The 144179-nt window shown below is 42.4% G+C and overlaps 1 protein-coding gene across 2 annotated transcripts; it reads left to right on the top strand.

Moving 5' to 3' along the window:
• The first annotated feature begins 27884 nt into the window (after nt 1-27884).
• LOC116938332 (aryl hydrocarbon receptor-like) lies at nt 27885-135042 on the top strand. Of its 2 annotated transcripts, none has more exons than XM_032945452.2 (12): nt 27885-28657; nt 31459-31646; nt 91402-91487; nt 116848-116937; nt 117137-117260; nt 118997-119124; nt 121518-121720; nt 122517-122626; nt 123861-124002; nt 124188-124593; nt 125000-126208; nt 126806-135042. In XM_032945452.2, the coding sequence occupies exons 1-12, from the start codon at nt 28617-28619 to the stop codon at nt 126959-126961; spliced, it is 2883 nt and encodes a 960-aa protein (XP_032801343.1). In that variant the 5' UTR covers nt 27885-28616; the 3' UTR covers nt 126962-135042. The 2 variants fall into 2 exon arrangements, with proteins under 2 accessions (XP_032801343.1, XP_032801336.1); XM_032945445.2 differs by having other exon boundaries at nt 118994-119124.
• Nucleotides 135043-144179: the final 9137 nt, after the last annotated feature.

Genomic DNA, 144179 nt, shown 5'->3' with positions numbered 1-144179 from the left:
ACCTTGAGGTAAAGCAAGTAAATAAACCACAACAGTTTCCCAGACAACACGTCGGCTTTCGCGGCCAATTAATATGATTGGTAACCAATTTTTCGGGTCAGATCGCGGAGGTAAAATGCGTGTCGTAAGCCATCCCACCACCTGACACAGCCAAACAAACACGCCGATGTGTTGAACAAACGGGCCAATGTATTCCCGCTGTAGCACACCGGGGCGCTGCAGGGCCACTTCACTGCCTGACGTTGCTGGTTGTAACTCTCAGCGAAACGTCGGACCCATTTGTTACATTCCCCCCGCCCCTTCCCTGATATCGCTCTCCAACGATTGTTGGCATGTAATCTTTCCCCCCGCGCCTCCGGTGAGCACGGGTGGCTACGTACGGTGCGAAAGAAGTTCAACATACATACCTACAATCTGACCCAGACATAAATCATGCATTGCTTCCCATTTTATAAATTTGTTAATTCTCGTGCCCCGCCCCCTCCTTCCCCATGAGAAATGTAATAAGTGAGCAACAGTGTTGTATCTTCGCTGAGTATTTGAACATTTTTTTTTCAAATCGTATTATTCTGATGAAATAGTTTTTATTACAAAATGCACTGTATTTACTTTATTATGTATCATGTGATAACGGAACGTTATAATCATGTAAATGTGAAAGTTTACAATACTATTTTAATGTAATTATACAACTGGCTGATTGTAGCCAAGTTACTGAATAATCTCGAAGACTAAGCAGTGTGAAAGGGTTTGATCATTTGAATGATACTGGTAGGAACCTCCTGGTTACACCACCAGCCCACAGGGGATTATTGTGTCCGTCCGTCCGTCGTGCATCCAAAAATGGGAGGGGTGGGGCTGGGTGGAGAGGGGAGGGTGGGGAGGGGCTGGGTGGGGAGGGAGGGGCTGGGTGGGGAGGGACGGGCTGGGTGGGGAGGGTGGTGCTGGGTGGGGAGGGGAGGGTGGGGAGGGGCTGGGTGGGGAGGGTGGGGAGGGGCTGGGTGGGGAAGGGTGGGGTGGGGCTGGGTGGGAGGGGCTGGTCACCCCGTGGTGCCCTTATAAAACTCAACGTTTAACCTACTCACACCGGCTTGTGCCCGCCCTCACAGTCGGGCATATTTGCGGAATACACCAGACCGCCGTTGACCCTGGTCATTGACCGAGCAACCCAACGTTCCTACCAGCTCCCTCCGCAGGAATGTGTTTAAATCCGACTGCAGGCAGTAATAACTACGAGGCATTAAAATGAGCCATCTGTTATAAAGTGGATGTCAATATCCTGTGATTTAATTGCGTATTTGTGTTATAGTGATAAGATATATATACAAATATCATCTACAACATTGATATTAATTCTACTCGGCCCAATGACTGTTGTGGAAATGACGTGGATCATTTCAAACCCAGATGGGTTTCCTGTCAAGGCAAGCTTCATGTAAAGGGGATAATGTAAATATAACTATTTTCAAAAAGGATTTAAGGTGTATCACATTCAAAGTTAAACTAATGGCATTTGGGGCAGTCAAAGGCAGAGACAAAGAGCAAGATTCAAAGGCAGCGACTACCTGTCAATAAACTGGACCGCTGGTCTTCAACAAACATTGACAACACGTGTGTGGACCACCCAGCCCGCAAGGTTCTGTTTATACAGAGGTGAGGTTTACATTGCGGCCTTGCACTTATCGTATATTATTCAGTCTCTTTTTGGCACAGACAATGACTCGTTTTCTAGAAGAAAACAAATGCATTGCTTTTTTAGTTCTACCACGTTTCATGTTACGTCAATATACAGTATGCACAATGTCGTATTTCCAACCATCACATATCTCTTTGATCATTGCAGTGGCTTCCGATCTTGAAACGAGTAGAGTTTAAGAGCCCTCTTACTGGGTTTTTAAAGCCTTGCATGTGCCAGCACCACCATGTTATACTCACGAGCTAATCCATCCGTACACTCCCTCAAAGTCGCTAAGACCAGCAGACTCTGCCCTTCTGTGCGTCCCTCGATCCCGGCTGCGTTCCTGGGATGAGTGGCCACTTGGTGTGACTGTGCTACCGGTCGTGGAATTCCACAGCGTTTGAAATTCGTTTAACCGATAATGTGGATTACTTTAAAGTCTCGTCTTAACACACACTTTTTCTTAATCTTGATTTGAAGCTTTCGGGACTGCAGGAATCCATGCTCTGATGAAGATTGCTTGTGTTGCAATCGAAACGTCGTGATTTGTTTTTATTTTATTTCTAGCTACGTGACTTTACCGAAAGAACCAAAGAGTACATTTTCTTAAGTCAGGGCATTCGATTTACGTTTTATTTCTCCCTTGCCATTTCCTTCTCCTTACTCTTACAAGGTGCCTTGAGACACATTAGTGGAAGGCGCTTAACATTATTTATGCATGGTGGAAGCAATCGTTGTTTTCATCAATGTTCACTTGCTTAAACCTTTCAGATACAGTGATGTATTCTCAACAATGTGCTTCTAAAGTGCAGTCAATAATTTCCCATGTGTACAAGCAGTTTGCACGGCGGTGGCTAGATGTTAACTACCTCGCCTGGTATACAGGAGGTCATAGGTTCGATCCCAAGCCTGACGCCTGCTGCTGCTGCTGCTGTATATTTGTAGTCTGCATGTTCTCCTTCCCCGTGGTCGCACGGAGTTTTGTCCAGGTCCTCCGGTTTTCCCTCGATATTTATAAACATGCGTTTAGAGTAGTTGGCTGCTATAAACGTCCACACGTTAAGCCACGACCTTGATCTATCAGATGTGGCCAGCTCGCTTCTGAAAGAGAGCTATATAGCTCAGTGGGCATTACCTGGTAAAATACAAAAAATGTTTGGTTTTACTGTAGTTTAATTTGTTCAGTCACCTATACGTGCATGTTGCAAGTGCCATTTTCTAAAGCTGTTCACTCATACAACCTCTTCACATATCTGCCTATACATCAGTCCTCAGTGGGTTGGTGATGCGACGTTCTGTACAAGACACGTTTCTGCATATACAGTATAGTTTTGAAAATATTCTATGCAAAACTTAATGTAAAATTTCTGACCAAAAATATTTGGATGTCTCCATTGCTAACAGCGAGGAAGCTGGCAAGGGATGTTTGTCTGCCATTTAGCCAAGTTTATAGTATGGTCCTTGTAGTGTCTTTGAGTCTTTGCTTTATTTACAATTAAGTTATTTTTATAATCATGATGGCGATGATAACACACAGCGTTTGCCGAGAGGTTCTAAACATACTTTACAGTGGCATCTGCATTGTGCTTAGTTTGTGCGTAGCGTAGTGTAAATTATAATTAATCTACATATTAATGGTGCACGTTCGGTTTATATTGGCTGATCAGACCAATTGTGCATGGATCAAAATTTTACCCAATAACGATTGGACCGTGTCCTGACCATCTACGGATCCGTGAGAACTGTGCATTCGCCCCACCAGTCAGCATTGCTCTTGTTTAGAGGCCTACACACACGTCTTCCCGTTGCAATACAATTATCTGGCTTTAATTCCGAAGTGGGGTTTGTTTTAAATTGTACATGTTTTGACAGTATTAAAACTTGCATATTTTAAATGAAAAAGTTTTTGCTAATTCACTGTATTGGGTCGGGGTGGGTGTACGACAAATGTTTGCGATCTAGCCCAAAATACGTTTATTATAAATATTGATCTCATATATTAATATACGTATACAATGTAATAAATGAAATTGTTATTGTTCAAGAATATGAATCAACAAACATACTTCAACTGGGTATCCAATCGGGCACTTTGCACCTCAATAGGAGGTGGCTAACCCACTGATGCTATTGGGGTGCTGGCTCAACATGACCAGGATCAGATATTTTACTTGAGCGGCTGATCAGATCCGACAACGCTTTACCAAAAAAAACGAAAAATCAAACACATTCGTGAATAACGACTACCTTACAAGGAGAAGTATATAACGCATGACATTTTGGGTGCACAAACTCCTTCATTCGCCCGAGTATGCTGTCCTTTTAAAGACCGTGCAAATTGACGAACGTGTTCGAGTTTTTGTTTGTTTGTCGTCGTTAGTGCTTGTGGACCACTGCCAACGCAGCAAAATAATTTGTTTAATTTTTACAACGCTTAGGCATCGGCTCGTATCAACTCGGAATCCGATTTAGGTGACGATGAGAGCCCCACATGCTCAGGTCCCATCAGCCCAGAACTGGGCACACGGAGTAATGCTATCTCACCTCTCGGTACACCTGGCTTCGGAATTACGGACAGTGCTGGACTTTACAGACACTGCTGAGAAGGTGATTGCCTGCAATCTACCAACCCTCGAGGACCTGCACACCTCGAGGACCATGAGGCGAGCGAGGAAGATTGTGGAAGATTCCTTCCACCCTGGACACTCTCTGTTCCAGCTACTCCAAAACCTCACGCCACAAAAAGTTTCTTCCCATCCACTGCTGGCCTCTTCAACAAGGCCAAGGGCTTACACTGATTTTAACATTTTATCTACAAAATGACACCTTGCCATATTTACACTATGTTACCCTATTTGTATTTTTTGTATTTTTAGATTGTATCTTATAGCTACTTTATATTCAATATTTATTCAAAATTGTACATACTTTAGCTCCTTAGTGTTAGTTAGACTTTGTACCTTTCGTATAGTTAGACTTGTATACCACTTATTTCAGATTTAAGATTCCTATATGTTGAATGTATGCACCTTCCTGCCAAAGTAAATTCCTTGTCTGTGCGAACTTTCATGGCGAATAAAACACTTTCTGAACACAATTCGTTGCTGGGGCCTGTTCGTAAGTCGAACGGTTCGTAAGTTGGAACACAGAAATGGACTGTATTTTTAAATGCCCATACACACACACTCACTGCCAGCACGAGGCCGACTCGTTTACATCTCGCGGAGGATCGCTCAGCTGAATAAAATAGTGCCTTGGTTCAATTTGCAAGCGGGATTTCGCGTTTTAAGTCAACGTACAAAAAAGGCATTTCATGGAATCCGATTTGGAAGCACGTGTGTTCGTAAGTCGAGGACTGTATATAACGTTTCATTTATTAGGTATAGCCCTGTGAGCCATGTGGCTCTTGAGTCGGGTGGAACCGCAACAAACAAAATATGAACAGAGAACATCTTAAAGTGACGACTCACAACAGAAACATCCTGGATAAACCAGCAAATCTTCCAGACAAAAAACACCGTATTACAACGCGGTGTGCAAAATATACACCAATGGACATTAGAACATGACTGACATAAGGGTTACATTAAAAAAAATAACTTTTTCGATCAAAAATGTACGGGGGCTGTTTTTGTTGTCTAAGTTGGTGGAAATGGGAAACTGGCATTGATTGTTTATATTTTTTTTCTCCGAGGAAAAAAATAAGGGTTTGCAGCAGTGTCAAACTTTGTTTCCTGTGCTGGCCCACTGCTCCTTAATGCACGGCCAAGCGTGCGGGAGAGCCATTAAGTCGAAATGCTGGACATATCTGATCTGGCAGTCTTGCGTCAACATAGCGCCGAATATAGCGTCTCCTGAAAACAAAGCGTGGAAATGACTGGCAATGTTGTGAATAATGTGACAAAAGGTATGGAATCATGCAGAAAATGCAGCACAAGATACGTTTGGACGCAATTACCAAGATAAGCAAAAGCCGAAACGATGTTTAAGAAAAAAAGAATGTGACAAGACGCGGGGAGAATATGAAACATTTGGTTCATGTTTCAAGGTCCAGCAAAACCACATCTGACTACATGCGACTTGTCGATTGAATACAAAAAGGTTGATCATTAAAATGTGTCTTTAATTGCAAATTTGATTGCTGATAATTGCTCTGTTAACGCGAATTTCTCGTTTGACACTGTTAACATGTAACGGTGAGTTTTAGATTTTTATCGTGCGAATTTCTAACGCCATTTCGCAACGCGCCAAATGTTCATTTTTTGGTTTGCTTGTTTAGCTAAATGCCCTACATTGTATTTTACAAGGGAGCCAATGTTACGTAAAAAATTCCGTATATATATTTTTTTATTATTTTTGACCTTACTTGCGTGACTGTAACAAATTAAATTGTAATTTTCAAGGGAAATGTATTTTCCCCGTCCAAATAATTATTTCCCATTCCATTACAGACTTGGCTTGATAACTCGTTCTTTGAGCTCCCATTCAGTTCGTCTTGGCATTAATATACTTTGGCGAGAACAGAATGGAGTAATGATTCTGAAAAAATAACTACATTACATTTACAACCATGTGCACTATTGCACACATTTAAAAATCGTTGCTTAATTTACAGTCACCAGCAGCAATGTTCAATGCTTAATCCTTAATACCGTAACCTGAATGTTGAAATGAGGTCGCATTACTGTTTTTTTCTCTTTTCACGTGGCAGTTCATTTTTGTGTGATATCGCAAATAAAAACATAAATTGCCTACCTTAACTATGGACTGTGCTATGACGCAGTGTTGAGTAGACCTTGCCATTTAATTTACCTCACTCGTTCTATTTTATCATTCACCACCCGCCCGCCTTCTCAATCCATCGCTGACAAAGGCTATTCATTTGCCGATGACACTGCCGAGAGTAATGCGCCGCTTCCATTCATTTGACTCCTCCTCCTCCGCGTGCTGTGACTTGAGGCGACACTCGCTCTCTCTGTTGTCGCCCTTTGTTCACGTTGCCCTGCGCTGCCAGCGCTGCCTTCCTCCGCTGCAGGGCCATGGACCGTGCGCACGGTGGGGTAGTTATCGGGTGTGCAGGCGGTGCAACTGCACCGGGGCCCAGGTCCTGGGTGTCCAAAGAGGGCGTGGTGTTGGACAGGGAAGTGCGTTTGCATTCCTTCCACCCAGGGCCCATGCCAACCATTCTACGCCCCATCCGACATGTGCCTGTCGGATGGGGCTCACGATGGTCTTTGAGCGTCAAATCATAATGACCAGCATGGGGATGTCCAAAAGCCAAGCCACCACGCAACTGAGTGCTCCCTGGAAAGTTGTAAGTTACACAATTACATAGTATGTGCATAACACAGTGCCAGGTTCGAAGTGACGCATGCCACGGTGTTAAGGCTTGGCAGCAAAAGGTCACTTTTTAAAGGTCAGGAGCTTGAAATGTTGGTTCAGAAGAACGTTGGATTGGGTCTTAGGTCACTTTTGTAGCTCAAGACAAAATGTTGATGGTTAATGCCGTCGTGAGGAAATGTATGTAGGATGCAATTGCACGCATTATAATTTAAATCCAGTGGAAAAAGAGATGTCTGCTGTATGATGTGGATAATGTAGCCTCACAAGACTTAAAAAATATACTCAAATCAAATCGCTTTAATTTGTTCAAAAGGGAAACCATACAGGTGAACATTTTTTTGCGATAAAGCCAGTGTCTACAAACACAACACATTTAAAATGGACACTTCAAATGCTATGCATTTTCTACAGCTCGCTGCTTACTGCTATCCACAAATACGTGACAATAAAACACAAAAAAACACGAAATTCCTTGAGTGATTGGCTGTGATTGGCTGATTGGCTGTTTTCTTACAAGTCTCTTCACGTGCCCAGTCTGTGGGTTTGACGCCTTGTCTCCAGAGAGTAACCTTCAAGCAATGTGTAGCATGCAACCTTACAGTATAGCTTTGTGTTCTAATTTCACATACATGTTTCAGCTGGCTGGGTGTGTTTGAGCCCAAGAGATCCTGTAGAAGCCTATTACAGTCTGTGCTCGTATAACGCACCGTTTCCGCAATCCTGAATTGCATATAACGCGACGAGTGCATTTGGGAACACATTTTTTTGTATAACTTGGATGCGAATTGGATACAACGCGATTGAGTCGAACGTAACTACGTCGCACGAGAAGGAATAAGCGGGATGCTGCTGGATGCTTCAAGATGCTACCCCACGCGTCTCAGTCTTTGTTCAGCCTGGGTACACATGTCACGTGATATTTCAGACTGTGCTTTGCCCTGTATTATGTATTATTTATTATAACGCGGTTTCTCCAGAACGCGGTTTTCTTCGGGAACGCAACTACTGCGTTATAGGAGAACAGAGTGCATTGTGGGTTTAAACATGGGGCATTGAACGTCCCTTCTTACATTATCGGTACAATGTAAGCTATATCGTCTTGTGTCTTACTGTGCACCGTTAACAAGCAAAGCGTACGTGTGGCTGTGCCTCTGGCCATACTTCGGTCATTGTGGATGAGGGTGAAATGCAATTGGACTTGCTTTCGAGAGTTTTACATTTTGCTCTCGTAAATGCCACGTAATTGCACCAATTCCGGGGAAGTGTTTATACAGAATTAAAATGTTTAATGTGCTTTCCTGTAATTTTGTCCACTTAATGTAGTTGTCCAACTTTAACCGATGAATAATACGCACATTATATTATTACAATTTTGGAATCGCAATGCATGATTGAATGAATAGAGATTTTTTTTTACACATTGTTCACACATCGAATATGGTAATCACACCATAAACATTTCAACTATACACATTACTTTATAACCATTTTCAGCGATGACCAATCCACTGCTGGATGAAGGCCTTGCCAAGCGCGCCACCCTCTCTCTCATGCGATGTAATAATCCACCTTGCGAGTGCCTGCACACAAGCTGATTCCATTGCTACATCTCCAGGACGGAGTCCTCTTGGACGCGTTAAAGTCCTTGGCTGCCACTCCGTGAAACATTACCTCGTATAAAATTCTAATGTAAATATGTACTTTATAAAAAGGTCTAAACACTGCAAAACATAGTAAATATGTAATTTTAAAAAGTCTTATATAAGACCTTTCAATCCTAAAACAATCACGATTGCCAAAAACCATAGCTGTATTGCATGTGCATCATTACACTGCTTGCAATTGTTAACCTCGGCACACACGCTTAATAAATCTCACGTCTCCACGTTCTTCACCAGTTCCCTGACGGTATTGCCAGATGTTTATTTTTCAACATAGCTCTCAGAATGATCTCATTGGTCCCTAGTGATTTGTCATTTTATTATTATTATTATGAAGTATTAGACACACCAATAGTAGGATTAAATACATCCACAGTTTTTGTTGTTGTTAAACTGTGTCTCTTTCAAGGCAAACATTTCAGTAATATACAGAAGTAACAACGCGAGAGGCAGCTTCGCGCAAAACTCCATCCACATAAATAGCTCTGAAAGAGATATTTACGTGATCGCACCCCAAAAAAAACCTCTTTTATTGATAATATTGGTCGCGAAAGCCCACGTGTTAAACAGATCTGAAGTAGATCAAGATCTTTTCAAGATCTGAAGTACTCAACGAACTCAGCACATCAACTTTACCACGTCAAACACAAGCCACGACTGATAGGTGTCCTACACGATGATATTGACATATATATAAAAGGCAAAGTTGTGATTATGTGTGTCTGTTCAAAATGTTTCACGTACTTCCCGACATGCAACAAACTTGAAATGTGCCATGTGGGTACTTTCTAGACTGTACACCATGCAAACATATAAAAATACACATTTTTTTGGGAGGGGGGGGGGCGAGCTCAATAATTCGTATATTTTAGCACGGCAAGTGAGCTGTGACGTCAAATCTGTCATGTGACCCGCGCATGTGGAAGCGTAACGCATTGTAGTGTAGTGGTTAGCGCGCTGCGCTACGAACCCGGCGACCCGAGTTCGATTCCCGCTCACGGCCTGGGCCTCCCCTAGGTCGACTCAGCCTCAAACGAGTAACTGGTGTGGTGTGTGAACATCGCCACTGGGGAGACAAAGGCGGCCGGGCGTGGTGAATCCAAGTCCCGGGCGAAGCCGGGTAGTAAAGCTAGTTATTTATAAAACACATACATGGAGAAGGGCAGTAGGGTAGCGCGAGGCTGAGACTTGAACTTCACAGCCAGAAGGTCTCGGTTCAACTCCCTACTCGGGTGCCTTTCTCTGTGGAGTTTGAATACAGTGGTCGCCTTCTGTTCTGCATGCCTATATTCCGGGTTCTCTGGTTTTGTCTCATAGCTAAAAAAATATATACAAAATACTGCGTGTGGCATGATTTAAGCATCCAGTAATGTTACATGTTTAGTAATCTTGGAAATTATAAATCTAATCGTGTCGAGTTTGATCACACCTGAATAATAGATATTGATGACCATATTCAACCAATGTTTTTAGAAATGATTACTTCCCTATATCCTATACTGTATACATTTTACAGATTGTCTGATACTGAGTACGATAGTATACTTATATATAGCACGAGGCAATGCAGCACTTTCAGAATTAGCATCCCAAAGGGTTACATAGTTGGCAATGAACGTATATATGTTTACGTCACAATTCATCAACATAGGCTATCTGCCTGGATGTGTACCATTTGGTGTGTTGACATAAGACTGCTGAACAGGCAAAACACATTGCATATAAAAATAATGTATTTCGCTGGGGTTTTTTTTACAGCACGCAGGCATAACTTCCTTGCCGTGTCTGATAAAAATCAATTATCGTCGTGTAAATTGGCCTTTTCCTGGGCAGACCTCCGTACACACAGAGACTGCTGCTAGCTACACTGTTTATTTGTAATACAGCAGCTGGCGGACCCAACAGGATGCATTTTGCGGTATTGTTTTCAAAGGCAAAACCCACACTTACGTATCTCTTGAGATTAATATGGGAGGCAGCATGGCGCAGTGATAACACTTGCGCCTTGCAGCCAGAAGCGTCTGGGTTTGATTCCCAACTTGGGCTGCTTTTCGTTGTGCAGTTTACATGTTCTGGCTCTGTACTGCATGAGTTCCCTCTGGGTTCTCCGGTTTCCTCCCATAGCCAAAAAAATAAACCACTGTATCTGGAATTGGCCCAAAAATAAAACCTATGTTGAAAAATTCCATGCGCATTACACAATTATGATAGCACTTAGCAACATCGCCTCCCCCCCACCCACTGCGAAAACGTGACAGCACCCTCCTGAAAAAGAGTCGAGTCTCAGTGAGCCTTTCTCGGGTAAACACGCATAAGTAATATAATATAAATTGTAATGATACACGGCTTAATTTGGCACCCGGGCAAGCCACATCCAACGTACCTCTTCACTGTGGCTGTGGCTACTCGTCGAACGCCTCACTGCCATCTTATAGCCACCTAGAAGATATTCAGTGAGATTCTAAGCCCTGGAGTATAGTTTTTGTACGCTTACTTTACCGAGGAAAGCCTCACTGAGTCTGTTGACTTTTTTCAGGAGAGTCCTGTCAAGCGTGTTTTTTTTGCATTTAAGGGGCAGTGGCGATTGCTGTGTAGATCCAATGGGGTAATTTGCGGGCAAATTTTCAAAATTTGGCAAGATTTGACCATTGCGCTGGCATGCAATGACAGCCTCTTTTTAATGACGTCAAAGAGTCTCTTACATCCACTGTGAAGCAGACGAATAATTTTTATGGTTAATACATTCACAGTATTTCCAGTATTTCGTCAGCTTAGAAGCAGACAGGTCAATTAACGTGAAAATTTGCATTGCCATGACAAAAGCAGAAATAAATTTCCGCAAGGACCAGTTTAAAATAATGCTCATAATTTCACCTCAATGTATTTGTTTTACACACATTGCTTAATATCGCTAAAAGCATACGGAGATAATGAGATACGATCGGCTAAATAACGATTCTGCTATTAGCTTTCCATTAGGCACAGAGAAGTATAGACTAAGGCAAGATTTCATTTCGAGTTTCTGTTTTGACCTTACGTCACCAAATATGGGAAATCCTAACCCAACGTGAACAGCGGGCCTGTTTCGTGTATCAGCACTTGTAACTGATGCCGGGTCACCCCCTGGTGATGTGACAACACAGCAGAGGCTGCTGACCCAATTTAGTAAGCGGGGAGGAAGTGGTGGGAGGGGAAATGCGAGCGCATCAGTGCGGTTACATAAAAGTAAACATATCATGGTGTGCAACAGCTGTCCTGCGTTTTGCGACTAAGTGCATTGTGGAGACCTTTGTGCACGCAATCCGTTTTGTGTGCACTGACTCTGCCACCAGTGGTGATGTCGCTTCCCCTAAGTTGCAGGGGGGAAATATGATGAGACACGATGATTGCCGGAAGGAGGATTACCGCTTTCAATATTTGCATGATTGTCAGCCAATGTTTAAAAGGTCGGGTCTGAACACTCCATTGCATACACAAGGGGGAAAAAAAAACCTAGCTTTCCAGAAAGGAAGCATTGCGCAATGTAAACCTGGATTCCTGATAAAACTGTAATCATCCCCAGTGACATATGCAGTAGACTTTGCTTTTGCTTTCATCTGTGGAATCTTAGCATGGCCAGATAGCATGGTGGCACAGGACTGACAACTGCCAGACTACCACATGAATAGAAATAACAATGTCAATAATAACTGTGCATTTAATACAAATGTACACTTTAATTAAAATCTGGTTTCGGTATGTGTGGGATGAGCAGAAGGCTCAAGCATAGCTGCTTTACCCTCCAGCAGTCGGGAGAGAGTTTGCACATTTAAGGCCCCTTCTGTCGAAGCCAATTAAGAGCAAAATAAACGTTGTGTTACACCAATGTTAACAATGAAAAACACTTTTATGTCAGCTGCTAAAATAGTCGTTAGAATATTCCTGTTCTCTCATACCAGTGTGTGTATAAATATAAATGTATTCCGTGGGGCTTATTGTAAGATGCGTCGATGTTAAGCTGTGCAGTAAAATATTTCATTCCCAATATAAGATATTGTATATACGATTACAGTGCATACATGATTGTGTTTTCAATTACAGTAATATATTTTTTCATTGACTATTCAAAAGTGTAAATATCAATCGCAATTGGCAGCTCTATTTGTGCAGGCTTTTCAAGAGAGGCTCATGACTAATTTGCATATCACTCATCAATGATGTTACTATTACATTTATCTTCAGTTTACCAGGTAAGGCCCACTGACTTATATAGCTGTTTATCAGAAGCGACCTGGTCACATATAATAGCCCAATGAAGTGGCTTATCACGTGGAAATTTAGAGCAGCCAAATTCTCTAAACACATTTATAAATGTGGAGGCAAAAACCGGAGGACCCGGAGAAAAATACTCACAACCACGGGGATCGAACCCACAACCTCCTGTATACCGGGTGAGGTAGTTGACATCTCTGCAGTGGCATATTAGCCATGGCTGCGAATCAAACTCAGGATACTGGGTTCATAGCATAGCGCATTAACAACTGTACCACTGCTCCCACGTTGATATATATAAATTGGCAATAAAAAAGTGTAGCTCAGTTAAAGTATTCAGTCATTATTTTGGCCAAAGAGGGAAAAAATATAATTTCAGCAGCATGGCAATAATTATAATAAAATACTTTTTTTTATAAGCTGTAACTCAAGACAAAAATTACCACTGGGGAATTCAACTTTAAGAGCTTTTGATTGCCAGGTTCCTTCGTGCTTTTCTCAGAGTAAATTTCTTGCATTATCAACATTTCAGCGTGTTTTCATATCATATTACGTGTGCTGAATGTTCGCCGGCGTTATTAATGCTTGTGAACAAAACACATTAAAGCTGATACATGACTATAAAAGGATATTTGGGAACCATAAGCACGGACACATTTTTTTTTCTTACACATGCAGCCTTGAGTCCCTGAGAATGGTCCTTGACCTCCAGGGAGGGTCCAGGATATTCCTCCGCTCCTGTCCTTGACCTTGGCCTCGTGGTTGTGGCCTCGGGCCGAGGACTTGGCTTCGTGGCGACACCCTTGACACCGAACTCGACATAGATGAATCCGGCCTCGACTGGGCTTGACACAGGCCTCAACCAGGATATTTCTCAGCTCTTGTCCTTGACCTTGGCCTCGTGGTTGTGGCCTCGGGCCGAGGACTTGGCTTCATGGCAACAGACTTGACACCGAACTCGAACATAGAGGAATCCGACCTCAACTGAGCTTGACACAGGCCTCAACTGGGACCTAAAAGGTTTACGGCCTTGACCTCGGCATTTGACGCGTGGGTTCTGGCCTTGAATCCAAGACTGTCAATCTGACACAATATTATACACGTCCTGGGAGGGATACTTGTACTGAAGCATATAATACATACATTTTTGCTGAATATATTTAAGCAATTAACCCATATATATATTTGCCAAAATGCGCAAGTAAACATTCTTTGTAATGATTCCGTCTAATGCGCTTATAACACCGGAGAGGAATACAGCATGTACTATCTACAGCCTTGTGTTATGCATGACATAATAACAAAGAGCAGCACTTTACCCACAAACCACATGAATGAGCCCTCCACCACAGCTGTCACCCAATGGCTCCTTGAGTTGCTATGAAGCTATTTAAACATATGGTGAATGCGTTGCAGATACATCCACATTTCCGAATAACAAATTAGTGGGATGAAACATCTGTCTTGGTTCCTGTTTGCTCTTGACAGTTAATCTGGGTGATTTATTTCAGGTTCTCTGGAAATTCACATTCTTTTAAACCATACTATTCACAGCCTCTAATCATGAAACCTCCCCATGAGATTCCCTTGTTAACCAATCAAGAGATGAGTAAAATTGTAAAACATTAATAACTAGAAAATAATGCTTGACACTCGACAAAGCCCATCATCCCTCCTAAGGTCATAAAAAGTGTGACCAACGTTGTTGCAAATCAACTTTGGTCGTCATATGAAGCTATTGGCCTTTGTCATGATGAAAATTTTGAATTTCCAACACTGAGTTAGAGATTTCAGTGGATATGCACACCACCCCAATGCACACATGGTTATTCAAAAACAAATGCCCCATTCCTACTGATTCAGTATGCATGCATCATCGTGTATGTGTATGCATGTTGAACTTCTTTCGCACCGTACGTAGCCAACCGTGTCTCCCACGCAGTACATCTGCAGTGTGCTGGCCTAGCTATATGGGGGAAACACCACCAGTCTAGAACCATGAGGACGTAGCACATTTGTTGATGGAAATAATTTTCACTGCCGTCATTTTAACGACATATCAGTGCGCTAAGTGAAAGGGGGTTTAACGCTGTGTAATTCTGCCATTTGAAAATGTCCTGTGCGTCTCTTTATATTTTAATAATGTAATATATCATCATCTACGCATATTTACTGAAGCGGAATGTTAGACATGTTTCTTCTCAACATGTGTGCATTTGTTGCCAGCCCATATTATGCCTTAATTAAGGTCAGAAGAAGATAGTTAGATTGATATTGTATTTTTCTTCAGTCCAATGAGAATTCTTCACATTTTATGTTTATTTTGAGGCTTTTGAGAGGATTAGCGAGGAATTTAGAGTGAGAATTAAAGGAAACTGAACAGATGTCTTTTGGCCTGAACGTTGAAAGCACATGTGCATGCTTTTAGTGCCATTACGTTTTCTCCCATTGAGTCTTCTAGCATGAGCTAGTTCATATACTAATCACTGCAAATCTTAGAGCAGATTATTTATGGTTTGGGAATAATTGGCCAGTGTTTATTTATAATTATTATCGAACACGACAATCATTGGAAACGCTATATCGTTTGCTTAGAGGTGGGCATGCTTCAAGACCACCCACAATGTGATTATTACAAATCATATTACTTTACAGCACTCATGTTGAGCCCTTGTCAAGTTAAACATATCAACATTTCACAGTTGCCCTACGAATATTTTCGCGTGAAAATGTGAAAATTGGAATTCATATCGTTGGAAAAATATCCACGTCTAACCGCATTGCCACACTGAATTTAAATGCAAGGCATTTACAAAAAAACATATATACAAATCTACATTTTCACATTCTTAATTGTAATGTAGTGTTTCAGTTTAAAGCAATCATAATTGTCGTCATCAGCCATTTTCCATCCACTGTCGCCATCCACCACAGTTCTGCCATGCCAAACACCATCCTGTACTTGAATGGCTTTCATCACTCCATCTCCAACAGTGGTTGTTGTCCTATTGGGTACACATGGAGTTAAGTATAATTGTGTTAAATATAAAAAAACAATTAGTTCTTTCGAGGAATTAAAAAAAGAACCAATACTTTTTGATTTAAAGCTTCCGTGACTGCAGGGATTCATATTATTGCTTGTGTTGCAGTCGAAACGTCGTGATAATTTTATTGTTTTATATTTTTATTATTTATTGTTTCCCTTCTACGTTACTTTACCGAAAGAACCAATAATAAGAACCAATACTGTTAAAGTTGTTGATCCCGTAGCCTTTATTGCTGGGACAACCTGAACCATGCACTGCTATTGTTCTCATGGCAGACACTTTCCATGTACAGCAGTACTTCCTGGGACTGCGACGCTATTCCTTGTTTCCCCTCTTATCCACTTCCATCCACTCGTGTCAAGGAAACGCAACTTCCTCCCTGCTGCGTCTTCCTCTCCACATCCAGCCCTGCTGGTGCATGTCAAAAGAATTAGGATAGTGAGGAAGTAACTAAAATATTCACGAGAAAAAAAACGAAGTTTCGTGTGTAGAAAGAAAAATGCATTCACTAATGGATGCCTCTTAAGTTAACTTTGTTTTCGCGTCAAAATATTGGACTCCTGTCACCTTATAATTTAAGGGTACGAGCTGGTAAGAAATTATCGTTGATTTTAAGTGCAGGCACAGAATAATCTCTGTACATCACGTGACTTATTCTTAGTTTTTTCGGTAAAGTCACGTTGAAGAGACACAACAAAATAATAAAATACATATAAAACAATAAAAAATTATCACGGCGTTTCGACCATAACTCAAACGGTCATCTTCAGGTGTCGAAACGTCGTGAGAATTTTTTTATTGTTTTATATATATTTTATTATTTTGTTGTGTCTCTTCAACGTGACTTTACCGAAAAAACTAAGAATATGAATTACTGCAGTCACGAAAGCTTTAAATCAAAATCACGTGACTTCTATACACGTTTGATACAATATGTAAACACGTGATTTCTAAAATATGAAATTGGAGTCTCTGCTAAAAGTGGACCTTTGCCAATGAAGAATGCTTCAGTTTGTGCAACATTTAGCTGGAAGAAATGAGAACAATCCAAGATGAGACTGTGTCAAAACAAGATGCCAGTGGACAGTGAGGATGGGTTTATGGTGTCGATAACAATCTTGAGCCGGGTCTCAGCATAGAAGTGATTGTCGACATTCATACTTGATTAAATGTTCGCCAAGAGGGAGGTGATACATTTAAAAGAGCATGGGACTGATGAGAGGGCCTTTTTGGGACATCATAGCATTGTAGTTCATGAGAGGAAGAGGTCATTGTGTGTAATCGTGAAACGAATGGTTTGAGAGCTGAGACCTGATGCTGGAGAGACGTGTGCCAAATACACACACGTGGTCATGGAGGCGCTCAAGGATGATAGAATGGTCTCTGGTATCCAAATAAGCAGAAGGTCGAGGAGAACTAGGAGTGAGAATGAGTTCTGGTCTGAAGGGAGAATATGGTCAGTTATCACACGTATAAAAACACACGTTAACTCCAAGGTTAAGACGCGCATTTGGTGAGTATGCATGGAGTGGTACAAAGCTCAGTTATCTGCTTTGTTTACGCCTGTGTTGTGTTAGCACAGTAAGACTAATCTAAAAAAAAACTATTGCAGTTACAGCTCTATAATGTTGTTATGTGTTTGTAATATACCACAACTATGCATAACCTTCGAATATACCACCAAAGGACGGCATGAATGGCCTTTTTCATTTCTCATAGTGTGCACAACATTACTCAGCGTATGACTGTGAAAAGAATGAAGCGACCTGTGGGAGTCTATACGATCAAATGAACTATATTTTAAATAATAAAATGCCAAGGGAAGTATGTCACTGGGGTTATCTCTGACAGAAGCGTTTGGTGGAAACGTTTACATTTAGCCTATTCATATTTTTCTTGTGCTCAAGCTAAAGCTTTAATCACTAGAAATACAGTTTAACCTTTGGCTGTTCAGAAATGTAATTCAGGGATGGGATTTCTTTCTGGGTTTAATATACTCTTTGCAGATAATGTGGTCAACGATGTTGCTGAAAATATGAAGTGAGGGTTTCATGGCTGTTCGTCAAATTGCGTTGGCTCACAAAAAAAAAGATGTTGCAGAAAAGTCGCCGTTAGTTTATTTCACAACTGCGTCAACGATGTTTCATTTTTGTACATTGCTGCATTTAGTGCACCCAAAAAAAGGGTATAGTATTTGATCAGAATCAGATTTTTTTTTTTTATTCCGGAGAAATCCGATAAACCGAGAACCTCTGAAGGTCAAGTCCAATGTGCTATTACACGATGGCAACATTCCCATTGATACACAATAAGTATAAATATTGCACTTGTTCCTCGTGGTTGGTGTTTACTTTTCTTGGAAATATTATGCCCCGGCATTGATTGGTTTTGTTTACGGCAGGGGGTTTTGATTGCGATTCCTTCCCCTCCCTGCCCCCATGGCTAAAAGGTAAACACACTTTAACATCTGTCCTCAAAACTGCTTTCCAGCATAAACTGACAAAGCACTCACGATCTCGGTGTCATTTCAACGAGACAATTATGCAGTCGTAGAAACGTCACAAAACCTAAAATAGAACTAATGCTTTTAGTATGTGTCAATGTAACTGATGACCTCTTTGTTTACGTCCACGTCTTACACTCTTGACTTGGAGAGAAAAAAAAACTACAAATATTGAGAAATCATTTAACATATCGCATCACTAAAATATTCACACTCAACTGCAGAAGATCCCTGGGTTTGATCTTCCACGAAGCTCATGGTCCACCCTATATCGCATCCGCTACAAACCATGGCATATGCGGACACCTGATGCACATATGTCGATTAAAAACTCTGTAGTGTGCGACTGTGCTCGTCCAGAACAGACCATACAACATATAACGACGCAATGACCGATCCACAAATACGAAGGAGACATCGCAGCAATGACACCCCGCTCCTCGTGCAGTTGATGCTCTGCATCTACATCAGCCATACGAAAGAAGAAGACTAAGTTACCAGTACACCTACTGTTGTCATAGTACACAAGGGTAACTCGAATCATCATCATCATCAGTCGTGGTCTATCCAATGCTGGATGGAGGCCACTCCAAGCGGCTCCCGCGATCCTGTGATGTAACAATTGACACCAACGCGCTGATTTCGTTGCTCCATCTCCTCGGTGGATGGTTTTTTAGATATGTTCCATTCATCGGCATACACACTCTCTATACATCTAATGAAACTGCACTGAAAAAGTTTACATACAAACGTTTACAACACGCATATTATGTGTTAGTTGTGATGATGGCTGGGTTGGGACAATTATTGTGAATCAGTTTATTCATTTTATAATCAAATGCCCTGGAAACAAAAATCCCATTTGAAGACTTGTTTTAGCACTCTTCGTAGTATTGAGTTAAGTTGATGAAATAAATGTGCCATCAGGGTAAATGAGTTATCTTTTTATACGTACTTCAATTAATATATGGTGGTCATAACTGTATAGACAGTTAACTGTTCACAAGCTACTTTTATAGTTTGTACAGATATTATTGAAGTAACAATTATGATACCTGCAGAAAGAGCAAATGTCAAAATAGCAATGGCACAATGAGTAAAGATGTGCACTTTCAGTATGGACATGACATGTTTTAAAATCGAACAGCTCATAATATATTGAACTGCTGAGTTGGAGTTAAAGTGAAGAAATGCTGGAAGGGATATAAGCACACACATTCAAATAGACTTTGCACATTTGGCAGCAGCTGTGTTTTTCTGAACATGTGTTACATGATTAAGAAGAGGAGAGAGAGAGACACACACAGACAGATGCTACATTATTTAATGTTGTCGTACACTGCGAAAATAGTCACTTTAGCTCCCAAAAAATGTTATGCAAGTGAATTGAGTCAACCTACAAAATTTTTATTTGTTACTATCCCTGCATTCACGGAGAAATTAGTAACTTGGTACCATCATAATCTTTGTTATAGAGCATAGCTTTTGACAGGAATCCGGATCTCGCCTTTTTTTTACATTGCATGACCCGTTTGAGATGTTGATGGCTTGGAGAGGTCTTCCATCCAGCAATAGGTAGATCATGGATGGTGTTGGTTTTTACATGCATTTGTTTTTGACATGGTGGTGCTCTGCTGAAACATGTGTTCAATGTCCAGAGTATCACTGCATGTTGAACAGATGAGGAATGGGTGGTGCCTCTGATTTTGCATCTGCATGGTCTTTTGAGTGTCGCACTGGTGCTGCTGAGGTCTCGTTTGCAATATGGAGTTCTTCTTTGCTTTGCTGCTAGAACTGTCAGTGCAAATCTCGATGGTAGCCGAGGTACATTTGATGACCATGTTAGGCACCGGGAAAATCCTGCCATGATACCTCATTCAGAATATTAAAGCAAAGCACTCTATTGTGATGTGTATAAAAAAATGCTCACTGCAGTGGTTAACAAAGACAAAGATCCCCCGTGTAGCCTAAACAGACTATTGGGGCAAGTGCTGTTAGCGAGCACCATGGAAGGCCAGCTACAGCACACGAGGGGCCTGGTGGCCAACACTGTGCTCGGCCACCTTTGTCTCCCTAGTGGCAATGCTTTTACATCTAGCACTAGGTACTCAATTGAGGCTGAGTCAACCTAGGGGAGGCCCAGGACCGATTCATATAATCGCCACTGGTGTTAGTCGTGAGCGGGAATCGAACTCGGGTCGCCGGGTTCATAGTGCAGCGCGCTAATCACCACACTACCACTCCCCACGCAGTGGCTAAATCACACACACACACACGTACTTTTCAATGTAACTTAACGTGTGTGGAGATACTGTTTCTCTTTTGTAAGGAAGATCTGGGAAAGTTTAGCATTGACAAGGCAAGCTTTTACTTCTGATGAAAAACCCCCAAAAATAATTTTATATATCCTCAAAAAAAACAAGTTTTTATTTTTTCCCTAAACTAAAAGTTTTTATTTGTGTCGTGGCTTTTATGGAGGGGAAAAATAAACATCAAAACAAGGCAAGAACAGAATAACACTACTGCCCTTATCAAGATGATGTCCCGTATACACAGGATGCTTGATAATTGGCAGAGACAAATGTGAATACTTAACAACAGTACATCTTGGCAACAGCACATCATAATTGGTGGCTCTTAGCTAAAATAATTAACATGTGTGCAGTATGTATTGTAAGTCATATTTCGTGTAGACAATTAATTGTACAATAAATATGAGTTCGGTATGGTATGGGATACTGGGACTGTGGAAAAGTTATAAGGATTAAGTTTTAACACGAAAGTGTCTTCTGTAAGCACACTTGAACCATTAATATATTTTTAGGTAATACACTTTTGCAAACTATATGTGCACCCCACGTGTTGGGAAAAAAGTGAATAATTCTGAACTCACTGATTCTGTCAATGTTTTCTCATTCGGTTCCAGTATAGGAATTGAGAAATTGGCTTTTGTGTTTACATTTTTATATATGCTGGGAGATTTCCCAAATGTTATTTTGGCTACTGATCTCCAGTGGTTTTTGTTTTACTCGTGTAGAAAACATAATTATGATTGCTTCACTAGAGAAAAAAACTGCATTATTGCTGCCAAAGTAAACAGATCTGCATGGTCATTTGTATCGCAAAACAGTAATATTCTATAAAAACAAAATACTCGTGAATTCCCTTACAGGCTGTGGTGGAAATATAGTACAACTGTAGCAATCTCTCGATTTAAAGCTTTCGTGACTGCAATGATTCATCTTCTTTGGTTCTTTCGGTAAAGTCACGTAGAATGAGAATAAAATAATAAATTGATAAAATAAAATAACACAATAATATTCTCACGACGTTTCGGCCACAACACAAGCAGCCTTCATCAGAAGGGAGCGAGACTGTCTGGTAGGACAGCGCTGTCCTACCAGACAGTCTCGCTCCCTTCACCTGATGAAGGCCGCTTGTGTTGTGGCCGAAACGTCGTGAGAATATTATTGTGTTATTTTATTTTATCAATTTATTATTTTATTCTCATTCTACGTGACTTTACCGAAAGAACCAAAGAAGATGTAGCAATCTCATTTGATATCCAATTCTTTTTTACATTAACGCTTGTGCCCACAACAATTTATAAAATGCAATTCAGTCAGCAACATTCAAAAGAGTTATAATCATATCACATAATACCTCAGCATACTATGTTAATGTTTGAGTGCAGTTTTACCGATTTTCAACGATATTGGAGAATGAGTACATGGTAAGCAGTGCGGAAGATGCCATGTCAAGTTTGAGGATTTAAAAATAGTCCCACTGAGCTGCCATCATCTGTAAGATAAGAGTCTCCATTCTCTTATGAGACAACAAACTACAACGTATGGCCTTTCAATGACAATTTAAGATGTATTCATTCCAGATCTGAGCTCTTATGATCTCACTGCAACATATTGTGGGACGCGATACAGTAATGCTATAGCGACTATAATATTATGTAGTAGATTGTGTCTGTGTTCAATAAATAAATTCACATGCATCCCAATAATTTGCTGGTCGTGTATGTAATGATATACATAATACAGTTTCAGTTGACGTTTATGTTTCTGATTTAGTGTTTCACAATCAACTCGTTAATGATAAGCAAAGTAAAAAAAAGACTATTTTTTCCCAGCTGGAGGTCAGCTTAATTTTGTTAACCAGATGAGAATTCAAGAAAACCAGGATAGTCCTATTTGCAAGAGGGATCTGGGCCACGTTAAAACAAAAGTACAACAATGAAGCAAGCAAAAATCAGAGCAACTGCAGCCAAAAATAAAAATTGGAGCAAAAAACATCCACGTCATGGAAGAAATAGAAAACAGCGAACAAACATAAATCGAAAGTGAATTATTTTCCTGCAACGAAAGTCGGTTCGGACAAATGTCGAGGGCTTGGTCTCCCCCAGACTGTTTCGTCTCATCCACATTGCGTTCAACCAACCACACCGCAGGTCAAATCACTAATTTCTCCTTCCTTGCCCCGCACTGTTTAACTTTGGAATTTCCTCCCATCGTCTCTTTTTCCAAGCATTTATAACCACCCCCCCCCCCCTCAAATTAACAAACGTGTTAACTCTTAACTTTCACTACTACAACGACACTTTGAGAGTGAGTGATGTTTGTTGCTGACCGCTTGACATTTATTGTGCTCAGAAACGGTTTTAAATAATTAGATAGTATACATTAAATCACGCACATATGTTTGCCATAAGGACTAATTAAAAACCTTGCCACGGAGAAAAGAGAAATATCTGAATCTCGATCGGGTGCTGTTGTAAAAAACAATCCTTGAAACTCGTTAGCTGGTGGCTCATTGGCGACATGGAAAATTACATCAGTTCAGTCACTAGGTAGTGTGGTAAAATTGTGGGGTCACTCTGCATCATACACTAATTAGTTATACCGTGTATGCTATACTGTAGTGTTCTCCGAGATGTGAATATTTACCAAAATCCAACAAACCCTAAATGGTTCAATCAATTTTGATAAGAATGAAAAAAAACTGTTTCCAAATAATTTAATCTTAAAGAATTGACCTCTGTAAAACACACTCTTCGACTGAGGGTTAAATACAGGAACAATATGGCAATGCATTAGAGTAACTAGACCTCTGCGAGGCACCGTTGCTTAGCTGTGGTCTCCTCATCTATATCACTATTGGTGTTCATAGTAGAACGTTTATCAGCGTGACTCTTTAGTGAGCCTTCAAAAAGGTGACGCTTGCCCATGTGTCCACTGTGTCTGAAATGTGTCTCTTGAATGCCCGTTGGCCAGACTTGCAACCTTTTCCACAGAACAAACACGGACAATATGTCTCAGCCTGGATCTATCAAAGCTGTGCAGTGCAGTTTAATCAAGTTCAACACGACACCGGTTCCAGATTTCGGTACACATCAATTCCTGCCGCATGGCACAGATTCCAATTCCTGGACTGTCCTGGTCAAACGCCGACAGGTGGCCCTGCCATTGGATGAAAAATATCGCAGGAATTAACCTTACCAAGTTAGTCCTTCATCATTAGACCTCCTTTGCCAGTACCAAAATGTAATAATAGGGTTTTTCCCCTTTTTTCTGGCAACAAAACTGAAACCTTTTTACAGGGATTCATGTCTGCATTAACCACAATTCCTGCAGTCAAAATGCAAACAAAAAACATACTATGATAATATATGTGGCATTGTCCTTGAAACTGATTGGTCCACACCAAGGGATGGCTTTCTTTTGAGCCTCGACCCAATTGGTGCTCGACCAGATGACGCCAAAAGGCGTACAGCTCAAAGACAATGCACTATCAAAGTAATGAGGGCTCGGGGTGAGCATCTACATCATTAGACCTCCTTTTCCAGTACCAAAATGTAATAATAGAGTTTTTCCCCTAGGGTTTTTCCCCTTTTCATGTGGTCGAGCACCAATTGGGCCGAGGCTCAAAAGAAAGCCGTCCCTTGGTGTGGACCAATCAGTTTCAAGGACAATGCATATATTGTCATAGCATGTTTTTTGTTTGCATTTTGACTGCCGGTATTGTGGTTAATGCAGACATGAATACTGGTAAAAAGGTTTCAGTTTTGTTGCCAGAAAAAAAAGGGGAAAAACCCTATTATTAAGTGAGTCCTTATAAAGAAAATGTGTTGATAAGCTTTTGGAAATCAACATCAGATATGTAGATGATTCAATACCTTTATCTGGGAAAGTTAACATGAGAAGGTCTTAAGGCCAAATCATGCTCAGACGTTGGACTACTTCAACGGTTCCTCTGCCACAATCGCATGTTCAGGCAAGTGGCAACCAATGTTTTGAGAATTAAGACGTTAATAAAATTCAGAACATGGTTGTCGATGGGTAGAGTAGTTACGTGCACAGGTGTTCAGTGGATTATTTACACTTGCAGCATCATGACAGATGGTGACAGCTTGGCGAGCACCTTCATCCAGCAGTGGCTTGACCAAGGCTCATGATAACCATGAAGACAGTGGCTACTTGAGTTTCGTATGACCCCCCCCCCCCACACGAAATATGCCCTAGGGTTACGCCAGCTGATACGAGCGTTGCTCTGTATAGCAGTGCTGGGAGAAGCAGCCGAGGAAGGCAGCAAGAGCACCATGGCCTTGCCATTGGAATTAGAAGCCTGCTGTCGGGCCCATTTTGAGCCGATAGTGACAAGTCTCCTGGGGTTGAACGTTCTATTTCTGGCCAGAATCACGTCAGGCAGGAGAGATTTTGAGCCGAGACTGTTGCCGGTGGCCATGGAGCCATGTTCCGTATTCTACAGGGAACCTTTTTCCATCGTGAGCCTTACCTGAGTTGTTCTTCTTCTGCAGATGTCTCAGACTTTAATTTAAATTTGAAGCATTGACTCAACTTTACTCTAAAATCTCCCTAAAGGTGATACGTGCTGCTGTTACGTTACGTATACAAATCAAAGGGCAGGACCTGTTCAGGTTAATCCAGTGGGATTTTAAGTGGGGTGTTTGGTAAGTGAGAGAAGAGGTGAAAAGCCTGGCGATTATGGAAATGTGGGATTTCATTGCCAGTCCACACAAATGTGTGTATCTGCCATCAGGGAAATAATACCTCATACTTTCCAGAGTTGCTCTGAACATTTTAAAATGCCATGGTTCAAATTGGTTAATTGTAAAGTAAAACAAAGACCACAAACCCATTCATTATATCAAATGTAAGGGGTTGAAAGTGTGGTCCTGTGGCACCACCTAAACCCCCACATTTATCATTTAAACATTAACTGCAAACAAATGTCACACCATCTTGCCTGTTTCCTTGTAACTAGCCACTCAGGTAGCTGATGCTAAAGAAGCATTAGGTATCAGTGGGTTCTCAAGCAAACAATGCACAACAACCTATGTATGGACTATTGTGTGGAAAGACAATTATTTAGAACCCTCAATGTTACTTGAGGGCTTGATGGGGTATGAGGTCCTACGTCAGTCGTGAATTAACTGTGCATTGTGGTATTATGGGAAAACAAGTTAAATTATGGAAAAATAGGTTGAAATATTAGTCACACACTATTACATCACCTTCAGAAATAATGGAAGTGGTGTAATGCAGCTTTTTTGATATATATAATATTTACATCACCATTAATTAAACCATATTACAAATAGACTATTGCATTAATATTCTGAACATTAACTATAAACAAGACTGCTCATAATGTGGCAACGGTTTGATTCTATATGCCACATTCTCGCTGGACAACAGAGTTGTGGCAGCATGTTGACTACGGAAGCAACCAACCTCCTGTACTTGAATTATAAGTATTTAGAAGCTGCTGGGGTTGGATGTGATGTGGTTGGATGCATTGTGATTACAGATACACATTTGTTGTATCAGTGAACATCTGAACAGTGATTTGCCTGTGCCTGCAGACAAATAGATTGCTTGCAGGTGGGGCTGTGGTTATGCCTGCAGTACTAATGGGACGAGACAAGAATTTAAGGAGGTCAGACGAATGAATGGATGCACATTTGTGAAAGGGTTGGGGTTAGTAGTTGGCGTAGGCAGTTACATAATATGAACTAGATCGACAATAGAAACATGTGCTTTATGTTGAAAACCATTTCTCTGTGCCAACAACACAAGCCAACCCTGTCCTAATTAAGGTGTACGTTGCAAAATGTACGGCTGATATTTTCCCAGGGTTTCTTTAGTTACATGTACTTGTAACTCTTGTCATGTGTTGTACATTAGTTTTTGGTAAATAACCAATTATGAAACGAGTAGCCTTCTTTGCATAAATCGGAATGAAATATCGTTTGAACTTCATACCATTTTTTTACAATTATCACCTGTTTAATTTAACATTGCAGTTCAATTTCAATGAGCATTGCAATTCTGTATTGTCCAATGCGGATGCCTAAACTATACGCAAGATGATATTCAAAATTATTTTTTGCATTAATTTTGAGAAAGCAGCTATGTGGCATAAAAACAAATATATATATCGAGGAAGTAGATACAAATTTCACCAAACTGCATTTTTGCCCGGTTTTAAGCACACGAGGCAATTTTGAAGTTACACATTTCATTTTGCACAGTCTCAGGCATGTGAAATGTGATGAAAGCTGGCACCGGAAGGCAGCCTGGCGGGAAGCTATTTTCATGTTAAAATCTTTCTTTTGGATCTATCCATGCAAAGATGCCAGAATATTACAAGCATCTGTGAAGCCTGGCAGATGATGTATTAATAATTTACATATTGTGCACTGCGTTATTATTTACATATTGTGCACTGCGTTCATATATATATCTCAACAGGCATTTCTAGAGAAGTGTTAACAACAAATTCCAGGGGCCTTGGCGGTTCTTTGAAATTCACACCCAAACTTCCAACCATTTACTTGCGCAGCAACCGAACATTGATACATTCATGACGTAACAAGTCAGTTCACACCAGCTTCGCTCGTAAGACAATCAGATGCTTCTTCAAACGGCACTCTCCACTCTTCCTTCCCTCGGCTGACAAACATTTACTGCCCACCCCCCCACTCACCCGCCGGTCACAATCCTATTAGAATAACTGACACTGGCAGCTTCAACTCAATTAAAGCTGCTGTGAAACGTTACGGTCAGCGGTCCTTAATTGCTGGGGCACGCACAGAACGTTAACCGTGCATGATTAATCTCCGAAATGGGTTTGTCCGTGACCGTGGCTGAGAGGGCCTTCGCACGCCTTACGGCGATCGCAGTTACTCGCACGGGGGGGGGGGGGGGGGGTACAGAGAGAGAGAGAGGGGAGATGGCGCTGTACAAGTGGAAGTGAAGTAAGCAACAACAGAAAAATCCCTGCTACCCACCCACGTCTTAACTCGCACAAGCGGAGACCGCCTTCGCCCTTCCCCTTGACCGAGCCTCCCTCTCTCAGCATCCCCCCCACCCCCGCCGTGCTCCCACTGGCACGGCAACCCCACGGCTTTCTCCCGTCACTCGCTCGGGCAGCTCGGGCAGCAAACTCTCGGCGCTGGCTTGCAACAACCACCACCACCACCAACCACCACCACAACCCCTCCCCACTCTGGACTCTTTGCGCTCTCCGTCCCATCGTGGGCCCAGTGGGGGGGGGGGGGGTCTGCTCTTGCCTTGTCCACCACCCGCTCTCCTCGTGTTTGTCTCTCTGTCTCTCCGTGCCAGTGGCCACTTCGGCTGAGCCATCATCGTTCATCCCCGACTCCTGCGCGCGCGACGCCTCCTCCCGCTGCCGCTTGGTTTTAGCAGCGTGCAGGTTTTTTTTTAAACGCAAATACGCGCACGCGCGCGCGTATTAAATTGACTACTAATCGGTAATAATAATAATTATAAAAGAAAATAACAGCTAGTCCGTGTTCGTCGCCTGGCTCGCTGGCTGAGTGGGGGGGTAGGGGGGGTAGGGGGGGGCTTGTTAGTTTTGGATGCAGTAGGAGAAGAGGAGGCTCAAGCGCAGCGCATTTAAAATCCTGACCAGCTCCGCAGCACGCTCGCGCGCGCGTGAGACCTACGCGTTCCTCCGTCCGTTCACTCATCCCTGGGAGCAAGCCGCCGACTCCAGCACACACACAGACACACAGAGAGCCCGGCCTCCTAGCCCCTCCGACCGACCCCTCTTCTCCTTCTCTGCACCCCTTGGCCATTATGTACGCCGGACGTAAGAGGAGAAAGCCTGTCCAGCGAAGGTACGGTGGTGGGTTTGGGTGTCCGCGGTTATCATCACCATCATCGTCATCGTCGTCGTCCCAGTTCACTTTCGAATGCACACTTCGTTATCATCGCGGCGTTTCACGCAATGGAATGCGACGGCACGCGTTGCACACGCGTATACACGCACATGTACACACACGCACATGTACACGCACGCACATGTACACACGCACGGACATGTATACACACGCACATGTACACACGCGCACATGTACACACGCGCGCACTTGACATACGTGGTGATTTAACATGCATGTGATGTGCGGTGCCCGTAATAGATTCAGCTGTGCATGTTTAACATGAGCGGAGCCTCCGCCTCCTCCTCCTGCTGCTGCTGTTGTTGTATACTTTACAGCACGTGTTCTTGTTGTATACTTTAGAGCACTTAGTCTCCGTGTGTTGCGTCGAGACGCAACGTCGCGCACGACAAGGGCGGTGTGCGGAGGCACGTTTCGTTTGCTGCAGTCTCGAGGTGCCATGCGTGGCGCCTCTCGACAGCAACCACGGACGCCGTCGATGGCTGCAGCACCTTCAGCCGACGCGGCGTGGCCGAAAATGGTCAAAAGACGTTTCGTTGACGGTGCCACGTTGAGGTGGCTCGCTCAGCGCCCGCCGGACGGTGCGTTGTTGATATCGCTGCGGTTATAGTGCAATAAGGAGCGTGGTGTGAACACGCCCGTGAGAACGGTGCTCTCGTAGGTATTGGGTTGCAAAAATTACGTTGACCGCTCGCTCCTCGGGCAGGAAAGCTATTTTTGTGCGCCGTTATATTTGTACGCTGCAAATAACTCGAACGTATTGTTTGCTCAAATTGTATTGCACTCTCGTTTTAGGCATAACGTCAAACATTTGAAATGCAGTATGTAAACATACGAAACACCGATTGCACATGTGCATTCGTGTTCATAGAATGCATACATCATTCACTTGTGCAATGCGGTCTATATGCGAATACAATAATTGTTGAAACAGTATGTCACATGTTTGGCGTATTAACAAATGGTGGTTGCATCGTCTAAACGATTATACAACTATATTCTTGGTTCTTTCGGTAAAGTCACGTAGAAGGGAAACAATAAAATAATAATATTTTGTATTATTTTATTGTTTAATAATAATATTTTTATAATAATATTTTTATTTTATTGTTTCCCTTCTACGTGACTTTACCGAAAGAACCAAGAATATGAATCCCTGCAGTCGCGAAAGCTCTAAATCAAGATTATACAGCTATTCACATAATCCACAAATGTGTAGAGTTTACATATACTGCTGGTTAGCAATCACGACTTGGTGAACTGTCGAATGTAGGCCACCTCAGCCCTGAAGGTTGGTTTTCTGCAGGTTGTATCAACAGGTCAGACGTTCCCAATCGCGGTCATGCTCAACCACAGTCAGCACATTTATCCCTAATTATTGACCACGGTTCCAAGTAACACAAACATTGTGATGCTGCATTGGCAGTGGTGTCACAAGCACATTAAAAAAAAAGAGCTCAACATGAGGAAATATAACATAAACGGCAACGTTTTGGGCAATGGCCTGTTATGAACCTTACATATTTTCACCCAATTTGTATTGTGTCTCTTTGAGGAGATATATATGCTTTTTGTACAATGTGGGCCGCCAATGGAAATGTGGAATTTCCAACTCATTGGCTCAGTGCCATCAGTGGCAATGAACACTGCCCCGTTGGTTTCTTAAGTAAGAAGGCATTTTGACTTGACCTTTGGCATGTTATATATGTGAGGAATGGGTTCGTTTTTTGATGGAGACACCTTTGACAACAATCAATAATATGTGAGGGTTTTTTTTAAAATAAGTTTTGCAAAAAAACTTTCTCATGAAGTCATGGCATGGAATATTCAAAGGTTAGCAGCTACGTAGACTATGTTGTACTATCAATAACATTAACCTATTATCGGGACCGGCTTATATGTGAGGAGTGGTAGCTCATTTATAACTTCACAATGACCTCGACATTTCATCCTTGGTCAAATGAAATTTAAAAAAGTTAAGTATATTTATTGAAACTCGGTGTTAGAATGGACTTACTTTGGTTATTTAACTAAAATCGTATTGAGTGTGTGGGGGATTTAATCAGCATGCCCAGAAAAATTAAAACAATCCATACAGATAGGTCGAAAGTCTACTTTGTGTGCCCTTCAATAGGCCACATCAAATGTCCACTGGCCACAGTGAACATAGTTAATTACTTATATATGTAGAGATATCAACACAACGAAGTGTAGAGATATGCTTGCGAGCAATTACACTGGGAGACGGACAAATGGAAACATGCTTTAGAGAAACAAACACAGGTTCATCATCTTGACAGATAAGAAAAGTGAATAAGCTTGGGCAGAACACACCACGTGATGGGATAATGGCCGATGTACGAGCCAAAGGATAAAACGTGCCCAAGAGGAAGACCGCTGGGGAGATGGAGCTATGAGATCGGTGAATATGCAAGAAGATGGATGGTAACAGAATTAGATCGTGAGCGTTGGCTACAGCGTCGCGAGGCCCTTCATCGGGCCAGTGGATAGACAGTGGCCGATGATAATGACGATAACCACACATACTCCAACTTGAACGCCACAGTCCTGAAGGGTGGGTGTCACTCACGTCGCTGCTTATTCCGCCAAACCTCCTGCTCCTCCAAAGTTGGCGGATTTCACAGGGCATGTGCCACTGTGCCTCAGCATTGCCTCTGCGTCACACGCCCATCGTCCTGAGCCAGCGACGCTCCTTTGCCGGGTTCGTGTGCCTGCAGCACCAAGCTGGTGCCGGTGGAAGGAGCCAAGTCTAACCCATCCAAGCGGCATCGCGAGCGCCTGAATGCAGAGCTGGAACGGCTGGCTGGGTTGCTGCCCTTCCAACAGGACGTCATCTCCCGGCTGGACAAGCTGTCCATCCTCCGCCTCAGCGTCAGCTTCCTTCGTGCCAAGGGCTTCTTCCACGGTGATAACTTTTACACGCGCGCGCGCACACACATATATCGTTTTTTTGGGTGGTAAAGCGTGCTCACGTGCGCAGACACAGGCATTCCAGGATGAAGACACGCACTCGCACATCGTTTCTTCAGGGTAAAGCCCGCGCACACGCAAGGATCTTCTTGGGGCGAAACGTATACACACATAACGCACGCACACGCGTGGATGTCCACGCACGCATGTAAAGTCTTCCAGGTTAAATCCTGGACACTTGTAGAACGTCTTCCAGGTTTAAGACATGAAAGCATGGTTTCACCCATACACACTGTGTCCATTCATCCACCCAACCTGATGAGCAACACCCGCAAACAAGAAAACAATGAACTCAAAAACGAATATATCAGTTTCTGTCATAATGTAACTAAAACCTTTAACATCGTAACGTATTTCACTGACTAAAGCCCACTTTAATTGACACATTACTACAGTATTTGTGTCACATCATACGCTAGTGGTGTGAAATGTAGAGTTTTTAGAGATACAAAGCAACGCCATTCCTTGACAATGTACACATTGTAATTTTACTCGATGTTGCACTGAAAAAAATAAGGAAAACAACTGTAGGTTTACAAAATGTTTTCTAAATGAACATTTTCGAATCAAGCACTACAATCACAAACTGCTTTTGCACATTGGCATTTTAAAACATGTCCTCTCTGGTAAGGATTTTATTTTCCATCTGATGTTAATGATGAGTATCATTTAAATAACATTAAAATCAAGATATTTTTGTCCCTTAGAAATTAATGTAATTTATTCATAATAAAGGTTTTTGGGTTAGATCGCGTTATTTTTAAATATGTCGTAACCCTCCACCACCCGACACGGCCAATCAGCAAAAAAGTGTCACGTTGACAAAAGACAAATAGTTCACTACTTTAGCCCACCAGTGTGTTGAAGAGTGAATCCACAACATTTACAGTTTGAGTACGACGTTTCGCTGGTAATTACATCCAGCATCATCGGGCAATTCGCCAGAATGGTAAAGCCCTCACTTGCTCCCGGTCATAAATAGAGCAGCAGGGTGATGTCATTTAACTTATCAGCAGGGTGACGTCGTCATTTAACTTATGACGTCACCCTGCTGCTCTATTTAAGACTGGGAGCAAGTGAGGGCTTTACCATTCTGGCGAATTGCCCGATGGTGCTGGATGTAATTACCAGCGAAACGTCGTACTCAAACTGTAAATGTTGTGGATTCACTCTTCAACACACCGGTGGGCTAAAGTAGTGAACTATTTGTTGTTTGTCAACGTGACACTTCCTGCTGATTGGCCGTGATGGGTGGTGGAGGGTTACGACACATTTATAAATAACGCGATCTAACCCAAAAACCTTTATTATGAATAATATTTGTCGCGAAAGCCTACGTGTTAAACTAATGTAATTTATCCAGTATAAACATTTTCTTTATTCATGATGCAACACTGACATCTTTGTATGTGTAATATTACTTTCAATGGCCAGTTGAACAAACTTAAAATATTTCCTTTGGCAGAATTTCAATTCAACAAAAAAAACACATTAAGCAGGAGAATACGGTATGTCAGTGTTTGTAGGTCAACAGAGGCCTTGCTTTCGTGGGATATTAATCTGTGGCCTATATTTAAATGACAGTTAAAACCACATTCTAAATTTTTTTTAAGGCCGAAATGGCCACACAATAACAAAACGTTAACCAAGTGCCTTAGATGTTGATTCAAAGTGCGCATGAACTGAGTGGAAATATTGTGTGACCTCTGTGCTATAACGTGTCTAAGCTAAAGCACCCACGCTTTCCTGGATAGTGCCTCTGCCTGTCAACCCAGCGTGTGAGAGATGCCAGAGGGATATGTACAGTCTAATGCTGTATTGCACTTTATAAATCAGACGTATTTGACCTCTTTTTACATAAGGCCGTGCAATGTAGCATCACTTTGCATAATGGTGTTTATCTCAAAATTTGTGTTGTTATTTTAGGGCCATATCATATCAGGTACACGTCTGCTCATGAATTAATGCAATACACATCTGGAACAGTTTGAATCAACACTTTGTTTTGTGGCATTTGTGCCTTTATTTGGGGCGGAGGGGGGGGGGAATAATCATCAGTGATTAAGGAATGTTATATGTGTCGTATGTATAGTCATGTATAATAGGTGCTACGGGTGCGATGGTTGGCAGAGTGGGTTGGCAACCCCAGGGGTCGCCGGTTCGAATTCGATCTCCTAGCGCCGCGTTTGAAACAATCAAGTTATTTTTGTTTGTATCTCCTTGCCTCTGTCCACCCAGCAGTATAAATGGGTAACAACATCACAGTGTCCCAGACAGTATGAGAATAATTGATAATATTTTAAGGTTATATTTTTCTTATATTTTCTTAATTGTGTTTGTTATTTCGTTTTATTTGTTTTAACGTGCGCTCTTAAATATTTGTAGTTTATGCTATAGCGATAAGACATGGAATATCGATAGTCTCTACTCTTCAGTTTCCTTGGTGAAATGGACCTACGGCCTTGCTCAACCCAGACCAGCTCGCTCAAGAAGCTCAATAAAGAGTTTATTGATGGGCTTAGTTCTAAGACATTTGGCCGGTGTGAAAAGTAGGTCGAGTACCCACTTGACACTTGTAGAGGTCCTTTTGCCAGCAGTGGCATGTGCAAGACATTGCAGGGCTGAACCTATACTTTTTCTAAATATATGACTTGAATCCAAGCATGTCTTCTTTGAAAGTAGCCCAAGGTTATAATGCCAGAAAGAGCTTATGTGAACTACTTATTGGACATAGCTTATCTCACAACCATGCATATCAGCTATTAAAAGCTTTGCATTTATTGCAGCCTAACGTGAAAACACTATGCAATTAATTAGGTTAAGAGTGCAATAATTACTTATTGATGTTACGGCATACCGAATTATTATCAGCACTGCGGAATCTGCCACACTTGATATGTGTGCATGTGTTTTTTTTTTAAATATCAAGTCTTTTTACAAACTACAGTACTCTATATGATACACTGCCGCTCAGATGACATGTCACAGTGCTATAACCATTATTTTAGTCTCCATTAATGTAATAATCCTTGCAATTACCACCAACATAATAACCTCTCTCTTTAGCCGTAAGTCTCATTATCACGTAAACACATAATCCACAACATTTTATAAAAGCTACAAAAACATTGTACAGAAGATTAATATCGACGGGACACATTCTTATACTCCAATACTTTAGTTGAACTTTACCATCTTGTGACGTTTACATCTGTCACTATACATTATTTACATTTGTGTACAATGCGCACTTCAATAATAGCTATTACATGATACATGTTCAGGTCTCTGTCCTATCACAGTACAGTATTATACATTTTCACGCGAGCAATTTGACTAGGGCTGAGAAGAAATGTGTTTTACACATTTGCCAATCTCAATTCAACACTGTAGGACACCACGTGCATCATCACAGTGCTGCATGCAATGTTACGGTGCGATACTCAACAAATGTATTTCCAGATGTTCACTATAATATATACAATGCATTTGTGTATGTTTATGCACCCGTGTAGATTGCGTGTTTTCCTGTGTGCTTTGTGAGTAGGTGGGAGTAAACTTAAATTGTGTTAAGAGGCAGTTTATTTAAAAGTCCAACAATTTTATAGCAAAAAAGTTTAACACGAAATAATAATCAGCGTGATTGTGGAAGTTATACAAAACAAATCCAAAAAAGCAGACAATACACAACTTCTTCCCATATATGTCCCCCTAAATAATAACACAACTCTCTTCTACACATTCCATCAGCCACACAGCATTTTGGGAGTTATTTTTCGTCAGCAGGATTGGTTTAATACAAGCATACTTAGGACCGGTTTCCACATTCACTGTCTGGTCAACACAATCACAGCTTGCTTAAACAAATGCTGGTGAACTGCCAGACGATTTCTTCTCTATCTTAGATATGTCCTAAGTCTCTGCAAAACTACTGTGTATGTATAATGCATAACACTAAATCATAACTTGCGTCATTGTGAAGAATATATCAGTAACAAAATAAGCAGATAACATTTCCTCTGTCACATGCCTGTCCATCCAATAAAAACAAGTTCAAATGTGTTTTACATATCCCTTCAGCCATGTGGCCTTCTGGGTAGGAGTGATTGTGCAAAAAGGATGGGATGTTTAAAAAATATATACTTTACGTCTAATTTGTATGTGCAGGGATAAAATCTGGACAGGAGGTTAGTATCATTTGCTATTTAAAACAAGCATGATCTTTTTCCACGACGTTAATGAAATGAAGATTTGCTTTCAAATGCGGACTTTATTTCGCAATGTTTTCATCGACAACATCTGCGCTGCGTTAAAATAAGATTAACTTTTGCCGTTAAAATCTCGGCAGCGAAACCACCCCCCCCAAAAAAAAATATCCAAAGATGCATTGTGGCGTTGCGTCTCCCGGAATAAGTTTTGCACGATCGCACCGCTGCAACGCAGCACGCCAGGGTAGAGTAAAAATGGTCAAGAACAATATAGGGGGCAGAGTGGGGGGGGGGTGCTGCAAATCGCTTAACTGCAATATTTATTTGGGAGGAACGGCCGGTAGCGTTTGTCTTCGCGAAAAAAGGTGGGTCGACGAACCGCGTCCAAAGCACTTTGCTCCGAGACGCTTAATGCGAGACGCGTGATTCCAAATAGACCATCACATTACACTCTACTGTATAAGCTATCCTTAGCCTTAGTAATTATTGGTGCACGTGCGCACTGTAATGAGGTCATTGTGCTCTGTTGCTTTTTGCAAATACAGTACAGATGGGTGGCAGGAAAACTACACTGTGAGTGTGCATGGTTTATTTAAACAAAAGCAAAACAGAGTTCGGTGAATAACTTTTAGGATCATCAATGTTGTGTGATATTTACTCAACAATTCGTCATCCCCAAGCGGAACTCGATTAAATAATTACACATTTCGCAGCGGTTGTAATCAAATCAGAAACAATTGCATGCATCCTGTATGCCAGGAACGTGTGCTGTAGAAGCGGTGGGTGTAAACTATGCCAGGAGTCTCGCTATAACCAGGCTGGCAGAGACAAATATAAAAAATAATAGTTACATAGTTTCCCCGCCTGTCCACGTAAATGTGTGTTCAGATGCTTCTGAGTTCGGGTAATTCTTTGATAAAGGTCGCAGCTTAAATGTTTACAAAAAAATCAGTGGAGAGTGGCGGTCCAATTGAAAGCATTATGGTTTGCAATGTCACACGGGAGGGGGCTGGGGAGCTGGGTGATGGGGGGTGGGGAAGTGTGGGTGACAGCGGGGTAGAGAGAGCCAGAGCACGGCGTGTGTGCACTAGCAGCGCTGTGGGAAAATGAATTTTTAATTCCTTTTGGAATGAAATGCCTTCTGACAGCTGTCACTAAATAATGCAGCGAGTCTGACTTGTCCGCGGAGAGCGGGGCACTTTGTGTGCAACGCGGGGCCCATGTCTGCGTGCGTCGGCCCGGCGCTAGAAATGTCCTCATTAATACAAGAGATCTCTACAAGCTGGGCCCCATTGTGTGCTGCTTTGTTTTCTCAATAATTAGTGGGGTGTGGTTGGGAATTAGCTTGGCTCCACGGTTGGAGATTTTTTTTTCCTTTCTGGCGCGCAGTCGTTTTTTTCTTTCTCCGTGCTTGTAAATGCCAAAACGTGAAGGCCGCGCGCATTGGCGAAGTCCATTCATGGAAATGTCTACAGCATTCATAATAAAATAAGCACAAGTGTTTTTTTTTTTTACACATTGCTTTGGTGAGTGGGTCCTTTAAGACCACTATATTTTTTTCTCGCACATGGAGAAGTCCTTGTGAATTGACTAAATCCCCAAAATGTTGAATTCCTTGGTGTGAACAAAGGGTTAATGTTTACATAGGTTGAATGAAATAGCTGGACAAGCCACTGTATAAAACTCTCAAGTTGCAGAGGCTGTGTAATTAAGCCATTAATGGCACTGGAGTGCTTGACTAAACCTCCACAGAGTGATGGGGCACAGGTCAAGGGCTCCAGCACCAACATTCCCTCTGGGGTTCCCTGATAATAACATTCCTGATGGGGCATTCCCTTGAGAAGAATATCCGAGTGGTTAACTTACAAGGCTCAACCTTTTGAGGATCCCCTGAAACGAAGGGCTGAGGGCAAGTGTTTTCCTTGTCTGCGACTTAATAGATGACTAAATCATGTCACTGATGCAGTTCTAAATACTCTTTAAGTCTGGGGTTCTTCTTAACCTGGGGTGCACGCACCCTCTGGGGATGCGAGATGCCCATTCTGGGGGGTGCGAGACATGGCCAGATTTTTTTAGAAAGTAAATAATCGAAACAAATTAAACACGGGCACGTAAGTACAACTTACTTTGTTTAATCAAATCTGTGTGTTTAGTAACATACATGTGTTTTTTTTTACGATTGAGAACCAAGGCTGCAGCAAATGTTAAGAAACAATGCTCTAAGTTTTGATTTAATGCTCCAAGTTTTGATTTAAAGCTTTCGTGACTGCAGTGATTCATATTCTTGGTTCTTTCGGTAAAGTCACCACGTAGAAGGGAAACAATAAAATAAAAAAAAAAATCTAATTTATTATTTTATTGTTTCCCTTCAACGTGACTTTACCGAAAGAACCAAGAACGTGTCAACCGGTCTAAACAGCAAAAAAATCATCAACAATTTGCACTTTTCATAGCCCAGATGGAATTATAAAAAAACATCGAAGTATGAAAAACGTGGATCTGTTGTTTATTAATCTTATAAGCTTGGCATTTAACATATATAACAGAACATGAAATACTACACAGCATGGTAATTGTCTTAATGAGATACATTGTCATTGTAGGGCTTTTCCACCAATTTGACAGAGGATTTTACAATGTTTTATACTTGCAGAGGTGTATGCTCATTACGTATGTGCTTTGTAAGAGCACTTTATTTTAATGATTCAAATCGTCTCCTACAGTTACCATTGTCTGTTAACACATGGATGAATTGTTTACCCTGGCACATGTTGCATGCTTCATCTGGGTTACTCAAAAGGATAATGCCACCCAAGCCAAGGTCAAGAACGCATTTTTATAAATGATAAACTGTATAGACAGAGGCAAGTGTTTGTATGCAAGAGAGCCAGATAACAAGGGCTGGGCAAATACGCCACGTGAAGTGTGGATGCAATGGGTGAGCCCCTCTACAGAGTTGAATTTCCAAGTTTGTAGTGGCTCTAAAAGCTCCAAATGCTACCTTAAAGGAATCTTAACGATTGAACAAAAGCCTAGAAATCTGAGGCGTGGCCCGTGCATTGACACTTTCCTTTACTTTAAAGTGCTTTAGTTTGTTCCTGAGCTGGATGGATTTCCACCAAATCTGAAAAAATTCTAGGAATGTGTTACCACTGCCTGCTTTGTATAACGCAACTGTCTAAAGACATGGTAATGGCGAATGGTGCCTCCTAAGAAAATGGTTATTTAGTGGAAGTACATTCAACCTTAAGGTGCAGCATCAACAATTGCTAACAAAGCATACAAAATAACAATCCGCAGCTTACAAAAGGCAACGTAAGCAACGTATTTCTTGCAAATTGAATGATCCAAATTAATGGGCCTCCAGTTCACATGGCTTAACATGCTTCTCAAAAAATACGTCAAATACAATCTCTACTTGCATTACCCAGTACTGTAACAATTGAGAAATAATATAAATTATTAATACAATTTCAAATTAATAATTTCGACAGGTCAACAACCTTTACCTGTCTGCTTTCTATTCACTGTATGTTCAGAAATGTTAACAATGTTTTCTGGATGTTTTCCAGAAAAATATACTCCATGCCAAATATGGAATGCCTGTTCTAAAGCAGTAGTCAACTGCCAAACTCACGTCTCTGGTGACTTTAAATATTGAGGTCAAGGACGTTTTCTGGGACTATTAAAGACATCACAAAATTGCAGTGGTTGAGAGTAAATTTTATTCATGCTGTCACTTGGCCGGTCCTCACAAATAAATATTTCAGTCAAGCGATTTGCAGCATCCCCCATGCCCCCTTTTATTGTTCTTGACCCTTTTTACTGCACCGTAGCGTGCACGCAGCGGTGCGATCGTGCAAAACTTATTCCGGGAGACGCAACGCCACAATGTATCTTAGCAGAATTTATTGGGTTTTTCTGTTCTTAAACGCTGCCGAGATTTTAACACGCAAAAGTTTATCTTATTTTAACGCAGCGCGGATTTTGTCGATGAAAACATGTGCAAATAGTATTGAGGATTGTGGGCATTAGTTAGAGCTTGGCAGAGAGGAAAAAAACAAACTAGTTGTGGTAATTTCACCTGCAGTGCCATAAACAATGGGGAATGTAAGCTTTATATAAAGTTGGATTTGTGTGGCAGGGATTTTAGATTTGCGCTCATTATGAAGGCCATGGATTACTCCAAAGTCAAGGGCAGCTCAGCTGAAATGATTGGCAGGGACTCACATGACCATCGTACCATAGAAAATATGCCACACGCTGTGGAAAAGCCATCTCACCGTGTTTAGTTAAATGCATTTGTTGTGATTCACACTCTATAAATGTAACTTGCCATCATCATCGCCGGCCATGATCAATTCACTTCTGGATGAAGGCCTCTCCAAATCATCGCCATCTCTCATGTTTTTAGATGTAGCTGCCATTATAGAAACGGAAAATGTATTATTTATTTGCATATATTTCCATGCTGTAGTTAATGTGCAAATATGGTCAAATGAAAATAAGTACGTCATCTAAACAAATGTAAATTAACTATTTTAATACATTCTATATATTTAGTTTTTAAATAATCTTGGTTCTACAAAGCTTAAATTAACATAAGTCAATTTTGTTTAGACATTTTAAAGAGTATACTTGTGAGTAATTTTGGGCTGTAGAATTGGTGCTGTCGATACTTGAACTTTTTAAGTTTTAATGTTCATGACAAATCTACCTTAAAATCATGCACTTAATTGTTGATGCAATTGTCTTCGTAAAATGTTTATACACATTTATATTCGCGAAGATTGTCTCGTTTAAGACACGAGCAGTGTTACACTACTGCAGTTCAGTGAGATGAGTTTGCGCTAAAAGTAAAACAACTGATGTGATGTGGTCTTCCTTTGTGGTGTCACGATTTGTAACAATTACCGCTCCTTTAAGATAGCACCTGTGAATTTTCAGTGCAGGATAGTTTCTTTTTCACAATCAATCTTTATTTAGACTGGAGACATCCGATGAACTATAACGTTTTTTTTTCTTTCACAGATGTCTCGGCAGCATTGTCGTACATTCACTTTTGTTCGTGTCCATGCTAATACACACATAAGGTATACTCTATAAAGTTGATGGCAAAGCTCAATACCCTAAACAAATAAATATAATACTTAATTGTGGCTGGAATGCAATAAAATTAACCTTTTTTATGCTGATGTTAATTGAACTGGGGATTCTAATTTACATAATTACAATAAAGTGTTAACGTAACCTTTGTCAATGGTGTCCGTTTGACATTTTATATAAAACCCAACCCTTGCAGATATTGTCAAGGCTCTGTTAATGCCCCTGTAAAATATTATTCTCAAAATTCATCTGCACGTGCCTCAGAGTGTTTCCTGTGTGCTGTACTCGTAACTAATTGGCATGTTCTGTTTACGTGACAAACCTTACTAATTGGCTGTGTCGGGCGGTAACGAACATTTTATATTTATGCGCTGTAACCCAAAAAACACTGTATTATGAATGAAGATGAACGATGAAATTAATTGCCTTACCGTTAGAGCATTAGTGGTGATATAGCTGGAAGACAGCCACACTTAAAGTAAATGTACCTTTTCCCGTTCTGAGAACGTACACGTACAAACGGAATCGGAAGTAAAAGGGCATGCGGGAGGGCGTATGCCACAGTTTGGCGCCAGCTATCATAGAGTGCGGTCGTGTCGCTACAGTTCTCTGCGGTGAGTACAATGTCTTTAAAAACAGTGGCGCTACGCCTCTCTAAAGAAAATAAACGCTAACCGCTTGCGCGTTCCGAGATTCAGCGGTGAACTGAGCCCACCCTACAAATTGCAGACATCTCGGAACGGGAAAGGGTTAATATATGTTTCAATTGTCAATGGGCTAAAGCTCCCTCTCGTGGAGTCCCTTCTGCCAGCAGGGCTGCACCGTTACCTTTTCTTGTATGAGACAACTGTTAGACTCTCAAATGATTGTATCTAACTGCCAAAAAAGTAACAAAAATTCCGTCAAATTCCGTGATCAACGTCACTGAATACAATTAGCCATGATGATAATAATTCTAATAATGAGACAGCCAAAAACAAAACTAAAAACACATTTTGTCTCGGAGAACGAGAAGCAGTCGCCTCCACACGAGCTGGTAACTGCGTCTGATTAGGCCCAGGAGCGATCTGTGTGGCAGCAACGACAAAAAGTGGACGGCCCAACCAACACTGGCCCGTTCGTTTTTACCCCGAGATAGGGAGGTGACTGGGTAATGAGGCTATTGACCTGTCCCTTTCGATCACTGAGTGAAAAACTACATGAATGAACGAACCCTCACGTGAACACCAGTAATGTAGATAAGTGCACTTTTATAGTGAGTTTCATTTAGACCGGGCCTCATTACAAATGCTCAGGGCATTCTATGAAAGTGCCATGAATGTCTGCGAAGCCAGCATGCCATTAAATGAGAAAACATCTGTCCTCGAGTTACATTTGTGTGGCATTATCTTTGGCACACACACCATTAGATGCAGCTGTGTCTATCTGCAGGTAAGGTCTGGCTTTTTTTTCTTATGTGATTTACTTGACCGGTGGAGGACTTGCCCCTACAAAAACCTCAGCTTTCAACTGCACTTTACATTATACAGTAGTTGTGTTTGGTTTAAACATAAATCTACTGTCCAAGAGTTAATGTTCTGATTTTATTTCATGTAAACTTCTACAGCTTCTTAAATTGTAGACATATAACGACAAATTAATCTGCCACACTAACACGAAAACTTAATTTTATTCACTGTGCATAGAAAAACAAATGTAAGTTGGAAGTGGTACAGCCACTCACGCCCCCATACGTATGTGGAAATGGTGAATTAAAAAAATCCCTGGCCAGATCTCGGAGCTTATCCTCACATTTGACATCTAGTTCCTACTGCTTGCAGTTAATTATGCTGAGCTGTCGCAATGACCGGCTGGCCTGGTGGTGTGAGAGCATGTGTTAAGTGGTGACGGGTGAGGCATCTAGGGATGAGGCTCTTGGAGCTCATTGGGAAAGGCCATTAACTCTAGATGATGAAAGAATATCTTAATCTTCTTTCATGTGGTGGTGCTTTCTGCTCATTTATTATTTACGTCAAGCTTTTGAATGGAAGTCTTTACGAGTGGGTGAAGTCCTCTGACAGTTCCATAGCTGCAGCTCCATAAACACATTTTGTGGTCCCGGGTCACAGAAGCCTTCAAAGAAAACCTAGCTGGAGTTTCAGGTGTATGCACTGTGTGAAAGCAGTGTTGCTATAGCGGCTTTAGCCTAATGTGTTTTAGATATAATTCTTATTTTTTCTTCCCAAGGCCAGATGTGACAAATGTTAATCAAGCATTTGAGCCATCCATTGTTTTTTTGGTCTTTATTCAACCATTCATCCCTTTGCGAGAAACCAATGCTCTAGAATAGGAATGTGGAATATCGGCCCATCATTTCAGGGCTTCAAGCAGGAGATGTGTACTTTCTCTTCCCGCACGTGAGCGATAAACCACTGCCCATGTTTATGCTTGTGTCTTTATAACTATTAGTCATGCTGCGTTGGCCTATAATACCTGCTACAATATACAATAGTTATACTTAGACATGATAAAGTTATTTATATTCATTTAGGTAAATGTTCTTAGCATGCATGTCAAATTCAGCTACATTATGCAGTGAAATATGTTAGATGTGTAAACAAAACCTCATGCCTTCTCTTTTCTTTGGTTATAGCACTGTACTGCAAATATTGTTCATACAATCTATAGATGTTTTAAATTCATAATAAAACCACCAATGATTCTAAATACTGTTGCTGGGCTCATCACTTGAACTTCCAAAGGAAATCATGGGATACAATTTCTCGGTGGATAAAAAAAATACCTCAGTGAAAGCTATAGTATACCGGTTAAACGGTGGATATGTAGGCCATACTGATTTTTATTCAGTTGATTTATTGCAAAAAATGTAGTTACAAAGCAGAATTTTGTGAAGAGCAAATACGATTTATTTTGCGATGAAAACTATGGCACGTAATTTACATTTCACGTAAAAATTCTGCTACGTTGTGATTTTTGGAAAGACTCGCATTTTATCAAAATAACTTACTTCTTGTTTGACTTACAAAAAAAAACTGCTCTTGTCCACATCTGAGGTAAAAATCAAAATATGAAACATGTCATTCCCAGAACCAGCGCAGTGTTTATCGACCACAATGACCAAGCAACCAAGTGTAACAGCAATCTTGCACTTGATGGCAGTGCTATTTTTGCACTTATCTAATTATAGCTTTATTTCCATGCTTGTATGCAACAGCTGAGGGGGGGGGGCGATTAGTGGCTTGTGCAGGAGGATCATGTCTCCCACGATTGCCCCGCAACCAAACAGTGAGAGAAGCCACTGTCGGGGCTTGAATTGCCACGCTAAGTTGTGTAGTTGCTGGCTGTGGCGTCTGCCAAAGTTCACTTGCTCAGCCCAAGTACTTCCCCACTCACCCACCCGCCCCTCCTGATTGATCCTCCCACAAACAGAAGTCTTACTCGGCGGTCACGCTGGTGGACTCTGTTGCGTTTGTTTGTTTGTTTATTGGCCTCGCCTGTTGTGTGATGTGTGTGTGTGTGTTTTATGTTCATAAGCATCCAAAGACATAAAACAAGCTTGGCCTACGTTCACGTAACCATAAATTAATGTTCTCCTTTGAACTCACTACGAGCGTTTATCTGGAATCAATCAAGACCCCTTAAGTTTATTTTTGACTCTATAGGTTTCATGATTATTTCCATGAATTGTTTGTGAAAGTTTTAATTTGAGATAATACAATAGAATATACATTTTGGAATATATGTTCATATATATTTAGTGTGCATATTTTTACACAGGTACACAATGCTACTTGGAAATTGCCTTTTGTTATGTTTTCACTGATTTTCATTGAATACTGTGTTGAAGTTTACATAGGGTCAAGCATAAACACATCAATGGGCTCTAAAAATATAGGAGAGGGTGTGAGAATGTGGGAGGTAGCACTGTGTGTCTAATTTTAGCAAATACAACAAAAATACACCCACTTGAAGTCACTTAAAAGCCATTACTGTTGTATTCATCATCATCACGGTCCACGGGCAGATAGCCCGTAGGTGTCCACTTTATATTTCATTATTTGTTTCCACTTTCCTCTGTCTTGTGCCAATATGCTCTTGTACAGCCACATTTTTCAGGCACCAATCTCTGATCTTGTTGTGAAGCCGTTCTCTGCTAGGTCTTCCTCTGTTTCCGGTTCCCTACCATTTTTCAAAACAACACACTTTTGTTCCTGTATCAGTTCACTTGAGCCATTTTCCAGGTGTGGCGAGGCAGGAAGGCAGGGATGGTAAAATTGTGAAATACGAGAGGTTTGACCTGCTCCACAGGCTTCAGTATGGGAGTCCTCAGCAGTCAGAATCAGAATCTTTATTTAGACTGGAGGAATCCGATTAGCTATGAAGCTCTTTTTCACATATATCCAGTGGGGAGAAAGTCAGAAAGTTACATCAACAAACAATACAAAAAAAAACATATGACCTTAAGATAGAAAAAAATGTAAGCAAGTCGTTATAAATATGAATAGATTTTGATTTAAAGCTTTCGTGACTGCAGGGATTCATATTCTTGGTTCTTTCGGTAAAAACCACAAGAAAATTAAAAAAACTATTATTGTTGTGGTTTTCATACCTGATGATGATTGCTTGTGTTGCAGTCGAAACGTCGTGAGAATTGTATTGTTTTATATTTTTATTATTTTATTGTTTCCCTTCTACGTGACTTCACCGAAAGAACCAAGAATATAATATGAATAGAGTTTGAAAGTACAAATTTGCACAAGTACATACATTTCTGCTGATTCGTCAACACCAATTGATTCGGCCAATATATTCATCTTCACCCAAAGTGATAAAAACATTGATATACATTATAAGCACTATATTTCTGAAGTTATTTACCACAATTCATGCATTTTGTAAGTTTATTTTAATGTTATTTTTTATTCTTTCCCATAATGCAATATTTTATACCAGGGAATTCTTATTTTATAAAGTATATTTTTGACAAAGTGCTCTCACAGAGGCAGGTTGTAAAACAATACGTTATAAATATGTTCTAAATCACAATATCCAGCCATTCTTTCCCCTTTTTTTGTTATTATCGGTCCTGGCCCACGGATTTTGCTTCGGAGCCAGTATTTGTTTCACACACTGCCAAGTATATATAAGTGGTCACTTATTTGCAGTCAAGTGTATTTTTTTAGAAAACCACGTTGAGGACCCAAGAAACCATGATTAGCAAATTGACGAAAAAACCCGTAACACAATTAAATAAAGTACAATAACGAAGCAAATATAAATCGGAGCAAAAAATAATCACTTCACAGGCAAAATAAAAAAATACATATACTGCACGAACGTTCATCAATGTTAAAATCAAACAAACTTTGTTCGGCTCAAGTGCGCTCGGACTAAGCACTATTAAAACCGTTCAACACGAGCAGATTTAGCGCTTCGTGCACTAACGTGTACAAAGGCAGTACAATCGCAAGTTGCTACGTTTTTATTGTTGTTTATCGTACAGAAGCTACAGTTTTAGCATGAAACGGTGACGCTGGTGAGCTGGGAGCTCCTCGTATGACCGACGCGCGGCGATTAGCATGCGAGGAGGAGGTGCCGCAGCTGTGTGATCACGGACATGCCCTGCGGGCCAGCATGAATTCATGTTGTGAGTTGACAAGTCGACAAGGCACCCTAATAGACCACCCACCACTGGCTCATGGCCTTTATAGGCTTAAGCCTGCTGTGAGACACAAGCGGCATGCTGCCACTCTTACGCACAATTCCCCAAATGTAAACAGATGTACACAATGTCTGGCGGTGCAGTCATGTGACATGTAGATTTTGTCCTCTGACCCCGGCGTTGTTTTGAATGGCTAATGCGTCATGCCATTCAAGGTCAATGCTGTGCTAAATAGCCTATGCTGTGCCTTGATCATGACAGCTATTTCAATAATCAGCTGCTTGCAAATAGGTTGAACATGTTTTTTTTATACTACAGACAATTGTTATATGTGATAATACATGTACAGTACCGATACATATTTGTTTAATTGACACATTTTAAAGAAATACCAATTTTATTTTAGTGCAACCATGGACAACTGGTCTAGGAAGGAGACATTTCAATAAATGTATTTTTTATTCAATCAGGGGGAGAAGACGTTTGGATTCGCTAGTTTTGAGGGGGGAAAGGTGAGATTAAGATCGCAGTCGTCATGCCACTGTGATAGGCTGTGAAAATGCACGTGGAAAAAGCCAGTTTGTTGGTTTAAAATGTTCTTCTCTTGGTGTTCCTGAACCAACTGCCCCCGTAAATACAACCAGCAGCAACACTTTGTTTTATAGGGGAATACAAAAATAAATCTAAAATTCCATAAGCAATATTCCTGCATGGGTATATATTGTTTGGCGGTGAGTGATGACGCAGTGGTTAGTTCTCTGCACGATGAACCAAGTCACCTGAGTTCAATTCCCAGCCATGGCTAACATCAGTGGAGTTTGATATTTGGACCAGTCCACCCCCAAACTCCACCAACTTGTCCTGACCAGCGTGGTCAAACAACCCCCGTGAAGAATGTCTTGGCATGGGGATGCCTTCACCCAGTGTATATATCCATCATGCATAGTTTTACTGCCTCTTACGTGCCCACATTATACAGTATTTTCATGGAGATAGCAATTGAAAATGAGAAACAGGCCTCTATTTTACCATCGCTGTGCATGTGCTTGCATTCACTTGCTTGGATTTTTTTTTATCACACAGTCACAATTATATACTGCCACAGCCGGTACCCCACAGCATTGCTTATGCACATGTGCTCTGCATATTTTTAAACAATACCACAACATGGTCGGGCATTTGTGTCAAAAAGTTTTAGCCAAACCAGAAGTGTCTTTGCCAGTTGCAAGTGAAATGTTTATTTTTTGTTATTGTACCTCCTGATCTTCTGCTGCTGCTGCTGTATCACAGAATCCACTTGCTTTCCAGCATGTAACTGCTATAAATTCTCAACTATCCACAAACACTGTGGTCATTGTGGTATATGCAGTTAGGTTAGCTCCTATGACTTTACACTTTCATAAATGGGAGTGTTGTGAGCATTGCGACGATTAAGTAAATTTCTTAACGAATAAAGTGGCATGTGTTCACTTCCACCATTCATCAGACTGTAGCTCTGAAAGAGCCTTAGCGAAGGAACAATCCCAATGTAGGTGGTGGCTGCAGCTGAATTGACAATGCCTTCACTGTGCATCATGATGGTTGGTTGGCCAAGTCCACATGGATTGCCTTAGGCTGGGCTCATTGTGGCTGCCGATAGTGCAATCTTGTGCTCTGTGCCAGTACATGTCTGGATGTGCCTGTCCAGCGGCGCAACGTTTGTGTGGCATTCACCAGAATGCTGGATCGCATACACCAGAATGCTGGATCGCATACACAATAAGGAGACAAATGACATACCGGTGATTATGTTTACAGTGCATACCACGCAACACTCTGGCCTGTACATAATTTCCTTCCCAATACTGTAATAAAGATTGACTTGTGTGTGTCACTCATCATGCTTGCATATTATCGGTGGAGCGTTGGTGCAGTGGTTTGTGCACTGCACTACAAACCCAGCGAACCGAGTTAGATTCCTGGCCGCGGCTAAGATCATTGACGATTATCTGAACCTTTCCTAGGCCTCTCCTAGGTCGACTCAGCTTCAAATGAGAAATTAGAAGTGTGTAAACATCTGAACTGGGGAAACAAAGGCAGCTGGGAGTGATGTTGGTTGTACCCCTTTGTGTGCCGTGCTGACTTTCATAGGTGCTCGCTAACAGCTCATTCCCCGACAGCATGTGAAAAGTCCATGCGGGTGGTATTTGTTTTTGTATGATGACTGAACTCAAAGACACTGCACACTATCCAGCTGCCTGTAACATATTTCTTTCTGAGAACTATAATGACATCTCTATTTCATTTGTTTGTGTACGATTCAAAGTAGGAGATAGAAAATATTAACACGCATAAAATGGATAAAAATGTTATGGCTTTGCATTACTACTTTGGAATTCCTGTTGCTTTTAAGTTTTTGTATAAATAGAGAACATTGTTTTAATGTGGCTTATGTACAGAAGTTAAACATTTTATTCTATACTATTACAGAATGTTTTCAAGTTGATTTCTATTCTTCAAATTATTCATAAAAAAAATATAACTTTTGATTTGTTATACGATACCCTGGGAAAACATTAAAAAGAGTAGAAATATAATTATTATCCATTCGATACGGCTACATTTTATAACGGTGAAGCTGTTGTATAAGCACATGTCACCGTCTCTTATATCAGCGAAAATAAGGATGATTCCCAATAAAAGTGGTATAAAAATTTGTGGAAAGTTTTTTCAGCCACCTTTCCTTGAGTGAAATAGATATGCTGTGGCTAAAAGTGTAAAGGTTTCTGTTGGATTATGTGTGGGGGTTATTCCCTTCTCTTGCATTGCACCGCTGGTACAGTGTGAGTGGATGGATTATTTAATTCACCTTTCCTGTGTCAAATCGGCTGATAGATGCCCTTCACAAGCAAAGGCCCCTTCCACATGCAGTGGGGCAGAGCTGACTTCGACAGTCTTTGTTGAATGGGTGAGCCATTTGTGCACGGCTGGAAAAATTGGCATACGTAAAAAAAAACCCGTATCTTTTGTTTTGCACGTTGGGAAAACATTCTTAAATAAATGTCAACCACATGTTAAAACAGCACTGTATAGCAATTAAATCATATCAAATACAATTGCCGGGCTTTTTATCAATAATGAAACGGCATTTAAATAATTTGAAACTGAAGTAGTCATCCAAGCTCACACAAACGGAGGGAAATAAATATATATTGAGATTACCAACACCATTTACAAGGGTCAACTTATACATTGAGATTGTACAAGGGTGGAGCAGTAAAGTACTAGGCGAAAGAGCAGCCAGCCAAGCGGTGTCCTTGTCACCAATGTTACTTAGAGAAGATCTCTTCTGAAACATTTGATTGGAAAAAAATGAATCCTTAAATATAAATGTGGAAGGTTTTAGCCATTGCAGATCATGATGATGACTGCTGTTGATGATGAGGATAAATAAATACAAATACTTAAAATACATATTTTTTAAGTTGCCATCTCAGTCAAATTTTTTTTCATGACATCAGCATATTCTTTAAACTTACAAACAGTGTAAGATGTAGCTGCATTATGGGTCCACATTTTCCATTAAAACTTATAAGATTGTACTTGGGAAAGGTTGGTCATCATTAATTTACAAATCATTGCCACAAAACAAAACAAATATGTAAAGCATAAACCATAGAAATAATGGGGATTTTAATGCGTATTTTAATCCACCGTTTCCAAACAATTATAAACAAGATTGTGCCAATTCGCACATCGCGTGAACACATTAATGTTGCCAGTATTATCTTTGGAAGTTTGCCTTGCATGGCTGATCTATGCCAAACGGTGCCAGAGATTGATTATTAATTTAAAAAAATGTGACTAAACATCATGTGCATCATAATTTCCGATCTTAGGAAGCCACTGGAGCAATGCACTTTCAAATCTTGAACCGCTTTGTGTTTAGTTTCTCGTCCTCCCCCCCCCGCATCTCCGATGAGCACGGTCGGCTACGTACGCTGTGAAGGAAGTTCAACCATACGCCATACAAGGTATAACTTCTGTACAAGTGGTGTGTCTTTCACCACGGTGCAGGTATTTTTGTTTTTATTCCAGGATGGGGCAGGGTTACAGTGGTCATGGTCATGGCTGGTTGTTGAGCGGAGCGGGGTGGGTTGGATATCATGCAGCCACCAGCAGTGTTGGAGATTAAACAAAGGGCATCATTGTGCATGTACAGTAATGCCGCAGCCTGCACGGCTGGGGGGGGCCTACCCCCACACTGCTGCCATTCATACCCTGGGCACAGTGCCACAGACTTCCGGGAATAAAGAGTCCCCAATTTATAAATAGCCTCCTCCTCCTCCTGAACTTTCAAATGTGTGTTTTTTTCTCTCTCTCTCTCTCCCTCCCTTCATCTATGTCAGTTACTGTTGTTTACTTATGTGATTTATATACATATACAGTGTTCGTATGTTAAGGAATACATGCTGGAAGCTGAAACAAAAAAAGAGGACGTTAAAATTGATCAGGCTCACGTCACCAAAAATGTACACGATTAAATTTAAACAAGTGAATGCATAAAAATATAAATTACACAGAAAAAACATAATAGACTCCAGCAGTAACATGAATACAATTAAAATACTCCTTACCTTTAAAAAATAGATATTAAGTTAAAATAAGTGGATGTAATATTATGGATTATATAAAAAACTGGAATTATGAACGCAGAAATATAAATATATAGCCTTGCAATTGCTTGCTTATGTCACTGCTAGAGGTAGGGTCTCCACTAGAGCGTCTTCCACGCTGGGTAGGGTCTCCACTAGAGCGTCTTCCACACTGGGTAGGGTCTCCACTAGAGCGTCTTCCACGCTAGGTAGGGTCTCCACTAGAGCGTCTTCCACACTGGGTAGGGTCTCCATTAGAGCGTCTTCCTCGCTAGGTAGGGTCTCCACTAGAGCGTCTTCCACGCTGGGTAGGGTCTCCACTAGAGCGTCTTCCACGCTAGGTAGGGTCTCCACTAGAGCGTCTTCCACACTGGGTAGGGTCTCCACTAGAGCGTCTTCCACGCTGGGTAGGGTCTCCACTAGAGCGTCTTCCACACTGGGTAGGGTCTCCACTAGAGCGTCTTCCACGCTAGGTAGGGTCTCCACTAGAGCGACTTCCACGCTAGGTAGGGTCTCCACTAGAGTGTCTTCCACGCTAGGTAGGGTCTCACTAGAGCGTCTTCCACGCTAGGTAGGGTCTCCACTAGAGCGTCTTCCACACTGGGTAGGGTCTCCATTAGAGCGACTTCCACGCTGGGTAGAGTCTCCACTAGAGCGTCTTCCACGCTGGGTAGGGTCTCCATTAGAGCGTCTTCCTCGCTAGGTAGGGTCTCCACTAGAGCGTCTTCCACGCTGGGTAGGGTCTCCACTAGAGCGTCTTCCACACTGGGTAGGGTCTCCACTAGAGCGTCTTCCACGCTAGGTAGGGTCTCCACTAGAGCGTCTTCCACACTGGGTAGGGTCTCCACTAGAGCGTCTTCCACACTGGGTAGGGTCTCCACTGGAGCGTCTTCCACGCTGGGTAGGGTCTCCACTGGAGCGTCTTCCACGCTAGGTAGGGTCTCCACTAGAGCGTCTTCCACGCTGGGTAGGGTCTCCATTAGAGCGTCTTCCTCGCTAGGTAGGGTCTCCACTAGAGCGTCTTCCACACTGGGTAGGGTCTCCACTAGAGCGTCTTCCACGCTAGGTAGGGTCTCCACTAGAGCGTCTTCCACGCTGGCCAGAAGTCTTGGAAGAAGCGGGAGTAGATCGAGACTAAACCCCACCATATGCAATCTGTCCACGGTTTAATTGTGGCCTACCCATTTAAATATACTCCGCACCTCGGATTAGCACGGTTGGCTACGTACGGTGCGAAATAAGTTCAACGTACTGTACACACATAGAGTCGGACAAAATGCAATTCTTCAGTAGACGTTTATGGGTTTTTTTGTGTAATGCACAAAGCCCGAGTGCTTTTTTGTCCACATTTTACATGTTGTTTGAAACTCGTTGCAGCACGGGCAGTATCCCCCCCCCCATCAACAGCAGCAATCGTCGTTTAAACAATAACGCTGCTGTAACTTGACAGGGCCACGTGCCAGCAAAACACATGACTTCACCTGCCCAAGGGGTCCTCGCCATTGTTCCCATCGACAAAGTAGATCCGTCGGGTCTCGATGCGGAGGAAGCGTGACTGGGGAGCCCTTCTTGATTAATGGCAAGTCCCCTGGCTCTGTGAAGGGTGCACCCAGAGGAGCAAGGTCAATGTGGGCGTGATGGGCGGGCGGAGATGCATTTCAAGTGGCGTGGGGCGGGGCACAGAGGGGGCTTGGGAGGTGAGAAGAGGTCCTGATGTAGCCCAGGCGAGCACTTTGGTGACCTTCACACTCAGCTCTAGCCTGTGATGAATGTGATTTGCCACCATCGGGGGAGCTGTCAGGAAGTGCTGCGAGATGACATGAAAACCCTTTTTGTGTACTTTGAAAATCGCCCCAAAAGCAGCGGCAAAGAGAAAGATCAGAGAGGACGCACTGCTGGCAAAATACTCCCTGAATTGTGGCCCTCTTCACCCACCTCTCCAACCAACGCACCATTCAAACTAACGTTCCGTTCGTAGCTATCATCAGCGTTGGCTTACAAAATGTGTCAACGGTTAATGAATGTGGAGTTTATGAAAATGTAAGTGTCAGGTCAAAAAAGTGTTCTTAGGCTGCACTGCTGCATCGCTAAAGATGAGACGTGAAAATCCAATCCAGATGTTTCTCCACTAACTCTGCAGTACCAAAGATCAGCGTCGTTTGTTCTTTCATCGCGGTGGCTGACAGTGTTTTGTCTTTTTTACTTTTTCCACAAAAAATAAGAAAAAAAATTAGAATTCCTTAGCCAAAGATGTTTTTTTTTCTACATATGCTTTAACATTAAAATAGTACAGTGTGAAGCATGTTGTCTTGTAGAATGCAACTCATAAACACACGTTTAATTATTTTACATTCAATCATAACAATAGTTAAATTAAACCTTTTGGAACATATACAGCATTCCCTATCATTTCAAAAGATGGCCTGTTCACCCTTGTAGACGATGCGGGTGCGAGTACTGTTGAGCACAACAATTAGGCACGTACATTTATTCACGCATAAATAAAGTCATACTATGTGTATACCTCTCTAACCTTTTTCATGAATGTAGAAATAAAAACAAATTCATTCTCAGTTTCGTCAATGTGACGGGATCTCATATTTAACATCCTGTTGTAGCACGGTTCACAAAGTTAAACACTCATAGTCATAATCCTGTACGAGGCTTGTGCACATATTCCACATTTTTTATTTATATAAAGGTAGAGCTAATCATTACATTGTGGGAATCGTAATCAATATGATTCATGCACTGGAATTGATTTCTGGGTCAGATTGGGTAAATAAAATGTCTGTGCAAACCCTGGTCCAACCAACACGGCCAATTAATTAAGTTGTCACGTGAACAAGCGTGCCAATTTATAACTGCTTCTGCACACAGGTGTGTTGGAGAGCAATCTCACAATCTTTAAATGGGTACGACATTTCTCTGATTGAGTAATTCCAACTAGCATCAAGCAGTAGCCAGCATTGTGGAAATTGTGGGCCTTACATAGGGGGTGTGACCTCATCAATGTGCGTCCAAAACCACTATATGTTTATAATTTGGAATTCATCTACTTTGTTTCTAAAACATCCCTTTTGAGTGATGCTAGAGCTAAAGCATAGCAATCTTAGCATTTACATACAGAGGAGGCATTGAAAATGGCATTTGCAGTGGTGTTAATTTGTTGACTTTTCTCTCTTACTTTGTGCAAATATACACTGTGAATATAAAGCAATGTAATACTCATTCCAAGCGGCTTTTATTGATTTCATTGAGCCAAGCAATGGAAAGCCCTTTTATCTTCACATGTATAAATGAAAGGAGTCACAGATGTAGCCACAGATGAACATAATGTTACGGTACATTCTGGGCACATTTTAACTTTGACCTTGACACCAAAATCGCTGGATATTGGTATGAAGATGCGTCTGTCTGACACCACGCTTCATACAGTGAGGACCCTAGTGATCCACTCCACATCTGGACACCATATGGGACACCTCTAAGCTTTCCCTTTGGAGCATCAGTGGGCTGAAACACTGCCAACGTGATGATGTCTCACGTTAAATATATCACACTGCACTATCAATACAATATTGTCGTGGTTGGTGCAATATCACCTTCAATGGCACCATCCTGATTTAAATAAATCCACCCCCAGTGACATTGTATTTCCCTAACTGTCATTTATTAAATTATAGAGATTAGAAATGTCCCAATTTATATGTTTGTATTAAAGTTTACAGGAGACAATATAATGCACACACACCACGAATGCATTTCATTGACACATATATACAGTATACAGTACGATATACATGTATACACTACATGGACAGAATTTAATTTTATATCCACAAACACTGATTATAATCTGTGCACCCATATGTGCAAATATCCAAAGATCATATTGCTGCACAGTGGCTTGGGATATGATTGCATTTAAGCACACCTACAGATCCAATAATATTGTAGCGCACACACTCTATATCCTATGGACTTGGAGTGCTTAAAATTAATTGAAGGGACCTTACCGGCAAACTGAAATATTATTGCAACAGGAGTAGATTTCTCTAGAACACTAATTTAGTTGTAAACTCAATAGCGGTAAACCCTTCTGCTATTCCGGATGGCGTTTTAAATGTTAGAAGTGTTTAATTTTGTATTCATGCTGTAAACCTCAATGTTTGCTCTGTGATGTGCAAAAGCTCTACTTCAGATGTGCATTTGTGCGTGAATTTTGTTTGATAATTTACAAAAGCAGAACGTGTACATGGGCCAAATCAGTCATGGCAATGCAAGACTTCATATTGGTGAATTTCCAAGCAGATGTAGGTTTGCGCACTTATACTTTCTCCGTTGCCAAAAATGATTGAAATCTTGGAGATAATTGTGTGCCATCAACATTTTTCATGCCCGGTATGCTATCAGGGCAGTGGTCTAAGGTGGACATTGAAGACAGCGGTCCTTCATATAATGAATAAAGTGTGTGTGGTCTCTAACCTGAGCTGGGTGCCATTCTCTCAATGGGAGCACTTAGACATTATTCCAGGGATCCTAACCACCCAGGACATCACGTGAAAAACAAAACGGACCAATTTTGTTGAAGGGAAATGCTACCCTGATTGGTTTACGAGATCGAGAGACGCTGTTTGGGGAGGGTAATGTCACACGGGTGAGCCGTCCAGGCTTTGAGGTTCCTGCTGTAGACCACTCCAAGCCAAGTCAGCTCTAGCGACCGGCTAAAGCTTGAAGTCATCGATGTGTTGTGGTCATGTTTGTAGATAATTTGAGCACCAGATTCATGTATCAGGATATATTTATTTTTGTTGGCTGAACAAAGATTACGTTGAATTCAGAGAGTCGTTCAACTTATTTAATCCGTAGTGCTCCTTGGATGTCTGATTGTCATGATAGTCTGCAGACGTTAGTCTGTGTCTTGAAAAACGTTCCCAAAACGAATCACAATATTAACACACCTTCAGTATAATAAGCGTAGAGTACAACTCTTAAGCTACAGTTTATTGATAATATGTTACTCAATCATGATTTTCATATTAAGGATAATAGTGAAGGAGTTTATGATAACTGCTACATGTAGTCAATGTGTTCATTATTAGTCAGATGTGGGCAGTTTTGAAATTATGATGGAGACTGCTTGTACTGAACTAGCTTCAGCATCCATATTTTTTTATTTGACTGTTAGAAATGGGCAATTTATTATGATTCCGAGCCTATAATTGCTCAGATTTGCCATTCTGGAAACCGACGATGCTGAAGGCAAAAATAGCCGAAGCTTAGCTCAGTCCCGGATTAAGTTAGTGCGGGGCCTGTAGCATATGTTATGAAGGGGTCCTAATAAAAAAAAAACACGCATAAATATTAAATCACACATTTTTTATTTGCATAGTAAAGTAATTGTATTTTTTCATTTGCTATACAGCCAGATAATACAACAAATCGCTAACCTTAAACACCCAGTTGTTCATGAAAGTTGAAGGCAGTATAGTACTATAGTACTATAGTAATAGAGCAAGTGCAGAATCACTGAACCGGAATTGATAGCTTGAATGCATTTAGCGCGGGGCCCTTGAAAGTGCGAAGCCTGTAGCATATCCTACTTTTGCAACTAGGATAATCCGGCACTGGCTTAGCTATGCTAGATTCAATACAATCCCATGTTCCATACATTCTTCATTACAGAATCCCTGTTTTAATTCGATTCTAATTCATGGGGAGACCTACACAGAGAATCTTCCAGAGAAGAATCGTGAAATTCCTGCAGCAATAATCCAGGGTAGAACTATAATAATCGAATTATTCCTGCAGGTTAAACGCTACTGTTTAGTGCATAAATTTATTTTACATCTGACTGTAAACATGTGACAGTGGTTAATGTAGTAGCACAGTACAATTCTAAAATGTTAATATTGAATAAACTACATGATTAAATATGACATTTTAGGTATTTTCCCCCGTTTGTATAACAAAGACATCGGTGACCTTATCCCCACCATGTTTTTTGTATTAAGAAGATCCGTGGCACTGCTCAGCGAATGGGCCTCGACGTTGCAGGGTCCTTTAAAGGCACTCTCCTTGGCAGCCGGCTCATCATTCTTGTGGTCATGAAGTAGTAAGGGCTCCACGGTAGCCCTTCTTTCTGAACAGAGTTGCCCTTAATTAAACAGCATGTGCTTGCAGCCTGGTTCCAAGTAGTGCTCTGCATCTCACTGCTGTGCCTGCCCTGTGTTGGGTAAAGTGTGGGTTCCCACACCCCTTCCAAAACGTATGACCCACCTAAAATATTAGGCCAAATATATATCAGCCCCAAATACCCTGTGGGTGAAACTCCATCCGTCAGCAGTGGTGTGAGTGAGCAAGCAATTGCAGGGCTTCACCTGTACCTTTTCATCTCTTGTGTTAGAAAAAAATCCCAACTCAAAAGCTGCTGTAACTTTGAGTCAGGGCATTCCTCATTCATTAACATTTAAAATTCCCAGAAAAACACCCCCCGCTGATCGCACGTCTCCTATTTTGACCTATGAGTGTTTCATTCAAGTCCTTGCCAAATCATATTTTCTCACACTGCAAACGGAGCATGGGCATGTTATTGACATGTGGTTTTGCTTTTGTTGTTGAATTTATTTTGAAAAAATGTTCGTCGTATTTGCAATTATATGTTGGTTACTTGAGTGGTTCCGTGGAAATTGCAAAGTTTCCTGGGTCATGGACAAGGGTCAAAGTAATTTCCAGGCTTGCCTGTCTTACTCCAGCCTGGATTTTTCAATGTTAATAGGAGGTGTAACTAATTTAGTCGTCATGTGGCATATGTGAGTGGACCTTGTGTTAATTCAAAATGCCAAATTTGATATTTTGACAAGTCTGGTTCTCACACATGGGCACCATAAAGTGAATGTTAGGTTAAACACTGCTGTGGTTGAAGGTCAAAATCAAATGCAAATGTTGGTTTTAAGAATATTTAGACATTTGGTATAGCCAGGCACATGTATCGCACACAAATGTGCAGGCAATATTGACAATGGAAATTGTTCTCAAAGGTGATGGTTACTTCTAACTCTCGTATGTCATAAATATGTATACTCATTCAATACACTTTCCCTCAAGTGGAAAATGTAATACTTGTATTGTAGAGAATAGCAGAGTCAATGTGAAGGTGTTTTACAAATTCATGTTACGTACGGTTACACACATGTGTTTCTTAAATATAAATATTTCGCTCCGGTGACTCATGGTAGTTCGTTGTCCTTCGCTCGCACCTCCGATTAGCATGGTTGGCTACGTACGGTGCAAAAGAAGTTCAACATACACACACACAGGGGATACTTTTAAACGGTTGTGAATCTTACGTAATAAAATAACATGAATTTGTGAGTGCAAACTATACAATGTAATGCAATGCTTCCTGGTAACACTTATGGTTCTGATGGTAATTTGGTTCGTTGGAAAGGTGCAGGTAATGATTCTAAGAGCATGTGAACTGGAACGTACTGAGTGTGGATGCATTCGGAGTCCCTTGTGAGAGTGTGAGTGTGCATATTTGCGTGTGTGTATGTGTACAGTGGGGATTGGTATAAGTACTGATTACAGCACTCTACTACAAACCCAATATCCTGGTTGTTTATTCTGGCCATGGATAACAGTGTTGGCAAGTGATATGTGAACCTGTCACGGGCCTTCCATATTTCAACTCAGCTGAACATGTATAACTGGTGCCGTTTGTAAACATCGGTGAGGTATGGTCCTGGCCACATTATTCATTAATGCATGCATCATTCTGGTCTTAATTGGTGCACACTAACAGTGTTTTCCTCAAGTCCGTATGGCTATATGGGGATATTATATTGTTATATTTTCATGTGCTGACTCACAAAACTCTATGTTGTATATAGGGTTATATATGGAAGATCGTTGTCTTTGCAAGTACACCTCCGTGCACACGTGGGTTTTTTTCATTCATGCCAACATTACTAAAGCCTGCAACGTTTAACCACATAAGCATCTGTGCTTTAGCGGTCATATATTGTCACGTGAAAGAAGGTCATCTATAACGTCACCAATTCCCAAACGCTGCGAGAAAAACCTTGTAAAGTTCACCGAGCCGTTACTAAAACTCCCTTTACAGTTCACTCGTACCAAAGTTTATGTTTCTGACATCCCTGTCGCTACGACCGGGATGCAATCAATGAAGGGCATCGTTGTGCAATAGATGCACTTTACAGCAGAAGACTCTTAACTCTGTCGGTCAAGTTCATACGGAAAGTATTAAACCGGAATTATCCAATAGGCTTGTAACTCCTATACGGTCAAAGTTTCCCTTTGCTATTGTAACTCTGAAACCTTTTGATGGAAGTAATATCGACTCAGGTGACCACCAAGCTTTGCTAATATCTGCAGTATCAAGAAAGTACTATTTATTTGAATGTTAGATGTTAGCACGATTACAAAACAAAGCCATGGTCCATAATACAGGTTTTTAGTTTATTAGATCACGTCAATATAAATGTGCCGTTAAACCGCCACCACCCGACACAGCTAATTAGTAAGGTTTGTCACGTAAACAGAACATGCCAATTCGTTACTAGTACAGCACACCGGTGTTTTGGAGAGCAAATCCACAACATTTCCAATCTGAGTACGACGTTTCGGCAGTAATTACAACCGGAATTATCTCGTGCAGATATACAGCCTTGGTGGTGTTGACACTTTTTTTTACTCAAAGCATAAGCATTCCACACAGCGTAATGTTTAATAGATAAGTTAATGTATGCACACTGATATTCAAATATTAAAAAGGGAAAAAGTTGGGCTTTTGTAATGGCAAAATAATGTTTTTTTTTTAAACAAATGCCATTAATAGCCACGTTGTCTTGTGAGTGAGTGATATTGTGTATGGTTTGGTGCTTTAGTGTACAAAATAGAATTACTTACTTCAGTATCATTTAGGATTTTATCTTCACAGAATTGTCCATGTATACGGAGTGTCTGGACACAGAGAGACATCTGGGGGGAAAAGATGCAAACACATGCTTGGTTATACATATTAATGCGTACAAACAACACGTGTGCCCAGAGAGTAACTAAACTTTGAAACTGAAGTTACAGCTTCAAAATGTCAGGTTATACTGGCCCAGTGTCTTTGAACATTGGACCGCGTATACGTTTCTATATTTTTTTGCAAAATGGTGCAATAAATAAACATCCTATGAGCACAATCAGACTTACAAACATATGCCGACATGTATTCAAAAGTCTGTCGTCATTTATTTGTGTTTTAAAGCAAATCAATACAGTAGAACATGGAGCAATGCTGTGCTAATTTGACAAAATATCTACCGATTTTTTTTTATAAACGTGCATCAAAAGTTGGTGTGACGTTATATTGGTGAGATAAACATTTTACAAAACCTCATGAATGTTTACTCACTGCGTGCATTGAGGTGGCTGTTGCTAAAATTCCAGGCAATGGACCTTCAAGTTCTATTGGAGTCATACCAATCAGTGACACTGAAGTGCACACAAAGACAAATACAAAGATCCTCCACTAAGCCTTTTAAAACTTTTGGAGCAATTGTTGTTTTTAGTGAACACCTAATAAGGTCAGCACTGCAGATGAGGGTGTGGTGTGGCCAGAACCTTGCTTTACGCCTTTGTTTCCCTAACACTGATATTTACACACACTGCACCAGGTCGTAATGTATGGCTGAGTTAACCTTGGGTTTAGATAATTAGCCACTGATGTTGACTGTGAGTAGGAATATCACAGTGCAGTGACCACTAAGCTACAGCTCCCCCCAAAACACACACAAAGACAAAAGATACGGTGGTCACTGCAAGTGCTTATTTCCCTTTGCTAGTTTCACTTAGTGGTGAAAACAAATCACACGCCATGGGATCACACAATTGGGATATGTTATGGACTGCTTGAGGGCAGTGTCCCCCCCAGTAAGGCAACTTTGACTGACACCTGGGTTGCGTGAGTGGGTCGTGTGAACCCTTGACCATTCCCTTCCCAGTGGGCTGCTTATGAATGCCTTGTGCCGTCTGCTGCCAATGCTTCGCCCCAAGAGACTCCTGCCTTGGATTCTGGGGAGGGCTTGAGAGAGGTTTTGCCTTGGCATATCACTCACCCGCTACCTCCCAAGGCTGTAGTGCTTTACAATCAGTGCGCTTTGATTACATTTAGTTTTTATGACTTTAATTTATGTTTCCTGGGAACTGTTATGACCTGTTGAATCCCCAATGTTAGTGTTGAAATTTTGGTCAGTCTCCAATGTAAATCCAGGATACGTAATATTTTGTAGACTGTTTTTTTGTCTTAAAAGTTCATCCTTTCCAGACATGCTTGGGTTTACCAAGTTAAAGATAACAATGTAGATACACTGCAGGCAATAGTTTGGGTCTTCAATTATTAGTTGAATCCATAAATGTCTCTTGTACAGATATATTTTCAGGGACTAGAGTATCAACGAAAAACATTTGACCTGTGAAATTGCTGACTTCCTGCTGTTGGTTATGAGCCAGACTGGTAATGAAAGTCAAAAATTGGTGGAAACAACCGAGCCTTTGTATCAAGATAAACATGCAGCTTGACCTGAACATATTATTTTGTTACATGATTTCTATACTAAAGTATCCGCCTGCAAGGTAATACTATGTTTTTTATTCTGATTTTCTGGATATAATGAGGTATTAAATAATGAGCGGAGGTGTTATGATAGGAACGTTTTCAATGACGTTTAATACAAATATTTGTATACCATTTTCACAGTATTTATACACGTTTAAATCACACAAATGTTTTAAGAAAGCATTATATGGGTTAGAATGGCCACATCTTTACCACGCTTTAATCTTTTGGACACTACTAGTCGGATTGTCAGTGTGACTATTGCAAGCCCAAAATCTTTTTTTAAATCAAATCATGATTTGCAATGGTGACATCAGATCTTACACATCACCAAAACCTCATTAACCTGTGGATAAGCGATAGTTGGTTATAGTTCGTTGTATTGTTTCTATAGCTAGTCTTACTAGATGCTTATAAATCTTTTAACAACACGTTTTGATTTTTTTTTATATTGGAAATTTTAATTGCCAAGTTTAATGTCTTGATATCGTACATTTTTATAAACAAAAAATCTTGAGTTGTATAAAATTGCTTGAGGCAATGTTCTGATTTTAACACTGATAGATTGTTATATTGGTAAGTACCGTATAATATTCTAATTGTAATGGCATCTTAAGTTCTGGTGGAAACACCTGAGCCATTCACAATCAATAACATCAACAAAGTTAAGGTTAAAGGGAACGTTACAGTGAACCACATGCATTTATTTTCAAATACAATCGACATATTTGTGGTCAGAATGCTTCACCCTAAAGACATCTCACTGCAGGACGAACTCTTCGGCCGTGGCTGACCACTGCTACAACGCTGTGGGCTCTTATGATATTGTTTTCTCCGACACCAAAGTGCTCTGCAAGCCGTCTGGATACCACGAAAGATTTGTCCATGAAGCCATCCAGATATACAAACATAGACACAACTTCAATCGAGATTATGGGTACAATCTGAGCAATCATTGGAAGGACGTTATTAACCAGGTTAAGTCTTAACTGACTGTGATGTTTCCATCCTACCTGCCTATGTCAGCTGTTATTTCATGCTAATCTCTCACATTAACATAGCCACTTCCATGCCCAGTTACATGCTAATTCCTCACAATAACATCATGCTAATATCTCACATTATCATAGCTACTTCCGTGCCCAGTTACATGCTAATTCCTCACATTAACATCATGCCAATCTCTCACATTATCATAGCTACTTCCGTGCTCAGTTACATGCTAATTTCTCAGTTTAACATCACGCCAATCTCTCACATTAACATAGCCACTTCCGTACCCAGTTACATGCTAATTTCTCACATTAGCATCACTAGACCCAGCCACTGCTTTATGACCCTTGGGCTACACCCATTTCAAACATTTTAAAACAGTCTGCATCAGACCATGCTTTCCCACCTGATGATGGATGCTTGTGTTGCACCCGAAACGTCGTGATTTAATTTTAGTTATTATCATTTTTTTATTTTAATTCTTTTTATTTTTCATCTACGTGACTTTACCGAAAGAACCAAAGAGTATACATCTCACTGTCCCTAGGTGATTTACTCGTCAGTTTCGAAGTAGTTTTTTTGTTCACCAAAGTTCGTGTGCCCAATACCATTGCAATCATTGAAGATTTGGTCCAACAAGGATTGAATGCTGATGTACCAGCCCTGATGAGATGCTGCCTCACCAATACATACTTCACCTGGAATGGAACATTATACAAACAATCTGAAGGCACCCAATGGGTTCTCCCTTATCTCCAGTGGTAGCCAATATTTTCATGGAAAAATTTGAGAGGGACGCCATCCAGGCATCCACTCTACACCCGTCGTTGTGGAAGAGGTACGTGGATGACACGTTTGTCATCTGGCCACATGGCTGACCGGCTCTCAACCAATTCCTCAACCACATCAATTCCATACACCCAGCCATCAAATTCACCATGGAGGTAGAAAAGGATGGCATGCTACCTTTCTTGGATGTCCTAATCAAAAAGAGACCAGATGGGTCAATGAGCCATTCTGTCTTCAGGAAAGTAACCCATACTGACGCCTACCTAACACCTGATTCCCACCACCATCCATCCCCAGAAGAATTCCCTCATCAAAACGCTACACCATTGAGCTCAATGTATCTCCGACCATGAACACCTAACCAGTGAACTCAAACACGTACACCAAGCTCTCAAGGCAAATGGATATTCTGACTGCACAATCCGCAAAGCCATCACCCCAAAGGTGAGCAAGGAGCCATCTGAGGATCCAATCAAAACCATCACCCTGCCATACATAGCAGGGGTACATATTCTTTCGGGTTTTCGGTAAAGCCACGTAGATAGAAAAATTATAATAATAAAAAAATATCACGACGTTTTGATCGCAACACAAGCAATTGTCATCAGGTGAAAAAAATATAGTGGGAGAGCTGCTGAGGCAGGAAAACATATAGCGGGAGAGCTGCTGAGGCCGGATGTTTTAAAGGTTTGAGATGGGAGTAGCCCAAGGGTCATAAGCGAAGTGGGCGGGGCTAGAGATGAAATTTGCATGTCAATGTAAGGTCGGAGAGCTGGGCTATCTCCATGACGACGAAGCTGTGAAGGTGGCCATTGTATTGTGAGAGATTAGCATGTCAATGAAAGAAAAACGAACAACAAGAAAAACACCGCCACATCGACGAAAACTTGCAACGGTGACTGTGTTAGTGAGACATTTAGCCTGTTAATGTAAAGACATTTAACCTGGGAATGTAACTCAGAGAGTCGAAAATAACTGCTAACATCGGCAGGTCGGATGGAAATATCAAAGCCAGTTATGATTTAAACTGGTGAATAACGTCCTTCCAATGATTGCTCAGTTTGTACCCATCTTATCGGTTGAAATTGTGTCTGTATTTATATGTCTGAATGGCTTCATGAACGAATTTTTGCTGATAGCCAGTGGGTTTGCAGAATACCTTTGTCTTGGCCATGGCTGATCATTGTTTTAACGCTGTGGGCACACACGAAATGGATTTTTTCCAAGACGAAGGTACTCTGAGCTGAATGAATGGCAAATAGTTTTTTTGACCACTTTAGCTATCAGTGAGTGGACATATTGTGCACGACAGAACATGTCCATTCACTGAACGAGCTTGCTTGCCCTTTCACTGCTTTTGGTGAAGCATGCTGCTAACTAGTCTCTTGTGTTCTCGGTGAGGCTCACTGTCCAGTTCAATCCATTGCACAGCTGAATGGAACCTTTGTTGTGTGAGGCTGTACAATGTCTATCCAGGTGTACTGCCTTACAAAGATAAAACCACTCCAGGCGTTGCCATGCTCAAGTTACTCAACGCATCCTATCCACGGTGATATGGGGAACCAATATCAGGGATCCTATTATCCGTGGAGTTATCGCGATTGTGGTTGTTTTACCCACGGGGTATAAATTTGTGGATAACCCATCGACGGGCATTAAGATTAATTTGCTGTGTGACTGCTCTTATCTGCGGGAAATTCGCGAGTATTAGGAAGCTGCTTCGCCACGCATTATGGAACAATTTGTGGATAACTGTGGATAATAGGAAGAAATGTGGCCATGGGTGAGAAGCGTTGTCCTGCACAGTCTGGAGTAGGTGTGTGACCTAGCAATTGTCAGATTTGTATTAGGTGTCACAAAAATATATGAATTATTTTATCTTCTTCATCATACCCTTCTGTTATGGGGTGTGCACAGTTTTCTCAAAAAAATTGACAAACATAAAAAAATCCAGCGTCAAAAATTAAATATTCAACATCATATTCCATGCTTCAGGTTCAAGAGGTTATGTCTGTGGGTTGATTGTAACTGTGCAAAGCTTTGAGTATTATCCACTTACACATACCAAATATCCCAATGCAAGACCTGCCTGACAAACATTCTAGAGACTCCTAGGTAAATAACTGTCATTACCGATAATCCATAAGTAAATAACATTGATAATTTCCAAACCATTGTCAATCCAATGCTGGATTAAGGGCTCTCCACACTTTGTTGGCTATGGGGGTTGTTTGGCCATGTTTGACCGTACTTCATCATGCTTATCAGTCCGGGTTGGTGAAGAAGGGCAGGACCACTCACTGCTCAGACTAAGAATCAGAATATATATTCATCCTCGAGGAATCCGATGAGCTATGAAGCTCTTTTTTTTTACAAATGACCATAAATGAAACTCAGGCCACTGGGTTCATAGTACAGTATACTGCCTACTGTGCCACCAGATTTTTTTTATTGTTATTAATTAATTCAACAGCACATGCTGCATTATAATTGCACCTCAATTTAAAATAATCATCCTATGTTTAAAGTTGTAGAGATTGAAGATCTCGTGATAGTATTCCCGAGCGCAAGACAATTATTCCAGTTCCATGCTAAATTTGTTTCAACAGCGACCAGATTTGTTCAGTCAATTAAAAAGCCCCCCGGGCCAATAACTTGTCTACGCAACAAATGGGTGTAGAAGTTACCGAATATAAATACCTTAGGTGATGATGAGATGCCAATGCAAGGTACATAGAGTGGACATATTTGTTGGTGCTTTAGAACATGCCCTGTATGTAATTTGCCTTCAAATTAATAGCACGTTTTACACAGTGCAGTAATTTGCATTCATTCCATTTACTTGGCCTTCATGTAAGTGGCTTTTATTTTCTGCAGAGGTGGTTGGCATCATTGAGCGGTTCTCCAGTGTGTTTTCGGGTTTCTTCAGCAACTGAATTCCACTTCTGGACAAGTCCACGACACGTGGAACGAGACGTCAGACGTCGTGCCAAACAACGTGCAGCACAGCCCGAAAACAAATCGCAGAGCGATACAGCACAACCACAACAACCTAAGCAATGGGTGTTATTGAGCAGTGGCGTTGCTAACGTTCATTCAGCTCTCCATCGTAGCCATCCAGATCCTATTAGAGCTGTGGCGGTGGTGGGAAGCCACCCACACAGGCACCCCACTGTGACAATACAATGCTTACAAGTGTTGCACCCCATGATCCCACTGCTCTGCTAATGCATGCACATAATGGAGCTCGAGTTCATTCAGAGATGGGACCCCTTGGCCCACTTTAACCCCTCACTGCCAACAAAACACTCCCCTCGGGATTAATTGTCACTCATGTTGGGACTCAGCTGTGACGACATTCTGAGATAGAGAAAAAGGATATATCTCTGAAAACAATACATAAACTCACAAAATCTTGCCTTTGGTGTAGTATATTATCAGCAGCCATTATCTGTCTACTGCTGGATGAAAGCCTCCCCAAACTGTCATCTCTCATGGTCCTGTGGCACAAACCATCTGGCACCTTTACACGAGCTGATTGATGTAGTACTGAACTGTATACAACCTTTGCTAATTGCTTTGATATATATTTAATGCAACCCTTAACAGCCTCTTAATATTACAATATGTATGAGCCTAAACGTTTCAATACAAGGCAAACTGATACATATAAGTTGTAGGTTTTTATTTCCTAAAACTTCAACAACAAAAAGTTGATTACATTCGAATCATGAGAGACGGTGAACACTTTCAGCAGTGGATTTATAATATCTGATGATGATTACATTCATCTATTACAATACATTTTCTTCTTATAATATAGACTTCCATAGTAATAGGTTTTACCCTTTTAACTGGCACAAAAACTGACACCTTTATTCAAGGCATCATGTTTGCAATAACCACAACACAAACAGTCAAAATGCAAACAAAAGAGACAACTCTGATAATAATATGCACTGTCCTTGAATTTGATTGGTCCACACCCGAGACGGCTTTTCTTAGAGCCTAGTCTCCACTGGTGTTGGACCAGATGACGCCTTTAGGGTAAAACCTATTACCATATCTTGTTACTGGCAAAGGAGGTCTCATAATATAGACTTCCGTTAAGGTCAGGGGGACCTGGTTACTAAGCAGTACATCTTGTAAAGGGTGGCCAAGTATCATAACTCCAGGCAATAGTGGCTGGGTTTATAAATGGCAACAACTACTCCACAGACAGGCATCGGTTGAATCTCAGGAGTCTCCCGGGACCCTCCGGAAGATTGATGATGATGATTGCGCCGAGGATGACAGATAACAGCGGTGAAGATGACAGGCTGGTACAATAAAAATAGGGACTTAGAAATGCTTTTGGAAATTATAACGCGGCGTTGAACGACACGACAGCTGTGGGAATAGTTGCAGATGGGCATGTGGGTAAGGAGCTGCAGATTTCAATGTTGCGCAACAGCTGCAGCCTCTACTGTCAGATGGCACGTGACTGAAAGTGAAGAGACCTTTGCAGAGCTGCCTCTAACCTTGATTTGTTTTATTATAGAAAACTCACTTGGCAACATTTACATGTGTCGTTGTCATCCTCGTAGTAGTAATGATAATAATGAGCCGTGGTCAATCCACCTACTGGATGATAGCCTCCCTGCAAGCTGCCGCTACCTCGTGCAATTGTGCGATGTAATAATCCACCGAGCGCCTGCACATTCATTGATTTCATCACTCCGTCTCCCCCAGGGGAGGTGCGCTGAGAAGATGTAGTGTATCTCTATGTACAGTGGTTATTTGTATGACAAGTAAGAATGGGTTTTTACCCTTTCTGGCAATAAAGCAGGTACTTTTGGTGAACATGCAAACAAACATGCACTGATGATATACGCATTGTCTTTGAAACTGATTGGCCTACACCAGAGACAGCCTTCTTTAGGGCCTAATCTCAAAAGTGTCAGACCAGAGAACGCCGAAAGGCGGACAGTACAAAGGCAATGCACGTGTAGTGATTGTAGCATCACCACTGTGTACACACGGACACGTGTGACGTCACTATGCGGGGGAGCGTCACTACCACGCGGGTCTACACACACACATTACGTCATCCCGGCTGGAGCCGGGAATGACGTCAGGGCCGGTTCTGTTCTCGGGAGGCCACGAGGGTGGTGTGAGGTCGTGGCACTCTCCGTGACCCCGGCTGGACACGTGACTGGCCCCAGTGGGGGCCGGGGGCCTATGGGGCACCTCGGGGGGCACGTGGACAGCAAGGGGGGGGGGGGGCTTCGAGAGGGTTCTCGAAGGGAGGCGTGGCCGGGGCGGGGCCCGGGCACGCCGAGGCCCATATAAGCCGCCTCCTCACGAGGTTCGAGATGCATCGTGAAGACGCCAAGAAGAGTCAAGCCTCCAGTCAGCGGACCTGCCAGTAGCCCACCTGGCAGGGTCACGCTAGAGTATCTGAGAAGTGTGTGTTAGCTAGAGTAAGTCGGTGGTCACCGCCCTGTGCGTAATGTAAGAGTTAACTGTTGTGTTCATTAATAAATAAGTGTTTCCTCCCAAGAAGTTGTGTGTGCACCGAATTCGAATCCACTACACACGTATCAGAGCATTTATAGCTCGGGGAGAGCAGCTGTATCATGGGGCGTATTGGTCACGTGTGATTCATGCAGCCTTGATGCCTTGCAAAAGGTATCTATTTAGTGTTTGAACATCTTAACACCAGGGTAAAATCTATTCTTATTTTTTGTACTTTGATACTGGCAAAAAGGTCCCATTATAGTCTTTATTTTCCTGCACATTTGTATTACAATATTGGTTTCCCAATAATCTCACCACGGGCCCAGGGCTGCTACTAGAACACCAATGCTCATTTAATTTAGAATATATGTTGACTTTGTCTTTCCCATTTTCATTTTGTATAATTACACAGACACTGTATACAAGAAAATTTGAACTTTATTCATCGTCATCCGAGATCAATCCACTGCTGGATAAAGGCCTCCCCAAGCCATCCCCAAATCGCAAGATGCTTCGATGTAATAACCACATATAATTGTAATGTAGTACTTAAAGCATTAACAAAAACGGAAAAATATATCCATCAGTATTGTCAAAAGCATTCCTCACTGTTATCCAAAGCATCTCCCTTACACCTGTAATCCTTACTAATACCCACCGTTCTCCAGCCTTTCTCTCGCTCAACCCTGCCCCTCTCCTGCCTTAAATTCCACTCCTGCCCTGTTTAGCCCATCTCCAAGAACAGTGCATGAGCAGGGGCGGAGCCAGGATTTCATGCCGGGGTGACATTCAACAAATTTTAATTTCAAGAATGATTAGAGAGTCAGGCTGTTGAACTAGACGCCATCGGTTGGCGACACACTCTGACAATGCAGTTGCACGGAGTCCGCCAGACCGAGTGTCGTACACTTATACGCAGAATGTCACCCCTGTCACCCCCCCCTGGCTCCGCCCCTGTGCATGAGTGTCAGCATTGTTGGGCCCCGCAGACTCAACAATATTCATTAATACTGCATAAGCTTTCGCAAAGTCAAATTAATGGAAGAGACGTAACAAACACGCGTGTACACAAACAAGCAGCTATACAAGTTGAATAGGATATATTATGACATCTTGTATGTCCTTTCCTTAAGTAAAATATATCAATCTAGATTTGAGCAATTGTTTATTGCTGTGGTTGTTTCCACCTGATGACGGGCACTTGTGTTGCGCCCGAAACGTCGTGATATAATTTATTTTTGTTTTATACCTACGTGACTTTACCGAAAGAACCAAAGAGTATAAAATATATCACTTGTGTGCAAAATAGACATGCTTTGCAGATACCAATGAACGTAATTACACGCGAAATAAATACGTAAAAGACAATGTGCATGTGCTTCTGGATTTAAAAGGCAGTGTGTACGATGCTTACCCTTGGGGAAAAAAAAAACCCCTGTATCGTAAATGTTCACTGAAAGAAGCTGCAGTGCAATAACAGCAGCAGCAGCAGCAGCACAGTTTGATTAATCCTTCAACAATTTCAATTGTGACGAAGGCGCTATCTCAGAGGGAAGCGTTACGCAGTGTTCGAGGTGGCCGGCACTGAACGTGGATTTGGTGTGCGCTGAAAGGCGTAATGTTATGTAATGGGGCACCCGAACATGCTGACCTTGCTCTGACCTGGGTCGCTGGATGCTGTAGGCTGCATTGGGGCATTGTAATCAAGAATTGCCGGAAAAGACGACGGAACATTACCGAATATGTTTTTTTCTGTTGTGGGAGTGTTGGTATTAACGAACAAAAATGTTCCAATTGTCGTACAGTTTGTCTGCGATAAGATCGGCTAAAGTGTTGAATATCGAATGTTGCTGAAATGGTGACTTTTGCATATGCTCATTGACTTGTTTTTATACATTTGATAATAAATCAATAGTTACACCGAGGCAATATTTCTCAGCACACTGGGCAATGAATGGAGCTCATAAAATATGAAGAACGTATGAGGTGCAATCAGCTCATTTAGAAAATGGGTGCCCAAGTATTTGGGACACTGCTGGTCACTCTTGAAAATTAGATTATAATGGTCTCTTGAGTTTTGTAATAGAGCTTTTTTTGGGTTAGATCGCGTACATATATAAATGTGTCGTTAAAACCTGCCACCACCCGACACAGCCAACTAGTAAGGGTTGTCACGTAAACAGAACGTGCCAATTCGTCACTTGTACAGCACGCCAGTGTGTTGGAGAGCCAAGAGTTCTGGTTAAGCAAAATAAACTTGAATGGATAATCAATAAATATTGGTCACAGAATGTATGCCACGTAGATGGTAAAGACCATACCTCCGTGCCTTCTGTATTGACATGTGGAAAAATGGCTTGTAATTTCATAAATTCAGTACCAGTTTAACACAATATTACAAGTTATCACTTTTTTATGTAAAATGAGTCACAATATACAATCACGAGTCAACCTCAATTATGGTAATACTGTTTTTAACCGTACTTCACCATGTTGTTCAGTGCAGGCTGGTGAAGAGGTGGAAGGCAGGATCAGTTCTGATATAACGTGGCCGGGTATTGAACTCGGGTTGTAGGGCTCATCCACTCCTCCACTAATCCACCTTAGTGTAATCACCATCAACTCGTATAATTTGGCGTAAATTATATTTGACTCGACAGTACAGTAATGTATGGAAATGCAGCGTATGTTTTCGCTGTTTCTGACCGCATCTCTGCGCATTGTAATCACAAACTATGTTCTTTGGAAAGGTCTGGCTATTCCATTGGATGTTATTCATTAAAATAAATCTAACGTAATTCCCCATTGATGGCTGGCAGAGAAACTTTCCCCCATCTGTGCAATGCATGGGGCCACCACATGCACAAGTTCTGGGGGTAAATATGCAATGCCTAGAGATGTTGATGGGAAGTGTTGTGTGTGAAGGAGCCTGGAAGCTGAATTGGATTCATCCAAAATATACCGAATCCTATTATATGCACTGGCTAGTGCTAGGATGGGCGACCACCATGTACAGCAGGTTAGAATGTTTGTTGAACTTTTTCGCACCCTACGTAGCTAACCGTGTTAATAGGAGGTGCGTGGGAAGGACAACAAACTAAACACAAAAATCAGTTCTAAAGAGATCAGTTTTCAATCTTGATTTAGAAGTGCATAGCTCCAGTGACTTCCTGATATCGGAAGGAAGAACGTTTCAGACGGCCGCAGAAGCGCATCTGAAAGTGCGCGATGCAGTGACCATTCTTTGTTCGACGGGCAGCCAAAAGCTGCTGCAAGGATGACCAGAGTTTAAATAAAGGCTCTTGGGCTATGTAGTTGGCATCACGTGGAGATTCAGTAAAAATAAACAAGTATTTCATTCTCTCTGATAGAAATTAAAAGCATAAGATGAACGTAGTTTTTTTTTGTAAATGTCTATTTTACATATTCTTTGGGTCTTTCGGTAAAGTCACGTAGATAGGTTCAAAGAAAATAACAAAAAACTACGACGTTTCGATCACAACACAAGCGGTCGTCATCTTCCTGATGACGAACGTTGGGTCGTCATCTTCCTGATGACGAACGTTGGGTCGTCATCTTCCTGATGACGAACGTTGGGTCGTCATCTTCCTGATGACGAACGCTTGTGTTGCGATCGAAACGTCGCAGTTTTTTGTTTATTTTCTTTGAACCTATCTACGTGACTTTACCCAAAGACCCAAAGAATATGAATTCCTGCAGTCACGAAAGCTTTATGTCTATATTACATTTTACTGCAAAAAAACCCACCGCGTGGTAATGCAATTAAATGACAATCGTGAAGACAAACGTGGAACATGCTAAAAATGTAAGAGGGAAGCTATCCAAGTCCGATGATGTGAGTAAAATGCACAGACAATACATATATGTCCTGTATATTAAAATTCACCAGGTTTGGTCCTGTGTATATGCATTGGTCTTTGATGTTTTCTGCAGTTATTTCAGTTGGACATAAAATGCAAAGGCGTCCATGGAAACCTATACACGTGTTTAATCCACAGATACATCACTTGAATATGCATCTTGGTTTCAGTCATGTACACAACGCGTAGTAGGTGCTGTTTAAAACGCATTTTGGATCTCACTGAGATGTAAATTTTTTGACGAGCAAATTTATTTGGCGAGACAAATATTAGACGATTGAGATTGTGGCATTGCAGGCTCTGAATGCAAGCAGTTGTAAAATATGATTCCTAACGTTTGTAGAATGGCAAAAGCTTTATAAAAGACACAACCTAACATTTATTTTCCATATACACAGCGAATCGAACTGCATGTAATTGCTGCAGGCAGCCAAGTGAAGTTGTCTCTGTAAGCGAATGTTAAAACTGACTGCAAAGGCCAGCAACCCGATAGTATTACAAGCACACCCTGGCTTTTTTTTGTCAAGGACAAGTCGTTTAAATAACACTCATTCTAAATCGCCTAAACTGCATGTTTGTGCAAGAAACGGCCAGCATACCTAAAGTAACATGGTCCTTCCTGACTGGGGAGCTTGAATTGGCTAGGCTTGCCATGATTAAGAATGCCAGAAGTAATTTCCTCAAACTTAGACAATATTGTGCCATGCACAATTCTCGCAGTTTGATCTCATGGGTGCGGTATTAGAATACGCACTGAATCAGTGCCAGACCCAGCTAAACATTTGGGAGGGCACAAATTTCAGAGGGGATAATAATTTTGGGAAACAATATATTTAATGTGAATTACGTTTTCATTCTCTTCTAGTCTCGTGCCATCTTCTTTCCCAAAGGGCAGCTGGTAGTGTGCATCGTATAATCTCTCCGTCTTCCATCAATCCCATTGCGTTGTTGATCTGCATTCCGCATTTTTTTAAAGTAACATAATAATGCATATTTACAATTTCACGTTCGTAACGTAACGGCCATATCAATATTTTTGGGGGCGGTGGGGGACGACTGCCCCTTTTTTCTCCCCGTGGTATATTTTTTAAACAGTTGCTGAGCACAGGCCCACAATTCGAAAAAACGTCCAGTGCTACGGGGGGCGTTGTGTGGGTATGCTATTAAAATTAGATAATATAATTAACGTTTCTCGCAGCACCAAAAAACAGAGGGACGCGGCCTCTGTTCTGGTACACATCCTCTTGCTTCCCATGTGATTATTGTAATTGACAGCCACATGTCAAATCCCCTGTGCTTCTCCCGTACCATCCCACCCGCGCCTACTGTCTCACTCATCGGTTAGACCCAGCTGTGTGTGGGAAGCGTTCCACTCGAGCTGCACGTGAGATGAAGTTTTGCCTGCCGCTGCTGCGACCAGCTGGCTGCATCACGTGGTGTGTTTTGTGCCGACACTTGGAGCGGCAAATAACAGCTGTTTATTTAGTGACATTTTTTTTTCCAATAGGTGCATGCACAAAGTGAAATAGCGTGCTCTGTGTCTCAGGTGTTCATATTAGGTGGCGTGTATTGGCATATTATATGTGTAACTTCACATCGATGGAATGATTATCCTTCCAAAAGGTGTTTCAGTGTTAAGCCTACGTCAGATATAGGTGATAGCAAATGAGTGAGGCGTCTTAATTTGTATGAACAGTATATTTTAGCATCAAGCAGACTGGTCTTTTAAATTGTGTATTTACTGCAACTTTTGGTTGTAGCACATGGAGTTTTTAAATTAGGGTTTACGCATAAATCTGCTGTGGTACGAAGTGGCACCAAAAACAGTCAGGGAATGGATCATGATTAATAACAGGCCCCACGCCTACAGCTTATGTATTCTGTGTTATGAAATGTGCTTAGTGCAAATGGGGGGGGGGTGGTTAGTGCGCGTGTGGGATTCAAGTATCTATAGCCACGGGTTACACGGTGATTCTCCATGAGAATACATATCTTACTGCAGCCTTGGCTCGTTTGGCAATTGGCTAACAATTCCTTTTGTTAACACTATCCCACGGCGAAGTCTTCTCTTAAAAGAATAGAAAACATTCAACACTTTCAAATGTCCTTTAAATGTATTATTTGTCTTATCGAAGCAGTCTCCAACTGTTAGTCACCCAAATGATCTGGCCTCACTTTAGTTGTCAAAGAACGGCCATTGCCCAATACACCACGTATTGCCGTGTCTTTTTCTTTTCGGGCAGTGCCAGTGAAATTTGTGTTGAATTTGTGTTATTTGTGTTGTTAACACAGTATAACACATTTTTTTCTTCTTTAAACATCTATTCAGTGGATGAGCAATGGCTGCAATTTAACTATCAATATTCTTGCATGGGAATTCTCATGAGGGCAATTCAGTCCTTTTGTTGATTTTAAGCAACATTTTGTTTGGTTGCAAACTGTGTTGGTCTTAATATAAATGTTGAGGGGTTTTTTAATTATCAGTAATATTCAGTGAGAGAGAGGCAAAATAATGCATAAATTCCCAAAAATGTATTCATAGAGAGAGATTATAAAGGTACTCAGCGTGAGTGAAAAAGATTCCTCTATTAAAACATGCGTGGAGCGCTGGCTGTCACGAGGTCTGTTATGTAAACTAATATTTTGACGGGAAAGCTGCAATTAAAAGCTACACGTCTGTGGCTCTGGTTTGTCGATCTTAGTGGGAGTGGAGCTTGGAACACAAAGCAGATGAGTTGTGAGTCGTAGGGGTTGGCCCTCGTGATGAACAGGCTTAGCACCGTGACTTCACCAGGCCTCGTGTCACCCCTCTAATCAGCACACCCAGCACAAGAGATACACACATGCCACGCGTCATCCCGACAGGTTAAATATGACAGCACCGCGCAAGAAATCTGAATCAGGTGTTCTCATCGTATTTGGAAGTCCTCGGCCATTCGTGGAATTTCCACACTTCTATGGCGGGAACCAGTCTCTACAAAACAGCCACTGTTAAATGTTCCACAAAGTTGTGCTTGTTATCGCAACCTCTATCACATTATGGGATGCTTTATAGGGTTACAACATCTGAGGTACAAAAAAACCTGAGGCAAATCAAGGGAAAAAGACTATCCCACAGTATTAGAAGAGGGGTGAACTACATGACAATGCATTGTCTTGAGTGGGTTATTATTATTCTTAGCTCTTTCGGTAAAGTCACGTTGAAGGGAAACAATAAAATAATAAAATATATATAAAACAATACAAATTCTCACGACGTTTCGACCATAACACAAACGGGCGTCATCAGGTGTGTCGGTTCGCATTAATGTATTTATTTTTAAACGGTGTATTTATTTATTTATAAAAACGTCATCGCTGCGCGCAGCGATTTGGCAGTTTATTTAGAAGGACGAGTCCATCTATGTTCCAAAAAGAGGAGGGGGGAGACGAAAAATTAATGTATGCTGTCTGAAAGCCACTGTAAGCGTGAACAATCAATTAAGACCTGAAATGGTTTATTAAATCTTTCCAATGATTGCTAAGATAGAATCCATCTTCTCGGTTGAAATTGTCTCTGTGCTTGTATATGTGGATAGCCTCATGAACGAATCTTTCATGGAAGCCAGATGGCTTACAAAGAACCTCTGTCTTGGAAAAGTCAATGGCATGTGAGCCTACTGAATTAGAACAATGATCTGCCACGGCCGAGGTGTTGGTCCTACCGTGTTTAAGGTCTGCTTTGTGTTCACGAATGCGGTCCGAGACATGGCGTTTGGTTTCTCCAATGTAAATTGGGTTATTATTATTATCCAACTGACAAGAACAAGGACTTTTAGTGTCCGGTGAAGACCGACAGATTTCTCCAGGGCAGCTACTACCTCAACATGTGGGCGTCCTGGACGAGCGGCGAGCCTCGTGTTCAGACACAGCACTGCAAGCGTAGGCTACATTTGTCCTATAGTGCGGAAATGATCCCAATAACGCAATATGATTTTATTACAAGTTGTGTATCTATAGGGCTGTCTCAGTGAGGGAAGACAATTCTCCATGGTCGTGGTAATGAGCCAACAGTTTCTTAAATATTAGTGATGACGCACACTTAGCAGTTTGTGTGTGTGTGTGTTTATGTACACTGTAAATAAACATTCTTGTATTTCAAATGGTAGGTGGTTAGGTTTTGAGAATCAGTTATATTTGCTGCTTGTAAAGCCCCATGTGCACTTATTAAACTTCTATGCAAATCAAATACTTTTGTACAATGCGTGTTTTGCTGCCGAGATCATGTGTATGTGTATAAACTTATAAGAGCAAGCTTTTGTGCAATGTAAATTTTCTATTCTCAGAACGTTGTATCTACTGCAAGTGTTTCAACAGAAGAAATATATTTATCATATAATTTCTTTAACATAGCAGAATTTAAATCTGTTGGCCTCTGATGAAAAAGTGGCACCATATTAAATAATGAGTTTTCATATTCATCTTCTTTATAGCAGGCACTTTTGTGCTGTCTTCAGTACATTGGTTAAAAAAAGTCAGCTATCAGAAAATGTGATATCCAGAAGTTTAAATACTGGCCAAGAAGCCAAGTTCTAAGGTTGATCCTCTGTCTTGCTCTGACATTTTTTTTAAATAATGAGATTTCTGGTAAGAGCATTAGAGCTATAATAGAATGTCCTCCAGAAGCCTGGGGAAAGTCAATAGCGGCAGAGAGTAATTAGAGCTGTCTGTGCCTCTAATCCAGAGCTCGGTCGAGGTGCACTGTTCATTATATCCCTCGTTACAAAATTGTCCAACCATTTCTGGGAAATGCCTGTGGAAACCGCCTTTCTGATTGACGCCCAATCTTTGATGAACTCAGCAACAATTTGGCCATGAGCTCTTTTTGAGCGAGCGCGGATGCCAGAAACAAAAAAATCCCAATGTCTGCTAAAAGCGGAAAAGGGACACGTGGTCGTGGGTGAGAACCGAGGGTTAACCCTGTTCTGGGAAAGCAAAAGGAAGGCGAGGACCATCTAAATCCGGAGCGATGTAACTCCCGGGAGAGGCGTGGGACGTTTCCTTTCCCAAAAGAGACGGTGCTGCCATTGCCTCCAGAAAGGCCCGCCGGCTGCCTCCAGCGAGGACGCGGAAGCTCGCTGTTGCTTCATTAGCGGCAGGCTTGTGCTGATGGGAGAAACAACGCTGTCAGCTAGAAGACACAACAGCTGGTGCCCATGTGGATTTATACAAACAGGATTTACAGCGCGGAGGGTCTTTAACGGTAATGACCGTTCACCACAGTGCTGGTGTTAGTTGCAGGCACAAAGGCTGTGGTCAAGACAACAGAAGTTTAGCTTTCTTTCGCTATCTATATATTTCTGATTATTGCAAATGTGATTTAGCCCCTTTATTTTAAGTGTGACTTTTCGTTACGAAACCCAAAACACACCAGATCAATATATGTGGCGAAACAGAGTGAACGTTAACAAATTATGCGTACAAATATTTTGCTATTTTTTTAAGTCAGTTTAACTTTTAAGAAAAAACAATTTTGTGAATACTGAAAAGTTTGTTCTTTTAGTTGTATTCTAAATATATATTTACAGCAAAGCTACACACAACAGTACTTTCCCTCGAGATCAATACAATGTCGAGCTTTGGAAAATAAATAAATCTAATTTTTAATTATTTAAGTACGGTAGGTCAGAATATAAGGCAAATCGTAGTCTTCACCAAAATATTTTCATCAACACAAATGGTCAGAAAATGTATGGCGGACTGGTGACAATGCTTGATTCCAAACCATATTGCCAGGTTTCAATGTGATATTTTTATTTATTTATCTTGACACCTCGAGTCAGTGACGTGTAACATGCATCAGACAACCCAGGGCAGAGCACAATGTATGGCATAAATCAGATGTGTGTAAAAATGACACCGAAGCTTACACATACCTCTTCCAAGCTATCTGTCCAGAGTGTAAGAGGAGGCCAAATACCATCCAGAGGGACTCTCTAGTGCTTCGTCTAGTGGGAATTCTTTCACCATCAGTGATGGTAGTAAGATATCGTTGAGCTGCACCTTTGCCTTCTCCTTCGTCACAAGCCAATGTGTTTTTCTTCCGTTTAGCTACATACATGCTGCAATATTCGATGTACGATGCATTTTCAAAATCGTCCATGCCACATTTCAACCAATGGGCTGCAATGAAGAATGGCAGAGCACCAGTGAATACACATCGACTCTATTGCCATGGGGGCCATGGGAAACCCAGATAATTGTGCTTAACCAACTCGTGGCTTAGATCTTTGCCAGTAATGGGGAGCAAGTGTTTTTTTGCACTCGAGTGATTTAGATTCTGGCATTGCACAATTTTCTCTGACTTTGATATTATGTTTAAAGTCAAGATCTTGAAAAATGAAGAGAAAAAATGCACACAAATGCGAAATGCATATGAGAGGTTGTTAAATATAAAATTTTAAGAGCATTGCAACACTAAGGTTACATCATATATATTTCATTTACTCAATACTCACTTTTTTAAGATATTCAAAACTTGGCAGTAATGCCGAATATTTTTATGTGGACAAAGTGATTTCTGAATATTTGCCTTGGCACACTGGACTGCACATTCGACGTGTATAATTTGGCCTAAAATCTATAGATCTAGGTGCACATATGACACATAATATAACTGTGGAATGGAGACACTGGCTGGAGGGATGGATGAGCAGGGGGGCTCGGCTGGGCAGCCCATGTGGCTTGCATTGCATCCTCATCGCAGCGATTAAAACAAATCCAGATCAGCTGTGGCCACTACACTGACCTTCCGTTTCAACCAATCGGAGTTAGATGCACAGCTGACTGGCAGGGAGGGCTGCAAGGAGTTCTGCAATGCCATGCACAAAGTAGGCGGCAGAAAGTGCCCGCCCCTTTGATTTTTTGATATGTAATGTTCTTGTTAATTGAATGAAAAAAGAATACAAATTGCTCCTCAAAACTCCATGAATAAGTGTTGCAGATCAATTCACATTCAAATGAAAGATCATTCCACCTGATGGAAATATTGGCGTCAATCAACATAAATGTGTTTTAGTTTAGGAAGATATGGATACCCAGTGCACAAGTGGAATATAAAAGACTGTCCTGTGTGCGACCGTGGCTATGAAAGACCAGACCATGGGCCGTATGATTTTGCACTCCCCCAAGATATTATATTTTTGAAAAAGTTTTTATTTAGATATATAGCAAAAAATGTAATTATTATATAAATATATAATTGCAAATAATATTGGTATAAACAATATCAATAAAAATAAGAATATAAATAATATAAAATATATGAAGAAGTAGTTGTGTCTGCAATTCACCAACTATCAGACAAAGCATTTGAATGGCTAAACCACTTAGAATGGAATCTATAATAGTTGCTTCTCATTCAAGAACCATCATCAACTTTTTTCTAGTATCCATGTCCATCGTGCAGTGAGCACAACCCTTTAATTACAGCAAATAGAACTTGCCAATACATTCCCACTTTACTGATACAGCCTAAGAGCATTGCAGAAAATGCCGTTTGTGTTGGAAAATGTAACGATTGCCACTGAATAGATTTGTAAATGTATGCAACATTTTCTTACTACATTGGAGGGACATTGAAGAGAAAGTTTAATTACATAAGCCAATGTGTGAAATATATCACACACTAACCCTTTTTCTCTCTCTGTGCTGTCATGTATACTATGGAGAGAAGGATATATTTTGTTGTTAGTTGCACTCACACAGATACCATAATATTACACTCATTATTACTTAGATCGTGGCAGGGCATGAAATAAGATATACATTTGAAGATGATAATCCTTAATCGGAAACAAATGTTATTCAAATGATACACTGACAAATGCGTTTGGGTGTTTTTGTTAATTGCATGGGGGAGTGAGTACCTCTCACACAAATCAATGCACAAGCACAGGGTGGGAGAGTCAGCTTATTCCTCCAAGAAAACCCCTGAAAAAAACATCCCAAGACTGGAGCCGTGCACAGATATGATGCAACAGTCTCACACGAGCCACGCTGCATCAACATCTGTTAATTTTCTTTGAGAAACAAAAATATATCCCAATTTTGCTATCGGCTCCATTGTAAGATTAATATTGATCTCTTCGGATCTCTCGCAGGGCAGTGCAGTAAATTTGTGTTAGAGAACGGCCCACGGAAGCGGATATAACAGAGCTACCCTGGACATATCTCCAGTCGGAAGCGGAACTTTCCCACCCGTTCTAAATGCTATTTATGTTTTTTTTTTACATTAAACTAAACCAAACTACAGGGACTCCTCTGCTGCTGAACGAGTTAGGTTCCAGAGGTCTGTTCGTCCAACTTTACTCCTGTCGATTCCTAACATTATTATATGGTACGTACACTAAACACGGGGAATGGCTTTAAAAGTTATTTCACCTCCTGTAGATGTAGATGCCACTGGTTTTTCATGTCCTGCAGATGTAGATACCACCAACGCCATCTATTGCGTGGCGGTTGCCTCTCGGTCCGAACAGGCAACTGGACATACGGATCGGTTTTATGTATCTCTGAAAGTTCGTAAGTCGAATGTTCGTAAGTAGAGGAGTCCCTGTATTTTTATTTTACCGGATAAAGGACCGCTGATCTATATAGCTCTTTTTTTCAGAAGTAACCTGCCCACAAATGATAGCTCAACAAAGTGGCTTATCACATAGAAATGTATAGCAGCCAAATGCTCTTAATGTGGAGGGAAAAACTGGAGGTCCCGGAGAAATATCCACGCGTCCACGGGGAGAACATGCAAACTCCAAATATACAGGCATCAGGGTCAGGATCAAACCCACGACCTCCTGCATATCAGGCGAGGTAGTTAACATCTTGCCACCGTGGAGCCCCTTAGCTTAATTTGGTCCAATAATAATGGGATGAATAATAAAAAAATATATAACTGATTGTTCAGATTTTTTGTGAATTCAATACAGTAGTTAGTTATTTTAATAAGTTGCTGTACAGTAATTGTACAAATATTAACACAACACAGATTGCACGTCTTTAAGGTGGTGCTCTGCAGCTGTGATTTCTGCTGCCTCAGCTATACTTCGTTCTGTTTTATTATCTTTTTCTAGTTTACGAGTCATGGCAGCAACACGTGAATGTGTAGACCTGGGATGAGTTAAAAGGCATTTTTTACAGTTAAAGCAAGCTCCCAAAATAAAGAGGCAGTCGCTGATGTTTCTGGCTGGAAAACCTGATGCTGTTCATTTTACTTTGTGAGAGTTTCCTTTTGAATGTCCCATTAGATGAAAGTGTGTGTGGAATTCCATTCTTTGACAGGCTGTGGTTGTATACAGTATGTGATGGTTGCATACTGGCCAAGTAGGCCCTGCCTTTCAGATGGTGCCGATATGGGCAGACAGACCCTCCTTGGTCCAACTTACATCCATAAATATGACTCTGTGACTGATGTGTCGGGAGCACGTGTGTGTGCACGTGTGAGTGCACGTGTGAGTGCATGTATGCAAGTACGTGTAGGTGCATGTGTGGGTTCATGTGTATAGCATGTGTGGGTGCATGTGTAGTGGTGTATTCAGACAGACACTTTTAACTTTTCTCCTCTTGTCACTTTATTACTTCGCATCCCTTATGGATGCTCCTCACACTAACACAACACACCCTTGCTCCGAACTCCCTCTCTCTAGACTCTGCTCGCCTGTCACTCTATACTCCGCTAGCCTGTCACTTAATACTTCGCTAGCCTGTCACTCTATACTCCGCTAGCCTGTCACTTAATACTTCGCTAGCCTGTCACTCTATACTCCGCTAGCCTGTCACTTAATACTCCGCTAGCCTGTCACTTAATACTTTGCTAGCCTGTCACTTAATACTCCTCTAGCCTGTCAGTCTTCTCTCACACCTCCACCCTCGTCCTTGCCCCCTGCGGGGGATCAGCCAACACCGCTGGGGAGGACGCGGTGTGGAGGGCGAGGTCCCAGGCTTCTTCTCCCTGGCTCTTGTCCTCTTCGTTCCATGTGTGGGTGCATGTATGCAAGCACGTGTGGGTGTATGTGTGAGTGCATGTATGGGTTCATGTGTAGGTGCATGTGTGGGTTCATGTGTGGGTGCCTGTGTGGGTCCATGTGTGGGTGCACGTGTGGGCGCATGCGCACAGCCAGCATATGGGTGGTGCCACATTGCTTATGCACGTGAGTTGATGGTGGGACACGTGTCGTTTTAGTTGGCGGTGCAGCCGCCACCCCCACTTGCAATTTCTGAAATGCATGATATAGTTTGGTGTTTCACATTGTGTTTTGACAAGTCACTGTGCTGTAATCATAACAGTGTTAAAATAAGTCTGTGTTTAGCGGGCACTATTTAGCCACTGCACATCCATAATTGTACGGGGTTCATTTCGGTTCGAGCTGTGATGTGAATGATAAAGGTGGAAAGGTATCGGCGGTAGCAATGAAAAGACAGCCGAATTGTGATGAATTCCTATTCCGGGCATGTATTTTGTGGAAGCAGCCGCTTCATGAAAAGAGTTTCACTGGGACAAAGTGACAAAAGCTGTTTGCATTATTCTGTTTAAACCTTCGTATCGTACCTGGGTCTCTCGTCTGTTAGGTCTATGCAGAACATCTGTGTCTCACATGGCAGAAATTCAATTGACATTGACTTGCACCTGCACTTTTGAAATGGAAGACGAGGAAAGGAGGTCAGTGCCTGTGGTCTGAAATGTGAAATTACTGCACTGTGCGTAAACCTAACAGACTAAATTGTTAAGATCATGCTTTACCATGTGGTCTAAACTGCTGCTCACAACTTCTTCATCCTGCAAAAAAGGGATAATGTGTTTTTGGTTTAATTTCAAAACGAATTGTATTCAGCACATAAGCTGCATTTTCACCCTTGTAACATATGCCTCCTTCACATGATGCCTCAGTCACGCTAAGAATCAGTCAAAACACTTTAGCTGTCTGAATTATAATAGTGTTACCCCACACCAGCTGCAATGAATACCATAATGTTTATAATTCAACCACACATGTTAGTTGGCACTCACTCTCGTGTATTATGGAACATTTATTCTATCCAGCTAGTGCCACAGTGATGACAAAGCCATTGCACCTTCACATTCGTACAGCATGAGCCTTGTTTCCATATGCGTGCTTGTACTAAATATGGTACATGTGATGCAGCTGACATTTTTTTGCCGGGTGAATTCAGACACATTTTTAAAGGGATCAGAATTGATATAATGAAGGGTGTATATTTTTTTTCCCACAGATCCGATTTAATGTGGTATACATTTTATTGACCTCAGAGTGATGACACAAGGTTACCAGGTGAAGCAATCGCTCAGCAGGCCACATTACTCGCTGATGAGACTTAGTGAATCTTGACTTAAAGCTTTCGTGACTGCAGAAATTTATATTCTTGGGTCTTTCGGTAAAGTCACGTAGATAGGTTCAAAGAAAATAATAATAAAAAATAACAGAAAACGGTCGTCTTTTTCCTGAAGACGACCGCTTGCGTTGCGATGGAAACGTTGTAGTTTTCTGTTATTTTTTATTATTATTAAAATATATAGACAATACGTTTATAATTGCAAAATATTCTCAATATACATGAAATTAATATTTAATATTCTGGCCAAAATATATTGCAAATGCCATCTAACTTTACCCTTTATTTTAAGTATATGTTTAAAAAATTAGTAATTCACTTCATATAAATGGCTGTAAAAATAATCATCATGTATGTTTGTATATTGACGTAAAATTTTCTTGAACTGAAATGTAGGAAATATGTATCATTAAATTTATTTCAGCAATGTACTTTAAACATATTTTAGTTTCTCATAGGAGAATATCATATGCTTTTGACTTTATGTTATAAAATTAGCCTTATATACTTTATGTAGTCGATTAATTATACTTCAGCGCTGCCATAACTTTGAAATTCATTTTTCCAGTAATGTATATATTTGACTGAAGGTGCAGTGGTCTGGACATAGTTATCTTTTCGTTCCACGGAGACATATATTTGAATTTGGAGACAACACGTTTATTCTCACACCCCAACAGGGTAACTGCATAAACGTACACAGGTTAACTAGACCACAACGGGATAACTACATACAGCAACCGGGTCAGTCAGTAACACACTGCCTGACCCACGATGCCAAGCGTAAAGACCAAGGCCGTAGCCATGAAGTCAACATTGGGGGGGACCAAATCTTCCAGGGGGTCTGGGGGTCCTCCCCCCCCAGAAACAAATCTAAAATTGAAATCGAATTTCCTGCCTAATATATACAAAAAATTCACTAACACATAGGATGGATTTTTTTTTTACAATGTCTAATAGTGTATTGTATTACATTGCTCTGTTTTTCTTTTTACCTTTTGTTTCATTGTATGTAATGGTAGAGATTAGGGATTAATAAAGTACAACCATAACCACAATCGTATAAACAGAAATCTATTTTATAGCAATATATTGAAGGGGACATTTTGAGCATATTTGAATATTGGCGGGGATGTGTCCCCCCCAATATATATTATAATTACGGCCTTGGTAAAGACCGAAGACCGAGGACCGAGGATCGAAGAGATGTAGCCTCGATCAGCTCTCGGGACCTCCCTTTTATGCCCCTGAGCGTGGCCTGGCTCCGCCCTCGGCCACACCCCCTTCTAGATCCTACGAGAAGGTTCTGGGCTATACATCATGTGTCCTTCTCGCCACCTTTGGGCCCCCTTATCTTGTTCTGGTCACGTGCCCTCTAGGGTTCACCTAGAATGTCATGTCCTCAACTGCCCTCTTCCTGAATGTCACCAGAACCATGCCCCCTAGCGCCCTCTCTCATGCCATGCTATACTCTGGTGCCAGAGAGAGGCTCTAAGACGCACAGTTGCACTATTCTGTCAATAGCTGGCGCTAAACGCCGTAGTGACCCAATATACGTCACTACACATGTGCACAAAAAGTCCATTTGAAACCACAACATGGAAAGATGCCGCATATTTAAATCATAAAAGAGCCAGCAGTGCAGTGTAAGTGCGCTAGCAGTGCTAAGCATGCGTGAGCATCCTATCACAGCATATATCGGTCATTGTCACGAGGCTATACCACACATGCATGAAATAATTACTTGTGTTCTTTAGGCAATGCATTATTTTAACTGCATGGCTTTGTATGTATAAATATACGTTGAACTTCTTTCGCACCATATTTAGCCAACTGTGCTCAGGTTATTTGTTAGAATAGTTCACCTGGAAAATATCTTGAGATGGAACTCCGTTGTTTGCAAAGGTGCCCAAGGTGTTAATTGCAACAACAAGGACAAACACCATTTACCAATAAGTGGTGGGCGATCACAACGGCCTCAAGGCTAGGTGCACCTTGAGGCCATGTGGAGTGTCGAAGGCTCGCTGACAGGAGGTCACAATACAGGCCCATGTTTTATGAGTTTTTGCTGCCCGACCTCTGCTCCTTTTGAGCGTCGCTCACATGCCCTCCGCTGTTGTTGGAGGGCGGCTGCCTCCAACTGCCCAGTAGCAGCGTCCTTCACGAGCCTCCTCCACAGAGACCAATCTTGACACTGCTGGAACCGGTCATTCGCAAGTCCATTCAGCTTTACATCCTCTTGTACCACATCAGGCCTTTTTTCTTCTCTAGCCCAAGCCGTGTCCATTTTGCCCCTTCTCTCCGGCCAAACAGAAACTGCTTGGGCATGCAGTTGCTTGGTATGCGGGCTACATGACCCAGCCAATGCACCGTCACTTTCCAGAAGAGCTTACTGATGAGACTGTCTAGATCTTTAAAGGATCCCACAACATCCAGTCTGGTTAAACTCAAGATGGATCGTTGGCACGTATACAAACATATTAAATGTATAACTTATACAGTAATCATTTATACAATGTATCAATGTTTTCGCGTTTGTTAGCCTTGTTTTTTTGAAATAGGAGTACTATAATTATACATAAGATGCATTCATATAACGGTACACAATGTCTTTGATAACAGTGGACGATTGTGGCTTCAAAGTTATTTTGAAATATATATTTTAATCCCAGACTGCTTTCAATAATATCCCTATGTATACATACTCTGAAGTTGTGTCCATTTGTATACCTAAAACGTATAACCTCTATGCCAACTGCATGAATTGGTATCGAATCAGAATGTTTATTTAGACTGGAGGGATCCTATGAGCTGTGAAGCTCTTCATCACAGATGTCCAGTATAGAGAGTGCTGTATATATGACCTATGCACTCGTACATTCTGTGCAACGTGCCTTGTAGCATCATTCAAATGTTCGCATTTCACACCCTTGACAATTGGTCTCAGATGCCTAAAGAATAATTTCCAAAAGCCAGATGAACAATTACATTGCCTTCAACAATGTGCAGACATGTACAGGAAAACAATTGTAAACACATGTAGGGTTTATAACATATTTATCTGCTGAATGTTGTATATCATCTCACTTTTCATACTCTCCAAAGAGACTAAATCATCCATTATCAACTTACCGTGGCAAAGCAGTAACCATAACATATATAAACTATTCCTATCTAATTATATTTACTTATTTTAAGATACCTTGCTGTGCTGCTTTGTAGACAACTCATGAATGTTTCAGCATTTGTTTGCCTACTTCGAGAAAACGGAAGGATTATAATTATACATTGGCTGCATGCATATAACACCGATAAGCATTATGCCCTTGAAAACAATGGACCATTTTTGTGAATGGAAAATTTAAGATTGCCATTTCTATTCATGATTTACCTGAGCAACGAGAGCAAGTTATGACAGATGTGTCCAGCGGAAAAAAAAAACTGAGGTTTTCCGTTAAGTGGGATACAATTCCAACATTTGAGCGTGAGCTCTGTTTTTTGGTCCAACGTGCCGCAGATTAAATATGATGATCAGATTACCGTCAGAAACGCGTTTTTTTTATTTGCGATGAGTAACAACGATCAGCTCCATGCTGCGCTTGCATAAACAAAGACGCATATGTGTAACCATTACATAGCCGTAAGTGTAGGCAACACGTAAGGCCATTCCATACCATATCTGTCAACCCATATGATTTACCTCTATTCTTGTACAGGGAAATTGAGTTTTCAGGTCCATACGGCGTACGGCCGTTTTAATACGGGCAAAACATGTTTTTGTCTATTTGTGCGTGATTCTCCCATGTGATGGTACTTTGTAGTATGAACGTTGATATTTATAAGGGCACGGGGTGACCAATAAGGTCTGAATTGGTCTGTAATAAGGTAGGGCACTGATAATGGATTGACAGGTGTGCCATATTCCGATTCAGACTCGATCGTGTTGTCTACAAGGGCACTGTAATGGCTGATTTTTGTCTTCTCGTAACCACTGGGAATATATAAAGCTGCAGTCAGCCAGGTACGTTGGGAACTTGCAGTGTCTTTAGATGTATGTGTGGGCTATTAAAATGACAATAATAGTCCTTATTCATATTCTTTGGTTCTTTCGGTAAAGTCACGTAGATAGAAATTAATGAAAAAAAATATAATAACCAAAAACTCACGACGTTTCGATCGCAACACAAGCGGTCGTCATCAGGTGGAGACGTGAGTTTTTGGTTTTTATTAAAAAAAAATATTTTATTTTATTAGTTTTAAGTCAAAATGTAAGTCCTTATTCACGTGCAACAGCGTGAGCGAAAAACACTCTACATGTAAATAAGCACACATCTGCATTCTCATGTGGACAAAGACAAAGCGCTGTTAAATTTCCTGATTGAACACTTCATTAATATATTTGTTTGTGGTGTCCAGTGGTCGTACTCGGGCTGACCGTTGCACTGTCGCTCCCCTACACGAGCACAAAGACACAGGCGTGGATACAGATGCATGCGTAGTGACATCGCGGGATGTCACTGTGTAGTGCCGGCCCTCGAGAGGCACGGCGTGCGGTGTAACGACATCGCGGACACCACAGTGGTGTGGGTGTAGTACTGGCCCTAGAGGGGCGCGGTGAGCGCTGATTGATAGCGCTGGATGACACCACGCTTGGCGTGCAGTGCCAGCCCCTACAGGACAGGGTGTGGGAGTGCCGGCCGTAGGAATGAAGTTACTAAAGGCCATGGCACTCTGGTTGACCCGAGAGGACACGTGACCGGTTCAGTCTACAAAGTGGCCCCAAGTGGGGGCTAGGGGTGGTCACGTGGTCGGGGTCCAGATCCTGCTCGAGGATTCTGGAAGGTGGCCGTGGCCAAGGGCGGAGCCGGCCCTGCCGCAGAGAATATAAGCCGGGTCCCCCAGAGGGGCCGGCGTTGTTGTTGTTCATCCTGAAGAAACCTTCGTCTACGCTCTACCGAGTCTCCAACACGTGGACCTGGAGCAGAGCCGTGGGTCCCGGTCCGAAGTAGCCAGTTACGTTGTGATTAGTGTAGTTAGCCTGGTGGTCACCACCATAGCTTGTTATTCTGTTCGGGGAAGTTACCCCTTTGTGTTGGAGTTAAATGTGTTGCCCCCAAGTGCACGTCTGCGATTCAGTTGAACCCACGACATATGCAAAGGTATGCATGCTTGTCGCCATGCTCTCCCTTTTGGCTGAGGCTGCAGCAATTTTATGCGACCTTGTCGAAGTTGATTAGTAACCTGGATGAGCCTATCTCTGTTTAGCATTCATGCACGGTTGATATTGACCTGGAATGCATTTCTAGTAATTTGATAAATTTCCACATTGCATTAATTGTTCTAATGATTTATGACAGGTGTTCCTCGTAATTAAATACTGTGGTAAATATAACCTGAGGGTGTTGGCTGATTGCTTTTTTTTGGCTGAGGGACTGTAAGGGCATTAGTTCACATTGCGGGTAAACAGATGGGACATTGTGACTAACACTGTCCAGGCATGCTGGCCCTCAAAAGACGCGGACAGTTCAAAAGCTTTCTGCCAAATGTGCGGCATTTCATAGCAACCACGACGCTGTGCACAGGGAAGAGCAATAGCTAATAGACAGATCGTATTTCTTCAGCTCAAACTAGTGATGGCCGATCACATTAGGTCAGCCTATTAAACTACGACTGAGCTGTATAGCTCTTTTTCAGAAGCGACCTGGCCACAACAAATATAGCTCAACGAAGTGGCTCATCGTGTGTAAATGTATAGTAGCCAAATACTCTAAACGGACGTTGATTCTAAACATGGAGGGAAAAACCAGAGGACTCGGAGCAAAATCCATGCGACCATGGGGAGAACATGCAAACTCCAAATATACAGGCGTCAGGTTCTGGATAAAACCCACGACCTCCTGCATACCGGGCGAGGGAGATAACATCTCGCCACTGTGGCGAATCGGAGACATCGTGTACTCTTTACCCCTTCACCGCTTGAACCCAATGCATTGCACATTGACACAATTTTCTTTAAGACTTTTGCTGTTTTTTTCCTGGATTTTTCTGTTGCGTGTAGTCACTTTAAGATGTTCTTTGTTCATGTTTTTGTTGCGGTTGCACCCGAGTCAAGAGCCGCATGGCTCACAGGGCTATATCTAATAAATGCAACTGAAATGTGGTATTTTACCTTGCCATTAGTTTAGTGAGTTCATTGCATTTAAGTCCCATTCCCTCTTTATAATTAGCAAATAAATACATACGTGAACAAATATCAAAAAAGCATGTAACGTAACACAACATTCTAAAATGTACCGCTGCATCTCTTCTGTGTGACGTGAAAGTGATTATTTAGTTTAATATTCATAATAATAGATTTCTAGGATAATTTAAACAGTTTTGTTTGTGGCATTGAAAGGTAAATGCAGAATGCACGATTTAAAAATCTACCTAGTGAAGAGATTGTCTTTCTAATAGTGAGCTCTATTCTGGTTATAAATAACGTTCATAGATCTAGTGTGTATGTAAGGTAAGACAACATATTTGCTAAACGAAAGAACAATAAACTCTCCCGTGCTTTTTCGGGTTATACTTCCAGCAAGTGGAGGGGAACGTTGCACACTTGGTGCAATAAAAAATAAACTCCCAGCGAGTAGCCATTCCAGTTCAATATCGACTTTTTGCAAGGGAGTCCTGGTCATATGTTGACATTGAGTTCCCGTCCACTTAAAGGTTGGCTGCTTTCCCTTTTCTTGCATATGAGACGTTCTGCACGGGTTTGTCAATTTACTTGTGAAGGGAAATGCTGCTCGTCAATATTTTTCTGGGCAATTTTTTTAACGTCAGTTTAAATTATGCTTTTTGTTGTGCTGAATCACTTCTTGTTGTGGCGATGTTTCTCTCTCTCTCTTAAATTAGCCCTGAAAAGCAACAGTGGTGACCGGATCAAGGATGCCTCAGGGACAAGCGACATGGTCCTACCCGAGGGTGAACTCCTTTTACAGGTGGGAACACAGCGGCGAGATAATAACTACTTTGCCTGGTACACAGGAGGTCGTGGCTTCGATCCCGACCCTGACGCCTGCTGTATATTTGGAGTTTGCATTTTCTGTCTGTGGTCGCGTGGATTTTCCTCCCGGTCCGCCGGTTTTTTCCTCCACATTTAGAATCAACATCACGCGTTTCGAGTATTAGGTTGCTATAAATTTCCACGTGATAAGCTGCTTCGTTGAGCTATCGTTTGTGGACAGGTCGCTTCTGAAAAACCGCAATATAGCTCAGTGGGCCTTACCTGGTAAAATAAATAGTTCATAGTTTAAATTGAATGATGTTGTACATCATCATCATCACTATAATCGTCTTCATCATCATCATCGCTAACATTGTTTTTAAGTAGCGCTATAATCCTGTGCCTCAATGGGATCTCTCTGCATAAATTTTCACGGTTGTGCAGCATACCTCTCCGATGTGTTTTCGGGTTGCACCGAGCGTGTTGTTCGGTATGGTGTCCGACGTTTCGCTCCACGTGCTGGGAGCTTTTTCATGAACTCGGTTCCACTTACTCTGTAAGTGATAGATTCAATATATTTTCATGCATCGCATTACCTTTCTAGATTTAAAGCTTTCGTGACTGCAAGGATCCATACTCTTTGGTTCTATTCGGTAAAGTCACGTAGGTAAAAAATAAAACAACAAAAATCACGACGTTTCGGCCACAACACAAGCGGCCTTCATCAGGTGAAGGGACCAGGCTGTCTCGAGGACAGCGCTGGAGTCTGAGCGTGGCTGTGTTTCACTCCAGCGCTGTCCTCGAGACAGTTTGGTCCCTTCACCTGATGAAGGCCGCTTGTGTTGTGGCCGAAACGTCGTGATTTTTGTTGTTTTATTTTTTACCTACGTGACTTTACCGAATAGAACCAAAGAGTATCGCATTACCTGTTCGCTATGTGTCTATCAATTGACAGCCTGGTCACTCTTGTTAACAAGATGTTCTATCTCAAGGGTTTTTTTTCAGATGAAATGAAATGTTAAAAAACAACCATAAAAAAGTGTACGGGTAGCTTCTGCAAGAGCAAAACTTTGGACGTCATGCCAAATAACACGTGGTAAAACCGTATAATTATTGTTATGCTTGTTTACCCAAGAAACCCTCACTGAGGCTGAAGACTCCTATTTCAGGCGGGTACTGCTGAGTTTTCACAGCAGGGAGTGATGTTGCGATGTGTATTGTCATCCCAACGGATTTATTTGCAGGTAGCATTGAGATGTTTGGCCAACACCAGTTACATTGTTTTTGTGTGTGTTTTTTTTTACCTGAAAGTGACGATTATCTGAACTGGGCCTCTCCTAGGTTGACTGAGCCTCAAATGAGTACCTTTCGTAATGTATAAACATCGCCACTAGGGAGACATAGGCGGTCGGGCGTATTGCTGGTCACCCACTGCCTCGTCTGCCGTGCCGGCCTTCATAAGTGTTACTCGCTAATAGCACTTAATCCGAAAGTCTATTAAGGCTAGACTGGGGATCTTTGTCTTTGTGATTTGGACGAGGCCTGAGTGGTTTGCTCTGTCCGTCGATAGGGCAAGATATTGATGTCAGCACCACGACCCTGATTCCCATCGGCACTCCCCCAGCTACTGATTGGCTTTGGGTTTTTTTTGTGTGGAAAGGGATTCCACTGATTCTTCACAGAAAGGGCATGCCATAAAACTGCTGCAGGAATCAGTCAGAATCGCTGTTGCGGATTTTCTTGGTAACATTGGTATTCAACCAAACAACACTTGATGAATTGGGCCCCAAAAGTCTGCGTGTTACTTGCTTAGGTCTCCCAGAGCAAGCAAAATAAATATCCTTTGCTGGCAAATGTGTGTGTCCCTTCATCACGCCTTGCGCACTGTCCATGGAAGGCTGGCCCTTCATTGACGTGATCTACTCTGACAAGTGTTCTGTAATGAACAAATGGGGAATTCGATTATGCGGCTACAGTATTTAAATCGCCCAAGGCCTGAAGCTCTGCTATGACAGCCACAGGACAGCACACCACTTGCCTATGCACATGGGGGGAAATAACTTCAATGGGTTGTCGGGTTATGGATAAGAACCATCCCTCTCCGAGCCACTCGCTGTCAAGTTTCTCAACATCGAGTAAGCCGCTGTGGACTCTGTTTGAGTGTGTAATGTATGTGTGCTAATGCATATCATATGAGGCTTGTTGTGGGACTCCTTAACAGAGAACGTTTACCACTCCGCCGTGCCTTGAAAGTGCACCGAGCTTGGCCATGGCAACATGCCGCGGTGATATCACTTGCCACTTAGTGGCACATGATGGCTGTTGTATTGGAGAATGAGTGGATGCTTTGGGCTTCAGCTCTATAGAGGTTAAGTTCATCATCTAGATAATTAGTTTTGACGTCATGGAAGCAAATGGATATTTCTTTATTAGAGTATTTGGTTGTTATGTAACTTTCCACATGACAAGCCATTTCATCGGCTATCATTTGTGGCCAGGTGGCTTCTGAAAAAGAGTTATATAGCTCAGTGGGCCTTACATGGTAAAATAAAAATAAAAACTGTTTATAGTTGTTGTATAGCTTTAATGTGATCACTGTCTTTGCTCATTGCAGTGCCACTGACGAGTCAGTTGAGTTTACTCCAAGATAGTTTCTCAAGTTCAGCATTCTGTAATTCTGAGCATTCATAAATATTATGACTGGTTCCATCTTGTTTTATATAAATACAGCAATGCATGAAACTTGGAATGTGTTTAAATATTGGAAATTTAATAGCTTGGTATACTGAACATTTTTTAGTTTATCAATTGATTATATTATCAGGATGAAAAATTAACTATATTACTCTATAGGAATAGGTTTTACCCTTTTAACTGGCACAAAAACTGACACCTTTATTCAAGGCATCATGTTTGCAATGACCACAACACAAGCAGTCAAAATGCAAACAAAAAAAGACAACTCTGATAATAATATGCACTGTCCTAGAATTTGATTGGTCCACACCCGAGACAGCTTTTCTTAGAGCCTAGTCTCCATTGGTGTTGGACCAGAAGACGCCAAAAGGCGTACAACTCAAAAACAGCGCACTATCAGAGTATTGAGGGCTCGGGGTGAGCATTAACATTAAACATGATGCCTTGAATAAAGGTGTCAGTTTTTGTGCCAGTTAAAAGAGTAAAACCTATTCCTATATCTTGTTTCTGGCAAAGGAGGTCTCATAATGTTAAATATATTACTCTAGTTCCCCATTACAAACTTGACTTGTACATTTATTTTGTATTTGATGTACAGATGTTACACTATAAGAACCTTATCAAATTTGTTATCTGAATTATATATGTAATGACAGTTCCACACAAAGTTTAACGAAAGTAGTGGTAGTGGTAAAGCATGCACACTCTCACTCAGGTGAGCATTCTCAGTAACGTTGGAGGATGTTTTCTGAAAATTGTATTCGATAACTCAAGGTATGAACATAAATGGAGAGAACGCTATCCACATCAGAGTTGCTGACAACAGTTATTATAAAAACAAAAATCTATGAAAATTAACTCAAAGGAAATCAATGAATAACTCAGCCGTTGTTCATGGCACCTTGAATGTACGAAAGTTTTGTCTGGTGAGAAGTATATTTTTTTCCATGCAAATGAATGCTGCTATACTGCTAGCAAGATGAAAATGTACGCTTTTGAGATATGGTTCTCGAATCTAGCAACGGATCAAGAAGGCTTCCGAAAATGTTGCTATAACGTCACAACACTTCACACTTGAATAAATGGATTCACGTCATAAATATTTATTGAAGACACATGTTCACATTCATAGACTCACTTGCGTTTTGTTTTAGGAACAGCGAGTCTGTGTTTCTGGATCGTATGCTATTTTACTGATAAACACTCACAGTATAGTGATAACCGATACGTATATGACTTCTTACGTAAGCTTCTGATTGCCCAGTATTGGCCATACATTTTATGACCTTCGCATATTGCCACTGTGTACCGCATGTAATCACTGTTGAAGTACAACTTTAACGGATGGATGCAAAATATGTGAAGGACGATGAACGGTGAAGTCCCTGACAGATGTTTTTTTTTAGTGGGAACAGTCTGAGGTTCTGCATCGGGCAAGTGTTTGTTTTGCCAGCTTACCCTGCCCCATCTATCGGCTAAACTACCGGTGAACTGGATGTACAGTATGTATTAGGAGCTTTCTGCTTAGTTCTAATCTCATAACCGAATCTCTGATATCGCTGAGCCATCGGCCCCCTGGTGTGAATCACTTACTTGTGTACGTGGACGTTAGGAAGTGTCATAATAATGCACCACCATTTTCCACGAGGCACTGTTTGTAGTGAGACGTGACATGCACTTTTATTGTAGATGTTATTTATTGGAGTGGTCTGTGACAAAGTAGCATTGTTTGTGGCATAAAAAGGGAAAAAGGTATGATAGGGTTTGAAAGGCAGTGACAGCTTATGGAGATCTTCATCCAGCAGTAGATCGATCATGGCTGATGATTAATAATGATAGGGTCTGGCAGATCTACCTTAAATAACACACATTAATTCGTTTATGGAGATCAAAGGGGGAAAAAAACTCAATCAGATATCAAATATGTACTACAGTATATGGTGGCATGAATACTTTCCATATATACAGTAATGATGATACTTTTTTAGTAAATCATTGTAGGACAACACATAATTAGTTCTTCTGAAGAACAAAACACGTTGTGGAATAGTCACGGAAGCCCTTTGGGATAGACATCCTATAGCTGGTTACCAGTTGATTAATGCTGAAAAGTATACAGAGGTAAAGGGGCAGCCCTGAAATTCCCTGCTTATGCCACTGCTGGCAAATAGTGGACCCCACTAGAGAGACCCTCTCGAGAGGCACATTTAAACAGTATTTTGGCCGACTCTTCTAAAGCGGGCCAGACATCTTGAATGAAGAGGGAAGTTCCCACATTTTACCCACATTCCTCGTGACCCGTATGTTCAAGTAACTGTTGTGTATCCATTTATACTGCTAGGTAGACAGAGGTGGAGAGAGGAACCTGCCCGATGCGGCAACTGCCACGCCGGGAGATTGAACCGGTGACCTCCAGGAACCCATTGTGGTCACCTTTACACGACGGTGCCTGCCCCTAATTGGACAGATATGGCTAGAATATATCTAAATCCCACTGGCCAGTGAGTTTCTTTTTCGCACTCCATTATGAAGGCGAAGGACTTGGAGATGCAGTGGACTGAGCTCTCTACAGCACTGACCTTTACCATTCATCATGAGAAGAGAATGTGAAGTGCACTTTCGGTTGACGACTGATGGGATGCAGTTTTAACTATTTCCCATGCTTGCATTTGGATTTATTTAGTTCAGATCGATACCACACATGTTGTGAATAGAGTAGTATTAATATATCTGTAAGGGCTCTCTAGCACTCCCTATAGTTGAGGCCTTCCACCAGCAGTGGCATGAGCAAGAAATGGCATGGTTGCACATTTATCTATTAACATTTATCTATTAACATTATTTAAATTTCGCAGTGGCATTTGGCTCACCATTGAACAAAAATGGTCACTGCATTGCTCAGATGCGCTTCTGCGACCGTCTGGAATGCTCTTCCTTCCGATATTAGGAAGCCACTGGAGCTATGCACTTTTAAATCTAGATTGAAAACTAATTTCTTTATAACTGCTTTTTGGTGTTTAGTTTGTTGTCCTTCCCCCGCGCCTACGATTATATATCACGGTTGACTATATACGGTGCGATGGAAGTTGACATACATACAATCTGGCACTGTCTGGTAATTGAATTTGCCATGGTAAGTGGGGGGTAGTGGCACATGCTAAACTGTGCATTTATGGCTGTCCTTGCTTAGGGTTATTCCTCATCGTCATGCAACAGCAACGGACATGCTTTGGTAAAAAAAGGACAAACATACATCATTAAATGTTACAGATGTGCATGCAGTAGTACTAGCTGTGGCGCAGGGCAGTATCTCGTGCTGCTTCTGGAGCAAAAATAATGTTGTCAACGCAATTTGTAACACATGACCTCAGAGAAAAATTCTCAAATCGCAAAGCAAAACGTTGGCAGCAATTGCAGAATCTCACTTTAAAATCTCTTTTGAGACTTAGCGATAATGCATCATGTTATAATACCGTGCATGTGTGCTACTCTGTGCTTTTTGGAAGTGCGCATTGGTCATTCTCCCATGCGCTTCCTTGTAAAAAAAAAACTAAATAAATAAATAAAATGGGATGCGTGCCAGAAATATGCTAATTTAAAAGAAAAACATAATTATTTTATGATGAATGCCAATGTATTCCTCTGCGGCGTCCGCCACTGTGCTGTTGAGTACTGTGTTGTGGCCGAGCTGCACCTGAACTAAACCCCCCACCCACGGCTGTCTGCGCGCGTTCGTGTGACGAGTGCCAGTGTCTGCCGTCATGGCCACGTGGCCTGCTATTGTGGAGGGGTCAAAATGGAGGCGGCGCACCCCCACGTGCACTCGCACAAGCGGCCATGGACGACCACGTCACAATCAGAATCTTGAGTTAGACTGCACGACGAATCCGATGAGCTGTAAAGCTCTTTTTCCACAGATGTCCAGCATGGGTGGGTCAGCAGGTTACATGTGCTTGCGACTTAGCACATGGTTTCTCGATCTTAAAAAAACCCTTTACTTCTATGACGTTATTATTTAACATACCCAGAAGCCTAATTTTTGAATGATGCTTGTTTTCCACTTGTTCATGATCGTCGTTATCATCAGCGATCTGTGATAAAAGAGCTTCATAGCTTATTGGATTTCTCCAGGATAAATAAAGATTCTGATTCTGATCATCAATCCACCGCTGGACGAAGGCCTCCCAAAGCCATCCCCGTCTCTCTAACGATCCTGCTGTATATTAATTTTCGACATTTGTGTTTAATTTTAATACAGATAACATTTCTGATGTGCGGTTAATAAATAAAACAGCAAAACACATTACAGTGGTGTATGTTTGTCATTGGCTACAGAGCATCCAAAAAACAGGATGTTGAATGTCTGAACCATTCTTGTACGTCTTGTTTTTAAAACAAAAGAGAAATGCAGTGACATCATCCTGTTAAACTTATCTCATGAATGTGTTCACATGCACAGGCAACATTGAGTCCGTTGGTTGCACGTGTTAATGAAAAGCCATTACATTATAAAATTTAAATTATTTTAAGTACATTTATGCCTAATCGTACAGTTTTTTCAATGAATAACGCATTTAAATTGCACATGTTCATCCATAACCAATGATCCAATGAATACAACTTGTCAAATGTTCACTATTAACAAGGGAATGGTAAACAAAGTGTCAGCTTCATCAGGGTACTGCATATGTAAGTTGTTGAAGGGTTGTTTCCATGGATGAATAGACATGCGTTTTACATTTCAGACCCCATTGAACACATCCAATACTAATTATATCATTTCTGATCTGATAATGAAATGAATTTACCATTGCTGTTTTGTAAACAAAATAACGAAAAGCCCTCCATTGAATGTTTTTGTAATAGAAAATGTTTAATTTGTTCCTCATTGTTTTACCTCGGCAAATCGGATCCTTTGGGTGAGTTCCAAAAAGATCATGTGTACATCCCAACAGTCTGAAAACATAACGATGCCTGAAACAATGAAATCCCTACTCCATCAGGAATTGCCGAGCATCTATAACAACTCTAAGCACAGCAGATCAAATTCAATTTTTCTGATGAACTTATGACCTGTAGAAGCAAGCTGAAAAGAGCCTCTTCTTCCCATGGAATTTAACCCATTTCAGGTGGTTAGCATCGGCCAGAACATTTTCACACTTTGGCCTTCGTGATGTGGACGGCGATGGTATTTTTCATGTCTTCATGCGGGGATTTAATTAAATTTTGTGCTTCGGTAAAGTGCGGAAACTTTAATCATTTTGCAGGTGTAACTGGCTCGCCCTGTACCTCTCCGCCCGTGATTGTAATGAGGGGACAGGCCGGTTAATGAAGACAACAGTAATAGACGAGTTCAGAGGCGACGAGTGGATACTCTGCGTTGTGTTCTGCCCTCCTCTTGAGCGACTCCACCACCGAGAGGGTTGTGGAACTGCAACTTTTTATTTCAAGCATTCGTGAATCTGTTATTATGACCAGATGCACACCAATCGACCCCACGTTACGCAAGCACCTCACTTGCTCAATCCCCGTACATCGTCCATCCGAATCTGAATTTGATGTCCTGTACCCTCAATTGATTACTCTACTGATGGCCGTGGCCTACTATGCAGTCACATGAGTCTATGGGTCCAATTCATGGTCATCATTAACTCCACTGATAATTATTATACGTGTCATTCATTACATTAAGCCCATACCGGCTACACAGGCTCTGGTGACCCTCATACTTGGAAACTAATTTTCATGGGTTAAGAAACTTCACGAATTCTGCATCCGTCATACGAAGGAAGTCTCGAAGCTAAAGGACGTTTGCACCGATGATAATGGATAATGTATCTAGAGGGAGCATGAATAATTCTGGATGAAAGGGTAACAAAATTACGAAAACTGGAACACGTCGTATTGAACCGTGTGTAACGGTGCTATTGAGACGTACGGGGCGATCGTCATATCCCTAGCCGGCGCCTCCCGGGCGGGAGGGGGCTGGGGGATGTTTGGATCCCCCGTGCCCCTCCCAACGGGTGGGGGCTGAGGGGTGTACTGGGATCCCACAGAACCCCGCCCCTCGGTAGGGAATTAGATAATAGACGGGGACCCGAGAGAGAGGGGATCTTCAACAAGCCGAAGCCAGAAGAACCAGTTGGAGATCGAAGTCCAGCTGGCTTGACACCCTGGGACTCCTCTGACCCGCTGCCCTTGTAAGGGCCGGGCAGAGCAAGCCAGTGGTGCGACCCCAGAGCCTCGGAGCCCGACGTCCTTCTAAGGGCCGGGTCCGTGTGGCTGGTGGTCGAGACCTGCGCCTTGGCTGGGCCAGGTCAGCTAGCCTCCCTTAGACGAGGGCCGAGGTATAGCTAGGGAGCAGGCGAAGTTTAGCTGGGGAATACCCCCCCTGAGAGCAGCGGGTAGAGAGGCCGTTACCTCTTCGGGTGCTAAGCTGTAACGGGGGTTTAAGGGTTAATAAACGGTGTCGTCTCTACATCGTCTCCGAGTCCCAGCAAGTCACTACACATGTAAATATCAAAGTTCATTGAAATGCACCTCCAGAATATTAGGTTTCCGATCGGTTATGAAACCATAAGTTGTTTTTGCCACTTTCATCGATTACAGTGAGACAGCTATATAAATATTACACTGTAACTGTTGTAGTGTCGGTGGCAACATTAACAAAAGCCCACCATGTGCACATATTTATATGAAATCATTTTTCATCACAGCATGGTTTATACACAGTGATCTGAAACTAATCTGTTTCACATTTGTAAGTCGATAAAATCAAAAGAGCTGCGTTTTTCCAAGCCAAGGGAATCTGTAGATATTTTTTCAAGGGTTTTTTTGCCGTCTGTTTATTAATGCGAATTTGATGTTTTAAGTCCACAACTGCCCTAAAATCAGCACGTGAAACTCGACCATAATCAACTTAGCTGAGCAGTGCATATTTGGTAGAGTTGTAGCCCCTTTTAACTTTATCATCTGTTTAGATTTAACGTCTGTAGGGAAAGCCTTACTTCAGCAGTTAAGCGAAGCCCAAAATTAATTATGTAAGCTAAACGAGCAATTGCGTGACTTATCAGGGTCTGGCTTGGTAGAACTGTAAGAACTTTTTTTTTTTTGCCGAAGGAGTAATGTTATCAAAACACAAAGTGTTTGCCTTTGTGTTGGCCGGATCAGCGTTTAGACAAAACCCCCAAAGTTGCCTAATGTTCCCTGCTGCCACTCAGCAGCACTCCTGTAAAAATAACCGCTTTCCGTTCCCACTGACTGCAAATCGTGATTTGGCTGCCATGCTCCGATGAGATTGTGCCTTTTGTTGGCGGTCTATCGGTAACATTGCACCCGGGGCAATTGGCTACAAGGTGTTACTGTGCATGTATCCTGCGTTGGCTTCCCCAGGCAATGCCAGTGACCGACAAGGCGCAGGAGTGGTGGCGCGCGTACGCTGCACGTTGCAGATGATTGCCACGTGCCGTCTGACACACAGTGGACGTCAAAGATTCCCATGACGTCGGTCGCAAGAGGAGGCCACTGTGTGTGCGGCGTCAAGAGTCCAAATTTGATACATTTCCTGCAAATTGTCCAATTGGGATTTTAAATAGCAGTCTTCGCCCTCCACTTACAGACTAATGCCCCTGGTCACCCTTGCATATCGGAATCAGAATATTTATTTATACTGGAGAAATCCGATGAGCTTTAAGGCTCTTTTTCACAGATGCCCTTTGAGTTGTCACCTGGCTCAACGAACTAAACTTGAATGCCATTGCACATTACTCTGCCCTATATAAATGTAGGGCTGCATGAGGCTACAATTACCAAGTGATGAAAAGAGCATTACAGAAACCATGTGGAGGTGGCTGATTAGTAAAAAAACCGGTTCATTTTCATGGCCTGAAGTGTGACAGTTTGTAACCTAGCTTGAAGTTATGTTTGCCTTCCTACTCATGTACTGCGGTCATATATCACCCACTAAATCAATTGTGCATATGTAGTACTCTCCTTCAGAGCAAATGGCCCATCTCTGAGCAAATGGTCCAATACATATTTAGAATAGTGCATTTACGCATGTAAATTCATATTTACATAACCAGTGAGCAGCATTCATATCTAGAGTTCGATTCCTAGCAACTCTAATGTCCGAGGTGAATTATATGTGAGTCGGTCCTGGTTCCTCCCCCTTCACCAACCCACACTGACTAGCATTGTGAAGTCTGGTCAAACAACCTCCATGACCGACAACAGCGTGGGGGGAGGCCTTTATCAAACAGTGGATTAACCTAGGGCTGGTCATTGGTTTTATATGACCATTGAGATGGCAAGGTGATACGTATCAACATTGCAGCTCTCCCTCTAAGTGGGTAGCGATTTTGTTGAGTGTGTTTGTGCAGCAGAGCAAAGATCATATCAGGCTCTTGGACACGTCATTTTATTTGCGAATCCCATGAACAATTAGCGACAAACATCACCAACTTCCTCACTGCAGCTCCGGCCCCAGCCTCTCGGAAACCTCCATGATTAACACCCTCAGACGTCCCTGACACCCTCATAGGAATCTGTTATGACCCTCCACCCCTCTCTTAATTCTCAACCACCCCACATAGGTGGAGTTTAACCTCTATATTTGGGGGGGGGCAGGGATTCGCTTTGTCTCTCACATGAGGAATCGCAGGTGCCTATAATTAATACAAGTTTAATCTTAATTGTAAACTAATGAAAATAAATTAATAAAAGTGTCCAGCTTGGGAGGGGCGTTGCCCCCCCCCGTGCCCCCCACACCTCACTTAGATCCCCTCTCCCCAGTCAGTAATTCCCAACGCTCTTACACTCCCCATGCGAAATTTAAAATAACATTGATCGTCCTTTTTCTATTACAATTATTACGTAATCCGGTCGTGAAACAGCCACCGTTGACTGCGTTGACTGGTGACTCTTCGTATTATTAGACTTACCAGTGCGAAAAGTCAGGAAGTGGTGGAATGTTCGGAGTGAACTCACCAATTGGCACGCGCGAGCGCGCAAACGGCGCGGCGCGTGCGACTCTTGAGTGACCCAACGGCAGCGGCCCTCCCACACCGATGACCTTCGCATGCAGAAGCCAAGTCGCTTCCCCGCGGCCATGCCTTCGTTTCTTAATGAAGGGCGAAGAGGCACGGAGGCGAAGGTGCAGCCCCGCTAATGCTTGCTCCACGCTGCTGCTGCTGCTGGCAGAAGGCTGCCCCACCTCGTATGGCTGATTTTAGATGGCAGAGCCACGGCGACAAATTTCACATCCAGGTGGTCAAGCCACGATAACCGTGTCTAGGTTGCAGCGGAGTGTAACCGCCGTGATGTCTCCTTCGTATTTGTGGATCGGGCATCGTCCACTAGAGTGAGCTCTAAAGGGAATCTCTCCCACACTGGCTGGACATATTAGAAGAGGAGCGAGTACCCAAACTTTAGTCCACCGCATGTGACTTGCCAAGTGATTAACTGTGGGGTAATAATTACGCTGCTTTGTGGACAGAGGCGGAGGGGATTTAAGAAGCTTTCCCTTGTTTCAACGGCTGCGGCGGGAGAACGGATCAAACCACTGCTACAACGCACCTCTGGATTGTGGGGTTATCAGTATTGAAAAAAAAACCCTAAAATTTTAACAACCCTATTTTGCAACCATGAGAGGGTGCTGGCTGGATGGGTGCGCAGGTAGACACGTGCACACATGAGTCAAAACACTCAAAACACAGAGGCATTGGGTCTCTGTGTGTCTATGTTGTGTGTCTTTCTCTGTCTGTCCCTGTGTTGTCTCTCTCTCTGCTTGTGTGTCTGTCTGTGTGTCTCCGTGTCTGTGTTTTTGTCTCTCTCTCAAATTTAGTTCTACCTGATGACGGTTGCTTGTGTTGCAATCGAAACGTCGTACTTTATTATTACATTTATTTTCTTTCTACGTGACTTTACCGAAAGAACCAAAGCGTAATTCCTGCAGTCACGAAAGCTTCAAACCAAAGTTTGTACTGTATGGCTGTTTACCAAGTATATAAAGAATTAAACAGGTGGACTTCTCCACAAATCTGGCTGTCGCCTGATGAAGCTAGTTATAATTACTGGCGAAACGTCGTACTGAGATTGTAAATGTTGTGGCTTGGCTCTCCAACACACCGGTGTGCTGTACGAGTGACGAATTGGCCACGTTCTGTTTACGTGACAACCCTTACTAGTTGGCTGTGTCGGGTGGTGGCGGGTTTTAACAACACATTTATATATATAACGCGATCTAACCCAAAAAAAACCTCTATTATTTTCTGTATGGCTGTCAGCGACGATTATTTCTGTGTGATGTTACGGTGTAGGCTGCTGTTGTGTATTTTGTGAGAAGGGGGAAATGGGGGGGTTGAGAGGTGTTTGCTCATGTGGAATACTGCGTCATTCTATTCATTACGAGCATGCAAGTTCAATAAAACCATGCCCGTCTAGATATAATATGCAGTGAGGGAAAAAAGTATTTGATTCCCTGCTGATTTTGTACGTTTGCCCACTGACAAAGAAATGATCAGTCTATAATTTTAATGGTAGGTTTATTTGAACAGTGAGAGACAGAATAACAACAAAAAAATCCAGAAAAAGGCATGTCAAAAATGTTATAAATTGATTTGTATTTTAATGAGGGAAATAAGTATTTGACCCACTCTCAATCGGAAAGATTTCTGGCTCCCAGGTGTCTTTTATACAGGTAACGAGCTGAGATTAGGAGCACACTCTTAAAGGGAGTGCTCCTAATCTCAGCTTGTTACCTGTATAAAAGACACCTGTCCACAGAAGCAATCAATCAATCAGATTCCAAACTCTACACCATGGCCAAGACCAAAGAGCTCTCCAAGGATGTCAGGGACAAGATTGTAGACCTACACAAGGCTGGAATGGGCTACAAGACCATTGCCGAGCAGCTTGGTGAGAAGGTGACAACAGTTGGTGCGATTAGTCGCAAATGGAAGAAACACAAAATGACTGTCAATCCCCCTCGGCCTGGGGCTCCATGCAAGATCTCACCTCGTGGAGTTGCAATGATCATGAGAACGGTGAGGAATCAGCCCAGAACTACACGGGAGGATCTTGTCAATGATCTCAAGGCAGCTGGACCATAGTCACCAAGAAAACAATTGGTAACACACTACGCCGTGAAGGACTGAAATACTGCAGCGCCCGCAAGGTCCCCCTGCTTAAGAAAGCACATTTACATGCCCGTCTGAAGTTTGCCAATGAACATCTGAATGATTCAGAGGACAACTGGGTGAAAGTGTTATGGTCAGATGAGACCAAAATGGAGGTCTTTGGCATCAACTCAACTCGCCGTGTTTGGAGGAGGAGGAATGCTGCCTATGACCCCAAGAACACCATCCCCACCGTCAAACATGGAGGTGGAAACATTATGCTTTGGGGGTGTTTTCTGCTAAGGGGACAGGCCAACTTCACCGCATCAAAGGGACAATGGACAGGGCCATGTACCGTCAAATCTTGGGTGAGAACCTCCTTCCCTCAGCCAGGGCATTGAAAATGGATCGTGGATGGGTATTCCAGCATGACAATGACCCAAAACACATGGCCAAGGCAACAAAGGAGTGGCTCAAGAAGAAGCACATAAAGGTCCTGGAGTGGCCTAGCCAGTCTCCAGACCTTAATCCCATAGAAAATGTGTGGAGGGAGCTGAATTTTCGAGTTGTCAAACGTCAGCCTCGAAACCTGAATGACTTGGAGAAGATCTGCAAAGAGGAGTGGGACAAAATCCGTCCTGAGATGTGTGCAATCCTGGTGGCCAACTATAAGAAACGTCTGACCTCTGTGATTGCCAACAAGGGTTTTGCCACCAAGTACTAAGTCATGTTTTGCAGAGGGGTCAAATACTTATTTCCTTCATTAAAATGCAAATCAATTCATAACATTTTGACATGCGTTTTTCTGGATTTTTTTGTTATTCTGTCTCTCACTGTTCAAATGAACCTACCATTAAAATTATAGACTGATCATTTATTTGTCAGTGGGCAAACGTACAAAATCAGCAGGGGATCAAATACTTTTTTTCCCTCACTGTATGTCCTAGTTTTTTTTATGAATAAGCTTATTTTCATTTGGAGGTTAAAAAAATATCTTTGTAGGTCGTACATCATTAAGAGCCTTTCGTTCATGGCATATACTGTAGTTGGAGGAATACTTGTTGCGATGCTTGTCAAATAAAGTGACCGATGACGTGGACTGAACTTTCCAAAGAGCCTCGCCAATACTTCGCAGACCCAGCAGCTGCTATTTTGTTTAGGAAGTGGAAAATTATTACAGTTGAATTAGCAGCTGCTTCTTTTTGGTGGTTTCTAAAGTCTATGGGTTTGCGGCCATTTTTAACGCTCTATTTAAGCGCTATATTTTTGGCAAAGAAAAAGACAGGAGACGAGGGGTGGGGAGTTAAGTTGGTATCTTCCAGCATTTCGTATATATAAATAAAATCAAGAATTATATTAAAACTTAGTGGATTGGTATTTTGGTTGTGCTGTGGAGGGGTCCAATGTTTTTGGGTTGTACCGTGTGTTTTTTGGCACGATGTCACATACTGGGAGCTTCTTCAGGAACTGTATGTATGTATCTTGAACTTCTTTTGCACCGTACGTAGCCAACCGTGCCTATCGGAGGTGCGAAAGTCAGCCCCTGAATTCAGCTCCTGGAGCAGATCCCAGCGCGTGGAGCAAAACGTTGGACATCATTCTGAACAACATGTTATACAACCCGAAAAAAACATCATCAGACATCTACGCTGCATCACTATATAGAAATGCTGCGTCATAGGGGTATAGCTCCACACTCAGTAATTCTTTATCTGACTAAAATGTTTCCGAGAGAGATGTACAGTGAGGGAAAAAAGTATTTGATCCCCTGCTGATTTTGTACGTTTGCCCACTGACAAAGAAATGATCAGTCTATAATTTTAATGGTAGGTTTATTTGAACAGTGAGAGACAGAATAACAACAACAAAATCCAGAAAAATGCATGTAAAAAATGTTATGAATTGATTTGCATTTTAATGAAGGAAATAAGTATTTGACCCCTCTGCAAAACATGACTTAGTACTTGGTGGCAAAACCCTTGTTGGCAATCACAGAGGTCAGACATTTCTTGTAGTTGGCCACCAGGTTTGCATACATCTCAGGAGGGATTTTGTCCCTCTCCTCTTAGCAGATCTTCTCCAAGTCATTAAGATTTCGAGGCTGACATTTGGCAACTCGAACCTTCAGCTCCCTCCACAGATTTTCTATGGGATTAAGGTCTGGAGACTGGCTAGGCCACTCCAGGACCTTAATATGCTTCTTCTTGAGCCACTCCTTTGTTGCCTTGGCCGTGTGTTTTGGGTCATTGTCACGCTGGAATACTCATCCACGACCCATTTTCAATGCCCTGGCTGAGGGAAAGAGGTTCTCACCCAAGATTTGACGGTACATGGCCCCGTCCATCATCCCTTTGATGGGGTGAAGTTGTCCTGTCCCCTTAGCAGAAAAACACCCCCAAACCATAATGTTTCCACCTCCATGTTTGACGGTGGGGATGGTATTCTTGGGGTCATAGGCAGCATTCCTCTTCCTCCAAACACGGCGAGTTGAGTTGATGCCAAAGAGCTCCATTTTGGTCTCATCTGACCATAACACTTTCACCCAGTTGTCCTCTGAATCATTCAGATGTTCATTGGCAAACTTCAGATGGGCATGTAAATGTGCTTTCTTAAGCAGGGGGACCTTGCGGGCGCTGCAGGATTTCAATCCTTCACGGCGTAGTGTGTTACCAATTGTTTTCTTGGTGACTATGGTCCCAGCTGCTTTGAGATCATTGACAAGATCATCCCGTGTAGTTCTGGGCTGATTCCTCACCGTTCTCATGATCATTGCAACTCCACGAGGTAAGATCTTGCATGGAGCCCCAGGCCGTGGGAGATTGACAGTTCATTTGTGTTTCTTCCATTTGCGAATAATCGCACCAACTGTTCTCATCTTCTCACCAAACTGCTTGGCAATGGTCTTGTAGCCCATTCCAGCCTTGTGTAGGTCTACAATCTTGTCCCTGACATCCTTGGAGAGCTCTTTGGTCTTGGCCATGGTGGAGAGTTTGTAATCTGATTGATTGATTGCTTCTGTGGACAGGTGTCTTTTATACAGGTAACGAGCTGAGATTAGGAGCACACTCTTAAAGGGAGTGCTCCTAATCTCAGCTTGTTACCTGTATAAAAGACATCTGGAAGCCAGAAATCTTTCTGATTGAGAGGGGGTCAAATATTTATTTCCCTCATTAAAATGCAAATCAATTTATAACATTTTGACATGCGTTTTTTCTGGATTTTTGTTGTTGTTATTCTGTCTCTCACTGTTCAAATACACCTACCATTAAAATTATAGACTGATCATTTCTTTGTCAGTGGGCAAACGTACAAAATCAGCAGGGGATCAAATACTTTTTTTCCCTCACTGTAAGTATTACATATTGTCAAATTAGAATATCATACTCTTTGGTTCTTTCGGTAAAGTCACGTAGGTATAAAATAAAATAAATAAATCACTTTACTGTGTTCAGCAACGGTAGATAATAATAATTCATATTTACATGTAAGGCGCCTTGCACTAATGTCTCAAGGCGCCTTGTAAGAATAAGGTTAAGGAAAGGCCACGAGAGAAGGAGAGCTGAATAGAATAAACGGACTTAGTGAAATGTGTTTTTCAGACGCGATTTAAAAGTACCCACATTGTCGGTTAAACAAATTTCCAACGGTAGGGAATTCCACAATCGAGGCGCAGACACAACAAGCCGCACGCTCACCCCAGGAACGCAGCCGGGATCGAGGGACGCACAGAAGGGCAGAGTCTGCTGGTCTTAACGACCTTGAGGGGGTGTACGGATTGATTAGCTCGTGAACATATGGTGGTGGTGTTAGCTTTAATACTAGTTGAAGGCTATTTAACTCTACTTAGCCAGTGAGCATGATTTACAGCCCTGTGTCGATCCACTGCTGGATAAAGGCCTACCCAAGCCATGTCGGTTGTGGAGACAATTCGAACGTACGGGTTGGTGAATGCGGTGCCAAAGTCCGTGTTCTGGCATCACCCAACCATGTTTAACTGTGGTCAGGAACTGAACTTCAGCCACCTGGTTCATAGCCCAATGCACTCACCAATGGGGATGGGAGGGGGTGAACATCTGTAAAATATTGTTCGTACAAAGAGATCCCGGAACAATTGTAAAACTGGCACGCTGTGTAGATAATGACATTTTAACGGTTAAAAAGTGCGCAATGACAACAGCATTTAAATATTGTTCTCTATAGAGATCACTTCTAATGTTCTGGCCGAGGGAAACCCGAATTTTGTCTGGATATGACAGCATTATTTTCTGACATTGACAGAAATGTGCATCATGATTTTCCAGCAGTCCATAAAGTCCTGCTGCATTTTCAAGCATGCATGATGCCTGAATGGCTTTCTGAAGCCCAGACATTTTTTGGTAATAGGATCGGCAAATAATTTTCATGGGAAAAAACACTTAGTTCAGCTCTCATAGCACCATTGCGTCCGTTGAGATTTCCTGATTGTGGTGTGAGTATTGTGTTTCCTTATTCTAGAATCCTTCCTGCGCAATGCAGTTTTGCTCGGTTATGCTCAAAGACATATTTTCCCCGCTTTCTTAACAGAAGTGTAAACAGCTGCTTCTCTGGTCACAATATCCAGCACTGGCTACACTTACATTGGATCCTGGGGCTTCTCATTCAACATTGTGCAAACCAAATTGTATAAGAAGATATATGACCAGAATGCAACTGAAATATATATTTTTTGCCATTTGAGGAGTTTGCTAGATTTTCTGAAATGTGCATTGCAAAAAATATATGATGCAGTAAAAGAAAATGAGATAATGTGAACTTGAACTATAATTGTCCTACCAATGAGTGATTGCAACGTGGTCATTTTAACACAAGTACATGTGGGTGATCTTAGGAACTTGATTTTTTAATGTACACAGTTTTGATGTAATGGAAGGCATTTTAAGAAGTTTATTTGATTTGGAAACGTCTGTCGTGATTGATCTGACAATGTCTCAGGTCATATTCTCACCGGGAGGAAGGCCACAGAATCAGTCTGATCCGTAACCAACCACGTAATGCCCGGTAGCACAAGAGCAAGACATTGGATGCTGGCACATGATGCATTTAAGTGTTCCCTTTCAACTGCTGTACAAGATTCGCTGTGCACACAGATTCAAACAGTTACGTGTTCATCCTCATAAGTCATTATATATCCTTTTCGATCCTGAACAGAGAGTACTCAATGTTAACAGTATTATGCCTCTAACTAATTGGATTCATGGCTTTGTCAGATCCAGTTAGGATGTGCTTGCCCCGTGACATGTATGCTTTGATTGCTTAAGCACCTCCGTGTGAAATCCTGGCTTAAAGCTTTCGTCACTGCAAGGAATTCATCGTCTTTGGGTCTTTCGGTAAAGTCACGTAGATAGATTCAAAGAAAATAACAAAAAAATCTACGACGTTCCGATCGCAACGCAAGCGATCGTCATCAGGAGGAGAAAAGAGAGGACGACCGCGCGTGTTGTGATCGAAACGTCGTCGTTTTTTCTTATTTTCTTTGAACCTATCTACGTGACCGTACCGAAAGACCCAAAGAAGATGAACATCTCCGTGTGTTGGGCTGTATTACCCGAGCAGTCGCGTCGAAGCCGTGGTCGGTGGTGGAGACTCATGATCGAGTGGCAGCGAAAGGAGGGACTATGCCCAAGAGGATGTTTACCATGGAGATGGTGCGAGGAAATTAACTCTGCTGGATGTATGCTGGAGGAGCTAGATAGATTGTCGCATTGTGAGATGGTGAGAGATGGGGGGGGGGGGATGGGTGGCTTGTGGATACCTTCATCCAGCAGTGGATAGATCTTTCCTGATGATTATTATTTTTGGATCTTTATGTGAATTCGAGTAGGGTTAGGAACTATTACAAAGTTGAGTAGACGTATACACACTTGGCAGTGTATAAGTACATAAAATCAGAATCAACATAACTCGGTTTACTCTAAACACAAATGGCCGTGCACTACAAGATTACTGTCCCCACACATATTACATGAGTGAAAACTTGCCACAGAACCTTGTAAGAATACATCAACTCCTTAGGGACATTTTTAATGAAAAGCATAAATGCACACGCACATGAAAAAGTATGTTTTGGTGTGAGCATGGCTTGCTGAATGTTGTTCGTTACGTAGATGGTTATGCGATGCACCACAATGAAATGTAACCTGGCAGTTGCCACGCTTGGTTCTTCCCCCTTCATACTCACAACACGTGCCATCTGTGTGCCAAGTGTGTTGCCAAGTTCACACTTAACAGCTTCGTTAGTCACATTGTGATTTGCTGACATTTCAGCTTATTATTATTGAGTACGTGGGCACGGGCTGAGCCCCATTGTGTGAGTACCGGCATGGCAATTCAACAGCCAAACAAAATTATTGTACTGCTGGGAAAAAAAAAATATTTATTGACTTCAGGTAAGCGGGGCATGGACACGACTCATTGCTAGAATAATAACAGTGTCTCTAAAGAAATGGAATGCATCCGTGAGGATGTATAAGCAAGGAGATGGAGCTATCAAATAAATTGATGTACAGGAGCTAGGTGGATTATTCCCATTCCAGAATCACGAGAGATGGTGGCGGCGAGGAGAGGACATTAGCCAGCAGTGGCTGATGATGATAGAATGATCCATTTATTAACTGGGGTTAAGCAGTGCTCTCTTTACAATGTGGGGACAAATTCAGCACAGCCTAAGAGCAACAGTAAAAAGCTTCATTAAAATTGCGACAGTCGCCAATAATCGCATTACTATACTGATGAGTCCTAATCATGGTGGAGCCCGTTGCCTTTTGCTTAAGTTACAAACTGCCGCAATCTCAGATTGTGTTCACCTGATGGCAATCAGATAGCAGTGCGAAGTATACACAAGGATGGTGAAGTCATCTTGACACGCAAAGCATTCTACTACATGTTATATTCTTATTGTTGCATCCCATGTGTGTGTCTCTCTCTGTGTGTCTCTGTGCTAATTCTCTCTGCTTAGATGTCTATATATGTGTTTGCGATCTGTACTCTATCACTCTTAACCTATAATTTAGCAATCTTTGAAATAACGTAATCAGCCAAACCATGCGTTAATTGTGTTTTGACCGACCCTCTGTGTTGCATTATATTGTTTCCAAATGTTTCTAAATCTTGTTCGATTTGATGTGCTTCTCCATCTCTCTTTGTCTCCCCTACATGCTAAGGCCTCGACACAGAGACCCTATCTCGCTGTACGTTGTGTCTCTCTTTGTGTCTCTGTGTTAACTCCCTCTACTTAGGTGTCTGTATATATATCTGCGGTTCTGTGCTTCCTCTCTCTCTTAAATTTAGCTCTTCTATGCCTGATGATGATTGCTTGCGTTGCAATCGAAACGTCGTATGCTATTATGTAATTTTATTATTATTTCTTATTTCTACGTGACTTTACCGACAAAAAGACAAAGAGTGCATTCAAATTATTAACACCTCCACTAAGTTTATGATACACTGAATATGTGACGTTGCTGGAAGATTAATTGCACGGTGTATGAATACCAAATAACATGTTATGGAAAAACATAGATGGTTGATGAATGTCGCGTGTGAATAGCAGAGACAGTTTACCCATACAGTTTCAGTTTATGGCAGTTAAGGGCAAAATAAATTAGCATATTTCTGCAATTGGAGCGTATTTACTAGAGAAACAATTCAGTTACGGAGATTGCATCAATATCTAACCTTCAATTAAAGTCCTTAAAAAAACGTCACTTAGAACGGGCTTGTCACAGACTTAGGTGATACTCGTAAAACTAAAATTTAATTTATTAAATGAGAGGCAGGGTGTCATAGTGGTAACATCTGTGGCTCGCAGCAAGAAGCGCCTCGATTTGATTCCCGACTCTGATGCCTTTTCACGTGCTTGTATGTTCTCTGCGTTTTCTGCATGGGTTTCCTCCACGTGCTCTGGTTTCCTCCCATAGAAGAAAAAAAAAACCGTACAAACATCTCAATGCTGAAAAAATACCATGAGCAATTACGCACAGCAACTTCGCTCTCGACTACGAAAACTTAGCGGGACCCTCCTGACAAAGAATCACGAGACTCAGCTAAGCTTTCTTGCGTAAAAATAAAAATAAAAGCATGATTAAATAAATAAATGATGTGCCGCTCATAACCAGCCAAGGTCTGTGATGTGGGATTTGGAGCAGATTAATCACAACAAGCCTGATCTAAAAATGAAATAGGAGATGATTATGAGCCTTGGCAGCGCATGTGCTGTTGCATCTCTGGCTGGCTAGCAGCCATGAAATCCGTGGTTTCCTTTTGTGAGGATGGTAATTATAAAGGATTTGCCTTGATTCCTGCAGGGCTCATTAGTGAGATGATGACATGAGCCTCGGCAGTCATTGCAGTTCCAAACTCGATGGCCTCTGTAGGTTAACAAAAAATGGCCGCGCTTGCTGATGATGGTAATAATACATACATACATTCTGAGTCGCGAACAGCGTTTATTGCGACGTGAGTTATCGTCCAACGGAATTAATTCAATTGCCGTCAGTTTTGAGATGTAGCTCTGTCGTGAGATAAGTCAATGCTGTAGTCGAGATTTGAGCTGGGTATGCGGCATAATGTCTCCATCTCGCCACTGCACGAGTCTTCGTGAAGGAAGTAAATACATTTCCTGTGGACGTCGAACAATCCGGGCAACATTGCTGTACATTCAGATTTCTTTGCAAGAAAGTGGAATTTTCCTCCACCGCTTACTGTCGTCGCAGCCAGAATCCAACACGTGCAATTCGCCTCAATAAAATATCAGAGGCCATCTGTTCGTGGCCCGGGCATGGTAGTTGAAACAATGGGGCTTGTATCCTTGAATCCTCCTTCCCACGTCCACCATTCGGTGTAAATGGGTTACACCACAGCACGTGGTGTGTGTAGAGTGGCGTCAAATGCGGGGACTCCCACCTCTTCCAAGACGTCTTAGCCAGTGTGGAAGGGAAAGTCAACATGCTCTACAGAGGGGCTTTCTAGAGGTCCCTCTAGTGGAGACCCATCCACCAGCAGTGGCGTGAGCAAGCAATTTGCAGGGCTGCACCATGTACCCTTTAAACAAGTTTATTTTGTACACAAGTTGCATTGGTTGGTAATAATTACCAGTGGATCTCGACTTTCGTAGCTGATGAGAATCGACTTAATGTTCTGGCAATGCTCCGTGAAAAGCTATGCCTTTAAGGGTCTCGATGACTCACACTGACTTTGAATCACAGGCTCCAGTGTGATCCTGTAAACATCTGCAGGCCTCAGCAGCCGGACACAGGTCACCTCTCTATTAAAGGCTCATCGGCATATGCGTGCGATGCTTTGTTTTTGTAACCCACAAGCAAATGGAGACGTTCGCTAAACACAGAATCGTGTGTGCCTTTGTAGTTTGCGTAAAGACCTTTCGATTGTTTCGACATCGTTAATACGAAGGGCGTCTCGTTGTTTGGAATAAATACACGCGTCCTTTTGCCATTGCATTTTAGCCCGGGCTCATGCGCTTTACGAGTCCGATGCGCTCACAGTCCCACGCAGAGACACCCACTGAGGAAAGAGGTCCTGCGACTGAGTAGTGAGCCGTTGTTGGTTTACAGGATGTGTGAAGACCTTTGATGTGCCGCTGCCATTCACTTCGTGTTTGTTCAGCAAAAAACACACTCGCCCTAAGGTGACAATATAGCCCACATTAAACTGATTTATGGCATCCCTGGCACACAACAAGGCCACAGCGGTTCACTGAAAGCAAACATAAACGCGAGGCACGAGAGAATTGCACATATATCAGGACTTCGGGTTTGACTTCATTGCATGCACGGAGTGGACAAAGAGAAACAAATACTCGTTGATAGCATTCACTTGATGTGTTGTTGTTTTTCAACTTCGCAATGAATTGCTAAATAAAAAAAATATACCGGTTTTTTTTTGCAGTGGAAACTAAACCTTTATGTTTTGATATCTCCATATATATAAAAGGCAAAGTTGTGATTGTGTGTGTCTGTTCAAAATGTTTAGCGTACTTCCCGACATGCAACAAACTTCTAGACTGTACTGCATGCAAATTTCTAAAAAATACACTTTCTTTTTGGGGGGGGAGCTCAATAATGCGTATTTTTTTTGCACGGCAAGTAACTGTGACGTCAAATCTGTCACGTGAACTGCGCATGTGGAAGCGTAACGCATTGTAGTGTAGTGGTTAGCGCGCTGCACTACGAACCCGGCGACCCGAGTTCGATTCCCGCTCACGGCCACTACCGGTGACGATTATTTAAACTGGTCCTGGGCCTCCCCTAGGTCGACTCAGCCTCAAACGAGTAACTGGTGTGGTGTGTGAACATCGCCACTGGGGAGACAAAGGCGGCCGGGCGTGGTGAATCCAAGTCCCGGGCGAAGCCGGGTAGTAAAGCTAGTTATTTATATATTATGAATAATAATCCACGGTCTTTCTCAGGATGACATAGCCCACGGTGCCAAATGCAGTGATTTGTAAGTTGATACATTGGGGGAATTATCCATTCTTTGCGCACTGCAGTTTTGGTACCAGACTCATCTGATAGAAAAAAAAATGGAAACGGAAATCCATTTACCATAACACGTTTTTAAAGCGGTAGTTTAAATTAAATAACATTCATATGGCTGTGTTAAAATTTACTCTTGTCAGATGTTCCTGTTTCCTGGAAAGTCATTCAGCAGGCATATGATATCTTAAGTGTATGAAAGTGCATTTTCCTTGAAAGTACTTAAAGTGCAAAGACATCTGATGAAGCCAACGCGATTTTCGAGTATGTATGTGTGTATGTTGAACTTATTTCGAACCGTACGTAGCCAACTATGCTAATAGGAGGTGCAGGGGATAAACAACAAACTAAACACAAGAAGCAGTTCAAAATAAATTATTTTTCGATAAAGACTTCCTCATGAAGCTCAAAGCATTTTGAGGGAAATGTCGTTATATGTTGGTGTTTAATTCAGTCGTGAAAATGTTTAAGCCTTCGGTCAGAATTTGATTAACACAGTGGGCCACATAAATAGTATATATTTGTAAACCTGACAATATTGCTGGGTGGTGGAGGGTTTTGGCATGAAAACTGGCAGTTTGCCAAACTCAAAAAAACATACGTCTTTAAGTGCATTATTTGAATTATGAATAATATGTTGAGATCTCTAGTTAATTATTTATTCTGTGCATTATGGAGAAATATATATTAGCCGGATAGAAACAATAATTACGAGGAATTATTATTGAATCATACAGATCAAGTGTTTGAAAGTACCTTATTTAAATTGTTGTCATGATATCAATTTCTAAGGTGAATTGTGAATTATGTACATGGGGAATGTAGCTTTGCTTAATGTATGTGTGCATTACTATGCTTCACAACCATGCGTAATGAATTTGTTGTTTCCATTACTGAATTACCATATAGAGCGTGGAGAATATCCACACGCAAAAGAGCTGAATGTATATAGTTTTTTCGTGAATAGAAGAAGCTCGACACTCAAGCGTGGTGACTTTTTTTTATTTTGCAGGCCCTCAACGGCTTCGTGTTGGTTGTCACATCGGAGGGACTCGTATTTTACTCATCACACACCATTCAGGACTACCTTGGCTTTCACCAGGTGGGTCCAGCCATGAGCACTGGACTCACGCTATGCACTTCGCTACATATCAGTCATTAAGTGTGATATTGTACCAGTTCAATCGACTCACATGTTGGAAGTGTACAAATGAAATGTTCCCCCCCCCCCCCCCTCCCGCGCGTTGCTGTCAGTAATCGTAGAAGCCCTGTTGCCCGGCTGATTTTTATGCCGTTTCCAGTCCGATGTCATCAACCAGAGTGTGTTCGAGCTCATTCACACCGAGGACCGCAGCGAGTTCCAACGCCAGCTGCACTGGGCGTTCAACCCACCGGGCGGACAGGACAGCACTACGGGGGCTCACGGTCTTGCAAAACCATCTGTTCACATCGGCCTAGCACGCGCGTAGCACTGGCTCGAGCAGAACATTTACATGCGCTTATCCAGGCACGCACCTGCATACACACAGCTCACCGTGCATACAAATACATGCAAGTACACGTACAGGAATGGGCTTGCTTGCTTGCTTGCATGCATGCACACCTGCACAGATACCTACATGCGCACGTGTGCATACATGAGAAGCTATGCAAACATTTGCACACACACACACTCGCTGATGATCAAGTGAGCTAAAAATTGTTTTCTTTGCAGCAGATGTTCATACCTTGCGAAACCATTCAGAAGTTATTATTTTTCTCCAGCGGGTTTCTTGAGTAGTTCTTCATCATTAAATTACATTTATAATTTTGGCAATATGATTTGTTATGTAACATTTTATACAAAGTTCCTGGTGTTCCAACTGATGTCCATTGTGGCACTATTATTCTGAAGTGTGAAACGGGAGACTTGTATGTTTGAGCAAACATATTGGTAATGACATTATTGCTCATACTTTGACTTTGCAACAGCAACAGAAAAGTGGGTCATTAATTCCAAGCCAGGTGCCAAGCAGAGTACCTTGAATCTCTTAAGTGCCCTCAAGATTTATTTAATCTACTCGAGTGGTTTCAGAACGTTTGTATCTCTTCATTGATGGTCACCCGGTATTCCAATTCCTTCATATATATAACTGCTCTCAGAATGTAGTGAGAGCCAAATGAAATGCGCCAGTTTTAGTGTAAACAAATAAAGAATTGACTTGTATTGAAACTTAATTCAATTATTGAGATGATATGAACTAGTAAGAGGAGAATAAAAAATACGTTAGCAGTTGGTTTCCATCACAAATCTTGGTGAGGAGTAAATGATGGTACATTTATTTTATAATGTCACATTGTATCTGTTCATTTAATTTCACTGCTAAGGTTTAAAAACAATAAGTGGCCAATTTTAAACATTTAACGAGGTTAATAATCAGATAGGCATGGCGAAGCATTGCCATTATTTTACTTTTTTTGATCCTGAACAAAATTATATTTTAAAATCTCATCACTGGTGTTCAATTACAAATAGCAAACACTATAATATTCATAAATGAAACAAAAAATATTGACAAAAATATATGATAGGCAACATTTCAGGCATTGACTATATTCTTCTGTAAATAGAGCAGGGCTATTTCCTGAAATGACACCTAATTAAAAAAAAATTGTCCTCTTCAGGGCATTATTATTGACACGTGTTGAGTTTCTTTTTTTGCAAATACCATGCTGCTTTTATGACCACACTGAAAAATTATAAGCCGAGGTGGTTCTTCATGTCTGTATGTGTGTGTGCTTGGGTTTGTCTGTTAAGGTTATACGGGGGATCTTTGTCTTTGTGTGTGCTTGTTAGCGCGTTGCGCTACAAGCCCGGCTACCCGAGTTAGATTCCCTCTCACGGCCAACACCGGTGACGATTATCTGAACCGGTCCTGGGCCTCCCCTAGGTCGACTCAGCCTCAAAATAATATCTAGTATATAGTGTAAAAACATCGCCACGCGGGGAGACAAAGGCTGGTGGGCCTGATGCTGGCCACCCACCACCACCTCGTGTAACGTGCCAGCCTTCATAGGTGCTCGCTCTAACAGCAATGGCTCCAACAGTCTGGGAAGGATACACGGGGGATAATCTCTGTCTTTGTGTGTGCTTGTGTGGATCTCCGCTACGTTGTCAGCAGAGACTCCGTCCTGCTCGTTCCTGGTGACGTATAACCCCGAGCAGCTGCCACCTGAAAATTCTTCCTTCCTGGAGCGCAACTTTGTAGCGCGATTCCGCTGCCTCTTGGACAACTCCTCTGGATTTATGGTAAATGAGTTTTGTGTCTGCAATGTGGCGCTGATGAGCGGCCTTAGATATTCCCACTCAACACCTGGCCCTAGTGGTTTTCGGTGGAAATTAAATTTGAACATACTGTACGAGTATGCATAGTGTGCTTTGGCAAAACAGTTTCAAGAAGATTGTGTTCTGCATTGATTTTTTAATTTTCAAAATCATATGAGGCGTTACATGTCCTGGCTTGTGACTTGATTTTTGTGCCAAATCTTAGCTTTTTTTACATTTATTGTTCAAAAGCCAAGGCCAGCATTCGGAGCACCTCAAGTTATGTATAATCAGCTGCACAAATATATCATTTCAATGTGTGGTGCATGGCCGGTTAGCTGCGAGTGCATTGCAAAAACCATCCTATTAATTGTTCGCAAATGTCTCTTAAAATAATTATATAACTTTAAATGAATATGCAACACGGATGGGTAACTTGGTTGTGTATCCCAGGTTATCTTAACAAGAGATTCACAATGAGTTAACGTGATGAATGATGTTACATTCATGGTCGGGAACTTCACTGAGATAACTGCGCTGAGCTTGTATGAGGATGTATGGGTGTGACGTCACGGAAGGTTCACTAGTGTCATAACGACGTATTTAACAGTCACTTCATTCGCGAAGTCCAAGTACATATCTACGAGAGCAATTTGTTATTTGGGTCTTTTTTATCTCGTGGAGTACCTGAAATTCATCATTATGCATCTTGACAAAAGATTATTCAGATACTGTAATTGGTAATTTTTATGAAAAAAGAATGCTATTTTTATATATATACACACACACACAAGTTAATGAATAACAACCTAAAACCTTTAACACATTTAAGTGGGTTTTAAAGTATTTAATATTATACCCCACCTCGTGTGATGACTGTAAACGTATATTTGATATTGTATTAAAACACTTTCAATGCATAAACAGCACATATTCATGCACAGCGATGGTGACATTATGACATTCAGCCCTTCCCACTGACCTTCAGTGCATCAGCATGAACGAGAAGGTTAGCCATCCATCCCTTAGCAAAGTTAGTGCATGCTGGGAAGAGGATTGAAGAGGGGAGATGGGGGTAGAGTATGCCTTGGCGAAGCTTTTCGCCTTCCGCTGAGAAGGCTTAGCACGCCGCGTTCAACCGGCGTGACGGATCAGAAGTGACAACCCCCTCTCCTGGTATGGCTCTCTCCGCGATGCATTCGCCATGAAAGTTATTTTTTTATTTCTGGCATGCCGCATACAGAGGCTTTTGAGGGGCATTTGGCCTGCCTGTGTGCTGCTAAGTGGGGGGACAGGATTTTTTCCCGGAGGCAGTTAGGTTGTCGCCTGGCGTTGGCCCCAATCCTGCTGGTAGCAGTGGCCAGAGTGCCCGTGCACATGTTTACCTAGCAAAACGTAGCCCCAGAGGCCTGGCACTGCCCAAGACGGGGTGGGGGGGGGGGTGCAGAACCCCTGAGATTTGGGCCTCGACTAAGATGCCAGAGGCAATATCATTATACGGAGTTGTTGGGGTTGGTTTTTTTTTGGCTGTGCAGTGAGATAAGGGGCGAAGCCAGGCGAAAATGATGGAGATAAACGAGTGATGAATTCCACCGTGGCACCTTATGAAATATACAGAATTAAATTACTGATTATATAAATATGTAACGCTTATATTCAATTAAGTACATTTTTGTTAAATGCCTGTTTGCCAAAATATTAAACACATTTTATTTCTGAAAACTGGAAAGGCAAAATGCTATTAGTATCTTATTCATTTTCTGCATTTGTGTATGTTCATAGGTGCGGAAAGTAAAAAAAAGTTCCAAAATAATAAAATACATTGCTTTGTGGACACACATATTTGGCAATCGGTAGTCATCATCACACTTGATGATTTTCTAAAGTAAAAAATACATAATTGATAAATCATTTCATCACTATGTATGTTTACCTTCTTTCACACTGTACGTAGCCAACCATGCTAATCGGAGGTGCGGGGAAAGGACTAAAATTAATGATATTAAAAAAATGAACACAGATGTTGCAAGAGTAGGCCATTGTGTATCCCAGCGTCACGGTTCAAAATTGCCAAAATAGAAAAATGTCTCCGATCAGTCATTTCCCGCAACTGTAAAAAAAAAAACAACCACTTGGCAGATGCCACCTGCAAAAGAGTCATGAGTCACATAAGAGGCTTCCCAGGTATAAACAAACATAACAATACATAATAATAATAAGCCCTCATGAGATCAGTGCAGAGCTTGTTACTGGACGGCGACACTATTGGACAGCGGTCCTTCATTCCTCCTTCAAATTGTGTTCCGCGCCGTCTGCACCGCGGCTTCCCGGTCGCGCCGACGAGCGTCCCTTGCTGAACCGTGTGCGGACCCGCGCAGGCGCTGCACTTCCAGGGCCGCCTCAAGTTCCTGCACGGGCAGAACCGCAAGGCGGCTGACGGCACCCAGGTGCCGTCGCAGTTGGCGCTGTTCGCCGTCGCCACGCCGCTCCAGCCGCCCGCCATCCTGGAGATCCGCACCAAGAACATGATCTTCCGTACCAAGCACAAACTGGACTTCACTCCCCTCGGCTGCGATGCCAAGTACGCCATCGGCCCTCCGGCAGCGGCGCTGCGGCGTGCAGTGATGCTTCCGGGTGTCAAATAAACTATTTGAGCTGTCGCGGCTGATTTCTGTGTCCGGGCGTGCATATCATTTGAGTTCGTGAATGTTGATGGTTGCGGAAGGTTTCTGGAATGACTCAGCATGGATGGGGCTTAGCAGTTGAGGAGGTTCATACCATTTCAGAGCAGTGAGCCAGCATTGCTGAGATCGCACTGGATAACAGTGTGGTCACAGGAAGCAGCCGTGACTGAACTGGATTCTCCCAACTGTGGCAAGATGATCGACAAAAAACAATCAGGGAATATCTTTCTCTTCCAGTTCATTCCATCTCTGAGAATGACAAATGTTGATATCATTAACATTAAGCAAACCCTCTTTGTAGGACATATAAAAGGTCTCTCTGAGTGCAAATAAAAAGATCCATTGTAGTGACTTTAGAACTAGTCCTGGAACATCCTGTCATGGGGCAATCTTCCAACACAGGACAATGCGCTGATACATTTGAGGGTTTGTAATGGAAGGTTCCTCATGAAGATGCTGATAGCACACTATTTTTTTTTAAGTGCATAAAATATCCCGGCAGCATGACAGCTTTCCAGCGACGTTGGCACTAGTTTTGCTCTTGATATCGACTGTGTACAGTGTAAGATTCCATTCGTGAGCATGAAGGGGCAGCAGCTTGAGCAAGGTCAATTATACGGATGCTGCAAAGCCTTCCTGCAGATGGTCTTTAAATGCTTCTCCCTTGTCGCTGGTTGTTGGTGATGCTTGCAGGGGCCGTGTGGTGTTGGGCTACACAGAGATCGAACTTTGCATGCGGGGCACGGGATACCAGTTCATCCACGCTGCTGACATGCTGCACTGCGCAGAGAATCACGTGCGGAGTAAGGATCACCGGCTTGTCGGGTCTGGTCCAACTTTCATAGATATCTTTCAAATATTGAATTGTGATGCATTGTTTAAGCTGACGGGGGGGTTGGTAGATTGCATTCATGGCGTCATATGTGTGATACGTGCACAATTATTACTACAAGATGGGCTGTTGACACACTAAACAGCAATGGGCTTCAGACCGGTACGTGTGGTAAATATGACTGAAGTGGTTGTGGTGGCTAAAGATGAATCCCTGCAATTTCCTGCTCGTGCCACTGGTAGTGTAAAGGCCTCGACTAGAGATGGACTCTAGATAGCCCTTCTCGAGGGTATTTGACCTCTGCTCCCAGACATCTCGGAATAGACGGGAGCACCCACAATTTACCCCACAACACACAACCTGTCTCTCTACTCTTTCGTTCTATTCGGTAAAGTCACGTAGGTAAAAAAAATAAAACAACAAAAATCACGACGTTTCGGCCATAACACAAGTGGCCTTCATCAGGTGAAGGGACCAGACTGTCTCGAGGACAGCGCTGGAGTGAACACAGCCAAGCTCAGACCGCGATCTTTAAGCTGTGTGAGAGGAATTAAGGTGCCTTGACAAAAAATTAGCATAAAAATTAGCATTTATTTGGCGGACTTAGCATGATGAACGGTGTAGAGGGGGTGAACATGTGCAGGCCGGCGAGGGGGGCAGGGGGAGTTTACATATTGATGGTGTGAAAAGGGAATTTTAAGAAGCTGCGAAAGTTTGGGGTACCACTACTTGAAAAAATATACTGTGCCATTGAAAATTAGTTTAATGTTTGGTTCGATTTAGAACATCTTTCCAATGGTTGCTTAATTTGAAACCATCTTCTCGGTTGAAATTGTGTCTGTGTTTGTAAATCACCTGATGAAGGCCACTTGTGTTGTGGCCGAAACGTCGTGATTTTTGTTGTTTTATTTTTTACCTACGTGACTTTACCGAATAGAACCAAAGAGTATGGATCCTTGCCGTCACGAAAGCTTCAAATCTAGAACCTGTCTCTCGGCTACCAATTTAAAATGCTGGGTTGACAGAGCAAGGGATGATTTAAGAAACTTGTTCGTAATTTCAACTGCTGCACCAGTAGAAGATCGAGTCAAATCAACGGCTTCTGGATTGTAATTCCTGCGTGCTAACCGTGCTACACCCGTGGCAGCATCTCACGTGAATCTAGGACATGTGCGAAAGAACGCTGCGCCTCTGTGTTTGTGCAGTGATGAGGACCGGAGAAAGTGGCCTCACGGTGTTCAGGCTTCTCACCAAGGACAAAGGCTGGACCTGGGTCCAAGCAAACGCTCGCCTCGTGTACAAGAACGGGAGGCCTGACTACATCATTGCAACTCAGCGGCCACTTTCGTGAGCACATTGCAGTGAACATGTATTTTACACAACGGCTACAGAGGCTACCCGGGTGTGGTGCTGACCACCCACCACCCTCGTGCACCGTGCAAGCCTTCGCGTTTGCTCGCTCACAGTGCTTGCCGCAACAGTCTGCCAATGGCTATTCGGGGGATCGTTGCCTTTGTGCGTTGCTTCCCCAGGGACGAGGAGGGAGCGGAGCAGCTGCGCAAGCGCTCGTTGCACCTGCCCTTCACGTACGCCACGGGCGAGGCGGTGCTCTACGAGTGCAGCTTCACGCTGCCCCCGTCGCTCGACCCCATGCAGCCGAAGGGGCACGGCGGCGGTGGCCGTGGGAAAAAGGGCTCGGGCTCCAAAGGGGCAGCCGGGGGATCGGGTGCTCGGGGCTCGCTGGATCCCGATTCTTTGCTGGGCGCGATGCTCCGGCAGGACGAGTCGGTGTACGTGTGTCCGCCCGACCCCGTTCCCAAGTTCTCTTTCTCCAAGAGCTACTTCTCGGAGCTGGGCAGCATGGGAAGCTTGGACGTTGTGGACCAGCTGTCGAGGGGCCGTGCGGTCGACAGGGCCACCATCACAGAGGAGTCCTCCGTAGGTTGAATGCAGTTGCGGCTGCATATGCAGAGGTTTCTGACGATGTGTGCATTGTGATATCCAGCGTGTCATTTTTTGTTGGTTTTATTTCATTGTTAAGCCAATGGGTCTTCAAAGGCAGCAGTTTATCTTCGGCAATCGTACAACATTACAGATTCAAACGATTAGCGTGTCCTTGCCACGTCCGATAATCCATATAGCTGCGTGAAATGTTAAAGAAAATATTTATCTCTGTAATTACGTAATGCCCTGCAATTAACTTCTTTCGCACTGTACGTAGCCAGCCGCGCTCATCGGAGGTTGCGGGATCTCACGTAAATCTCCTCGTACGAAAACACGCAAAGTTTTAGGCGCGTGCGACTGTAAGGCGTGCCGTCGACCAAAGTTGTGTGGGTTTCCACAGGCCGACATGAAGCCGGATATTAACACGGCTCTCATGCTCACACACGAGTTGGCTGACTTTGGGCAGCAGAGCTGCTCCACGATGCCCGGCCTCGGCCTCGGCGGCGAGGGCGACAGCGACGACGGGGCCGGGGGCGACCTCCTCAGCGCCCTGCAGTGCTTCGGCATCGGCGTGGACGAGCTGGATGTGTTCGAGCAGGACGAGCGGCTCGTGATGCTGGAGCTCGACTCGCTGTCGGCGCAGCTCAATGAGACCATCTCCAACATGGACATCCTGGACTACGTCGACGACTCGCTGAGCCGCCGCACGGGGCAGCTCTCCCAGGGGGAGCTCCCGGCCAAGCCTGAGAGCTCCCTTTCCTGTCCAAGCTCATCGCAGAGTCTCGCTTACATACAGCCGCAAGTGACTAATCAGCAGCAGCAGCCGCAGCAGCCACAGCAGCAGCAGCAGCAGCCGCCTGCCAAGCAAGCACATCAGCAAATGTTTTACAAGCCGAAGATAAACAGGAGATACACCAGCTGGGATGAGCAACAGCAACACGCAGCAATGCAGCAGCATCCCCAGACGTCACACCAGCCCCAGCGGCAGAGATTGCAATCAATGCAGCACCAAGCAGGGGCCCCGATCGTCAATGGGCAAATTCAGCAGCGCGCACAGCAGCAGCAGCAGCAGCAGCAAGTAATGCAGTCTTACCGATACACTCCTTTGGATGACGGTGGTGAGCAGTATAACGTGGAGGCTGCTACTGCCGCCGCTTACACCCAGAGCTTTCCACCCTGTCAGCAAATGCAGCTGAACAGCGGGGTTGCGGTCGACAGCAGCAGCAGCAGCAGCTACGGCCGCCTGGGCTGCAGCAGCAGCAGCAGCAGCAACGGGGCGGCCCAGTCAGGGGAAGGGCAGTGCAGGACAGCTGCAGCTGGAAGCTCCATCTGTGGCTATGCCACTCAGCTGCAGCAGTTCGTACCCTCAAAGATGCCGGCTGCTCAAAGCTTCATGCTGAAGCAGAACTTTAACCTGCTGTCCTCTTGCCAGTACCAGAGCCAACAGTGCCCAGCTACTGTCATGAAAGAGCAGCTCACCGGCGAGGTATCTGAGCGGCAGCAGCAGCAGCGGCACCAACTGCAGCAGCAGCAGCAGCAGGAGGAGGAGGACCTCCTGATGTCTTGTTCAGGCATCTCATGCACACTGGAACAGGAAAGGCAGTACAAGGTGAATATATTTTACGTATCTACTATAAACTCATTCATTGAAGTGTTCTGGCACTAGACAGGTCTGAGGCACAATCTACTCCATGTTTCTCTGACTTCCGCTGCTCTCTCCAACTCTCCGTATGTCCTTGATAACATCACCGAGCATCTCCATTCTTTCCCTTGATCGAGGAAAGAATCTTTCCTCCTTCAGCGGTCCCTTCCCTCTCGCTACGTGCCCAATCCAGCTCCGTATGCGTGCATGCATAATGTGTGCAGGATGGTGTGATGATTTGCACGTTTCTCACCGAGCTATTTGAGGACGCTTGATTCTTGTGGACACTCGAAAATGTTGCAGAGCATTGCCTGGCCACATGACATGCTAGTAGGTGAAAGGTATTGAAAGGTGTTATGGCATTATTTGATTGTTTTTCAGTGCGATAATTATTAAAAGTCTCACATTTTAAACGCGTCCATACCCGCGAAAAAAATGCATCCTTATACTTGCGAATGCGACAATACGTCTCAAACCCGCACTAACATGGTCCAATAGAAGGCATTTGCTTTAAAAAAAACTAAAATATTGCCGCAATCTCTAAACGATTCTGTTCTCTCCCAGCTCCCCATGGACCGCAACATCGGAAATGGCAACGTGCTCTACCAAGGCGTCAACTGCGAGCAGCTGAGCAGTTTTCCTGACGGAGAAACCCTTCCAGTCCACCCTGGCATGAGCCAGCCCATGCCTGATGCCATGCAGTACTTTCTGGACTCATAAATAAGGGTGGCAAAGGACAACCCATCTGTGCCCTCTTCCAAGCAATACACTAAAGTGTTACCAGCAAATTATGCAGTGTTATTGCCATAGAGTAAGTGTGCCACAAAGTTTTGAAAGCTCTTGTTTTTTTTAATTTAATATGTATACATGTTTTTGTGATCCTGATATGTGTATTTGACATGCACTAACCTTTTTTTCATCATTATTATTGTTGTTAAATACACATAATGTTATACATTTTTATTATATGATCTGCAGAGAGTATTCATCTGATGATTTGGCTGGTAAGTTGTTGTGATTTCTAGATTGACCATTAAAGTTCCAAAAACTGTAAGTGTTAAAGGTATATGATATTATGTGTGATGATTATTGTATTTGACGCAATATGGAAACATTTAATGATGCATTATTTTTGGTTTGTTTACATCATGTTGCTGATAAGTCAATGTGGCTATGATAAAAATAACGCACAAAAATCAGGCATGGGGAGATGCCAATTTTATATTAAAGTATAACACAGACAAGAGACAAAACTAAAATCTGGCATACATAACCTGATATTTTTTATTATGAACATTATTTACTGACTATACTGTAATATATGTACCCATGAGTTGTTTTCCTTTTTTTTCTAAGACTATATAAACTTATTCTAATAACGGCTGCACTCTGCAGAGGAAGGAATGAAACCATGTTGCACTATGAAGTGGACCCTGGCCTATTTTTTTCTGAACTATCTGAAGGATTTAGCTTATTAACATTGTAAAACAATGCTGAAATATTCTGTGCTTCCCATGCCAAGCATTTTTTTTTTATCACGTTATCGTTCAAGAGACTGTGGCGGTGGTGAATTGTCGGCTGAGTAATCTAACCTGCACCAAAGCGCAGAGTAAATGAGTATTTGTGTCATGAAGGATTTTTATTTCTATTGTTGTGTAGGTAGTTGTGGTTGTGGTGTCCACCAACAGGGGCTGGCTTAGGAGAATGGGGCCCTGTGCAAACTGGCTCCCCCTCCCAAACGTTTGTCCCAAGGTGGCATGGTTATAAGCACAAACTATCGTGAACATTACTACGCCTTAACACGGAGGCTTTCACAACCAATAGCACGGTTCATTATTGATCTTAAGGTCAGATCGCGTCAGCTAAATGCGTGGTAAAACCCTCCAATATGCAACAATTGTTAAATGTTGTGAATTTCTCTGCAACCCGCCGGTGTGCCGAAGCAGTCATAGATTGGCGTGATTGTTTGCGTGACAACCTTATTAATTGGCTGTGTCGGGTGGAGGGAGTTTACAACACACATTTTACTTACGCGATCTGACCCAAACAAAAAAATGTGCGAATAACTACACCTGTTACACATGCTGACAGCGCCTCCTCAGATCAACGCCTCCCGGCTCTCCGACAATGTGCGTCCTGGTTGCGTTGTTCGACATGGGAATCACACCGCGTGTTGTTCGACGTGGGAATCACACCGCGTGTTGTTGGACATGGGAATCACACTGCGTGTTGTTCGACATGGGAATCACACCGCGTGTTGTTCGACATGGAAATCACACCTCGTGTTGTTCGACATGGGAATCACACCGCGTGTTGTTGGACATGGGAATCACACCACGTGTAGTTCGACATGAGAATCACACCACGTGTTGTTCGACATGGGAATCACACCGCGTGTTGTTCGACATGGGAATCACACCGCGTGTTGTTCGACATGGGAATCACACCACGTGTAGTTCGACATGAGAATCACACCGCGTGTTGTTGGACATGGGAATCACACCGCGTGTTGTTCGACATGGGAATCACACCACGTGCTCTCCGGCATGGGAATCACACCTCGTGTTGTTCGGCATGGGAATCACACCACGTGTTGTTCGACATGGGAATCACACCACGTGCTCTCCGGCATGGGAATCACACCTCGTGTTGTTCGGCATGGGAATCACACCACGTGTTGTTCGACATGGGAATCACACCACGTGTTGTTCGACATGGGAATCACACCACGTGTTGTTCGGCATGGGAATCACACCTCGTGTTGTTCGGCATGGGAATCACACCACGTGTTGTTCGACATGGGAATCACACCACGTGCTCTCCGGCATGGGAATTACACCTCGTGTTGTTCGGCATGGGAATCACACCGCGTGTTGTTCGACATGGGAATCACACCTCGTGTTGTTCGACATGGGAATCACACCACGTGTTGTTCGACATGGGAATCACACCACATGCTCTCCGGCATGGGAATCACACCACGTGTAGTTCGACATGGGAAGCACACTGCGTGTTGTTCAGCATGGAAATCACACCTCGTGTTGTTCGACATGGGAATTACACCTCGTGTTGTTCGACATGGGAATCACACCTCGTGTTGTTCGACGTGATTTCCATGCTGAACAACACAACCCGAAAAAACATCAGAGAGAGTAATTATTATTTTGTTGTTTTCATTTTGAAATATTCCACCACTCAGTATTTTTTATATATATAGTTTAAGGTTGTATGAACTGTTGGGTGTGGTGCAGATTAAAGGATTGTTTTCTTTGCATTGTTGTTTTGAATATTGCAGTACATAGCCATAAGCAAATGCAACACTTATGAGTTTGTGAAACGATTGTAGAATACATAGCATACATTGCTACACTACCTATTTCCAAAAGAACAAATCAAACAGATAAAAATAACCATTGTTTATATATATACATTACGTCTCAAAATAATGTAAATTAACCACTGAAATCTACCAGTATTTAATTGTGCAATTATGAAACGACCAAAACGATACACAGGACTTCAATAAAGACAACTATGAAGAAATTCACGTGTAATTGTTAAAGTGCCAGAATATATAAAAAAAATGTTAATAATGTACTTTTTTTACATTGTCTTACTGCTAAATAAAAGTGGAAGCGTTTTGGAATATCTGTCCAAGTCCGTCACTCAAACTCAATTCATAGATGTGAGTCTGCATGGAGGGTACATCATATACAAATACAATGTCTAAAGCAACTGGAATCAGATTCAAGTGCAATTCGATTACGCTATTGCTTTATGTGTTTAACATCGCAAAGCGACGCCTGTGATTTGCTAAGTGAAATCCGTGTGGTAAAATAACAGTCCATTTGTTATTAAACACGATGTTAAGGGTTTTGGCCTCCATAGCATCCCTTTCAATTTCCCTTCATTGAAATCAACTCAAGAATGTTGATCTCATGGGCCCAGTGGGAATGGAGCCCTTTCAATGTCGATTTTTTTTATCTTTAAAATTTAATTCGATTTAAAAATCTACATTGGAACTTTTAAGTATGATTTAAAACAAATTTCTTGCCAACTGATTTTTGTCTTCAGTTTGTTGTGCTTCGTCCGCAACCTCCCGATTAGTACGGTTGGCTACGTACGGTGCGAAAGAAGGTCAACCAGACGAACATGAACAATGTGATGACGTTAATGAGGGAGTAGACATTCGCAGCTAATAGAAAACGTCACGTGAAAAACACACTGCGATTATTAGCTGCGTTTTTTAAAAATAAATATGTATTTTTTTAAGATCCTGAGAGGAACGACTGTCTACACGTCAATTAACGAGTCTTCGACCGACAGGAATAGTTGTAACCGTTTATTTAATGCACAAGTGGCGAGGCAGCAATTCTAAAGTTATTCGGAAGTAATTTAGAAGTTTTACAATAGAATTGTAAAACAGAATTGTAAAAATACATGACAAGAGAGTAATGTTTCTGAATAAGTATTGATAATTAGTATTGTTGATCAAGCATGGAATTTCAATACAATTAGTATCTATTTTTTAAATGTACTTTATATCAACATTATTCTTAATGGTATCATTGTACAGTACTTGCATTTTTATTTCACAATAATCGATGGTGTACCCTTTAAGCAGTGTAAACCTCATCGATTTTACCAGACCGTATCTACAACCTTCAATTTGGTCTATCCACTGCTGGATGAAATCCTTCCCCCGCCGTCACCATCCCGCATGAGCTGCAATGCCACAAGCCATCTCACTCCTGCGCGTGCGCTGTGTTCGCAGTGTAATGCCAAGCATCCATCTCCCCCTTTGCTTCCTTGCGTACGTTTCATCGTTTGTCTAAATGCCTTTGTTATTGTCAATGTTTTTGGTGTACCTCTCAGTGCATCGATTGAAAAGCGTTTCCTTCAAGCACTTCGAGATGCTCATTTGCTGCATGATCAAATTTGCTTTCCCCAAAGTTGCATTCATCCTGCTCTTGCTCGCCTCTTTATTTAATAACGTGTATCCCCATTTACCTTCCATGATTAGCTTCGGGTGGGCATTTTTTGCCGTGTTTTCCAATTGTGTCCCCGTTATCGTTTAGCAAACTTTGCCAGGCCCACTTATCGCTCGACCATCGCGCTCAGGTTTTATAGTTGAAGAAGCGGAATACAAAAGTGTACATCAGCATAGGTGGCTTTCACACAAACTGCTTAAGAATACGCACTCGTTCTGCTGTTGGTAGGTTTTAACCGTTCTGCTGTGCAGTTATTCTGAAATGTTTGTAGGTTGTACCGCGTGTTGTTCGGCATGACGTCCGATGTGGTGCGAAACGTCAGGCACCGTGCCTGACAACACATGGTAACAGCCTGAAAACTCAAGTGAGAATAGACACTCAATCATGTGCAGTGCCACATTGTTACGTTACATAATGTGGACCCTCATGCAAAATGTACCTTGCCAGAGTCTATCCACCAAAAAGTCTCTCGATTGTAATTTTTTGATATAGCAGTACCGACGAGTTCCACGCTTTGCACTGTATAATAGAATATATAACGTAGTATTTAAACTAGATTGACTAATTTAGTGATTCCAAACATATAAAGTATATTTTGAAAGTAAAACAAGCTTAAATTTGATTATTAGGGCTTAAAGTGTGACAAATTGAGTCTTAACAAAAAACATTCACACTGGGTGTGGACACTCACAACCTAACATTTTTATTTTGTTCTTACAAAACAACACGTGTGGCTAAAGTTCACTTTTCAAGGCCTATTACAATCAATCATGTATTGTTCACCAAAACATAAGGGTACAATTTCAAAAGATGTAATGTCCACATATAAATAGAATGCAATAATTGCAATTGAATCAAGTGATTGTGCATTCTCAACGTGTGTAGCGGAAGTACAAGGTGTATTTTAAATATCATGGGACCTTTTTTCCCAGCATCATACTTTGATACTGGAAAAAGGTCCCACGATATAGCTGCTCACCCCGAGATTTAAATGCTCCGATAGTGACATTGTACTTGTACTGTTCGCCTTTTGCCGTTCTCTGGTCTGACACTGGTGAGACTAGGCCATAAAGAAGGCTGTCCCTGGTGTAGGCCAATCAGTTTCATAGACAATGCCCAAATATTATCAGAGTTTATGTTTGTTTGCATGTTCACCACAAGTACGTGTGGTTAATGCAGATATGGTTCTTTGCAAAAGGAATCTATTTGGTGTTTGAACATCTTAACACAACCTGTTTTAATTGCCAGAATGGGTCAAACTTATTCCTATTTGTCATGGATCTGAAATGCTGTGCAGGAGGCCCTGGGAGGGGCTGGTGACAGCCTACGAGCTTGACATTCAACACAGGACTGAGGCTGAAGAATTCACAGCATTCAAAAACATTCACATACGCTTTCTTACGACTTGTATTTTTGCGGTGTCTGAACACTACACTGGTAACATTAAACGATTCAGAAATGTCGAGGCTCATTTACAGTTTAGTTGTGTATTGATGACTTCAGCGGTACTGCTTTTGTAATCAATTAAACCGTGAACAGCGTCGTGTTAACGTTGCAAATTGCTAACTCCACAATTTATATTATAATCATGGTTTCACTTACATTGCCATGATATCCGCACCCCCGATTAGCACGGTTGGCTATGTTGGTATGAATGTTAAACTTCTTTTACACCGTTCGTAGCCAACCGTGCTAATCGGAGGTGCGGGGGAAGGACAACAAACTCAGCACAAAAAGGGAGTTCCAAAGAAATTAGTTTTCAATTTAGATGGATTAAAAGTGCATAACTCCTCCAGTGGCTTCCTAATATCGGAAGGAAGAGTGTTCCAGACGGCCGCAGATATGCATCTGAAAGCGCGCAATGCGGTGACCGTCTTTGTTCGATGGCTACCCAAAATCCGCCGCTGCGAGGATTACTGGAGTTCGCTTGGTGATGGTTTTTGCTCCTTGACGAGATCAGCCAGGTATTGTGGTGCATTTGTGAGAAGTACTTTGTGTGTAATGAGTGTGGCTATGTACAGTGCGAAAGAAGTTCAACATACATGCAGCTGGCATTTAACCAAAATTCAGTCGAAGTAGGCTTCATTCAACAAGGGACACATTCATGTTTCTGTTAAAAACCTCGTCCTGTAATATACGTTACTTGCCCAGTGAGAGGCATTGCAATTTATTGGTACTGATTTATGTTTTGGCAGGAATAGATTTTCCACCAGCCTAGCAGAAAGAGCACGAATTTGGCCATTCTTCTGACAAAATATTGTTGGAGACTACATGCCAACTCTTTTGGAAGGGAGGCTCATAGTTGCAAAATAACCCAAGGAAAATACTCTAAACAAATGCCTACTGCTGTTAGAACATCTTTAATGTCCACCGTATTGCAGATGGGCATGCTTTATATATTTTCTGAAGAAAGTACTCGGTGACAATGGGAAATTAATGAACGATTCCATCCAAACCGACTCGGTCACAAGTGTGCTCACTGCGATGCTTGGTCACTGAACACGTAATGAAGCATCAGTACATCAAAGTAGATGCTATATGACAATTTGTATTAAAATGTTCACGAAAGTAATACGGTCAAGTCACATTAATAACGTGACAAAGAAACAATATGAGCAACAACGAAAAACACAAGTCATTAAGTAACCTATCTACGTGACTTTACCGAAAGACCCAAGAATATTAAATAATTGATACATTTTTATTCAATATTGGCCCTGATTTGTGACAATTCGTTGAATTGTTAAGGGGTCGGGTGTTTGATGACATGTCAACACATAATAGGTGTGGATATGTTTTTTAAAATCTCTCTCTTTCCCGCTCACTAAAATGTCGAGTAATATTATTTTGCAAATATTCCATTGTGCACCTGGTGCTACACGTGGATCACCGTAACCATTTTTTGTTTTGATTTGCGCCACGTTCGAATGGGAGAAGGCTGAAGTGTTACAGGACACTGACACTGAGGGTTGCGCTCCAGTCTGATGAACCAATTTCCAATACTGTAGGCTCTGATTGGCGTTCATTATTTTGTATACGACATTACAACGTCTGTGTTCCAGATTGAGCCAAGTTAAATAGATCCCCATTTGGTTATGCAGCCAAAAAAAATACACAGCATGTGTAAAAACATGTAATGCTCCTAGATTGAAAGAAGTTCAACATACATGCATACATTGCACTTATACAATGCTACACATTTTAGCATTTGACAAAAACAGGAAATGATATTCATGCATCATGCCTACACATTCAATGAGATGTGTTTTACTGGCCCAGTCAGATGACTGAGGGAAGCATTGCCATGCAATCTTATCACATTCAGAAGGCAATCATGCACAAATACATTATGGTTAATTCAGTGCTGTACATTTTACACGTAATTGTGTGAGGTGAGTAGTAAGCACAATGTGAACATTTTTAAACACACTGCTTCTATCAGTGACCTTTGAAATGAATGGCTGTTTTAGATAATGGATGGGCGGTTTGATTGAAAGTTATATTGTAAAATACCTAGTTTTTAAATGTGCTTTGTGTTATTACATTTTTTTGGGCCAACTTAGTGTGGCATACAGTGTATCATACGTACAGTGTATCATAAAGCTTTAAATCAAGACTATTGCAAATTAGTAGCATTATTATGGTATGTATATTTAAGAAAAACTATAAATACATTTGCTTTACGTTTATTATCATGTTAAAACATGAGTGTACAAATAATGTTGGTTTTACAGTAATAATGATTATGTCACGATACATATGAGCAATACATTAATAAACAGGACGATTGCATTGACACAATCAAATCCATCAGCGGGGGTGTCATGGTGTTTTAAGCTCGATGTCAGCAGCACTTTGTTATTTTGTATCTTTCAGACCTCCCTATTTAATGTTTAATCATCTGCATGTCACATTTTTTTCAAAATTGAACATTTCGGATTGTTTATTACCCATATAATGGGAAGCATAACACAAATTAAACCCTTCCTTAAAATGACAAGGTAATCGGATGGATTACACTATGTAACACAATTTTTGTTCCTGGGTAGTAAGTGTTATTTCGTAATTTATGCCTAAAAAGTATAGAAAATGGCTATTATTTCCCACAAACATTGCTTTTGTGACCAGGGCAGTGATATTTTGAAATGTACCTATTTTCATGAGAAAACGGGCGAATTTGTCTCTTTTCATTCACATAAAGTAAAAAAAGAACAACATGAATCAAAAGTATCATGTATTTAAACTAAAGTAATACAAAGATTTAGAAGTGAGTAGTTTTTCGAGATTTAGGATTATACTGTAAATCACTTTCACGAATCAGCCCCCAAATCGTGTTCTCGTTATACTGTCCTTGGTAGCAGCGTTCAAGTCCAGTATATCCTGGTGGAAGCACTCGTTTTGCTCTTCCGAGTACGCTCCCATGTTCTCCTTGAATTTATCAAATTGAGCATCAAGGATATGGACTTTGAGGGACATCCTACAGCCCATCGTGCCTAGTTATTCACCAGTCTTAACCAGCTCCACATCGTTTTCGACCTTGTGATTGCCCAGGAAGCCACGAACTACTGCGACAAAGCTGTTCCAAGCCGCTTTCTCCTTACTAGGGAGCTTCTTGGGGAATTCATTGCACTCCAGGATCTTCTTTATCTCTGGTCCAATGAAGACACCGGCTTTGACCTTTGCCTCAGACAGCTTAGTGAAGAAGTCTTGAAGGTACTTGAAGGCTGCCGACTCCTTATCTACAGCTCTGACAAATTGTTTCATAAGGCCCAATTTGATGTGCAGTGGTGGCATCAGCACATTCCGCGGGTCCACCAGTGACTCCAACTTGACGTTGTTCCTCCCCACAGAGAACTCGGTCCGCTGTAGCCAGTTCCACCTGTGGGAGTACGCCTTGGTGTCCCTGCTGCCCAAAAGGCAAAGATAGCAGGGAAACTTGGTAAAACCGCATGGGAGACCCATTAGGAATTCAACCATTTCGAAGTCTCCGATGACCTCCCAGCAAGGCTGGATTATGGACCAGGCTAGTGGGGTCCAGCTCCCTGGGGCCTCGGACTGCCAGGGGGCCTCCAAGCCTCAGGCCGCGCATGGTGCGTGGCCCAAGACTTCAGTGTTCAACTTCCGAAGGCCCCTCAGTGCGCATAGCGCAAGCTGACCACTAGGCCCCTGGGTGCTTATAGCGTGAGATAACCACTAGGGCCTCCCAGACCCCTCAGCGCATACTATGTGAGGGCCCCCGGGCCCATTGCTGTTTAATATGCGAGCTCACCACTAGGGCCCCACCAGACCCCTCAGTGTTTACAATGTGAGGACATCCAGGTTCCTTGGTGTTTAAATAGTGAGCTGACCACTAGGGCCCCTAGGCCCCTGGGGCTTAAAGCATGAGCTGACCGCTGGGGCCCCCGGGCCCCGCAGCGCTTACAATGTGAGGCCCCTCGGTGCTTAAAGCGTGAGCTGACCACTGGGGCCCCCGGGCCCCTGGGCGCTTACAGTGTGAGTTGACCACTAGGGCCCCCAGGCCCCTCGGTGCCCACATCGACTGTAACACCTGGGGGCACCTTGGTACATACAGTGCATGCTTAACACGAGAGCCTCTCGGATAGTACAGTGCTTCTGTACAACGGAGCCACTGGTTGGCACGCTGCGATACGCTGTGACATGATACAATATTCACTAACAAGTCAGTGAATTCCGCATATTATGGCAAGCCGTTCGTTATTTGACTAACCGTCACTAGCTATCCCTTTATTTTAGCTAGCTGACCATTTTCCCTCACGAGCTGCCCATATGATTCAGCTTGTTAACAAATTAGTTAGCTAGCTGCCATTTTTGCCAGCTAGCTGCCCTTGCAACCAAATTATCTGCACTAAAAAGCCAGCTAGTGAGGCCGAGGGATCGACGTTTGTTGAGAGCTTCATTAGCCGTTGACAAATCAATTATTAAAAATACACCAGTCTTGTGAAACATTAAAAAAATACGCCAAAAGCTCTATTTTTTTCATACACTGACGCATATATAAGAGACCCAATCAATACTTAAAGATTAAGGTAAACCCCATTCATTTTTTTCCATAGACTGTTTTTAGATCCACGGAAGTAGATTATGCTAACGTTCATATGCAAATATCATCGATGGGGTGTGGCCTGTGGGGTGTGGCCCCTCCCCATCGATGGGGTGTGGCCTGTGGGGTGTGGCCCCTCCCCATCGATGGGGTGTGGCCTGTGGGGTGTGGCCCCTCCCCATCGATGGGGTGTGGCCTGTCGGGTGTGGCCCCTCCCCATCGATGGGGTGTGGCCTATGTGCATCGTCTCCACCAAGTCATTTCACTGACTTATCAGAAACCTTTGTTGGTTGTTCAGCCAATGAAAAAAAAGTTACGATTTGAATTTCAAGGAACATAATTATCTCTGTGTCAGGCAGGTATATAAGACATTTCTTGGTAGGAAAAGCCACAGACAGATGCCTGTTTTCTTGCTTTGTATGCCACAGTAATATGTTCAGAGACTTTTTCAATATTTTTCTAAAACAGCCTTTTTAAAGGCTATTTCAACAATCCTTCCTAAAGGCAATTTTCTAACAGCCTTTTTTTAAAGGCTTAGGGTTATTTTTTTTATGTGCTTTATGTTTTTCTTTTATCTACTCAAAGCTGCCTTTAGGTACAAGTAGACTATAAAATACTACCACTCGATTGTATTTTCCAACAACAGTATTTGATGGGTGTTGTCATTATTAATATATATTAATTATATTATTTAATAAGTATTGAGATATGCTATGAATATATTCATATAAATAGCATACTAGTTCTGAAATATGGACCACAAACGTTGGAATCTTGGTGCTTCCAAAAGGAAAGCCAAAAAAGAAAAGGGGGCAAGAGAGGAAGTTTTGCTTCAAAGTGTTCCACTCATTGCCAAGTTCCTTCAAAAACCCTCTGATAGTAATAGTGACAGCAGCAGCATTATTGTCAGCTGTGAGGAAGGAACTAGTTAAGTTTTCAGTAATGTCACTCCCCCAAAGCCATCCTTTGAAGGCGAACCCTCAACAGCTAATGGTATACAAGAACCATCATTTCCACCTCAGGAGCAGTTGGGCAGTTCACAAGAATCAAATCAGCAACCAAGCCATTCCTGGTGCTATGAGGTCACTGACCCTGCACTATGGCAAAGCACTTTCAGTGACATCGTTAAGTCAGTGCTTATTGAAAAAGGAGCAGTCCCCTTCCAAAACCGCAGTGAAACATACCCAGCTTCAGTCCGAGATAGAGCGCTTGGTGGAAAGACTATAAGTTCCAACAATGAACTTCTGAACTGTATATTTCCAAATGGGCAGGTTTCTAGACAGTGGCTACTGTACTCATCCTCAACAGGTTGTGTGTACTGTTTAGCATGCAAACTGTTCTCTAGCAAGCTCGGTGGCTTTAGTCAGGGGTTTAGTGACTGGAAGCACTCTGAAAGAATAGGGGAACACGAAAAGAGTGCAGAACACAGATCATGCATGCTTGCCTTGCACCAGCGGACAAAGTGCAGTGCTATAGATGCAGATCTCATGCAGCAACTTGATAGGGAACGTAAATACTGGAGGGACATTTTGAAAAGAGTTGTAGCAGTGATCAAGTTATTGGGTGAAAGAGGACTTGCGTTTAGGGGAGATGATGAACGGTTTGGGTCAACCCATAATGGTAATTTCCTTGGCATCTAAGAATTGCTATCACAATTCCACCCATTTTTAGCTGAACATATTAAAAAGTTTGGCGGAAAAGGAAGAGGCACAGTGTCCTATTTGTCATCGACAATATGTGAAGAACTCATTGAGCTAATGGGTCAGAAAACTCACCAAACAATAGCAGATGAGATTCGGGATGCCAAATATTTTTCAATCATTGTTGACTCCACCCCAGACCTGTCACATGTGGACCAATTGACGTTCATGTTCCGGTTTGTTAACAGCAGCGGGAATGTGGTGGAGCGATTCCTGGGCTTTGAGCCAATTAAGAGTCACACTGGTAGAAGTTTAGCAGACTGTGTGACTTTGATGGTGGAGGGCCTTGGGTTGGACCTCTCAAACTGTAGAGGTCAGTCATATGACAATGCAAGCAACATGTCAGGAAAATACAATGGGCTACAGGCCCACCTGAAACAAAAAAACACCTCTGATAGAGTATGTGCCTTGTGCAGCACATTCACTTATCTTAGTTGGTGTTAACACCTTAGACGGCAGTAGCCCAGAGGCTGACGAGTTGTTTTAACGTGTTGTAGTCACTGTACACATTTTGCTCTTCATCCACACACAGATGGGGGAAAGTTTTTCGGAAGACAGATGTCAGACTGACATTAAAATCGTTGTCCAGTACTCGGTGGAGTGCTCGGGCAGAGTCAACCAAGGCACTGTGGAGAAATTACACCTACATTGGAGAGGACTTCGGTGGTATGTGCAATAATGATGAGAAAAGAGATACTCGAATTGAGGCTTTTGGACTATGTGCTAAATTGGACACCTTAGAGATGGTGTTCATGGCACATTTATGGGATGTCATACTTGACCAGTTCCACGCTACAAGCATGCACCTACACAAAAGTGACATTGACATCTCTGTAGCAGCACAGCTTTTGTCTTCGTTGAGGGATTTTGTGGCGGGACAGCAAGACCAGTTTGAGGCTTTTGAAAGGACAGCCTTAAATGTGACAGGTGTCTCTCAGTCATACAAGCACGATCTTCAGTGAAAGAAGAAATGCAAAACATTTGCAGACGAGAGCTCAGAGCCAGGTGTGACACTTGAGGGTTGGGAAAAGTTCAAAATAGAAACATTTTATGTGGTCATTGATAAGCTAGTGGCATTCCTTGAACATCGCTTGGATCCTTACAATCATTTGGCCAGTCTCTTTGGAGTCATGTTTATGTCAGATCAGGTGTAACAGTGATGTCATAGTGGAAAAGGTAACGAACTCATCCAATTCAAGTATTTAATGTCTGATTGAGTGTGAGAAGTGCCCAACTAAATTGCTTGAGACGTTGCAGGCACTTAATCTGCAGTCAGTGTTCCCCAATGTTTTCGTGGCACTTTGGATTTTTTTTTACTTTGCCAGTGGCAAACTGCCAGGGTGAGCGGACATTTTCCCTTTTAGGCAGAATAAAAAAATAGCTCTGGAGTAGCGTGTGCCAAACACGTCTTAGCTCATTGTCACTAATATCAATAGTCAGACCTTGTCAGACAGCTAGATTTTGATGATCTAGTGGATTATTTTGCGAGAAGGAAGGCAAGAAAGACACCAATATAGGAAAACGGGGGTGGGGGGGGTACCTCCAAAAGACACGTAACCAGGGGCCTCACGGGACCATGATCCGGCTCTGCCTCCCAGCCGTACTCATCATACTTCAAGGCGTCCAGCAAGGTCTTGATGCTGTTGTACTTGTTACCATTATGGAGCAGCACGGCCTGGATGAGCTGTCAATGAAGAGGCGCCACTCATTCTGGTTACAGGCGATTCCGATTGCCTTGAACAGACTGGTCACATTGTGGCAGAAGCAGAGCCCATCTTGACGGGTGAAGAAGCTGCACCAAGGTTGGTGTCGCTTCCTCTGATATGGGACTTGCACACTTTTATCCAACAAGTTTCACTGCTTGAGCCTAGACGTCAAAAGCTCGGCATTGGACTTGGTGAGACCAAGATCTCTGATTAAGTCATTGAGGTTTTTTTGGTTGGGGTAGTATGGGTTTCTATCCTCAGCTCCACCTCTGAAATTGTCATCTGGATCTACAACGTCTTCCTCACTCTCTGACTTCCTGCTCTCTTCTAAACATGGCTGATTTCTCTCCAGAGGAGTGGGTACGGGGAGCTCATGGCAGTGTGGCACCGAGGTGATGGATGAAGGAAGGTCCGGATACGTGATAGCAAATGTATTCTTGCCAATCCGACGCTTGGAAGGATCCACCATGCAGAAGTAGCAATTGCTTGAGTGGTCAGTGGGTTCCTGCCAAATTCTTAGGATAGTGAACTTCATGGCTCTCTTTCCTCCTCTGTACCATCCTAAAAAAATAAATTTATTTCGCCCATGACTAATTTGTACGAGATTCTCGCAACATTTTTCATATGATATATTTTTTGAATAACATTGAAAATTGCAAAACATTTTAAAATTTCAAACTTTTACAATTTTAAACATTTCAACAAATTTTATAACGTAAAATTCTGAGCAACAATTGTCCATCTTACCTTCCAGAGTTTTTTTTTGCATTGCTCGCAGGTGAAATGAGGTGCCTGGAATTTGTCTTGATCCCCAATAGGCATTCCGAAATATGCCTTGTAGGCCTCACACATCTTAGCAGATGCTTCTACAGAGTACTTTTTCGCTCTTGTCTTGATAAATTGGCCGCAGACAAAGCAAAATGCGTCTGCCAGATGCTTGCAGCCTCTTGATGCCATCTCAGAAAAATCCAGATATGTATCCACTTAGGCAGCTGGAACTAAACTGAACTGGTGGGCTTAAGGCCCCTGTATTTATACTACTATTTATGTGACTGGAAAGTTCTATAATGTTCTAGAAGTTACTCCAAGTTTACTCAGCACTGCATCTTTCTGGAATGTTCTGGAAAATAGGTCAATTTCAAAATATCAATGTCCTGGTCACAAAAGCAAAGTTTGTGGGGAATAATAGCCATTTTCTGTACTTTTGAAGCATAAGCAATTAGGAAATAACACTTACTACCCAGTAACAAAATAAATTGCTACAAAAATTCCTTCAAATGGTTTCCTTCAAATTGAAAAAAAAAACTCGGAGCACATTTAACATATTCGGATTCTGCTTGGCCATGAAGGTCAACCACTGGGACAATAATGACATACTGTACAGGTGGGTTTCGGCAAACAAGCATTACGCCAATTGACATTCTGATGTTGTAATATACAAGTCCACCAGGGCGCTGCAACAGAACTGCTTCCCAGCAGCCATCCTGTTGCCCTCTGCTTCATTCCTGGTAGCTTTTGTTGTAGTCTGTAACTATGTTTGCAAATAAAAGTTTCTTATTACGCTGTAAATTTAGTGTAATATTTTCCTGTACATAAAAATACTCTATCCTTCACATACGCAACACTATTTCACATGGGAATTTACAGCAATTTGTTGTTTTATTTACACTGGATGATACAACATATATTTTAGTTTTTTCAACGGAATATTATTTCTTATTGACGTAACTTTCGGCGTCTCTGGTGTGGACCAATCAGTTTCAAAGACAACGCATATATTATCAGAGGTTTTTTTTGCATTCTGACCGCAAGTATTGTGGTTAATGCAGACATGATTCCTTGTAAAAGGTTTAAGTTTGGTGTTTTAACATCTTCACACCCGTTTTGTTGCCAGAAAAAAATGGGAAAACCTATTCTCATATTTTGGTACTGGCAAAGGAGGCCCCATGATGACGTAGCTATCCTTTGCCACTGTTGTGATGTAATGAAGCACGAAGCGTGAGCGGTTTATTTGCGTTTAACGACATGACGTCATTGTTACGGGTCATGTAAATGAGTGGACATAGTAGCAGTGTCACAGCTTCTCGTTACAGCCGTAGCTGTCAAACAGCATTCCATCTGGTGCACAACGAGACAGAGTATGTTAGGGTCGCCGGCCCCCGGGATCTCCCCTGCCTGCGACCCTGTCCGCGAAGTACCGACGCTCCCAGACTCTCCACTAGTGTGGGAGCTGCCGCCGCCGCACTCCTCCCCTGGCGGGGAAAGGTCGTCGCGCTCCTGTCCCCCCCCCTGTGCCGTCCCCCCCCGAGTCCGGGTCTCCTGCCGGTGGGGCATCCCACTCGACCCCCCTGGGACCCGCTAGCGCTTCGCCGGCACCCAAACGCGACGCTCCCCGCCCGCGCAGTCCCACGCACCAATCACACGCGGGTAACAGGGGGTCAAAGGTCGGAGGGTAAGCGACGTCGTTCGTGCTCACTCCGACGCTTGGGGGGATTGGTTTGAACGGGTTTAAAGGGCTATGCGATGGGCATGCGTGCGAGACGGGTATCCGCTCGCAACGCAGGAGTCCGCAGCCGACGGTTCGTAGCGCACACAATCCACGCGGCGCCGCTCCACACACGCGGCGACCACCGAGAACAGCAAGCGAACCCACGCTTCCACTCTCTTTCCACACACTCGCAAAAACCACCACACCAGTCTGTTATGTAACGACCACCGCGACAGCAAGCGCACCCACGCTTCCGCAATAACCACACCAGTCTGTTATGTAACGACCACCGCGACAGCAAGCGCACCCACGCTTCCGCAATAACCACACCAGTCTGTTATGTAACGACCACCGCGACAGCAAGCGCACCCACGCTTCCGCAAAAACCACACCAGTCTGTTATGTAACGACCACCGCGACAGCAAGCGCACCCACGCTTCCACAAAAACCACACCAGTCCGTTATGTAACCGCCGACGATTTATTCCACCGCGTCGGCGAGCCCTTATTTAATCGAGTCAGTCGGGATCAGCGGGGCAGGACCGATCTATCTCTCGATAGTCGGCACTACACTCTACCTGTCCTTCTCCCCTTTACCCTCTCCGGTTTTGCTCTTAAGCTAAGTCCCAACTCCCTCTCTCTCTTACTCACGGTTCGTCGTCACTGCTGTCCGGTCCTCGCGGCGCGTCGATACGTCCCACGGACGTTCGCGCGGCTGGACTCGGGAGTTGACGGGCCTGGGGTTGACTCGAGTAGCCAGAGACCCTTTTTCCTTCCCCTGACCCGCTTTATTCTTTCTACATCAAAGGGGCTACCTGGTGCCGACTCGCGGGCCAATCAGCTCGCTGGGATCACCCGCCAATCGGTAGGCCCATCTGTATCCCAGCATCCCCCGGGCCGTTGCTTTCAGCGACGTCCGCATCTAAATTTACCTGCTCAGCGACCCTCCAGCCAGAGGGCGACCCTGCTTTCCCGCCGCTCGTGGCTCTGCCC

Source organism: Petromyzon marinus, chromosome 4 (assembly GCF_048934315.1).
Source record: "Petromyzon marinus isolate PM22_M1 ecotype Great Lakes invasive population chromosome 4, UKy_Petmar_22M1.pri1.0, whole genome shotgun sequence".
In the NCBI taxonomy this organism is placed as follows: domain Eukaryota; kingdom Metazoa; phylum Chordata; class Hyperoartia; order Petromyzontiformes; family Petromyzontidae; genus Petromyzon; species Petromyzon marinus.
This window is presented reverse-complemented; position numbering and strand designations above follow the sequence as displayed.

What these genes read in the sequence shown, in the direction of transcription:
- LOC116938332 (XM_032945445.2), top strand. Translation starts at nt 28,617, where the DNA reads ATGTACGCCGGACGTAAGAGGAGAAAGCCTGTCCAGCGAAG. An exon ending in CGCAGAGAATCACGTGCGGA is followed by an intron (nt 122,627 to 123,860) that starts GTAAGGATCACC and finishes GTGTTTGTGCAG; the next exon opens with TGATGAGGACCGGAGAAAGT. An exon ending in AACAGGAAAGGCAGTACAAG is followed by an intron (nt 126,209 to 126,805) that starts GTGAATATATTT and finishes GTTCTCTCCCAG; the next exon opens with CTCCCCATGGACCGCAACAT.